The sequence below is a fragment of the Leptinotarsa decemlineata genome, unplaced genomic scaffold (assembly GCF_025532065.1).
Source record: "Leptinotarsa decemlineata unplaced genomic scaffold, Ldec_3_MD MMD2_tig00001973_RagTag_RagTag, whole genome shotgun sequence".
NCBI classification, from domain to species: domain Eukaryota; kingdom Metazoa; phylum Arthropoda; class Insecta; order Coleoptera; family Chrysomelidae; genus Leptinotarsa; species Leptinotarsa decemlineata.
This window is the reverse complement of record NW_027412572.1, coordinates 3815928-3960106: the sequence shown is the minus strand read 5'-3', so window position 1 is coordinate 3960106 and position 144179 is coordinate 3815928. Positions and strand designations below refer to the sequence as shown.

The 144179-nt window shown below is 35.9% G+C and overlaps 6 protein-coding genes and 1 long non-coding RNA gene across 7 annotated transcripts; 4 read left to right on the top strand and 3 right to left on the bottom strand.

Moving 5' to 3' along the window:
• Positions 1–1751: 1751 nt before the first annotated feature.
• Positions 1752–3092, top strand: LOC141482771 (uncharacterized). The gene has a single exon (XM_074176563.1). It carries the CDS (start codon positions 1752–1754, stop codon positions 3090–3092), a length of 1341 nt encoding a protein of 446 aa, XP_074032664.1.
• A 66653-nt stretch (positions 3093–69745) lies between these two features.
• Positions 69746–88962, bottom strand: LOC111509794 (insulin-like growth factor 1 receptor). Its single transcript, XM_074176586.1, has 5 exons — positions 88658–88962; positions 88022–88161; positions 87757–87969; positions 87437–87699; positions 69746–73816 (listed from the first exon to the last, which is right to left on the bottom strand). The coding sequence occupies exons 1-5, from the start codon at positions 88788–88790 to the stop codon at positions 72832–72834; spliced, it is 1734 nt and encodes a 577-aa protein (XP_074032687.1). The 5' UTR covers positions 88791–88962; the 3' UTR covers positions 69746–72831.
• Positions 88963–94568: 5606 nt separating this feature from the next.
• On the bottom strand, positions 94569–96122 carry LOC141482785 (uncharacterized). Its single transcript, XM_074176589.1, has 3 exons — positions 95569–96122; positions 95288–95509; positions 94569–95230 (listed from the first exon to the last, which is right to left on the bottom strand). The coding sequence occupies exons 1-3, from the start codon at positions 95737–95739 to the stop codon at positions 94985–94987; spliced, it is 639 nt and encodes a 212-aa protein (XP_074032690.1). The 5' UTR covers positions 95740–96122; the 3' UTR covers positions 94569–94984.
• Positions 96123–96217: 95 nt separating this feature from the next.
• Positions 96218–97837, top strand: LOC141482784 (uncharacterized). Its single transcript, XM_074176588.1, has 2 exons — positions 96218–96774; positions 97074–97837. Exons 1-2 carry the CDS (start codon positions 96358–96360, stop codon positions 97332–97334), a joined length of 678 nt encoding a protein of 225 aa, XP_074032689.1. The 5' UTR covers positions 96218–96357; the 3' UTR covers positions 97335–97837.
• A 19835-nt stretch (positions 97838–117672) lies between these two features.
• On the top strand, positions 117673–120139 carry LOC141482770 (uncharacterized). Its single transcript, XM_074176562.1, has 2 exons — positions 117673–118078; positions 119333–120139. Exons 1-2 carry the CDS (start codon positions 117686–117688, stop codon positions 119651–119653), a joined length of 714 nt encoding a protein of 237 aa, XP_074032663.1. The 5' UTR covers positions 117673–117685; the 3' UTR covers positions 119654–120139.
• Positions 120140–122179: 2040 nt separating this feature from the next.
• LOC141482786 (uncharacterized) lies at positions 122180–124371 on the bottom strand. Its single transcript, XR_012465720.1, has 3 exons — positions 123733–124371; positions 123550–123630; positions 122180–123436 (listed from the first exon to the last, which is right to left on the bottom strand). It is a non-coding gene; the product is annotated as an uncharacterized lncRNA (long non-coding RNA).
• A 254-nt stretch (positions 124372–124625) lies between these two features.
• Positions 124626–142359, top strand: LOC111515266 (protein sex-lethal). The gene is made up of 2 exons (XM_074176587.1): positions 124626–124807; positions 141137–142359. Exons 1-2 carry the CDS (start codon positions 124742–124744, stop codon positions 141980–141982), a joined length of 912 nt encoding a protein of 303 aa, XP_074032688.1. The 5' UTR covers positions 124626–124741; the 3' UTR covers positions 141983–142359.
• Positions 142360–144179: the final 1820 nt, after the last annotated feature.

Genomic DNA, 144179 nt, shown 5'->3' with positions numbered 1-144179 from the left:
TGATATCCCGCTAGACCAACTGTGGCAGGATAAACTAAAAGCAGCCCACACAATTGATGGGCTGGAGCAGTCGGCAGACGACCCTGCGTCGAGAAGTTGGCTGCAGAATAATCCCCAAGGCTGGTCGGGGAGGGATTTCGTACGGGCTGTACAGCTTCGGATGAATAATCTCCCCACTAAGGGGATGCCCCACATCCCCGTAGGTGAAAGAAAATGCAGGGCCGCCTGCGAGAAAGCCGAAACTCTCTCGCATGTTTTACAGCTCAAAGTCCAGCTGTGTCCACTCTGTGCTGAAGTGGGGCTCGACAATCCACGCCGAATTTGGCAAGGTGTGGCGCGACAGACGCCGTTAGTGACAAGTGCGCGAGTGCGTGTGCGGTGGTGGTGGTTTCCCGGCACTCGATGTATCATCGACCATATATTTTATTTTATCTTTCAACGTGTATGTTTTATATCTATATGTGTCCCGCCGCCTTATACACGGCGGTTTTTAAATTTGTTATTGTCACTATTTATTATTTTACTCTGACCCTATTGTCGGCTACTCTTTTGAGTAGTATTCACACTGTATATGATAAGATTGTGTTCTATTATTACGACCACCTGTATATTATAGTTTGCTTGTGATATAGTGACGCACATGTGTGCTCACTTTGTGATTTTGTATACTGTTTATAACCCCCAACAACGGGTACATGTATTTATATATAAATAAATATTTTGAATAGCCAAATGCCTCGTCATCTAATTAGTGACACGCATGAATGGATTAACGAGACCAGCAGGTATCTGCTGGGCAAATACTTCCCCAAGGATGATCCTCTGAGAGACACCCCGACTAGGCGCTGGTGGAGGGAGAGAGAGGAGGAAGAATGGGGAGAAAATTAGCCTGGGTTTACTATCGGGGAGCTGACAGCTGTGGCTGAGCAGCTGCTCGATGGCAAGTCAACAGGAGTGGATGGGGTCCCGAACGAAGTTATTCGTAAGGTGATGGAATGGAAGGGAGAGTGCATGGTGGAACTATTCAGCGCCTGTTTGGGGAGAGGGCACTTTCCGATACCGAAGAAGGACGGAAATCCCAGGCCAATCAGCCTGCTGACTGGCATGGGACGGATGTTGGACAGGCTTCTTAACGGTAGGATGCAAGTATGGTGTGAAAGACAGTTGAAATTCTCCCCGAATCAATTTGGGTTCAGGGGGGAATGGATACAGTAATGGCAGTAGAGAGAATGGTGAGTAGAATAAAAGAAAACAAGAGAGGAAGGAGACATAGTCTGGTTGTGGCGTTGGACCTGTCAAACGCCTTTAATACCGCATGGGCACCGGCGATTGAAGTGTGTATGAGACGAATGGGAATGCCGGAAAATGTGGGCAGGACATGCATGAGCTTCATAGGGGAGAGAACAGTCACTTGTGGGGCGGTCTCTGAATTTGTGAACAGAGGCTGCCCACAGCGGTCAAGTCTGGGACCAACCCTATGGCTGCTAGTGATGGAGGCATGGTTTGAGAGAATCAACAGGATGAAAATTAGGGAAGGCATAGGAGCAATAGGAGTACAAGTGTAGGCCTATGCGGATGACCAGCTTGTCATCATCGAGGGTAACTCTGTCGACAGCATAGAGAATGGATGGAAGTTGGTATGGGACGAATGCAAAGGATGGGAGGAGGAGATGTGGCTGAAATATAATGAGACGAAAACGGAATGCATGTTCATACCAACTAGTAGGGATGTAAGAACCCCGGTTCTTAGAATGCAGGGAAGAGTGATTGAACAAAAAATGAGTGTGAGATACCTAGGAATTGTGGTGGACACAGGACTTCTGTTAATAGACCACCACAAGGAGGTAAGGAAAAAACTGAGTGAGCTGACAGGTAAACTGAGGAGATGGACCGGGAAGAATGTAGGACTAAAGAGAGAATGTGTAAGGATGATCTATGAAAGGGTGGCCAAACCTGCGGCACTGTATGGTGTACAAGTCTGGGGAGAAAGGGTTAAGAGACAGCTGAGTGCGGCACAGAGGCCGTTTCTGTTGGCATCATGTGGAGCTTACAGAACGACGCCAACAGCAGCACTCAGTGTTATAACCGGAATGGCGCCACTTCAAATAGAAGGATGGGCCAGATACCATGAATGGAGAGCGAATGGAAGAAGGAAGATAGAGGAAAGAGTGAAAGGTGAAGATAAAATTTTCCCCTGGCTGCAAGGGGAGTTGCTGGAGGAGATGGAGGGAGAAGAGGTGATTGAAGTATATGTGGACGCAGGGGTGAGGATGGAGGAAGAAAGGATGGGAATCGGATGGGCGTATAAAAGGAGAGGGAAAGAATGGATTACAGGGAATGAAAGGATAACCTGGCAAAGTAGTGTGAATGAAGCAGAAGCAATGGCAATAGAGCGGGTGATCGGTATGTGGAGTATGGAAGAGAATATCAGAGTAGTGAGTGACTCGGTAATGGCGGTAGATAGAGTGAATGCAGGAAGAGTGAGGAATAAAAGGATAGCAAGGATACAAAGGATGATTGAGGGAAGGAGAGAGAGGGGAGTACGTACCCAAATCATACGGAGGAGGGGACACGACATCGGCAACATGGGAAACCTAAAGGCACATGAAGAGGTCCACATGGGCATGAATAAGGAGCAGGTAACGCTTCAGGCCAGGCAAGCTTATAGTAAACTGGAGGAGAGAAAGCGTGTGAAAGAGACTATAAAGAGGGAATGGCAAAGGGAATGGGAGAGGGGCACGACTAGGCGATTGTTCCACAGATTCTGTAGAACAGTCGGGTATGAATCATTGGATCTGTCGCGAAAGGCGATCCAGTTGCTCACAGGGCATGGGAATTTTCCGGGGTACCTGGCGCGATTTAGACTGGGACCGGAGGTTCCCTGTCCGTGTGGGTATGGGGAGCCGGAAGCGGCAGAGCATGTGATCGATAGATGTTTGATAAGGGACAGGATTGGATGGAGAGAATGGAAGGAGAGAATTGAGAGGGTGAATGGAGAAATGAGTCTAAGGGATGAAAACGGAAATAAGAGGGAATGGATACGATTTGCGAATGAATGGGCAGACAGTGTGGTGAGGGACGAAAGGGAATGATTTGGGCAAGTTACCAACTCATTGCAGGAAAAGGAAAGGTCACCTCTGGGTGGTGTGAACATCATCTTGGTTATGGTTGAACACAAGTCTGGGAATTGTATAAGGATCCGACATATGACACAAGAATATGATGTGAGGGATAAAAAAAAAAGAAAATGGGTGGGGAGATAAATTATAGTAATATGGACTTGGGTCACATTGGTTGGAAGAATTGTTTAGTTTCATTATTTTGATTTAGTTAAGTTTAGTTAAGGTAGCGATAGGTAAATAGTAATTGGAATTGGGTCACATTGGTTGGAAGAATTGTTTAGTTTCATCATTTTGATTTGGTAGTTAGTTAAGTTAGTGATAGGAAATAGAAATTTCAAATGTTTTTTATTATAAAATTATGTATTGAAAATTATTGTTGAAATAAAGAGATGGGTCTTCTACCCCGCTGATTCGTCCCGGCGCATTGGCGTCGCTCTGCGACGCTGGGGGGAGAGTTCGGAGGAGTAGGGGTTCCCTTGATAGTGGTGGCATTAGATAGAGGGAAGTTGCCAGTTGAAAGGCTTTCGGGCTAGGCCAACGAAGGCATAGGCATTGTTCATGTCCCTACCCACTTCACGTTCAGCTGTCATCGAGAGTGGACGTGTTTGTTGGAGCGAATGAAAGTAAAACCTGTTAGTGTAAGTAGTTATCAAAGAGAAGATACAAAGTGTAAAAAAGACACCTTAAAAGGTATTTGGCATTGGTTATTATTAAAACAAAGTGATAGAGAACCAAAAAGTGAATAACAGTATTTTATCAATTCCATGCAGTTTAAAAATTCGAAAAACGGAATTCTGCAGTGGATTGAGATACGTAAAAACATCGAACAAATAGTTCAAAAACGAAGGAAACTTATCGGATTTGTATTTTGACGGACCTTTGAACAAGAATTACGGGTCGTTTCCGGAAGAAAACCTTAAATTTCTGAACATTTAACATACGTTGCGGGCCGATTTCGGATTTAGAGAAAAATCGCAAACAAGGAGAGAAAGAACTGGACGACCGTCTCGATGAGATATTTAAACCCAGAAATTCATTGCCTAGGACACCTCCAGGCCAGAAACAACGAATGATTGACGAGGCATGGATGGAGGCAAAGCAAACAATGGTGGAGACCGTGAGGGACATCATGAATAAATCGGCGGAGAAGCTAGAACACTTGAGGGATGATCTGAACATAACCATTCTAGAGGGGTCCTGTGGAGAAGAGGGAGAGGAGTCAGCGGCTAGAGCTGGCTATAAAGCTGGGGATGCACGGTCCATGGTCGCCGGAATTGGGGACATGGTCGACACGATCCAAAAGGCTACCACCAAGTATTCCGGAGGAAAAGTCCAGTTTAACCGGGATGAACAGCTGGCGGTAAGTAACAGCCTGCAGCGATTCATGAGTATAACAGGTAGAATGGGAAGTCATCCGTAAGGTGACCGACTGGAAGGGAGACTGCCTGGTTAAAATAACTCCGAGCGGAATTAAATAGGACTCTGAGGGAAAGTGATGAGGAAACTGAAAATCAAGAATGATTTGAACGGGGTGGTAATGCACCAGATTCTCTGGGGGTAAAATCCAGTTTAACCGAGAGGAGCAGAACGCTGTAAGCGGTAGCTTGCATCAGGGCTTGCATCAGGGTGAGTGGTGAGCTTGGTAACAAGCTCAAATTGCTAGAGACGAAGAGAAATTCAGGCAAACGCGGGTAAACGGCGGAAGTGAATATGACTCTCTTAACGGGAGTAACTATGACTCTCTTAAGGGTTATGGCTACTCGTAAAGGTCTGAAATTGGTGGCGCAGAATAGCGGCCGGGTGTCCCGTGAGAGGGGACTTTATGCCATTTGATGGCGCATTCTGGCGGTTCAGGTGCTTGCTCATCCGGGTGCCTAGGCCGCCTTTTGCGTTAAAACCCTTTTCAGACAAGTCGACTGACACCTCCTCGTGGTAACCGCCGGAAAACGCTCGTCATGCTTATGGGGAGACCAGTAGGCTAACGTCAGCGGCGAAATGAAACAGCCTGTCACTTAGCCCCCTTGGCAGGATGCTATTTTGGGCAGGTCCGCGAAAGTTCATAGCAATCGCGACATACTGGTAGCTGATGGGCCCTATGAGGTGGTTTAGAACCTCTACCCCCTTGTCGACGGATCCCGGTTGACAACTGCATGAGCAGTACTGCTCGGGTAAGTCTCCGAGATGTTTTCCTAGGAGGGGTCTCCAGGACGACACTGGGGATCAGAGCGGATAGGGAGAAGTTCTGACGGGGCCTAGCAAGCCCCCAGGAAAAATAAACAAGCTCCAAATATTGAAGCAGCCTCGAATGCATGTGCTGGCTTTGCTTTCCTTCCAGCACATGACCCGCAGGGGGGGCAAGTTGACGAACAGGCTATCGAATTAGGACCTCCGTTGGTTGAAGGAATTGATCTTGAAATAAAGTGCAATGAAGTGTTTGAGGGCACAACCATCCTGAAGCCAGAAATGAAGCAAGGGCTGCTGGTGCCTCAAATGATCGGCCTCCTTGGCGAAGGCATAACCAGGTCTTCACCGAGGATGAAATTCGAACGAAGCTGGAGTGCGAAGTGAGGTAATATGGCGACAAGATGATAGCTTTTACAATGGCGTCCCACATTCCAAAAAAAACGAATACTCGGCTCCGACACAAAAGAGCTGATCAAAAATACAAAAAGAGGAGGGATCAGTATCTGATTGCTCATAATCTACCTCCTCTAGCCGTGGGGCCCCATGAAGCACCAAATATGCCCGAAAGCCAAGCCCGTGGGCGGGCGGATCCAGATCTAGATGGTGCACTAGAAGAGGCTGTGGCCCTGGAGGCCATCCAGCGCGACACCCGAGAGTACATAGGGTGGCGCAGTGAGATCGTTGAGTCAGTCCTTGCTCGACAGACACCCCAGAACGCCCAACGATTTCAAACAGTAACGACGGCCCTCAAATCGTTAGGTACTGGTTTAACGCGGACAGCGTATTGGGAATACGACGTAGCCGACGGGTTCATCGATACGATGTACTCCTGTGTTCTTACTGTCTTCCAAGACGGTGCCCGGCCGAGAAAACCTGGGCCGAAGAGGGGAGCGCGTGGAGGCCAAGGTAGTCGCAGGCGCTACCTTTATGCCAAAACGCAAGATTTGTACGTCTTACGTCTTACAGACGTAAGAAAGCCTGCCGTTTATGGAGTCCTCCATCGGTTTTTCAATTTGATAATGGTATGTGCACGGATACCTACCGATTGGAGGAAGAATCACACTACACTGATACCCAAAGAGGGTAAAGACGGTAGTAAGGCGGAGAACTACCGTCCTATAACAATAGCTTCGATCCTAAGTATGCATATGAAGGTGTACAGACAACTATAGAGTTGAATGACGCACAAGTCGAAGTGCGTCTACAGCGCGGGGTCAAGCAAGGTTCTAAGTCCTTTTCTATTCAACGCAGCCATATAACCCCTGCTGCAGCCGCTGGAAAGTCAGCCGGGACATCAGATCAACGAATCTGTTAGAGCATACCGGGCCTTCGCGGATGATCTCACCCTTTTGGCCCAAGACGAAGGCCGGGCCCAAAAGCAACTAAGTGACACTAAAGCATACCTATTGGGGTTAGGTATGAAGCTATCACAGCTAAAATGTCAAACCTTCCGTGTAAAAACCACTAAAGACTCCTGGCCCTTAGTTGATCCCGGTTTGACATTCGATAGTGTTGAAGGGTTGCCGGTGACGGGGGCCGGTGACCACCTTGTCTTCCTTGGTATGAAATTCTCTCCTTGGGCTGGAATAACAGCGGAGGGTATTGGAGCTGACCTTGCTTCAGCATTAAGTAGTGTGCAAAAGTTAAAGCTGAAACGACACCAAAAGGTAGATTTAATCACCACTTACCTAGTCACACACTACCAGCACAAAATCAATAGTGCTATTCCATCTCTAAATGCGATCCGGGAGATGGACCAGGAGCTACGAGTAATGATAAGAGAATTCTCCAATGCCGAACTGCACAACCAATGGGTTGCTGTATGTCGGCAAGAAAGACAGCGGACTAGGTATACCGACGTTAAAGTGGCTCCTAACCTCAACAACCCTTAAAGCTGGCCTAAAGTTTGCAAACAACCCCGACCCAGCAATGCGAGCTCTCGCCGCAGGAACCAGATTGGAGAGCCGTCTGAAAAATCTGGCGAAGGCAGCAAGAATAAATTGGCCAATTGAGGACCCTAAAGTCCTTTAGGTGTATTTTTGCGGACCTTTATCGTCGCATATATCTTTTGGTAATAGTACGGAATAATCTGTTCGACCGCAGTGTTGAATAGAAATCATCAATAATCAAAACAATATTATATAATACTAAAATACTAATGAAAAATTAAACGGAGCATACCAGTGAAAGACGGTACCAAATGGCACCAAATAACTTAACATACTCCGAAGAGTATGCCGGGCAGTCAGATTTATAAAACTTATAAGTTATACTCAACCATCAATAGGGATGGATAGGTAAAGCAATGCATGGTGTGTGTAAGAAAAAAAATAAAGAAAAAATAATGATAAAATTATACATAAGTGTTTAAAAGGGGACATAACTGTTCGACCGCAGTGTCGAATAAAAGTCATCAACAATGAAAACAATATTATAAAATACTAAAATACTACTAAAATACTAATAAAAAATCAAATGGATCAAATGGAGTGGCACAACTTTAAAAGACGGTGTCAAATGGCACCAAATAGCCCAACATACTTCGAAGAGTATGTTGGGCAGTCAAGTTTATAAAACTTATAAGTTATACCCAACCATCAATAGGGATGGATAGGTAAAGCAATGCATGGTGTGTGTAAGAAAAAAAAAAGAAAAAATAATGATAAAATTATACATAAGTGTATAAAAGGGGACATAATCTGTTCGACCGCAGTGTCGAATAAAAATCATCAACAATGATAACAATATTATAAAATACTAAAATACTATTAAAAAATTAAATGGAGTGGCACAGCGTTAAAAGACGATGCCAAATGACCCCAAATAATTCAACATACTCCGAAGAGTATACCGGGCAGTCAGATTTATAAAACTTATAATTTATACCCAATCATTAATAGGGACGGATGGGTAAATAATGCATGGTGTGTGAAAGAAAAATATAAATAGAGATAAAAAATAATGATAAAAGTATACATAAGTGTAAAAAAAAAGCCACACCAATATTGGTGAGGCCCTTGGATGGACACATGACAGCTTGGCCAAGAGATTGCTATGTGAAGGAGCTCATGACAGATTTCGATGGAATAAAGAGATTGTCTTCCATAACCCGAGCATACTGAGGCACCTGGCTGTCTCCCTGTGTAATGCTCCTTTTGTTCCTACCACAGTTGGTAAGACTTCGTATCGGTTCGCAAGAAACAGTCGCCGGAATCAAGGTAGCAGTTGGCTTTATTTTTCTATCTTACTGGTTCGTTCCGAATCGTTCCGAACTGTTACATCGACTACGAAAAGCCTTCCCTGGCGCTATATCACCAGGCCAGGTTGGAGAATTTCGCCACGGGGGTCGACTATAGTCGGCTCTACCGTTACCGCCACCTCTGGACCTTGCCTTGATACTCCTCACACGATGAGGTCGCGATACTCATTGTGTCCCCTAATCCGTGACGGCTTCGTGTATCTACACTGGCCCAGAATATGACCGAGCGTTTCCAACTGGGAACTATACTGGCGGCAGTTAATATCAGGCACTGGTACAACTCTACTCATGGCCATCCCGTTGGCATATGAGTTAGTACTCATTCAGAGAGCAGTAATCAGCATGGCTTCAAAAGTGTCGTCACTCAACCATGCACTGCTGATTTTGAAGCTGATTAAGGCTGCGACCTACGTTCCTTGCGACTTTAGCCTGGACCATTTAGCAATCACTTTTTTCTGCCCTTTACGAGCATAGTTTTTCTGCCTGCTGTTCCGCGCCGCCTTTGCCAGAATCTTTAGTCACTCAACTCTCTCAACTCTCGAGGTTGTTGAGGTTAGAAGCCACCGTAACCTCGGAATTCCTAACTTTCCGTCTTCCTTGTAAACATACAGCAGCCAATTCGCTGTACAATTCGATAAGTGGAGAATGTTCTTAATCACTACCTTGATCCATCAATCTAATTTTATTACTTAGTGATGGAATCATGACATTGATTTTATACAAGTAGTGCAGGACTAGGTAAGTGGTGATTGAGTTTACCTTCTGTTGCGGTTTCAGCTTTAGCTTCTGAACCCTGGTTAAAGCTGAGGCAAGGTCAGCTGTGATGCTCTCCGCTATCATACCAACCCAAGGAGGGAATCTCGCACCGAGACAGGTAAGGTAGTCGCCGGCCCTCGTCACCGGCACTCCTTCAACACTATCGAATGTCAGTCAAGGGTCAACTAAGGGGTCATCTTTCGTGGTTTTCACGGAGAAGGTCTGACATTTTTGTTGTGATGATTTCATACATAATCCTCTAAGGAATGCTTCCTGATCACTCACTTGCTTCTGTGCTCAACCTTCGTCTTGTGCCAACAAGACTAGGCAGGCGAAGGCCAGGCACAGGTTATTTTGACAGATTCATCAGTCTGATATCCTGGTTGACTTTCCAGCGCAAGCAGCAGGAGTTCAAGGCTGTATGGAATTGTAAGGGGCCAAGATGGTAACCTTTCTTGAACCCACGCTACAGACGCACATCGACTTGTGAGGTACTACTTGTATTGTACGACCCTTTTTCAGTAACACTGGACGAAGCACGTCATGAGGTACCATGTGGAATGCCTTACGTCATTTTTTTTGTGGTTTCTAGAATGCCGCATCACTTCATTGAGCAGATGTACATTTTTGAAGCACCCCGCTCTGTTCACGAACTCCTTTTGATGGGGCAAGAAATCAACCACTCTTCTGAGCTTCTTGTCTGTGATACCGAACTATCTTCGACTTGGGACCGAATCTATCGTTATGGAACGATAGTTTTCCGTCTTACTACCGCCCTAACCCTCTTTGGGTATTAAGTGGTCCGATTTATCCTTCATTTAGATGGTATTTTGCCACATACCCTTACCAAGTTATAGAACCGATTTAGAACTTTATATACAGCTAGTCTTTTCAAGTCTAAAAGCCGCAGACCATCTGGGCCAGCCATCATAGAACTGCTTATCTGAGAGAATCTCTCTTTGATTTCCATCGAAGTTATCTATGACAGTACTTGGTAAAGCTCCTTGGGCGAGTCATTGTCTCTCAGATCTGGGATCTGTACATCAGGCTTGTGACCCCAAAAGTTATTGTACAGATCCTGTACGTCCGTGATTAGGCACCTGATCCCAGCGGTGTCCAACCACTACACGTTTGTGCGGACGTATCGTGACACAAGAGATGGATTTCTTCTTGTACAAATCTCGCGTTTTGGTCAAGAAGTAGCGCCTGCGACTACTTCGGCTTCCACGCGCTCCCCTCTTAGGCTTTGAGTTTCGAAGGCGTCCATCGGATTGGACGACACTAAATACCTAGGAGTACATTGTATCGATCAATTTTTGTCATACGACGTAATCCCAATATGACGTCCGCCTCAAACCAGTACCCAGGGATGTATAAGCCGTTTGCTCAGTAAGAGATAGTTGGGCGTTCGGGTGTATCTGATGAGCAAGAACCGACTCACTGATCTCATTGAACCACTCCTTGTACTCCAATGTTGCGTCCTGGAGAATTTTCAGCTCGCTAACCAGGACCGCAGCCACATCTTCGATGGTTGGAATTGGAGTCACCCGCCCGTCGGCTGGGAATTTGTCCATTTTAGGGCCCGCGGCTACAGAAGGGAGTTGTGGGTACGCAAGTACTCGTGCTTCCTCATTTTATATAATTTCGATCAGCTTTTTTTATGTCGAAGCTGGAAATTGGTCTTCCTGGAAATGAGGGGTGCCATATTGAAGGCAACCATTTTACCTCATTTTGCACTCTAGCTAAGTGCGAATTTTGTCCTTGTTACACCTTAACGGTTTCGGTCAGGTGCATTTTGAGATATAACATTTGATACAGATATATTCGATTGGCTGGTTGGGATGCCAGTCCTGAACATGTCGTGCTATGTCCGCCGGTGACGCGAATAAGCAATTCCTTCCCGTGAAGAGACATAGAGAGAAGGATTTTGCGGTGTATTCGTGGGCGGCCAATACTGGAAAACTCCTCTTGAATATTTCATTACATTTTGATTCATTTTCCAGCTCATGACCATTAACGATGCCTTGGTCGTCGGCAAGTTGCTTTCCCTAAGTTCATGTGCTGGGAAGGAAGCGGAGCCAGCACATGCATCCGAGACTCCTGTTGAATCATCAGGAGCACTCAAAAGGAGCACTGCTTTGATCTCCAGTGCCGTTCCTAAGATTCCCCTGAGAAGAAGCCAGAGCCTTCCCCGAGCGGCACCGCTCATGCCGCTGCCGATCGGGACCAGCAGGTAAGGGGGTAGAGGTGTGTAGACACCTCCTAAAGCCCATTGGCTATCAGTACGCTCCAATTATCATGACCACTTTTGGGCCTGTGGAGGATATCCTGCCCCGTCACGGGTAGTCTGAGAGGCATCTGATTCATTCGCCGCTGACGTTAGCCTACTCGTGTCCCCTTATCGAATAACGAGCGTTTTTCTTCTTTGTGCGTAGTATAACTTCCCACAAGAGTTCAAACCAAATTTTGAATAGAATACATGAAAGTGGATGTTGAAAACATTAAACGATTTCAATAATAATGAAATATAAACATCTTTATGATTCACTCAAAAAATATATTTCATCGATTTTGAATGACAAATTTGGTTCAATACTGAGTTGAACTGCATGTATTCTGAATATTTCTCAGTACAATAAATAGTTATTTGGCGAGAATAACTATGACTCTCCTAATAGTCATCGCTCGTACGTACGACCTGTAATGAATATCATGAGACAATAATGGTCCGACATGCCAGCCGAGCAGTGGTGCGTCACTTGCAACTTGGTTTTAGAGACTGGGATAGGCTTCTCACAGCATACACAGCATAGGCATCCTGTCGTCACAAACGAAGCGAGAGCCGCTAGTAGCTTCACCGTTGTGGGTAGGTTCCTGCGTACTCTAAACCTCCGCCACTTTGAGGTACAAGGAGTGGCGCAGTGAGATCGTTGAGTCGGTTCTCGCTCATGAGATACCTCCGAACGCCCAACCATATCAAACTGGGTAAACAACTATACATCCCTGGGTAGTGGTTCAGGGTAGATGTATTGAGATAACGACGTACCACAGGGATTCGTCGATGAGATGTACTCCTGGCTACTTAGTGTCGTCCAAGTCGATCGACACCCAACAAACTCAAAGCCCAAGAGGGAAATGCGTGGAGGCCAAGGTAGTAGCAGGCGCTACCTCTTTGCCAAATTCATCACTTGTGACACAGTACGTCCGCATCAAGGTGGACTGATTGGATACCTCTGGGATCAAGTCCCCAAACAATTACCTTTGAGGTTACAAGCCTGACGTATAGATCCCAGATCTGGAAGATAATGATTCGCCCAAGGAGCTATCCCGAAATGAAAGGGGGATTCTTTCAGATAAACTGTTCTACGACGGCTGGCCCCGATGTTCTGCAGCTCTTACACATAAAAAGGCCAGCCGAATATGGAATCATATGTCGGCTTTATAACTTGGTAATGGTATGTGGCAAAATACCTTCCGAATGGAGGAAGAATTGGACCAATTCAATACTCAATGGTAGTAAGGCGGATCTACCATTTCATGAAGATAGGTTCCGTTCGAAGTCTAGAATACTTCGGTACCATCAACAAGCCCTGTCGAAAACGGGTTCGTGAACAAAGCGGGGTGCTTCGAAAATATACATCTACTCGATGAAGTGCTGCGGTATCCTAAAACCCTCAAGATCGTGGTCGTAACGATCCTAGATGACGTGTCAAAAGCATTCGACACGTTACCTCATGAGGTGCTTAGTCCAGTGTTACAAAAAAATAATTCCAACACAAGTAGTAAGGAATGTGGAAGACCCCTACGCAGATGTACAAATCTCACTAGAACTTCTAAACGCACACGTCGATGTGCGTCTTCAGTGCGGGGTCAAGAAAAATGACCACCTTATTCCCTTACTATTCAATGAAACCTTAGAACCACTGCCGCTCACGCTGGAAAGTCAACCAGGGTACCAGATTGATTAATCTATCAAAATTACGTGTTTGTTCTTCACCGGTGACTCAGTCTTGTTGGGGCAGACGAAGGAAGGTCAAACACAGAAGAAACTCAGTGACACGGAAGTGTACCTGAGGGGGTTAAGTATGAAATCATCACAGCTAAAATGTCAAACCTTCCGTGTAAAAACCACAGAAGACGCCTGGCACTTGTTGACCTTGGACTGACAGTCGATAGAGATTAAGGAGTGCTAGTGACAGTTGTCGGGGACTACCTTTCCTACCTCAGTGCGAATTTCTATCCCTGGGTTGGTTTAACCCCAGAGGGCATCAGGGCTGACCTTGCCTCAACTTTAGCGAGGGCTCAAAAGCTGAAGCTGAAACCGCGCCAGAAGGTAGACTTAATCCCTACTTAACTAGTCTCGCACTACTTGTATTAAATCAATGTCAGGATGAAATTAAAATGATGGACCAGTAAGTACTAGTAGTGATTAAGAACATTCTCCACTTGCCGAACTGCACAGCGTATGTACTGTTATATGTCGACAACCTCGACCCAGCAATGCGGACTCTCGCCGCCGGGACCAGGCTAGAGTTCTGTCTACAGAGTCTGGCAAAGGCATCGTAGATCAACTGGCAACCGGCTTTCACCGGCTCCAAATACAACAACGCATTGCTGAGGACTAATTCATGTTCTAATAGGGTGGTTATGAGTAGAGTAGAGATGCCTGATCTCAACTGCCGCCAGTGTGGGTCTCAGTTGTAGACGTTGAGTCACATTCTTGGCCACGGCAGGTGTGCTGCCGTCACAGATCAGGTGGCACGATGAGATATATGATCTCACCGTGTCTAAAATAATCAAGCAGGGCCTAGAGGTGGCGTTAACGGTGGATCCGATTATAATCGAGCACTGTGGCTTAAGTCTCTTACCTATACTGATGATACAGCGACAGAGAAAGGAATTCGTGGTCGAGGCAACAGTTTGAAACAAAGATATTGATGGACTTGTTACGAGACGTGACAGTAGAATAGAAAAATATAGCCGATTGCTCCCTCATTTCCGGCATAGGTTTCATGCGGCCCAAGTCGAAGTCCTACCACTCGTGACAGGAACAAGGGGAGCATCGTCCAGGGAAACAACCTGACGCCTTAGTTTGCTCGGGTTGAAAAGGCAGGGCTTATGGAGAACGATATCTGTAGTTGCTCTTAGAAGTTCCATTGAAATCTAGTACGATTTAATGACTTGTAATGCTCCCCTTTGCCAAGGAACTTGGCAACCGCCATGAGTTTCGCCTAATGGCTATCTGTTGGCCATAGCTGTCATGAGTCCCCCCAAAAGTCCCACCCCTATTAGTGTGGCCTTTTTCCAGATCACAGGTATAACTTACCTAATTACCTGAATATAATGAAAGCCTTCGAAAATAGACACCAGGTGGATTCTGTTTACACAGATTTTTCAAAGGCATTTGACCAAGTAAACCACAATTTGTTGTTGCATAAACTAAACGCTTTGGGTATTCAAGAAAACATTCTGAAATTGATTGAAAATTATCTAGCCTGCAGAGTACAATTTGTAAAATATGGTAACTCAGTATCTTCCTCAATCACAGTTTCATCGGTTATACCACAGGGTTCTTATTTAGAGCCATTGCTTTTCAAACTATTTCTCAATGACTTGTAAGATGTTATTCTTTATAGTGAATTTCTTTTGTTTGCTGATGACCTGAGGATGTTTAAAGTTATTCATGACTCAACTGATACAAAATTATTACAGTACGATTTATCTAACTTTGTTCGCTGGTCTGATATAAATCTACTGCAATTAAATATAGACAAATGTCAAAAATTTACTTTTTTCCGAAACAAAAATCCCATTAACTGGCCATACAAAATCAATCAATCAGAACTGAAAACAACAAACACAATCAGGTGTTTAGGAATCACTCTTCACAATTTCATTTAAACCCCATATTGCAAATATGTATTACTTCTTAAGCGTTAAAAATGTTAGGTTTCATTCTTAGATCTGCAAATGAATTATCTCTGACTTCAATAAAAATCATAAATTGTTCAATTGTTAGATCAATAATCGAATACAATTCCACAATTTGGTGCCCTTCATATCAGGTGGATATTGATATGCTTGAAAGTGTTCAAAATAAGTTTTTAAGGTACTCTGCATATAAACTGGGATATCATATTGGTGAATATGACTATAAAATTATGTTGAACATTCTTAACTTGAATACTCTGGCTCATAGAAGATTAGAAGCAGACCTTCCACTAATCCATAAAATAATCAAAGGTAGCATCAATTCCACGGAACTTGTCGAACTTATAACTTTAAACGTGAATCCAAGGAGAACAATAATTTCGGATATCTTCAAAGTACCCTTTTCTCGCACCAACTATGGCCGGAATGAGTCTGTAGGTAGAATTTTGAGAATTGCAAATACATACAATGTAGATTCAGAATTTTTTAATTCTTCTTTGAAAACATTTAAAAAGACTGTGAAAAGATTATAATTCATTATTCTCACGATTTTTTTTATTTTATACCTATATTTTTTCCTTAAACCTAGCTCATATTACTGTTAAATACTGTAACGGAACGGTAATAGGAACAGTAGGGACTGTATACCGTTATGATATTTAACAAAATGTTAAAGTAAATCCCTCAAAGACGACTTACCTTGAGTGGATTGCGGCTGTCTCATCAGAGTCCTGAGATTGGTACCAGTTCTTGGAATCGAAGCTAATCCGTGTATCAAGAAGCACGATATTATTATGCGGTGTGATAAACATAAATGTTATTAACTAAAGACGAATAATTCACAGTTGAACTGGGCAGTCGAGAATGGCAGACAATTAACCACACAAAACAATGCAACAGCACTGTTCGTCCCTTTTCATCGCTCCAACACACCACAGACGGCGCAATCATATTGAAGTCGTTTTGAGGGTACAGGGTGAGGCAAAATTAAGAAAATAAAAATGAGTATGTTAGCCGTTCCGCAACAAATACATATGTGTGAATTAGTTAATTATCTTGTGAAACATAGGCATTACCGTAAATAAATAAATAAAATCCGGTATACTGCTCGGAGTATGTTGGGCTATTTGATGACATTTAGCACCATCTTTTAATCCTCAACTGCACTTCTGGAAGTGCATCGGGCTTTTAAAGTCACTGAGTGTAGGTATGATCTCAGCTATTTGTTTTCATGTTAAGGGTTCATAACATGGAGTGGTCCGAAGCCCCCGTGAGGCCTTCCATGAAAACTGGAGGCCCTAAGGGGCCCCAGGCTAATTGCCGTTCCTCTCAAGGATTCGCTTCCCTGATTTTTCCGGGCACGACCATCATTCCGGCAGTAATGGTTTCCTCAAAACAACCCTGCCAAAAGTGCTAGAGAGACGGGTGAGTCTTACGCAAACTAATTGTGAAGTTAATGAATTGAGGAATGATATTCGAAATATTGAAAAGTAAAACTGCATTTCATACAGTTTGCCTAGATTTTCTGGAGATTCCAAGGATCTGTCACATTTCATTCCACAATTTTGTAAAACCACTTAATTTCTGAATTTGAGAAAACAGAGTTATACAGGGTGTCCCTGGACTTCCTCTTTTCCTCTCGGGAATGTATAGATGGGGTCAAAATATCACCAGTACTTCATATAACTTTTTTTCCTAAAATCCTTCGTTACCAAGTAACGGGCCCTCGAAGTTACAAAATGAAAAATGTTTTTCTTTGATAACTTTTCAAGTGAATATTCAAAATCATCCAAATTTTGGTAATTGACTAAACAAATGAATTCCTTCGATGAGCTTTCATGCAGGAGTCAGTTGTTTTGCTACAAAGTCAGGAACGGACTACCCCCGATGGTCCACACCCCAAAACTTTGAAATGACAGATATTTTTCAATATCTTTCAACAAATTAAGGTTACTTGGACAATTTTATGAATAAAAGTACTCGTGTGGAAAGTCGATCGGAGCAACGAGTCTTGATAAAAATGTAGTTTCACTCGACGACATCAAACCCGCTCGTCCACCATTATTTGAAATGAATAATTATCAAAGCAGAAATAATAATGATAACGTTAATTCAACAACATTTATCCTGAGATGTCTACCAGTATTCGAAAATATTAGTTTTTAAGGAAAATGGAAATGATAGGTAAAATGTTCATAACGAATTTTTATAATGCAAACACGTTTAACTAACGAAACTCAAGAGCCTCAAGAGCAAACAGAAATGAAAAATCCGCTACAGAAACTGCTCGATATGACCACCTTCTCTCTCTATACATTTTCTTAGTCTGCGAAGACACCCTCTCTGTACTTGAAATAGCATTCCAGGGTCGTTTCGTATGGCTTCACAATGTAATGTTATTCTATTCAACAATGCATCTCTTGTGTGAATAGGTGTAGCGTAAACAAGGCTTTTTAGATGCCCCCACAGAAAAAAATCCAATGGATTTAAATCCGGAGACCGCGATGGCCATGAATATGGCCCACCTCTACCAATCCATCTATTGTGGAAAATATGGTTCAGATGGTCACGCACAATCAAACTAAAATGAGGAGGAGCGCCATCATGCATAAACCACATATCTCTTCGGGTTTGCAATGGAACATGTTCCAAAAGTCCATTCAAATCGTTCTGAATGAACTCCAAATAACGTTCTCCATTCAATCGGTCCTGTAGAACGAATGGTCCTATAAGATGGTTTCCTATGATACCAGCCCAAACATTCACGTTGAATTTCCGTTGGTGTTTGGTTTGCAATATCCCATGGGGATTTTCTTTGGCCCATATATGGAGATTATGAGAGTTGATAACTCCATCTCTACTGAAACCTGCTTCATCAGTGAATAAAACTCGATTAATAAAAGTCATATCCTCTCTTTGCCTATCCATGAACCAATTGGCATATTCCAGTCGTGCTGGAAAATCTTGAGGTGTCATGGCATGTACCTTCTGGATGTGAAATGGGTGGAGCAGTTGTTCCCTAATTATTCTATGAATAGTGGACTTGGATGTATGGAACTGTTCTGATAGATTTCTGATGCTCATTGAAGGATCATCAGCGACGGCAGTAGTGTAACAAAGAGACTTCTGGCGCAATGGGAGTGGGGGTAACCTATCAGCGTCATCGAAATCGACGCAGGATGGAACGAGTATAGTAGCGATTTTAGCGTGGAACTCCGCCCCTCGGCCCCCTTGGTACTCCACCTAACCTATCGGCCCCCTTGGTACTCCACCTAACCTATCAGCTCCCTCGGCCCCTTCAGTCACGTGATTTTAAATAAAAAAAGTTTATAGTTATGGGATTCGAACCTGGGTCGTCCGCGCCGTAGACATTGTCCTTAGCCTCTACACCATCGTAAGATATTGAAGTTAACTGCGAATGTTGGGTATTTATAGCGTTAGTTTTGTCGGGACCGAAATTGACTCATTCATTATACTTGACAGCATTTTTATTTTTGATTTCCGTAGAATGTAATCGTCATTATCATATTGAAGATAGGAAAATATACTTAGATTTGGGAAATAATTAATATTTCATGTAAAGATGTGTATGTGTGTGTAAGAGCGAGAGGCGCGTGTGACGTAATCGATGCAAAGAGAGATGGAGATTGAGGTTTTACCGGTTGCTAGTGCAAGCAGGTGTTGCCAGTTGTACAATAAATCAATGTTTAAGGAGTAATGTAGCGTTGCCGGTTTGAAAATTAAGTTATAGAACACACAGAGTCATCTATGAGTCACTAGCTGAACTATCTATTGGTTGAAGAAGGACACTGTAGACACTAGACTCATAAGACTGCATCTGTCAAATGTCAATACATGCCAGCATGGCAGGTTCGGCGTTGCCAGTTGTACAATAAATCAATGTTTATGGAGTAATGTAGCGTTGCCGGTTTGAAAATTAAGTTATAGAACACACAGAGTCATCTATGAGTCACTAGCTGAACTATCTATTGGTTGAAGAAGGACACCGTAGACACTAGACTCATAAGACTGCATCTGTCAAATGTCAATACATGCCAGCATGGCAGGTTCGGCGTTGCCAGTTGTACAATAAATCAATGTTTATGGAGTAATGTAGCGTTGCCGGTTTGAAAATTAAGTTATAGAACACACAGAGTCATCTATGAGTCACTAGCTGAACTATCTATTGGTTGAAGAAGGACACTGTAGACACTAGACTCATAAGACTACATCTGTCAAATGTCAATACATGCCAGCATGGCAGGTTCGGCGTTGCCAGTTGTACAATAAATCAATGTTTATGGAGTAATGTAGCGTTGCCGGTTTGAAAATTAAGTTATAGAACACACAGATTCATCTATGAGTCACTAGCTGAACTATCTATTGGTTGAAGAAGGACACTGTAAACACTAGACTCATAAGACTGCATCTGTCAAATGTCAATACATGCCAGCATGGCAGGTTCGGCGTTGCCAGTTGTACAATAAATCATTGTTTATGGGGCAATGTAGCGTTGCCGGTTTTGGAATTAATCGTGAACTACTCGACGAAAATTGGAAGCGCGAAAATGATATATTTTATAATAATGAATCAGATTTAAGAAAAAATATGACAATCTGCGATCCGTCATTGTATACGGGGTGTCTCAAAATACATCATTGAAAACAAACATAACGTCGAAGTGTACAGGGTACGTCAAAATATATTTAAGAAAAAACATGTCGGTTCAACAGAAGTCTAGCATTCCAACATGTCGGAAGTCACGTATCTTTGTTAACCAAGTTAGCATCATCAGGAGAAAGAGGAGATCCAAAAGTGTCGAGAGGTTAAGCTTTGTGGACTCAACGTGAGGGCAATGGGGAAGCGAAGTATTCGACAATGACATTTCAAAATACGTGGTTTTCCGTGCGTTTTCGATCGTTTTTCGTGCGTTCACGATCGTTTTTCGTCCGTTTACGATCGTTTTTCGTGCGTTTTCGATCGTTTTTCCTGCGTTTTCGACCGTTTTCCGTGCGTTCATTCGTTACCGTTTCATCGTTATTGTCGTAACGGTTTTTCGTGTTTCAATATGACAGTCATTTATCATTAAACGCGTTTCGCTAACCAAGTTAGCATCATTAGGAAATGATTATTTTGCGAATTTTCAGACTCTTGAACGGAACCTTGTGGAACACCCAACCTAACTTCTGTTACAGAGTAGTGTCGGTCAGCCAATCAGAATGGAGAAATCAAATATCGCTCGATTGATTGTGCTAGATGAAATTGAACTGGAGAATGAGGGTCGAATAATAATAATAATAGTGATAAAACATTAAAAGCTTGAAAGTGACGTAGTCAGCGTGATAGGTGGTGGCGTGTGTGATAATGAATGGGTTATTACAAAGAATAATAGCGCAACTGTCAGAAGGGCACTGAGTTGTATATTTACTAATAATGATCAGATCGAAGCATACGGCATGTCAAATGAAAGGATAAGAAATGGAGAATTCGTCGACAGAGAAAAAACAAATATGGCGTAATGAATATAATATCCAAGGCCGAATGTGAAATAACATAGGAAGAATTGCAAATTCAACAAACTTGTAATTAAAAAATGTTGGGTTATGAACAACTATAAGTTTATTCCAATTGCAGAAGCTTGATTCAAAACGCAGAATTTATTGACAAAGAAAATGAAAAAAATTATTGGATACTGAAACATATGATATATTTGGATTCCTTAGGGTGAGAAGGATTCGAATCCATCAAAAAACGACCACTTCCGGTTTTCACTTCCGGTCCTCCGATTTCGATGATTTCAACATCAATGGATTCGTTTAGATGTCATGAAACATAATTGATCATTTGTCGAAGCCAAAAGGACCTTATAACCTATTTTCATTATACTAGCAGCAACAGACCGATGTGGGTACTCATTTCAAATGATGTCATTTGTAGATTATGAAAAGTATAATATCGAGCATCTAATGTGAAATAGCATAGAAAGAATGGCACATTTGAAGAAAATCATTGAACATATTTGAAATTAAAAGTTGTTGAGTTATGAACAACTACGAGTGTAATGTAATTGCAAAAGTTTGATTCAAAACACATAATTTGTTGACAAAAAAAATGAAATAATCATCGTATACTGAAACATATGGTATTTTTGGATTCCTTAGGGTGAGAAGGTTTCGAATCCGTCAAAAACAGGTCACTTCCGGTTTTTACTTCCGGTCGTCCGATTCCGATAATTTTGACATCAATGGATTCGTTTAGATGTCAAAAAACATAGTTAATCATTTTACGAAGCCAAAAGGACCTCATAACCTATTTCTGCTATACTAGTCGCAACAGGTCGGTGTGGCTACTCATTTTAAATGATTTAATGTGTAGACTATGAAAAATATAATATCGAGCGCCTAACGTGAAACAGCATAGGAAGAATTGCAAAGAGAATCATTGAAAAAACTTCGGATCGTTACGTACATCATGTCAAATGAAAGAAGAAAAATTGCAGAATTCATCGACAACGAAAAAACAAATATGGTGCAACATGTCAGAAGGGCACTAACTCACATCTTTATTAATGATAACTGAATCTCAACGTGCAGCACATCAAATGAAAGGGAAACGAATGCAGAATTCATCGTCAGAGATAAAGCAAATCTGACGCAACATGTCAGAAGGGCACAAAGCCACATTTTCGTTAATAATTGTCGAATCGTCACGTACAGCACGTCAAATGAAAGGAAAAGAAATGCAAAATTCATCGACAGAGAAAAAACAAAGATGGCGCAGTATGTCAGAGTGACACTAAGCAACATCTTTGTTGATGATAGTTGGATCTCAACGTGCAGCACATCAAATGAAAGGGAAACGAATGCAGAATTCATCAACAGAAAAAAAAAACGGAGACGATGCCAAGAGGGCCCAAAGTTGTATCTTCACTAATAATAGTCGCATCATCACATGTAGCATTTCAAATAAAATGGGGGAAAAAAAAACAGAATTCATGTGTTTGTTGCGCTATTCAAATCCAAGGTGACATGGATCAATGTCAACGCTGAATATGCATCTAACAAAGACTCTTTGATTTTCTTTTGTTTCATTTCAGAATATGTCATCACTAATTTTTATATTTAAACCCAAAGCGACATTGATCACTGTCAATGTCGAATCTACATCCGGAGATACGCAGTTCTCAAAGCGACGAAACAAAGGCTCTTTGTTTCATTTTGAAATATGTCATCACTTATTTTACTATAAATACGTCATGCATGGCGAAATGAGTTAGTTGCATCCGTTGAAAGTGATACCAGTGACAAGTGCACCGATTCTATTTGAAAGTAAGTGTTTTAGGTTTGACTTTTTCCTCAGATGAATTTATTCAAATGTAATTTATTTGAATATTGGTGAGAATTGTTGAATCATTTGATTTCCAAAATTTTTCTCGATATATATATGTTGGATGATTTCAGTCAAATGTTTTACATGTCGTGGTTTGTTTGAGATAGTATTCGCATATATTGTCAATCAAAACATGAAGCTTTCATTTTTTATTTTTCACAGATGGATTTACAAAAGTTGAATGCAAGTTCGATCGTGAAGAGAAAGCCAAGTATCAAAGTAGTAGATTTGCCTGTGGAGATGCCGCAGAGGATATTCACTGCCAAAATCGTGAAAGGAAAATTTGGTGAGGCGGTCTTGTTAGATTTGGGAGATAAAGTATCATTTCTGCCCCACCGAGTGACGGAGGCGTATCGTCCTCACTTAGAAGAATTTTCATCAGGAAAATACGCTATTGTGTTCAAAGGGTTGATGGACATTGGGAAACCGAATCTTGTCGTTTCATTTGAGATTGTACAAAATTAAGGTTAGTACTGTTTCCAATTTTTTCTTTGTTTTATAGGCAAAGAGTTTTTGGGTGTATACAATATTTCTCATTCGAGTCAAAAATTCTCACTCACAGATATGATCCGCATAAAGTAGTGTTTCCATACAATATATTTCCTTCACTTAGTACGTGCAGAATATGTGTTTTAAATTCATTATTTTGAATGACACTTGATTTTTTTATTTTCATTATATGTGTAGCAATTACTTCATGGAAGACATTACCCTCTCTGTTGTCAAAAAATTTTGTTTAGTGTATGTTTTTATTAAAAAATCGAATTTATTTCAGTGTATGTTTTTATTGAAAAATCGAATTTATTTCAGAATAATACATCAACGTGTGCAGTATCAGTCAGAGTCATCTCAACAACAACATTCAAAACCGTCATAGCAACCTTTCCAGAACGAGTTTCAAATCTAAGCAGTTTCCATTTTTTTCAATCTATAGAGGCTTGAATTTGTCGATATTCAGTGATTTGTTGGACAAACTGCGTCTATTCAATATATACACAACCGTAATGAATTTGGAAGACTTTGAAGATTCATCGTGGTGTGTTCCAAAATTCAAGAAAAACACGCCGTTCTGTATGGGTCATTTCAAAGGAAATTTGTTCAGCTGCAGTCTCAATAACGTTGATATTTTATATAAATGGCTTTATAATATACTACCAAAATAAATACAATACATATCACACACATCTTTTTTTGAAAATGAAAACTTATCTTATACAGGGAAAGTTGTCAAAGATGTGCAATAACAAAAAATTATATATCAGATTTTATAGAGATGAAGAAACATCATATTGAAAGATACTAAGTTGACAAAAACAGGACATTTTAGAAATAAAGGAAATAAGTTTGTCTGTCATTTTAAATTCTGATTCGTTGGGTCGATATAACAAAAAGTGGCATTTTATATCTTGAATTTTATTCAGGACACTATTATAGATTATTGACATTTGTCATTAAATTTCAAGTGTGATATTTGGAAATTCATTTCGTATTGTAGTTTTTTCGAAATTCCCTTTCAAAATAGCATCCTTTGATATAGATACCGGACGAGTTCATTATGTGTAGATAACCTGAGTTTCATTTTTATGACAATGTCGTTTGGTGTGATCACGAGTCCATTATAACAGGGAGTGAAATGAATTCTCAGACATATGAATATAACAAAGTAACGATACAGACAAATATGAAAAATCGTTATGAAATAATTCAAAGCCATGAATCGAAATACATGAATTGCTTCGATATTCTGAAACAAAAACACTCAGTATTCACAATTCCATTCATTATTCCAACTATCTTCAAAATGCACATCAAGCATTTTGTCGTAGTACGGTGACCGGAGCAAAGTTACAACTTCAGCATATGAATGTTTATAAATAGTGAGGTAGGTCAAGATCTTCAACAGGTATTACGAAATTCATTCGGTGTTCATTGATCACGAAACGGTTCGTAAGCTTTCGGAATACAATGCAAATAATTTTCTTTATGACTATTCGTTAGATATTAAATATTATTACCTCAAAATATATCGAAATCATAACACGTTTGCGATTCATTTTACGATCAAGTTACACTTGAAAAGTGAGTTTCAGTTTGCAGAAATAATAGCCCACACATGTTGGAAATTTTGCCATAGTGTGGTGAAAATCGTATTGAAAATTCTACGAAATATAAGCGCATACATACAGAGTGAATCAATATTTGAAATACGTCGTTTGGAACCCCCATAACCCTTCTCTATCGAATTTTGGCAGAAATAATGCTGAGTCGTATTGTAGAGTTAACGTTCGAAATTGGGGAAAGTGAAGTATTCAACAGTTTTGCGTGCGACGGTTATGCGTGCGTTTTCGAACAGTTTACGTGCCTTTATTCGTTATCGTTTCGTCGTTATTGTCGTTTTTTTTTCCTATTTCAATATGACAGTCATTTAACACTTAATGCGTTTCGCTTACCAAGTAAGCATCATCAGGAGATGACTAAAGTCCACGCTTTGTCGTATGGAGGTTCGTTTTGCGAATTTTCAGACTCCTGAACCGAACCTTGAGGAACAATCAGCCTAACTTCTGGTACAGAGTGGTGTCGTAAGCCAATCAGACTGGAGAAATCAAATATCAGTAGAATGATGGTTTTAGATGAAATTGAACTGAGGAATGTGGGTCGAATAATAATAATAATAGTGATAAAACAGTAAAACTCAACTTGTGTTACAGAGTGGTGTCGGTCAGCCAATCAGAATGGAGGAATCAATCAATGGCGTGGTAGAAAATGTGTGAGGATTTGTGGAAATGAATGAGTTATTAGAAAAAAAAAATGGAGCAACTGTCAGAAGGGCACTAAGTTGTATATTCGCTGATAATAATCGAATCTTCGCTTACAGCACGTCAAATGAAAGGACAAAAAATCCAGAATCCATTGACGAGAGAATACAAAGATGGCGCAACATGTCAGAAAGACATTAAGTCACAATTTCACTCATGATATTTGGATCTTAACGTGCAGCACATCAAATGAAAGAGAAACGAATGCAAAATGTTATCGACAAAGAAAAAAAAACAAAGACAACGTAACATGTCAGAAGGGCAATGAGCCGTATTTTCGTTAATAATGATTTGTTCTCAACGTACAGCACATCAAATGAAATGGAAACGAATGCAGAATTCATCGACAGAGAAAAAACAAAGATGGCGCAACATGTCAGAAGTGCACTAACCTGCTTCTTCGTTAATAAAAGTCGCCTCGTCACGTGCAGCATATCAAAGAGAAAACAAAAGAGGCAACCAAAAGGGCACTGAACCATATTTTCGTCAATCATAGTCGGATCGTCGCATTCGACATGATTCATTCACTCAAAACTGAAATATTTAGAAGATACCAAAGGAGATCTCACGGTGACTATAAGTTCTGGTATGCTTTGTTAGGTATCGAATGATGCGTGCAATTTCGTTAATTCCAGCGACATGATTATTCCAAGACATATTGGTGTCCATTTGAACCTCAAAAAACTTATCGAAGCAGAAGGTGGAACCCCAAAAAATAGGAGATATAGTACACCAAGTCAGTGAAGAGCGGCATTTTCCTGCCGAAAAATTTTTGAATTTCTTCAAATTTTCCAAATATCTGTAACAGAAAGACAAAACTCAGCTGCGGAACGCTTCTATCTACTAAAGTTAAGTATGTGTCGGTAGTGTGTAACAAAGGTTTCCATTAAATTCACTGGTTGCGCCCTCTGGAGGATGTTTGTTGCGATACACCATAGGTGACAATATTTATTGTTTATCATTTCGAATCCGTTGAATACAAGGGGTTTGGAAATAGAAAAAAACAACGTTTTAACGCTTTGTAGACGTGTTTGATGCTCTATGAGCAACACCCGTTATCCATATTTTCATTATTATCTCGATTGTATGACCACCAAACATTCGATATTATCGGGATTGAAGGGAGCTGATAGGTTAGGTGGAGTACCAAGGTGGCCGATAGGTTAGGTGGAGTACCAAGGGGGCCGAGGGGCGGAGTTCCACGCTTAAATCGCTACGATACTCGTTCCATCCAGCGTGCCCCCTTGGTACTCCACCTAACCTATCGGCCACCTTGGTACTCCACCTAACCTATCAGCTCCCTTCAATCCCGATAATATCGAATGTTTGGTGGTCATACAATCGAGATAATAATGAAAATATGGATAACGGGTGTTGCTCATAGAGCATCAAACACGTCTACAAAGCGTTAAAACGTTGTTTTTTTCTATTTCCAAACCCCTTGTATTCAACGGATTCGAAATGATAAACAATAAATATTGTCACCTATGGTGTATCGCAACAAACATCCTCCAGAGGGCGCAACCAGTGAATTTAATGGAAACCTTTGTTACACACTACCGACACATACTTAACTTTAGTAGATAGAAGCGTTCCGCAGCTGAGTTTTGTCTTTCTGTTACAGATATTTGGAAAATTTGAAGAAATTCAAAAATTTTTCGGCAGGAAAATGCCGCTCTTCACTGACTTGGTGTACTATATCTCCTATTTTTTGGGGTTCCACCTTCTGCTTCGATAAGTTTTTTGAGGTTCAAATGGACACCAATATGTCTTGGAATAATCATGTCGCTGGAATTAACGAAATTGCACGCATCATTCGATACCTAACAAAGCATACCAGAACTTATAGTCACCGTGAGATCTCCTTTGGTATCTTCTAAATATTTCAGTTTTGAGTGAATGAATCATGTCGAATGCGACGATCCGACTATGATTGACGAAAATATGGTTCAGTGCCCTTTTGGTTGCCTATTTTGTTTTCTCTTTGATATGCTGCACGTGACGAGGCGACTTTTATTAACGAAGAAGCAGGTTAGTGCACTTCTGACATGTTGCGCCATCTTTGTTTTTTCTCTGTCGATGAATTCTGCATTCGTTTCCATTTCATTTGATGTGCTGTACGTTGAGAACAAATCATTATTAACGAAAATACGGCTCATTGCCCTTCTGACATGTTACGTTGTCTTTGTTTTTTTTTCTTTGTCGATAACATTTTGCATTCGTTTCTCTTTCATTTGATGTGCTGCACGTTAAGATCCAAATATCATGAGTGAAATTGTGACTTAGTGTCTTTCTGACATGTTGCGCCATCTTTGTATTCTCTCGTCAATGGATTCTGGATTTTTTGTCCTTTCATTTGACGTGCTGTAAGCGAAGATTCGATTATTATCAGCGAATATACAACTTAGTGCCCTTCTGACAGTTGCTCCATTTTTTTTTTCTAATAACTCATTCATTTCCACAAATCCTCACACATTTTCTACCACGCCATTGATTGATTCCTCCATTCTGATTGGCTGACCGACACCACTCTGTAACACAAGTTGAGTTTTACTGTTTTATCACTATTATTATTATTATTCGACCCACATTCCTCAGTTCAATTTCATCTAAAACCATCATTCTACTGATATTTGATTTCTCCAGTCTGATTGGCTTACGACACCACTCTGTACCAGAAGTTAGGCTGATTGTTCCTCAAGGTTCGGTTCAGGAGTCTGAAAATTCGCAAAACGAACCTCCATACGACAAAGCGTGGACTTTAGTCATCTCCTGATGATGCTTACTTGGTAAGCGAAACGCATTAAGTGTTAAATGACTGTCATATTGAAATAGGAAAAAAAAACGACAATAACGACGAAACGATAACGAATAAAGGCACGTAAACTGTTCGAAAACGCACGCATAACCGTCGCACGCAAAACTGTTGAATACTTCACTTTCCCCAATTTCGAACGTTAACTCTACAATACGACTCAGCATTATTTCTGCCAAAATTCGATAGAGAAGGGTTATGGGGGGTTCCAAACGACGTATTTCAAATATTGATTCACTCTGTATGTATGCGCTTATATTTCGTAGAATTTTCAATACGATTTTCACCACACTATGGCAAAATTTCCAACATGTGTGGGCTATTATTTCTGCAAACTGAAACTCACTTTTCAAGTGTAACTTGATCGTAAAATGAATCGCAAACGTGTTATGATTTCGATATATTTTGAGGTAATAATATTTAATATCTAACGAATAGTCATAAAGAAAATTATTTGCATTGTATTCCGAAAGCTTACGAACCGTTTCGTGATCAATGAACACCGAATGAATTTCGTAATACCTGTTGAAGATCTTGACCTACCTCACTATTTATAAACATTCATATGCTGAAGTTGTAACTTTGCTCCGGTCACCGTACTACGACAAAATGCTTGATGTGCATTTTGAAGATAGTTGGAATAATGAATGGAATTGTGAATACTGAGTGTTTTTGTTTCAGAATATCGAAGCAATTCATGTATTTCGATTCATGGCTTTGAATTATTTCATAACGATTTTTCATATTTGTCTGTATCGTTACTTTGTTATATTCATATGTCTGAGAATTCATTTCACTCCCTGTTATAATGGACTCGTGATCACACCAAACGACATTGTCATAAAAATGAAACTCAGGTTATCTACACATAATGAACTCGTCCGGTATCTATATCAAAGGATGCTATTTTGAAAGGGAATTTCGAAAAAACTACAATACGAAATGAATTTCCAAATATCACACTTGAAATTTAATGACAAATGTCAATAATCTATAATAGTGTCCTGAATAAAATTCAAGATATAAAATGCCACTTTTTGTTATATCGACCCAACGAATCAGAATTTAAAATGACAGACAAACTTATTTCCTTTATTTCTAAAATGTCCTGTTTTTGTCAACTTAGTATCTTTCAATATGATGTTTCTTCATCTCTATAAAATCTGATATATAATTTTTTGTTATTGCACATCTTTGACAACTTTCCCTGTATAAGATAAGTTTTCATTTTCAAAAAAAGATGTGTGTGATATGTATTGTATTTATTTTGGTAGTATATTATAAAGCCATTTATATAAAATATCAACGTTATTGAGACTGCAGCTGAACAAATTTCCTTTGAAATGACCCATACAGAACGGCGTGTTTTTCTTGAATTTTGGAACACACCACGATGAATCTTCAAAGTCTTCCAAATTCATTACGGTTGTGTATATATTGAATAGACGCAGTTTGTCCAACAAATCACTGAATATCGACAAATTCAAGCCTCTATAGATTGAAAAAAATGGAAACTGCTTAGATTTGAAACTCGTTCTGGAAAGGTTGCTATGACGGTTTTGAATGTTGTTGTTGAGATGACTCTGACTGATACTGCACACGTTGATGTATTATTCTGAAATAAATTCGATTTTTCAATAAAAACATACACTGAAATAAATTCGATTTTTTAATAAAAACATACACTAAACAAAATTTTTTGACAACAGAGAGGGTAATGTCTTCCATGAAGTAATTGCTACACATATAATGAAAATAAAAAAATCAAGTGTCATTCAAAATAATGAATTTAAAACACATATTCTGCACGTACTAAGTGAAGGAAATATATTGTATGGAAACACTACTTTATGCGGATCATATCTGTGAGTGAGAATTTTTGACTCGAATGAGAAATATTGTATACACCCAAAAACTCTTTGCCTATAAAACAAAGAAAAAATTGGAAACAGTACTAACCTTAATTTTGTACAATCTCAAATGAAACGACAAGATTCGGTTTCCCAATGTCCATCAACCCTTTGAACACAATAGCGTATTTTCCTGATGAAAATTCTTCTAAGTGAGGACGATACGCCTCCGTCACTCGGTGGGGCAGAAATGATACTTTATCTCCCAAATCTAACAAGACCGCCTCACCAAATTTTCCTTTCACGATTTTGGCAGTGAATATCCTCTGCGGCATCTCCACAGGCAAATCTACTACTTTGATACTTGGCTTTCTCTTCACGATCGAACTTGCATTCAACTTTTGTAAATCCATCTGTGAAAAATAAAAAATGAAAGCTTCATGTTTTGATTGACAATATATGCGAATACTATCTCAAACAAACCACGACATGTAAAACATTTGACTGAAATCATCCAACATATATATATCGAGAAAAATTTTGGAAATCAAATGATTCAACAATTCTCACCAATATTCAAATAAATTACATTTGAATAAATTCATCTGAGGAAAAAGTCAAACCTAAAACACTTACTTTCAAATAGAATCGGTGCACTTGTCACTGGTATCACTTTCAACGGATGCAACTAACTCATTTCGCCATGCATGACGTATTTATAGTAAAATAAGTGATGACATATTTCAAAATGAAACAAAGAGCCTTTGTTTCGTCGCTTTGAGAACTGCGTATCTCCGGATGTAGATTCGACATTGACAGTGATCAATGTCGCTTTGGGTTTAAATATAAAAATTAGTGATGACATATTCTGAAATGAAACAAAAGAAAATCAAAGAGTCTTTGTTAGATGCATATTCAGCGTTGACATTGATCCATGTCACCTTGGATTTGAATAGCGCAACAAACACATGAATTCTGTTTTTTTTTCCCCCATTTTATTTGAAATGCTACATGTGATGATGCGACTATTATTAGTGAAGATACAACTTTGGGCCCTCTTGGCATCGTCTCCGTTTTTTTTTCTGTTGATGAATTCTGCATTCGTTTCCCTTTCATTTGATGTGCTGCACGTTGAGATCCAACTATCATCAACAAAGATGTTGCTTAGTGTCACTCTGACATACTGCGCCATCTTTGTTTTTTCTCTGTCGATGAATTTTGCATTTCTTTTCCTTTCATTTGACGTGCTGTACGTGACGATTCGACAATTATTAACGAAAATGTGGCTTTGTGCCCTTCTGACATGTTGCGTCAGATTTGCTTTATCTCTGACGATGAATTCTGCATTCGTTTCCCTTTCATTTGATGTGCTGCACGTTGAGATTCAGTTATCATTAATAAAGATGTGAGTTAGTGCCCTTCTGACATGTTGCACCATATTTGTTTTTTCGTTGTCGATGAATTCTGCAATTTTTCTTCTTTCATTTGACATGATGTACGTAACGATCCGAAGTTTTTTCAATGATTCTCTTTGCAATTCTTCCTATGCTGTTTCACGTTAGGCGCTCGATATTATATTTTTCATAGTCTACACATTAAATCATTTAAAATGAGTAGCCACACCGACCTGTTGCGACTAGTATAGCAGAAATAGGTTATGAGGTCCTTTTGGCTTCGTAAAATGATTAACTATGTTTTTTGACATCTAAACGAATCCATTGATGTCAAAATTATCGGAATCGGACGACCGGAAGTAAAAACCGGAAGTGACCTGTTTTTGACGGATTCGAAACCTTCTCACCCTAAGGAATCCAAAAATACCATATGTTTCAGTATACGATGATTATTTCATTTTTTTTGTCAACAAATTATGTGTTTTGAATCAAACTTTTGCAATTACATTACACTCGTAGTTGTTCATAACTCAACAACTTTTAATTTCAAATATGTTCAATGATTTTCTTCAAATGTGCCATTCTTTCTATGCTATTTCACATTAGATGCTCGATATTATACTTTTCATAATCTACAAATGACATCATTTGAAATGAGTACCCACATCGGTCTGTTGCTGCTAGTATAATGAAAATAGGTTATAAGGTCCTTTTGGCTTCGACAAATGATCAATTATGTTTCATGACATCTAAACGAATCCATTGATGTTGAAATCATCGAAATCGGAGGACCGGAAGTGAAAACCGGAAGTGGTCGTTTTTTGATGGATTCGAATCCTTCTCACCCTAAGGAATCCAAATATATCATATGTTTCAGTATCCAATAATTTTTTTCATTTTCTTTGTCAATAAATTCTGCGTTTTGAATCAAGCTTCTGCAATTGGAATAAACTTATAGTTGTTCATAACCCAACATTTTTTAATTACAAGTTTGTTGAATTTGCAATTCTTCCTATGTTATTTCACATTCGGCCTTGGATATTATATTCATTACGCCATATTTGTTTTTTCTCTGTCGACGAATTCTCCATTTCTTATCCTTTCATTTGACATGCCGTATGCTTCGATCTGATCATTATTAGTAAATATACAACTCAGTGCCCTTCTGACAGTTGCGCTATTATTCTTTGTAATAACCCATTCATTATCACACACGCCACCACCTATCACGCTGACTACGTCACTTTCAAGCTTTTAATGTTTTATCACTATTATTATTATTATTCGACCCTCATTCTCCAGTTCAATTTCATCTAGCACAATCAATCGAGCGATATTTGATTTCTCCATTCTGATTGGCTGACCGACACTACTCTGTAACAGAAGTTAGGTTGGGTGTTCCACAAGGTTCCGTTCAAGAGTCTGAAAATTCGCAAAATAATCATTTCCTAATGATGCTAACTTGGTTAGCGAAACGCGTTTAATGATAAATGACTGTCATATTGAAACACGAAAAACCGTTACGACAATAACGATGAAACGGTAACGAATGAACGCACGGAAAACGGTCGAAAACGCAGGAAAAACGATCGAAAACGCACGAAAAACGATCGTAAACGGACGAAAAACGATCGTGAACGCACGAAAAACGATCGAAAACGCACGGAAAACCACGTATTTTGAAATGTCATTGTCGAATACTTCGCTTCCCCATTGCCCTCACGTTGAGTCCACAAAGCTTAACCTCTCGACACTTTTGGATCTCCTCTTTCTCCTGATGATGCTAACTTGGTTAACAAAGATACGTGACTTCCGACATGTTGGAATGCTAGACTTCTGTTGAACCGACATGTTTTTTCTTAAATATATTTTGACGTACCCTGTACACTTCGACGTTATGTTTGTTTTCAATGATGTATTTTGAGACACCCCGTATACAATGACGGATCGCAGATTGTCATATTTTTTCTTAAATCTGATTCATTATTATAAAATATATCATTTTCGCGCTTCCAATTTTCGTCGAGTAGTTCACGATTAATTCCAAAACCGGCAACGCTACATTGCCCCATAAACAATGATTTATTGTACAACTGGCAACGCCGAACCTGCCATGCTGGCATGTATTGACATTTGACAGATGCAGTCTTATGAGTCTAGTGTTTACAGTGTCCTTCTTCAACCAATAGATAGTTCAGCTAGTGACTCATAGATGAATCTGTGTGTTCTATAACTTAATTTTCAAACCGGCAACGCTACATTACTCCATAAACATTGATTTATTGTACAACTGGCAACGCCGAACCTGCCATGCTGGCATGTATTGACATTTGACAGATGTAGTCTTATGAGTCTAGTGTCTACAGTGTCCTTCTTCAACCAATAGATAGTTCAGCTAGTGACTCATAGATGACTCTGTGTGTTCTATAACTTAATTTTCAAACCGGCAACGCTACATTACTCCATAAACATTGATTTATTGTACAACTGGCAACGCCGAACCTGCCATGCTGGCATGTATTGACATTTGACAGATGCAGTCTTATGAGTCTAGTGTCTACGGTGTCCTTCTTCAACCAATAGATAGTTCAGCTAGTGACTCATAGATGACTCTGTGTGTTCTATAACTTAATTTTCAAACCGGCAACGCTACATTACTCCATAAACATTGATTTATTGTACAACTGGCAACGCCGAACCTGCCATGCTGGCATGTATTGACATTTGACAGATGCAGTCTTATGAGTCTAGTGTCTACAGTGTCCTTCTTCAACCAATAGATAGTTCAGCTAGTGACTCATAGATGACTCTGTGTGTTCTATAACTTAATTTTCAAACCGGCAACGCTACATTACTCCTTAAACATTGATTTATTGTACAACTGGCAACACCTGCTTGCACTAGCAACCGGTAAAACCTCAATCTCCATCTCTCTTTGCATCGATTACGTCACACGCGCCTCTCGCTCTTACACACACATACACATCTTTACATGAAATATTAATTATTTCCCAAATCTAAGTATATTTTCCTATCTTCAATATGATAATGACGATTACATTCTACGGAAATCAAAAATAAAAATGCTGTCAAGTATAATGAATGAGTCAATTTCGGTCCCGACAAAACTAACGCTATAAATACCCAACATTCGCAGTTAACTTCAATATCTTACGATGGTGTAGAGGCTAAGGACAATGTCTACGGCGCGGACGACCCAGGTTCGAATCCCATAACTATAAACTTTTTTTATTTAAAATCACGTGACTGAAGGGGCCGAGGGAGCTGATAGGTTAGGTGGAGTACCAAGGGGGCCGATAGGTTAGGTGGAGTACCAAGGGGGCCGAGGGGCGGAGTTCCACGCTAAAATCGCTACTATACTCGTTCCATCCTGCGTCGATTTCGATGACGCTGATAGGTTACCCCCACTCCCATTGCGCCAGAAGTCTCTTTGTTACACTACTGACGGCTTCCAAAATATTTTCCTCCAATACAACGGTACGTACAGTCCTAGGAGCGCCCTCACCACCTCGTTTTGGCAAAACTGTACCTACAATAATATCGAAATAAAACAACGTGCTCAAATTAATTATCAATTATTACATACCTGTCTCCCTCAAGCTGCGATCGACACGCTCGAATGTTTCTCTTGACGGTACCGTTCGATTGGGAAAATGCTCGGAATACAGACGACGAGCTTCTGCAGCATTACAAAATGCTCGTCCATAAAATACATGCATATCTGCATATTCATTGAATGTAAACTGTTCGGCCATATCAAAAAAATTCAAAATATCCTATAGAATATTGACAATACAATGATAGTCATATGACAACGCACCACTCAACAAAACAAAATCGCATTCCAGTTTCTCATTTTTTATCAAAACTTTCTAAAAGGTTTTTTTGTCAACATCTGTGAAAGAAATGGAACATAATTATTCCCTGGATATTTTTCACCTGATCATGTACAGCCGTTTTGTAGTTCATTCGTTTGCTTTTTATTAGTATAGTAAATATTTTTTCCGATGTGCGTTTTTTCAGCTAAATTTAGATTCGTGTTGAAGAATTTCTCCCATAAAATTATAATTATCAGTGAAACTCCTCAACAGTTTAGCTGTGAAGAAAAATTTGAAACATTCGAATGTTGAGTTTCATGAGATTCAGATAACTGATCAACACGAAACGTGATTATTCCATACGCATTATGTACATACAAAATATGGAATGAATTCGATATTTCATAGTAGAGTAGCTTGTTAGTTTAAAAACACCACGAATCTACAGAACTTGATATTTCTTTTGAAAAAATATCTGCTATCACAATTGTGACTTAAACTTCCATATAGGTACTGTACTTTTTGTTTACGACTTCATTTTAGCATACTTTGTATTATTCCTGTTATAAATGTTGTTGAATTAACGTTATCATTATTATTTCTGCTTTGATAATTATTTATTTCAAATAATGGTGGACGAGCGGGTTTGATGTCGTCGAGTAGAACTACATTTTTATCAAGACTCGTTGCTCCGATCGACTTTCCACACGAGTACTTTTATTCATAAAATTGTCCAAGTAACCTTATTTTGTTGAAAAATATTGAAAAATATCTGTCATTTCAAAGTTTTGGGGTGTGGACCATCGGGGGTAGTCCGTTTCTGACTTTGTAGCAAAACAACTGACTCCTGCATGAAAGCTCATCGACGGAATTCATTTGTTTAGTCAATTACCAAAATTTGGATGATTTTGAATATTCACTTGAGAAGTTATCAAAGAAAAACATTTTTCATTTTGTAACTTCGAGGGCCCGTAACTTGGTTACGAAGACTTTTAGGAAAAAAAGTTATATGAAGTACTGGTGATATTTTGACCCCATCTATACATTCCCGAGAGGAAAAGAGGAAGTCCAGGGACACCCTGTATAATATGTTGAAATATATTATGAATTTGCCATATTATTTTATTATCCGTAACTTCAACATCTCAGAGGACAAATGCAATACTGAGAATCTAACAAAGTATGTTGTGACGATTGTCTACCGACAAATACAATAAATTCAAGTAGGTCAGGTTAGGTTAGGTCCAAAGTGAGTGGGTTTATTCGACTCTCCACCGCAACCCGCAAGGGTTTAATGTGGCTTACACCTATTCACACTCGACCAAATAAACCCAGCTTCTTAACGAAGCCGATTGATGATTCAAATGACGGGACCTGTTAGAAGGCCTGTTAGACATCGTAGTTCATCCCTACTGCAGGTGTTTAATCTTTGTTTGGCAAAGTCAAAAGCGATGCCAATGACATGTTCTGGTCCGATGAAGCTGTTGCAGCCCCTCCTTTGCAAAAGAGTCGGCAGCCTCTTCCTGTCTGTCTTCCTGTCTTTCAGGTCAGTATGGTCAGGAATCCAGACCAGAGACAATATGTTGAGTTTTCCTATTGAGAAGAGTCGTTTTTGGCAATTTGCTACCAATTTAGACGGTGCTCGATAGAAGCCAAAAGCTTCTAACGCCACTTAACTGTTCGAGAATATCTTTATTGACTTGTGTATGAGGTTAAATTCTTCCAATCTGTCCGCACATAATTCAATAGCGTAAATTTCCGCTTGAAATACATTCACATATCGAGTGGTCCAACGAAAAGTATGCACCTTGCTTTTCTCCTTTTTCTGTAATTCAACGCAAAAATGCTCGGACAGGTCAATTTTGCTTTTGAGGGGGACCTCAAACCTACCTGTGCCTTCAACCCCCTAGCGAGGGTGAGTAACAACCCTGAAATTTTAAATGGGAAGTGGGGTCGAGTGATATATCATTTGAAAGGGCACAAAATTCTCTTTCCAATGATACCTAATTTGTTGTATTTGCTTGAATAGTTATAAAAAAAGCAAGAACATTTACTCGATATTTTTGGTGTTAATGCAAATGCGGAAAAACGGCATTTTTATCACTACTACATTCCTCAATTTCTCTCGTGCGTTTTTTGGTTCAAATAACAACAGCAGATAAGTGTACAAAAAGAATTTAGGCAAACGTTCATTGATTCAGTTCGGTTGCTTTTGAAATTATTTCAACTTTACTGTAAAAATGGTTTATTCCATTCCTGAACGAGTTGAAATTGTTAAACTTTATTATCAACATAATAGTTGTGCTAGACTTACTGCTCGCCTCTTTAATAACAGTCATCCCGGGAAAAATGTGAATGATTCGTACGTTGTCAAGTTAGTCCAAAAGTTTGTCGATACCGGATCTGTCTGTAATGTGAAACACCAGCCACGGAAACCGATCAAAAATGAAGCAGTGGAAGTCGCTGTTTTGGGACATGTTGAATTGGATCATACTCAAAAGAACCCGTCAGCTTGCTGCAGCCTCAGGTGTCTCCCGTTCGTTCATAATACGGGTATTAAAAGCCTATAAATTTCATCCGTACAAAATTAAATTAGTACAGGAACTCAATGAAGATGATCCTGATAGAAGGCTGCAATTTTGTGAACAACTGAGCCAGCTACTAATTGATGATCCGCACCTGTCATTTAATACGTGCTTTTTCGACGGGAGTACATTTTTTTTTAATGGAGCTGTGAATAGACATAATTGCCGTTACTGGGATGATACACACTTATTCCGAGAGGTCCATACCCAGTACCCTCAAAAAATCAATGTCTGGTGTGGCATATTAGGTAGTCATATCGTAGGGCCACTTTTTATTCCTGGGAATTTAACTGGTGAGGTCTACCTGAACATGCTTGAAGATACAATTGATCCTCTCATAACAGAAATAATTGAAAATGACCGAAATTATAATGATGATGGAGCACCTCCTCACTATGTTGCTCCGGTAAGAGAGTTTATAGATGACCGGTTTCCTGGACGGTAGATTGGAAGAAGAGGCCCCATCGAATGGCCTGCCAGGTCACCTGTTTTATCGCCTTTAGACTTTTTCCTTTGGGGACACTTGAAAAATAAATGTTTTGCTACGCAGCCCGAGTCCATAGAAGATCTTCGCCATCGAATTACAGCAGAGTGCAGAAGTATAACATCTGATATGCTACAGAATGTTAGGAATAGATTTGAACAAAATCTGTATTATTGTATGGAAGCAAATGGATCACATTTTCAGCATTTGCTGAAGTAGGATTCTACTAAGTCAATTACACATTTCAAAGTACTGGGTTGTAGTTGTTTTTCTTCAAAAATGTTTGAGTGAAATACAACAAATTAGGTATCATTGGAAAGATAATTTTGTGCCCTTTCAAATGATACATCACTCGACCCCACTTTCCATTTGAAATTTTAGGGTTGTTACTCACCCTCGCTAGGGGGTTGAAGGCACAGGTAGAAAAATACATCTTAAATGTGTCCCCCTCAAAAGCAAAATTGACCCGTCCGAGAATTTTTGCGTTAAGTTACAGAAAAAGGAGAAAAGCAAGGTGCATACTTTTCGTTGGACCACTCTGTATGTTCCTAGGCAGGTTGATATCTCTGTCCTGGGTCTACCACCGAAAACACTTGCACCAGAACCGAAAGATGTCTTTGATCCATCTGTGAACCAACAACTATCTGCTCTTAATATTTCCTTCTCCCAGAGGTTCCAGTCCCTTTTACTCGAGAACAGTACTTTATGAGGCAGTTCGTAGTTGACAGTTGGAGGCATAAAGTCAGAGGTCATTTCGAGAATGCTGTGTCTTCCAGTGTCAACTGGTGTCTGTTGCACTCTGCATTAAATTGATTTGTGCAATTGTCAATGTGCACAAGTCTATATGCAGTCCATCTAGCCTCTCTCTCCAGAAAAATGTGGATAGGAGGTAGATCTAGAAGGATCTCCATGGCCGCTGACGGTGTGGTACTGATGGCATCACTGATGGCCAGACAAGCCTATCTCTGTAAACCAGAAATCTTCGCCTGGGCTTTTTTCTGTAAAGCCTTCGGCCACCAGGCAATTGCACCATAAGTGAACATTGGTCTAACAATCATCACATAAATCCAATGGATTTGTTTGGGACCTAAACCCCAAGTTTTACCACAAATCCTTCGACATGGCCATAGGAACAGTCTGGCTTTGTGTAAAAGTGTTTCCAAGTCAGCATTCCAGGTGACCTCACTATTACGGAAAAGTGACGTTAGATCGTCCAATTTTCTCCTTCTGGTGAAGGAGATGATCACAGTTTTGCTGGTATTGACAAGACATCTGCTAGGCACCAACTGAACAACGTTCATCGTGCTTTGGAGGATTTTACAAGCTACCCTTCCCGGCGTGAACTTTGCCAAGATGACAAGGTCATCTGCATAAGCTTGCAGATCTACTTTTCTTCTGTCGAGGGCATCAAGCAGACTATCCATCAGGAGCGTTCTGTTTAATAGCATGACATAGATCCAGCCAGTTATGGTCGATTCTATACCTTTCCTAGCCAGAGATGACCCTAGATTTAGGTAGTGCATTGTTAAATGCTCCTTCAATATCGAGAAATACAGCAACCGCAATCTCCTTGTTGTCAAGGGATTGGGAGATTTTCTCTACAAAGTTGTTTAATGCTGAATCTGTCGATTTGCCGGTTTGATAAGCAAACTAGTGGTTATTTAGGGGGGTTGCATATAATGCCACCCTCCTGATGTGTCCGCCCAGTATCCTCTCAAGTCCTTTCAACAGGAAGGATGTGAGGCTGATTGGTCGTAGCGATTTAGGATGTGGGTCTTTCCGACCCACTTTAGGTATATATACCACCCTTGCTGCCAACCAACTGGGTGGTATACAGGGTGTTCCTTAAACACATGCTAATATTTAAGGAGGTAGTTCTTAGACCCATTTTGAGAAAAAAACTTCCAATGGACGTATGTCCTAAACGACTTAACTTTTGAGATACAGGGTGGCAAAGTTTTCAAAAATAATCAGTTTTTTAATAATAACTGAGATTATTTTGTAGACATCTTTGGCATATTTGGTACATATGTTCCATGCCTCAAGGTGAATTTTCTGATGTACACAAATTTGTATTTTTTCAAACAGTGGCATCCCTACGGGTTTCGCATTGAATATTTTTGGGGAAAAGTACTACGCCAATGCTTTCTTTTCAAAATAAAATCACTTTTAAAGTCCTCATTTATTTTTGAGAAAATTTGATCTCCTGGTATTTGTTTGTCCGACGCATGCTTTTCACTCAAAAAAATAAAAATCGACAGAAAGCAAATTAAGATATTAGACCAATTCTAAAATGAATGAGAATCTGAAAATTACTTCATAACGCATTACCAATTCCCTAATAATATTTGAAAACATAATCTGCAAAAAAATAAATTTTTGACAAAAACGAGTTTTATTTTATTTTGTGACAAGTACCTAAGTCTAAACGAATAGCACAAATTTGTTAATTAGTAATAATACCAAAACTGATTATAAAAATTGTTGGAAGTGGCCACCTGCACTTAGTATGCATGCTTCCGCCCTTCTACGCATGGAATTACGCACCCGTTCAAATATTCCCGGCGTATTTCGTATAGTTTCACACGAGGCAACTATTCACTCTCTTAAATCTTCTAAAGTATTAACGGGAGTTTTATACACAAGAGTTTTAAGGTGACCCCATAAAAAAAAATCTAAACTGTTGAGATCGGGGGATCTTGCTGGTCATTGCTGAGGTCCTCCGCGACCTATCCAACGATTAGGATAAACTGTATTTAAATGGTTTCGGACAATTACACTGAAATGAGCAGGGGCGCCATCATGCATGTACCATATTCGATTCCTTAACGCAAGTGGCACATCTTCCAATAACCCAGGTAAGTCTTCTTCGAGAAAGTGTAAATAAGAACGACCATCAAGGCGTCCTTGTAGAAAAAATGGGCCTATTAGATGATCACCTATAATTCCGGCCCATACATTAACTGAAAATTGGTGTTGGAAATGGGTTTCGCTTATTGCATGGGGATTTTCTTCAGCCCACACATGATTGTTATGGAAATTTTGAATGGCATTCCGAGAAAAATTTGGTTCGTGAAAAAAATTTGTGTCTCAAACTGCGGATTTAGTGCAATACTTTGTAGATACCACTGACTGAAGTTCACACGCTGTGGAAAATCTCTGGGGAGTAATGCCTGCACTCTTGAAATATGGTATGGGTATAACAAAAAATCAACCAAAATACGCCAAACAATTTGATGACAAATATCCAGAGTTCTAGCGATCTTCCTCGTACTCGTCTCAGGATGTTCCTCAATTTCTTGCAGCACCGCTTCCTCAATTTCAGGAGTTCTTACTACACGAGGTCTACCTTCCGGAGTCCCTTTTTTGAAACTACCAGTTTACCCAAGTCGACGATGAATATTTGAAAAGGTTCGGCTATCTGGTAAGGCACGATTAGGATATCTTTCCTGATAAATGCGCCTGGCTTCTGTTGCATTACCATCGGCAAGGCCATATACGTAATGCATTTGCGCCATTTCCGCATTCGTATAATTTACCATATTTACTGATATTCAGAAAAACAGCGGACTACCAAAATAACTTCAATAACACTTCAAAATCAATCAAAACGCGCTGTGACAGTTTTTAACACCAACACCTTACTTTAAACCAACATCAATATTAGCTACTGACGTTTGTACATACAGAGAATTCGTTTTTTATTGCTATGGTGGGTACGCTGTTTTTTCTGCTTTTAATCTTTAAAAGAAATCACATATCGACAAACTCCATATTTCCAAGAGGTGCAGTAAATAAATTCTGCTACACGTCATTTATTCCAGGATAACTAAATTTATGTTTTCAAAAATTATTAAGCGGTGCTGCGTTATGACGTGATTCTAATTGAGAATAGTGCATCTGACAACAAACAAATACCTTTTAGATCCTCAATTATTTTGCAACAAATCTGATCTCTTAGTTTGCTTTCAGTCGATGCACGATACCGCAACAGATTTTCAAGGAATTCATCCTTAAGTAAAGCGATTTTTAATTTTTTGAGCGAAAACCATGCGTCGGACAAAGAAAACCCAACAAATCAAATGTGCTCAAAAATGTATGGAGATTTTAAAAATAATTTGTATTTCAAGATAAAGCAGTGGCGTAGTATTTTTTTCGCCAAAAATATACATTTCAAAACTCGTACGTACGCCACTGGCAGAGAAAATTAAGAAAATTGTACATCAGAAAATGCGCCTTGAGGCATGGAACGTATGTACCAAATATGCCAAAGATGTCTACAAAATTATCTCAGTTATTATTAAAAAACTGATTATTTTTGAAAACTTTGCCACCCTATATCTCAAAAGTTAAGGCGTTTAGGACATACGTCAATAGGACGTTTTTTCCTTAAAATGGATCTAGGAATTACCTCCTTGAATATTAGCATGTGTTTAAGGAACACCCTGTATAGTTCCACGTCAGACTAGCTCTATACAATTTTATGAGAATAGGTCAAATTATTTCCAGTCCGTTCTGAAGAAGAGCTGGAAATATACCATCCTCTCCAGGAGATTTGAAGGGCTGAAACGACTTGATAGCCCATTCAACTGCAGGTGCTGTGATAACCTACTTGACGACCTCACAACCGTTCTTTTTTGGGCGCTTCTAGAGCCCTCGAAGATGGGAGATCTGTTGTTATTATCTGTTGTTGTTATCGAGACTCAGATTTCCAGAAAAGTGGTTTTCTATCAAAAGCTATAACATTTAATAAATTGATGGATGTAGCCGTTACTACGTGGTAGTAGACCTGTTTCAATATTGAAAAGAATATATATATATGCTCTGTACAAGAAGATTCAGTAGATACTGACCACTGGTGTATCTTGTTGCCCAGAGAATGTGAGCCGATGATTGAGTCTAATACCTCTTTCCTTTTACTAGTGACAAAAGTTGGTTCCGAGCCCTCATTAATTACAGACAGCCTTTTCCCTAATATATAATCAAAGAGTAACTCACCTCTATGGTTTAAATTCGTGCTGCCCCAAGCGGTATAGTGTGAATTGGCGTCACATCCCATTACAACTTTAAGTTTCTTCCTTGTGCTGTAGTCGATAAGTCGTCGCACATCTAGAGTAGGTACGGTATCCGAATCTCCAGGAAAGTAGGCGGATCAGGCGCACGTCTTTAAAGCAGAAGCCTGTAAGCAAAAAATAGTTAATACCCTTCCTGATGATCAGACATGATCTGAGTTTCACCCCAGGGGACCCTATATTGCCCAGTCCGGTGACTCGGCCTGTATTTCCTGTCCATGGTTCCTGCAGGAAAGCAAGGTCGATTAATTCGTGAAGTTTGCCTGCAAACACTTAAATTTAACGAAGTGTTGCCGCAAACTTAGAATTCCTCTACCCTAGGAGGGAGGAGATGGAGGATCTTTAAGGACACCTCCACCCTCCTCTCCCAGGATCGAGGGATGAGTAGGCTCAGATGATGAGGTGAGGACACCTGCCGTCTCTGAGTTGCCTGCTGGTTTTTTGGATCCTTTTGCCATGACGATTTTCGTCTTCGCTTTCGAAGAACCAAGTCCAGCCTTTTCCCCTGATTTTCTCGACGAGACGTTAGACGTCTTCGTCTGAGAACAAACTGTTTTCCCAGCCTTGGGATGGGTGTGAGCCGCTGGTTCACCCCTATGATTGGGTGGAGGATTGATTGAACTGCTCCCCCCCTAGGTGGATTTCCACTCGGTCCGCTTTATTAACTCTAACGGGTACACTAGAGAGACTCAGTTGAGTAGTTTCCTGTTGCAAGGGTACGGCGGAATAAGACCTGTTCAAAACCAAAATGTGGTCCGAAACCTATCCTCGCCAGCACGGCCATGGATCCATCGTCAACACCGAAGGTCCATGTTTGACTAGGGCCTGACTTTTCCTTGTGGAGAATAGTCCACTCAAGTAACTAATACTTCATTCTGGTATTTTCCCTTTACTGTTTACAAAACCGCAACACGTGTTTCGCTATACAACTGCTTCCTCAGGAGTGTTCATACTGACTGAATTTTACCTGATTAGTGCTTTATATAATATCATGTTGAATCATATTACTAAACAGGGAAATGATACTGATGGTGTATGATGCCTTGGCTAACTCCATAATACGTTACTGTATAATAGTATGGGGTGGTGCCTTCAAGACATCGCTAATTAACTTAAAAGTGATTCAAAATTCATTATTAAGAATCATGATGAAAAAAAAAGGAGGTATTGTACACCCAGTCGTTGTAAAATGATACTGGGATATTCGGCGTTAGGAAAACTCACATTTTTCAGAGTTCATTATGGACTGCTAATTCTTCAACCAAATTTGTACAGCATGCTTTCAATACTAGTAACAGTTCAGTTAAGACCATGAATGTTCCACGATGCAGACTCACGCATAATCAAAAATTTATAACCTATCTGGAACCCAAACTTCACTACACTCTACCTGAATCATTGAAAGGTATGAGAAACAAACTCAAATTCAAAATAGAGTTGAAAAAATTTGTTCACAATAATTATGATATGCTTTTTCTGATACTTGAATAAGAAATATCTATTATTAGAGGTGTCTTTCAGAATGCATCACAGACAGATCTTTCTCTCTCTCTCTTTCTCGTCCTCTATTTTCTTCTCACTATCTCTTCCTTTCTATACTCTGTTCACTATGTTTGGTTATACAGGAAAAGATATACTACTTAGCTTACTGTCTACAACACAAGCTTGCTTAGGTAGCCATAACTTTCATTAGAATTGTATAATATCTACATTTCATGTATCTTTATTCATTTATTTTATTTTTATTTTATTTTTATTTCAATTTTATTTTAGTTTATTTTATTTTTTTATCCTTTTGTCATAGACGACTATGTATTTTGTATTTGGGAAAATTATAAGAGAGTGAGAAATGACTATGTGAATATGTTAAAAGTAAAGAAAGAGTGTTATTATGAACAGAAAATTGATGAAAATAAACATAATGCGAAAGAAATGTGGAAATATTTAAAATCACTTATAAATCCAATTGAAAGTTATAATTTTGAAAAGATAGTATTCAATGTTGGTGATCAAATAAAAGTTTGTAGCACAGAAATTGATATTACAAATGCATTCAATGAATATTTTGTAAATATAGTAAAACCAATAATGATTGAGAGTAAAGCGCGCTATCACATCTAAATTTTACGTTACCAGTTTATAGCAGAATCAAAATATAGTAAGCAGTAGAGTTGTAGGTTGTGGCAAATTATAGATAATACACAATACTATTACGATTAAAAGGTATTATTTATGACAAAAATCAGTAATGAGCTTGTAATGAGTAATACTTATACATTTCCTGATTACTGATCAGTTAAAATTCATTATTTTCTGTATAGTGTTAGATATTTATTACAACTAGTGGCAACGCTGTACGCAACGATATTTCTGTCTTTGTCACTTTACCGTAACTTCCATCTCATCGTTGCAGTCCTCATTAATGTACTTGCAGCCATGAGCGTATCATTGGTTTGTGAATTATACAGCGTGAATTGTACGTTTTACAGTTAAGTTAGTCAGCAATCGACGTGTTGTGATAACAACTGGTGAAAATAATAGTGCTAATAAGTGTTTAAGCGTTACATAATTATATTTCTACACCGTTCTCAAACTACTCAAAAAATGGGAGACATGGTCGGGCCTTCCACGTCGAAAAAGGTAAAACGGTCGGAGTCTCGGTCAGTAAGAGAAAAACAAATTGTACTGCGAGTATTTCACTGTCTTGAAAGAGATCAGATCTAAGAGAAGCAGAAATTCATGGGGACGTACAAACGCCAAAAACTAGTAGCGGACGAAAAAAAATCACAGTTGATGAAGAAGCCAAAACCAGTATACGCAGAACTATTCACAGTTTCTTTTTCAGAAATGAGCTGCCCACACTACAAACAGTTCTGGAGGCACTTAGCGATCATTTATTGGTCCCAAAAATGGGTAAAGAAACTTTTAGGAAACTTGTACACGAAATGAAATTCACGTACGGAAAAGTTGACAGGAAAAGCAATCTCATTGAACGTCAAGAAATAATGGCATGGAGAAGAAACTATCTAAGAAAAATTGACGAATTTCAGAAGCTCAAAAAAAAATTGTACTTCATGAACGAGAGATGGGTTAACCAAGGACATACGGTCAAAAAAGTATGGCAGGATGGTAATATAACAAGTGCACGACAAGCCTTTATTGAAGGTTTGTCAGTTGGGTTAAAACAACCATCTGAAAAAAGGTAGTCGTCTGATGGTTACGCATATAGGAAGCGACAGTGGATTTTTACCAAATGGTGAATTAATATTTAAATCTGAGAAAACAGGCGACTATCATGAAGAGATGAATGCGGAGGTGTTTGAAAAATGGTTTGAAGGCATCATTCAACTTGTGGAACCTGGGTCTGTCATCGTCATGGACAATGCCCCATACCATAGTCGACATTTAGAACCATTACCGAAACAATCATGGAAAAAAACAGCAATTCAAGAATGGTTAATTAATAAGAACATCCAATATAACAAAGATAGTTTAGAGGCAGAACTACTTCAGCTAACAAAATTACAGACAGACAAATATAAAAAATTCGCAGTGGATGAAATGGCGTTAAGTCGTGGAATTACAGTTTTAAGGTTACCACCATACCACTGCAAATTAAACCCAATAGAATTAATCTGGGCGTAAGTAAAAGGATATGTGGCACGAGAAAACAGAACATTTAAATTAGTGGACGTGCAACATCACCTACAAGAAGCTATTCGAACTGTTTCTGCAGAAGACTGGAAGAAATGCATGCAGCATGTTTCAAAAGAAGAGCAAAAAATGTGGGACGTAGACAACCGTATTGAACACAATATTGAACCAATAATAATTCACTTTGATGATAGCGGTAGCAACAGTGACGAATCTGAGGTTGAAGATTAGACGAAAATTTGTACATTTACATTTATATTATATTCTATTATCAAAAATTTGTAATTTGTATTTTCTAGTACTCCTGACGATGATTTTAAGTTACTCGAAAGCTTGAGAATAGTTATAAAGAGTTCACTTATCAATTGCTGCAACCCAATAGTCAAAAAAAGTTATATATATATATATATATATATATATATATATATATATATACACATCGGAAAAGTCTAGGGATATTTTTATAACATACTAAATATCATAAAAATAAATGCATGAGGTCGTTTAATTTCGATTAAATTGGTACACTCCACCACCCTGTAGATTTCTATGGGTTGAACAAAGCCTGCAAAAACGGTAACTAATCTTTTATCCAGTTTTTCACAAACTGTAGGTTTTCGGCTAAAATGAATAATCTGAAAGTGTCGAGTTTGTACACTCTGTGCAGTTCTTTCTCAGCAATTAAACTGGAAATATTGTGCTTTAACATGGAACGTCATCACTTACCATTGGCTGAGATGAATAGAGCTGTAGGGCTTCTTCAAGGTGGTATGCGACAAAATGATGTAGCTCTTCGTTTGGGGGTCTCCCAAAGTGTTATCAGTCGATTGTGGCGGCGTTTCCGTGAAACTGGCAGTCCAGCCGAAAAACATCCAGGGCGAGGACGCGCTATAACTGCAGTTCAAGACTGATTTTTGGTCTTAACCGCAAGAAGACAACCAACAATCACAGCACCTGAGTTGGTTAACGTGTTGCAGCAGACGCACCAGGTAACCATTGGTCGTGATACTGTCAGAAATCGACTGCATGAAGCAGATCTCCACAACAGAAGGCCACTTAGATGTCCACCTTTGTCGAGAGGCAATCGCAGTAGAAGATTAGAGTGTTGTCAAGAACATCAAAACTGGGATGCAAATGATTGGGCCACAGTTTTGTTTACAGACGAATCCAGATTTGGATTTCATCCAGATTCTCGTCGAGTAAGACTGTGGAGACGACCTGGAAATAATGAACGTTTGAGACACGTCCAGGAAGTCCACACATACAGAGGTGGTACAGTAATGCTATGGGGCGGAATCATGATCGGCGGCAGAACCGATCTCGTTTTTTCAAATCGCTCCCTCACAGCTCGACAGTACCTCGACACCATTCTTCTACCTATCGTCCGTGCGTTTGCTGGTGTGTTGGTGAAAACTTGCACCTAATGCACGATAATGCTCGTCCACATGTCGCGCGTCTAGTGACTGACTGGCTTACCAACGAACGAGTTGATGTATTGCCATGGCAAACACAATCACCGGACCTGAATCCCATCGAGCATGTGTGGGACATGCTTCAACGAAGAATTACTCCTCATATGGGGAACATTCACACAACGTTTCAATTGAGAGAGCTTTTAATCGCTGAATGGGCAAATTTACCTCAACAAGACATTGACAATCTCATTTTGTCGATGCACGATAGATGTAGGGCCGTAATAAACCAGCGTGGAGGCCATACTTTGTACTGATTCCAATTTTTTCTGAATTATGATTTTTTTTCGGGGTGCCAAAGAAGAGCCATATTTTTTTTAGTTTTGCTTATATGCGCACTCAGTATTTTTGACCATTTAATAAATTTTGTTGTAAGTTACATTCGTTTAATAATCACCCGTCAACTTTTTTTTCCGTAAAGCGATCTAAAAAAAATTATTGCCATTTTTAAAAATATCCCTAGACTTTTCCGATGTGTGTATTTTATTATACAGGGGTGCGCAAAAGTCCGGAATAAAATTAATATCTTTTTAGCCCGTATTTTAGGAAAAAAACGCTGAAACACGTCAGTTGATTTCACGTTGTACCCATTTTTTGGCAATAAAATGAAATTTTTTTTTCAACCCCTTAGCTGCTACCCTCCCCAACTTTTTTATTTGAAATGCAAATCTATGTCGTATATGGGCTAATTGAAAAGCTCGTAAAAAATGGATTCTGACCATACCCTTTATTTTTTTTTGTGGTTACAACGAAATGAGAAAACACTCTTTTGAAAAGTTACAAATACCTAACTTGGTGCTATCTACGGGTGAATCAACGTAACAGATGCTGAAATTGGCCTTCATCCTCTACTTGGCAGGCTCTTAGACGATGGTAAAACCCGTCTACGGAATACCGAATGGCCTCAGCCGGTATGTTATGTGACTCCACTCTAATTATGCTTTTTAGATCTTCAATATTAGTTGGCCTATTTTGATAAACCTTGTCTTTCATATATCCCCAATAAAAATAATTCAATGGCGTTAAGTCTGGGGATCTTGGCGGCCATTTAATTGTACCACGTCGTCCAATCCAGCGTCCTGCAAATATGTCATACAGATATTCTCTGACATCAATACCAAAATGTGGGGGAGCGCCGTCCTGTTGGAACCAAAGTGTTTCAGTGGGGATATCTGGATCTGCTTCATTGGGAAACATAACAGCTAAAGCAGGGACTAATTCAAAGCGTAAAAAGTCTAAGTAGCGTGCAGCTGTACGGTTTCCCTCAAAAAAGTATGGCCCTAATATTCTGTTGTTGATGATGCCTGCCCATACATTTACTTTCTGAGGACGCTGCGTACGAGCTTCGCATATCCAGTGTGGGTTTTCCTGACTCCTTTTTTCCTCACAAAATTGCAAACGCCTGTCATAGTCATCTTCCAAGAGCTCTTGGACAAGACATACCTTATATGGGTGGTATTTTCCTTCTTTCAAAAACCTCCCAATCGTACGTCTAGACGCAGGATTGTTTTGGGCTAATGAAACCGTTGACAAATGTGGATCTTCCTGCAGAGATACGGCAATGTCCAATTTTTGATCTTCGTCTAAAACATGTGGCCGGCCACTTCTGGGCAAGTCCTTCACTGTGCCATTTTCTTCAAATTTGTGTAAGATCTTACTCACAGTAGCCTAAGAAATGTGATTTTCCGGATATTTTGCATTAAATAAAGTACACACCTCACTTTGACTCCGCATTCTATCCCCACATCCCAACAATATCAAGACTTCGATACGTTGCCTCTCTGACAATACCATTTTTGTTTAGAAAATTGAAAAAGAACACTTTGAAGGTACCCAATTTATAAACTGAACATACATATTTTCAATTTTACCCCGAAATGCCACAATTTCAAAACTGAGTCAAGACTATAGTTCTTATCAGGGCATTCATTTTGGTACAAAAAATGCAACAAGATTTTCTCTTTTTGAGGTACACTGGTTAACAATTGCTTGGGATGGAACTAATTTTATGTGTAAGTTTTTGGTGAAAAAATAAAATCCACAGAATGTTGATCCTACATTACGTTATTAGTTTTACACATAAATCAATAAAATTTGTTGTGGTGCCTGGCCCGGTTGGTCTGTTCTTGAAATTTGTAAACTTTTAGAAAGTAGGTACTGTTGATCCTTAGCAATTGTTGAGCAATGTACATCATCACCACTTATTTGTTTTTTTCTCATTTCGTGGTAACCGCATGAGTAAAAAAAATAAAGGGTATGGTCAGATTCCATTTTTACGAGATTTTCAATTAGCCCATACACGATATAGGTTTGCATTTGAAATAAAGTTGGGGAGGGTTACAGCTGAAGGGTTGAAAAAAAATTCATTTTATTGCCAAAAAATGCGTACAACGTGAAATCAACTGACGTGTTTCAGCGTTTTTTTTCCTAAAATACTGGTTAAAAAGATAATAATTTTATTTCGGACTTTTGCGCACCCCTGTACATTATAAAACACAACCAATATCAGTCTGTAACAGCCACGACACAAGCCTAGCTTAGGTGACTACAGATTGTCTAATACATGGTTCTATGATAGGATTATTAATGACAATTTGAATTGTAAATCGCAGGAAAATCAAATTTTGTAACTGAATGATATTAAATGAATAAATTACTTACGTTAAGGAAAACAATGAAACTCAACAACATCCAACTTTCGGAAACAGTCAAACTCCTTGGTATGTTTATATAGTCGGAGAGTTGATGACGAATTTTGGGAAGGTTTTTTAGGCAAGCTGAAATTGCGAAAAATTATAATTTTGTGAATTGGTGAATCCGGTCCTGAAAGTCGTTTAGCGAATTAGCGGTTATTTCGTTACTGCGCAGCATGTAACATTTGAAAAAAAAATTAAAAAAAATATATTTTTGGCAACTTGAATTTTTTTTATCTTTTAATTTATAATTTTCAGAACTCAAAAAAAAATCCCTGACGTTTTTGTCGGTTATTAAGTATTAACTGACGTCTCCAAAATTAATTTTTTTAAATTACCAAAAAATATTCTTTAGGCAATCAGAAATTTAAATCACGTATTTATTAAGTAATTTCAGTAATACCTGCAAATTGCCTGACGATTTTGCGGGTTATAAATAATTATTAGACGTTAATAAAGTTTGTAAATAAGCACAACAAAAAGTCTCACGCGCAGCCGTAAGTGCGACAAGGATAGCTAATTGAGGCATGCTGGCAGCTGCCGGGGCCCGAGCTCCTCGCGCTGTGATTGGCTATTGAGAAACCTCGAGTTTCCAGCTTACTTGCGGCACTGCGTTCACAACAGTTATTTTCGGAGCCTCGTGAAAAATTATCCAGTGTTTTTATATCTTTTTTAAAAATTGTATTAAAATATAATTTCTTTTTTGAAATTTAACATGTACGTACGTGCATATGTGACTGTGTAAATATTTGTGTATATAGTTTGAACTGCTTTAAATTAGTGCTGTAATTATTTAATAAACAAATTTTAATTTTAAGGTTATAAACAGATAAATCACGATGAATAAAACAAATTTGAAATATTTTATTTGTAAAAAGCGTACTGATAAGATCATTGTTTTTAATGAAGAAATATTGGAAAAATGTAGTCTGTGGAATGTGGAAAATAGCCAGAAAAATCTCGAAATTGATGCTTCAATGCAAGATTCTGAACAATCAGAAAATAAAGATGCATCTGAAATCAACACAAATGTTTGTCTTTTTTGTACAAAATCTACAAAAAAATGGAAAGGGCAAATGCAAAGATTGTGTGATCTTGATGTAGTAAGTTTAAAAGTTGCCATTGAGCCTTTTCTTAATTTTGTTTCCGACACTGAAGTTTTTAATAAACTCCAAGAAGTTCAAGAATCAACAATTTTAAAGGCTCATCGAATTTGTCGAATTCTAATTTTACACCATTCTAAATTCATTTGTATTACAATATTTTTTAAATAAAACTCATTATTTATGAAACTTAAATTATCAGACACCTGATAATTTTTTTATTTTTCTGAAAAAAAAATTCATCAAGAAAATTGTTTTTAAAAAATTGCATTTCTAATTTTTTTTAGTTTTGAAATATGAAATTCCTTATATTAATTTTCTTGTCTTAATTTATTTGTTAAAAAAATTATAAAAATTATCAGATATCATTCAATTTCAGTATTATTATTATTACTCAATTCTGAAAAATAAATAAAAAATTTGTTTATAATACCTGTTGAAGATGTAGACGGTTGAGATGATCTACTAACATTTTTTTCAACGTGGTGCTTCATCGAAGCTGAAAAAAGCCGATAACATTGCGAATGATAACCGTCTGTTTGGGTCACATTTTCCGGCAATTCCACATCACAATACCGATAATTTTTTTCTTGGCGAATTTTTAAAAAGACTTTACATTTTTCCAATATTTCTTCATTAAAAACAATGATCTTATCAGTACGCTTTTTACAAATAAAATATTTCAAATTTGTTTTATTCATCGTGATTTATCTGTTTATAACCTTAAAATTAAAATTTGTTTATTAAATAATTACAGCACTAATTTAAAGCAGTTCAAACTATATACACAAATATTTACACAGTCACATATGCACGTACGTACATGTTAAATTTCAAAAAAGAAATTATATTTTAATACAATTTTTAAAAAAGATATAAAAACACTGGATAATTTTTCACGAGGCTCCGAAAATAACTGTTGTGAACGCAGTGCCGCAAGTAAGCTGGAAACTCGAGGTTTCTCAATAGCCAATCACAGCGCGAGGAGCTCGGGCCCCGGCAGCTGCCAGCATGCCTCAATTAGCTATCCTTGTCGCACTTACGGCTGCGCGTGAGACTTTTTGTTGTGCTTATTTACAAACTTTATTAACGTCTAATAATTATTTATAACCCGCAAAATCGTCAGGCAATTTGCAGGTATTACTGAAATTACTTAATAAATACGTGATTTAAATTTCTGATTGCCTAAAGAATATTTTTTGGTAATTTAAAAAAATTAATTTTGGAGACGTCAGTTAATACTTAATAACCGACAAAAACGTCAGGGATTTTTTTTTGAGTTCTGAAAATTATAAATTAAAAGATAAAAAAAATTCAAGTTGCCAAAAATATATTTTTTTTAATTTTTTTTTCAAATGTTACATGCTGCGTCTTTGATCGACAGATCAAAGACGTTCTTATAGTGTTAGGAATCACACGTTAAAAGGTAAGACCTCGTTAGTCCTTAGCTCGCACTAGTTTCTCAACTTCTGAGAGTTGTCGTTCGTATGGGGGCGGCAGCTGATTAACGGAAAACCAGATTTTAAACAGATTTAAACAGATAGTATAGGAGCTAGCAACATTTTCGAGAAACAAATTCAGAACAGTTGGTGTTTTGATATGCTGTCTTTCTTGCTCTTTCGGTTAGAGTCCGGGCTACCTGGCTGGCGGTAGTGGTTGCGTTTATTATTGCGCGGAAGATTAAAACTGATTAAAACAGTATTAATCTTCCTCTTTGAAGATGATCACTTGGTGATCGAAACACGTGTCGAGATGTTAAAAATAACGATTTGGTGTTGGGAAAAAAAACTCCAGTAATATTCATTACTACACCAAAGGTTCCAAACAGTGCATCAAGTGTATGTGTGTTTGTTTTACTTTTTATATACAGGGTGTAACTAAATAAGTGTAAAACATTCAAGGAGGTGATTCCTCATCGAAAAAGATAGGATCTTTCATATAAAGAAATTTCATTGGAGCACCCCTTGTTAAGATACAGCCCCTTAAAGGGGGTTCATAAAATTTGTATTACAATTTTTTTCATAAGCACTAAAAAGTTACAATATTGAAATTTACCTGACGTTTTGTACTACCAAAAAGACACTTAGACAGAAATTTATTTGGTTTACCCCATGGTTGTAAGGGGTGGAAAACGCAACCCCTGAAATTTATTTCCAATGTAACTTTTTGTCTTATCATTTGTTTAACATTTAAAAATTTGTTTCCTGTTTCATTCTAAACAAAACATGTCTCTTGTGTTTTTTGCCTTAAATAAACCAGTTCGCGGCAAAAACTTATTTTACTAACAACTACAGAGATACATCGTCATGAATGCGAAAATGCGAAACTAATCATCTAGTAGGTCACTATTAGGGATAGTGACAATTTGATAGGTATGACGCTGTCAGTTTGTGAATTTTCGAAATTGAATTAATACTAATTGTGTGTTGTTGTTCTGTTCTTAATTTGTTTCTTTAATAATTCACTTGTTATTAAAATGGCAAAAATGGTTCATTCGACAAAAGAACGCAGGATTGTGGTCGCCATCGAGAAGTACGAACACCACAGCTTGAGGAAGCAGTACCTAATTTAATTGAAGAACAACCTACTACCTACCAGTACTAGAAAGATTGCTTTCCAGCTAAATGTTGATAATATGACGGTATTTCGAATTTTAAAGGAACAACTCTTATACCCTTACCATCTGCAACGAGTACAGGCACTGTTACCGCGAGACTTTCCAAACCGTCTTGAATTTTGCAATTGGATGCTGGAAATGATTAGAATAAATTGTGACTTTCTGAAGACGATAGAATTCACAGACGAATGTAGTTTTTCTCGGGACAAGATTATTAATTTTCATAATTACCACATATGAACTGATGAAAACCCTCACGCTATTGTCGAAAGTAACCATCAAGAACAGTTTTCTTTTAACGTGTGGCGCGGAGTTATTGGAGATGATTTAATTAGGCCTCATTTTCTACCTCCTCGATTAAATGGTGAGGCATACGTACAATTTTTAAGAGCGGTGCATCCCGTACTGCTGAAGGACGTTCCTTTGGTCGTCAGAAGGGATATATTTTTTATGCATGATGGGGTTCCCGCCCATTTTAGTCAAGTAGCACGTCAGCATTTAACTGAAACATATACAAATCAGTAGATAGGTCGAGGAGGACCACAGAACTGGCCCGCTCGATCCCCGGATCTCAATCCCCTCGATTTCTCTATTTGGGGCTATTTACAGCATTTGGTTTATCATACTCCTGTTCGCGATGTAGAGGACTTAAGAAACGGCATCATCGATGTGTGCAGGATAATCACTGCGCCGACGTCTAGATGCATGCGTAATGTCTGAAGGTAGACATATTGAACATTTACTATGATTTCTACATGTTGTGTGTTTTGTTATTAATAAATTAGTTTTGTTTATTACCCTTCAATCGTTTAATGCAGGTACTAACTACAAAATAACAATGAATCCTGTTCGCATTATGACGATTATCTCTGTAGTCGTTCGTAAAATAATTTTTTGCTGCGAACTGGTTTATTTTGGGCAAAAAACTCAAGAGACATTTTTTGTTTAGAATGAAACAGGCTATCGGAAATACATTTTTAAATGGCAAACAAATAATAAAAGTTACATTGGAAATAAATTTAAGAGGCACTTTTTAGAAAGTGCTGCCCGAAAATTTTAGTTTTCGAGTTACGAGTAAGTTTCATCAGATTCTTTGAGCATTGCATCAGTTCGGACTTCCATTGTCTAATATGATATAAATTGATTTAAAATCCCTGAAAGAATTTGTAAGAAATTAAAAATATTAGCTGAAAGATAACAATTATATTAAGCAAAATAAACTGAAATTACAATGAAATAAAATACTAGCAACAACCAAAAAACCAAAAAATTGAAATATTAACACGAGATGAAAATTAAAAAAATTGAAAATATTATTAAAAAGAAATGAAAATTAAGAATTAAAAGATTCCAAACGAAGTTATTTCACGACGTTTCGATTTTTGCGTGTACTTACGTATTTTGATGCGTAGATTACGTATCCGAAAGAAAAAGCCGGCGCTCTCCCTTATTTACAAAGTTACGGCCCTTCAAAGTTCTGAAAAGGGTAACTTTTCAGCCTTCTTTTTCACAATATAAACTATTTTAAAACACAATCATTCATTCACTAGGTCACCTATACACCTTATTCCTCCTTCTTTGACACTTTTCACTTCAATAGTCAACATTTTTCCAATAAAAATGTTAAAAAATGTACGGAGCTGCTTTATGGTTACATATCACTGTATTTTACGTTTTTAAGGTTAATATGGTTGGTACGACTGATGCAGTCCATATTCCTAAAGTAATTCAAATGTTTTTTACCTTCATTCTTTAGATCGTAAATTGGTTTTTGGTGGTGTATTACGAATTTGAAATAGTGGGCGACGGCAAATACCAATTGCTTTTTTTGAAATGTCACTAGTAACTAACCTAAAAATAGAATAATGTCACCAGTAGAAGCATTCGTTTTTAAATTAAGTTTTTTATAAGAAAAATGTTCTTTATTAAAGTGAAAAGTGTCAAAGAAGGAGGAATAAGGTGTAAAGGTGACCTAGTGAATAGATGCTTGTGTTTTTAAATAGTTTATTTTGTGAAAAAGAAGGCTGAAAAGTTGCCCTTTTCAGAACTTTCAAGGGTCGTAACTTTGTAAATAAGGGAGAGCGCCGCTTTTTTCTTTATTCGTAATCTACGCATCAAAATACGTAGGTACACGCAAAAATTTTTTCAAAATCGCCGGGTGTCCTCAAAACGAAAATTTACCGGTACTAACAATCTAAACGTCGTGAAGTAACTTCGTTTGGAATCTGTTAATTTTTTCAATATTTAATATTTCAGTATTTTGGTTGTTGCTTGTATTTTATTTCATTGTAATTTCATTTTTTTGCTTAATATAATTGTTCTCTTTCAGCTAATCTTTTCAATTTTTTATAGATTCCTTCAGGTTTTTTAAATCAATTTATATCATATTAGACAATGGAAGTTTAAACTAATGAAATGCACCACGAAACACTGTCAACCATCTTCAAACAAACATATTCTTTGACTTACGATTATATAGGAACAAGCAGCGAATGTAAATCCCTCTCGAGGTATCAGTTTTCCACGAATTGTCACAAATACGTTTATAATGTATCTACACAAAAAACACGATAACCAGTGTAACAGAAGATTCAACAAAGAAAAATCCCAGAACTAGGATGAAACAATCACTTTCAACTCATCGTGAACCGTTCGCTACATTCATTCAATCAAGTTTCTCGTTCAAACTTCGAGAACCTTTTTTTTTAATTCGTTGGCTTTTCTGTGGAGGGCCTTGAATGTTTTGCACGTCGAAGTTCCTACAATCTTCAACTGTGGGTAGGCAACCATAAATTCAGTTTATTCAGTGAATAGTACAGGGTGTCATGCTAAAGATATCTGTAACACTAAACTAGTCGTTACGAAGTTCTAAAAAACTCGATGATTAAAAAGTCGTATCGCTGACTTGACTCGCGTCAAGTCAGCGAAACACCATGTATTTTTTGTAACTGATAAGAAAATTAAATATTTTTCTCCGCAACCAGATTGTTTCAAAAGTTTTGTCCGTTTGAATGTGTCTACTTTAAACTATACTATCTCTGCTAATACTTATTTAATTTGTTTGAAATGAGCGCCATTTGAATCATTGTATATTTGCCAACGTAACAAAAGGCGATTAATTCTGTCAGCAAAAAAATGTGTAATGCACTGTTTGGAACGTTTGGTGTAGTAATGAGTATTTCTGGAGCTTTTTCCCAACACCAAACCGTTATTTCAACACCTCGGCACGTGTTTCGAACACCAAGTGATCATCTTCAAATGGAAGATCAAACTAATCATACTCACAAAGCTATCCTTATTTATACCATATAGATACCTGTTCTAGGTACCTGAGTCTTGAGCGTCTTAAATTAATTTTACAATGTGTCTTTATGTAATAGTCAAGTAAATCCAATAATTGAAATATTATAAGCTTTATAAAATTAATTTCATATATTGCCTTATCTACTTGTCCTAAATTGATTTCCATTTTACAATGAATAAAACATTATTTCAACAAGCTATATAGTATACTATGAGGAATTGAATAATACTGGAGTTTTTTCCCAACACCAAATCGTTTCGATCACCAAGTGATCATCTTCAAAGAGGAAGATTAAGACTAGAAACTAATGCGAGCTAATCCTATTTATGCTATAAAGGTAACCCATATAGGTAAACCATCCAGGCGTACCAACCATACAGGTATACCAACATACATTAATTTTACTATTTTGCCTTATCTATTATTTTACAATATATGTTTATATAAAACAATTTTCAGCTATATAAATTTCACAATATTGCCTATCCAAATTTATTTTTGCAATGTGTCCTTATGTAGTAATCAGTAAACCCAACAACATTATTTCATTTTATTTCAACTAGCTATATAGTATACAATTAGGTATATAGTATAGTATTAGGTATGTTTCCAAAGCATTTGACACAGTTAATCACAGGATTCTCTGTGCAAAATTGGAGGCAATCGGTTTCTTTGGAAATTTAATTGAAATTGCTCACAAATTATCTATGTAACAGAGCACAAGTTGTAAAAATTAAAGGATTTATATCTCAACAAATCTCTCTTAGCTCAGGAGTTCCACAAGGAAGCCATTTAGGGCCATTCCTATTTAATATCTTTGTCAACGATATCAAAACCAAAATAAGTCATTTCGAAGTATTAATGTTTGCTGATGACTTGAAAATATTCAAAACCATTGTATCCACAGTTGACTACGACCATATTCAGAATGACATTACATCTTTTACTGAATGGTGTGTAGACAATGATATGGATGTTAATGTGTCTAAATGCAAAAGTATGTCTTTTTCTAGATCACTCACTCATTGCAACAATATGTATACTATAGCAGGCAAACTATTAGAATCGGTGAAATCCATACGAGATCTTGGTGTAGTGGTGGATGTCAAAATGGATTTTCACCTGCAGTATGAACAGATCTCTAGCAAAGCAATGAAAATGTTAGGCTTTGTATGCAGGACTACAAAAGACTTCACCAACATTAATTCTATTAAGTTATTGAATTTGGCTTTGGTTAGATCGATTACAGAATATTGTAGCTGTGTTTGGTCACCAACTTATGAAATTCATAAGTACACTATAGAAAAAGTACAAAACAAATTTATAAAATATATTGCCTTTGAGTTGTCTACACCTCTCAGAGATCACTCTTTTTCAGAAATTCGGTCTGTAACTGGTTTACCGAAACTTAGTTTACGCAGAGATCATATAGATATTATATTCCTTCATAAATGACTTAATTTTAGAATTAATTGTTCAACTCTTCTTGCCCAAGTAAATCTTCATGTTCCCTCTAGAAAAACACGAAATAATCTAACCTTTGCAATAGATTACCATAGGTGTAACTATGGAATGCATTCTCCTTTATCAAGAATAGTCACAAACGGGAATAATACAAAATACGATCTCTTTCATATTTCCGAGGATATTCTTAGAAATAAGTTAAGATATATTTATTCTTAAATTGCAAGTATCTGTCATTTACTTTTATTCTCGCTTCATTTCAGTTCTCTACTATAACTGTTTAAATTGTTATTAATTATAATTAAATTAGATAAGATCAGAGTTAACAATCTGATATTTGTATAACTTATATTGAATGGGAGTTACTCGTGAATAAATAAATAAATAAATAAAGTATTGGTCTACCATCGTTATTCATAATACTATTGTGTTTACTTATTTCTACACTCTCATAGGCATCTAGTTGCCTGTTGTTGTTAACTTGTCTAACTAATCTTAATGAACTGAAGTCCATGGAATGATTTTGTTGCAAAATATGATGGGCAACTGCTAATTTTTCAGGTCTTCCATATTTTAAGTGTGCTATATGTTTCTTATATGTTACTTTGATAGATCTTGTTGTCTGTCCATAATATTTTGCATCGCAATCCTCACATTCAATTTCGTAAATTCCAGACTTTTCCGAATTCTCGACTTTGTCTTTTAGACTTCCCAAAAGGCTCTGTAGTGTATGACTTGTTTTAAAAACCACCTTCATACCTAGTTCCTTGAAAATCTTTCCAAAGGTCCTCGTATATTGGTGGTATGGAACTGAGATGTATTTATCTTGTTTTTTTTCTTTTTCTTGGTTTTTTTCATTTTCATTTTCAAGGAACTAGGTGTGAAGGTGATTTTTAAAACAAGTCATACACTACAGAGCCTTTTGGTAAGTCCAAAAGACAAAGCCGAGAATTCGGATAAGTCTGGAATTTACGAAATTGAATGTAAGGACTGCGATGCAAAATATCATGGACAGACAAAAAGATCTATTAAAAAAGCAAGCAATAAGGAACACATAGCACACTTGAAATACGGGAGACCTGAAAAATCAGCAGTCGCCCATCATATTTTGCAACAAAACCATTCCATAGACCTCAGTTCTTTAAGATTAGTTAGACAAGTTAACAACAACAGGCAACTAGATGCCTATGAGAGTGTAGAAATAAGTAAACATAATAATATTATGAATAACGATGACTACATAAGGACACATTGCAAAAATATATTTGAATAGGCAATATTGTGAAATTAATTTTTATGTAACCGAAAATTGTTTTATATAAACATATATTGTAAAATAATAGATAAGGCAAAATTGTAAAATTAATTTAGGTTTGTATACCTGTATGGTTGGTACGCCTGTATGGTTTACCTTTATAGCATAAATAGGGTTAACTCGCATCAGTTTCTAGTTTCAATCTTCCTCTTTGAAGATGATCACTTAGTGATCGAAACACGTGTCGAGGTGTTAAACTAACGATATGGTGTTAGGAAAAAACTCCAGTAATATTCAATACCTAATAGTATACTATACAGCGTGTCGATGGTAGGTTAGACGTTTCTGGAAAACGCAAAGCATGATTTTTCTGAAAATTTTCAGCATTGCGGCGTTGCCACTTCTATCAAAAAGTCCTAGCAATTATATTTTTTTAAATGAAACACCCCGTATATTAATACACTTTTGAAATCGCTCTGGTATTTTAATACTTTTTTGTCAATAATGTCCTATATTACATCGGTACTCTCAATTCATGAAAAGTTGATATTTTGATGATAGTTTGGACAAACTCGAAATATTCAAATAACACCAAGAAATCGACTCCATTTCATACAGGGCGTGCTAAAATTACTATTATTTCCATTGTGCATAAAAGTAGTCGAAAGTTCATTTTTTCAAATGAAACCCCCTGTATATTACTCGATAAACTGAAAGATGATAAATAATGCCTCAAGATGATATACATGTCCCTATACCTAAATCGTCAAGTTTTCTTAATAAAGCCGTTTTTGTGGAAAAATAGTTATTCACGTTTTACCTACAAGTGTTGAAAGTGGCATTTTATTTTGTGAGTGGGGATTATTGCAAAACGAGCGTCAGCAAGTAGAGCAAACTCACGAGCAAAATAAAATCACTTTTAACAAATGTATCATACAATTTTTTTTTGTATAACGTTACTGCTGATAATAAAAAAAATTATAGGGTCCATGGGATTTGAACACACGATCTTTGGATTACAAGGCATATGTTACAACTACATACGCCAACTCACGTTATTTTAAGGAGGATTATTGGTTAGTCATGAAGGACTTTCTACAGTTGGACTGAATACTACTTCGTCATTGTCAGTAACTTCACAGGGATTTAATATTACCAATAGCACGAACTGCATGTGTGAACTTTTCTAAATGATTTTTTGGTAGGTGTTCTGATTGAAGTGTTTCTATCAAAGAGATTTTCAATAACAGTTGTACAAAAAATAATTTTTAAAGAATTTCATTTCAAACTTATGACAGTTTGGTGACTTTTATAAGTAAATGATAAATGGTTATTGACGGTGTTTCAAAAAATCGCCAAAAATGAATACAAATATTGATTATTCAAACGAAGTTCTTATGAAATTATTTATTATACACGGACAGTGTGATCAAATCATTGCCAGAACTTGTAGAAAATTCAACCAAATGTATCCTGAATTAACACCAATGAACGAGAGGAAGTTTGTAAGATTACAAAATAATTTCCTTAACTATGGCTCCATGTTGAAAGCGCCTTCATCATTACAAAAAGCTGTTACTTCAGATGATGACAATACTGTTGAAGTTTTGGCATATTTTTATGCATATCCAGAAGCTTCCATTCGCAGTGCAGAAAAATATTTAGGTGTATCACATGCTTCACTACAACGAATTTTAAAAAATCACGGAATGCATCCGTATAAATTTACCAAAGTTCAAGCTCTAAAAGCAGAAGACTTCGAACGTAGAATGCATTTTTGTGAATCCCTTTTCATTCATACACAGGAAGATCGGGAATTTTTGTCAAAAATAAATTGGAGCGACGAATCAAAATTTACGAGGGATGGTATTTTCAATAGAAGAAATAAACATTTTTGGGCTGATCATAATCCTCATGTTATAAAAGAAATGGGTTTTCAAGAAAAATTTGACCTGAATGTTTTCTGTATTCTGAAGAACAATAAAATTAGCTTTTTTATTTACGAAGACACACTGAATGCAGAGAGATATCTCCAAATATTAAGGACGACTGTAACCGATTTTCTTGAAAATTTGCCTTTAGAGAAATATAGGAATTCGTGGTTTCAACTGGACGGAGCGCCAGCTCAATCCACCCAGGAAGTTTCCAGGAAACTTGACAAACTCTTCGATGATCGTTGGTTTAGGCGTTTAGAGACGTGGGATTGGCCACCGAGATCACCCGATCTCACGCCACTTGACTTTTTCTATGGGGTGTTTCAAAAGAAAGGGTATACAGTACTCCAGTGCCTACCAGAAAAAAATTACGACGGCGAATAGTGCGGAGTATTGAAAATCTGGATCCCCAAGAAATTGAAAAAGCAGCCACAAGTCGCGTACAAAAAAACATTTTGAAGTGTTTAGAATGTAATGGACAACATTTTTAGCATTTATTGTGAAAATGTGATATTTTGTTTACAATTTTGTTATTTTGAATCATCCTATTCTGTTATTGTCTGTACTTTCACATGTTTTAGCCCACAAAATCTTACTTTTTACCTAAAAATGACTGATTTTTGGTAGAGTTGTTCCCTGGAAACTTTGAGCCATAGTTGAGGAAATTATTTTGTAAACTTACAAACTTCCTCTCGTTCATTGGTGTTATTTCAGGATACATTTGGTTGAATTTTTTACACGTTCTGACAATGATTTGATCACTTTGTTCATGTGTATAATAAATAATTTTCATAATAACTTCGTTTGAATAATCGATATTTGCATTCATTTTGGAAGATGATTCGAAACACCGTCGATAACTCTTTGTAAATTACTTATAAAAGTAACCGAACTGCTATAAGCTTGATAATTCCTCTGCTACCTAAATCCAAATTCTGAAAAAAATAATGTTTCTAGAAGAAGCGACTTTATTGAGAAAACTTGACGATTTAGGTATTGGGACATGATATATCATTTTGAATCATTTTTCACCATCTTCCAATTTACCGAGTAATATACAGGGGGTTTCATTTGAAATAATGAACTTTTGACTAATTTTATGCACAATGGAAATAATAGTAATTTTAGCACGCCCTGTATGATATGGAGTCGATTTCTTGGTGTTATTTGAATATTTCGAGTTTTTCCAAACTATCATCAAAATATCAACTTTTCATGAATTGAGAGTACTGATGTAATTAATTTCAATTAAGGCTATGTTTTGGACCATATTTAGCACAATTTATTTTTTATCTCGAAAACAGATAGAGATAGGTAAAGGACATTATTGACAAAAAAGTATTAAAATATTAGAGCGATTCCAAAAATGTATTAATATACGGAGTGTTCCATTTAAAAAAATATAATTGCTAGGACTTTTTGATAGAAGTGGCAACGCCGAAGTGCTGAAAATATTTTAGATCGATAGAACACGTAAGGAAATGTGAGAGGTGAAATTTTCAGAAAAATCATGCTTTGCGTTTTCCAGAAACGTCTAACCTACAATCGACCGTGAGTCACGCTGTAATCACAAACAAATATCATACAGGACTCAGGTTCAGATGTAGCTTATTAATCAGCGGATAAACTGCACACCATAGTCTAATCAACAAGTTCAAAAACATGAAAAATAGAGATAAAGGTCCTAAAAATATGAGCGGTACCTCAATCGATACGGAATCACCTCTAGAAAAATGTTTTTGAAGGATTTTGGTGTAGATAAAAAATTGCAATTGTTATTAACAAAATAAGATTCAAAAAAATAGTATTTAGTTTTTCGTTGATAACTCAAAAAATATTAATATTTAGGCAATTTTGAAAAAAACTCGGTAAAGAGGAGGAAATTTCCAATAAAAAAGTCCCGACTACCGAAACTCTTATTTCCATTATTTATAATTTTAATTTGACGTTGAAAATAGGGTTTCGTGCGGCTGTTACGGCATGCGCCCGCTGCCGCTAAAGAGCGTTTATCAAAAGAAATAATTTTTTTATAACATAAAATGTCATTTTAAAAAATTTGAAAAAATCTAGTATCTTCTTAACACTTGAATGAATCGAGTCCCGTAGAAACAAAGTTTTATCACCATTTTTCAAAAAGTTATTCAATTGCTAACCAACAAATTTTTTCCCAATCTCCGTTGGCATAAATAATATATATATATATATATATATATATATATATATATATATATATATATATATATATATATATACTTCATACGGTCCTGCGATAAAAGTTTATAAAAATTTATTAATTTGTTAATTATGATTTTTTATAACTATTGCAAAATGAAATATCTAAAAATTGTTGACATTTTTTTTAAATTGATATTTAGCTATGTCTGTTTTCACATTTGTTTATTAATTTTTTTCAAACAATTAGAGAAATTCAATATTTTTGAAAAATTTGTTTTTGCTATTTTGTTGTCTAGATATAATTATGATTAAAAAAAATGTTTTTCCTAATTTCAATTTTTAATTGTTTAAAATTGATTTTTTATATTTCGATTATTTAAATGATTAGTTAAGAAATAATTTTGCTTTTAAAAATCATATTTCACACTTTTAAATAGTTTGACAAAAAAATGTTTTATTTATTATTTAATTGTTTATTAGTTTAACAATTTGTTATAAACAAATATTGACCAACGTTATATTTTTTTCTGAAGCAGAAAAAAATTATAAAAACAGCTATGTTTAAAAAAAGTACCATAAAAAATTATATTATAATGAATAAAAAAAATGTTCATGGCACTTTTTTATATATCTATAGCTATTTTTATAAATGTTTTCTGCTTCAGAAAAAAAAATAACGTTGGTCAATATTTGTTTATAGCAAATTGTTAAACTAATAAACAGTTAAATAATAAATAAATAAATTTTTTTGACAAACTATTCAAAAGTGTGAATCATGATTATTAAAAGCAAAATTATTTCCTAACTAATTATTTGAACAATCGAAATATAAAAAAATCGATTTTAAACAATTAAAAATTAAAATTAGGAAAAAAAAAATTTTTAATCATAAATATATCTAGACAACAAAATAGCAAAAAAAAATTTTTTAAAATATTGAATTTCTCTATTTGTTTGAAAAAAATTAATAAACAAATTAGTGAAAAATTCATATCCTATGTTAATAACTGCCATTGTTTAATATGGAAAGAGACAGCTAAATATCAATTGAAAAAAAAATTATCAACAATTTTTAGATATTTCATTTTGCAATAGTTATAAAAAATCATAATTAACAAATTAATAAATTTTTATGAATTTTTATCGCAGCATCGTATGAAGTATATATATCAAAAGGGTTCCACGAAGTTTAAAATTTATAGGCCAATTATTTATATCTTTTATCCCATTATTTATGCCAACGGAGTTTGGGAAAAAATTTGTTAGTTAACAACTGAATAACTTTTCGAAAAATGGTGATGAAACTTTTTTTTCCACGGGACTCGATTCAATCAAGTGTTAAGAAGATACTAGATTTTTTTCAAATTTTTAAAATGACATTTCATGTTATAAAAAAATTATTTCTTTTGATAAACTCTCTTTAGCGGCAGCGCGCTTATGTCGTAACAGCCGCGCGGAACCCTATTTTCAACGTCAAATTAAAATTATAAATAATGGAGATAGAGTTTCGGGAGTCGGGACTTTTTTATCGGAAATTTCCTCCTCTTTAACGAGTTTGTTTCAAATTTGCTTAAATATCAATATTTTTTGAGTTATTAACGAAAAACTAAATACCATTTTTTTAATAACAATTGCAATTTATCACCTGCAAAAAAATCCTTCAAAAACATTTTTCTAGAGATGATTCTAAATCGAATGAGCTATCGCTCATATTTTTAGTACCTTTATCTCTATTTTTCATTTTTTTTAAACTTGTTGATTAGACTACAAGGTATATCGTTACAACTCATCAAAGTGCATCAAAATTTTGCCAAGGATTCAACTGTGACTGAGACTGGCCCTTTCGAAACAAATTAGTCCAATACTAAGACCCTAGAAAACGCAAAAAATTGCAACATATCACATAATTACTAATTAGGTTGAAACTACGTCCTTTGATGAGGGTCTTCGATCATATATGAAATTAGGCAGCTTTTCAATTTTTAGAAAGTGCTGCCTGTAAATGTTTCATTAGATTCTTTGACTTACGATTGATTATGTTGGAACAAGCAGCGAATGGAAATCCCTCTCCAGGTATTAGTTTTCCACGAAATGCCACAAGTAGGTACGTTTATAACGCATCTACACTATAAAACACGAAAACCAATGTAACAGATTATTCAACAAAGAAAAATCCAGAACTTAGACGAAACAATCACATTCGATTCTTCGTGAACCGTTCGCTACCTTCATTCGATTAAATTTCTTGTTCAAACTTCGAGAACCTTTTTTTTAACCTCCCGGCTTTTTTGTGAAGTGCCTCGAATGTTTTGCATGTTGAAGTTCCTAGAATATTTAACTGTGGGTAGACAATCATGAATTCAGTTTGTTCATTGAATAGTACAGGGTGTCATGCTAAACTGGCTGTAACGCTAGAGTAGCCCGTTAAATATCTTTTTGTACAACTGTCATTTAAAACAAACATTTTTAATAGCTGTCAAAAGTATTGAAAGGTGATGTTTACAAAGTAGCCTGTTAATAGTTATTTATGTATCAAGGGAATTAGGAGGGCCTTAATTACCGATGGCAAAGTTTGCGTCCCGAGGGCCTCTGGCCCGAGGGACAGCAATTGCCTGAGGTTATTAAGGCTCATTAATTCCCGTGGTACATAGATAATTTTATTTCTGACCGATTTCAATAAAATATTTTATTTATTCACGTCATTACAAATAATAAATGTACAATTTTGAAATGTTCCCTGAAAATTACTTCCGCCACTGTAACTTCCACTTACATCTTTAGGAGATAAAACAGCAGACTTTTTCGGCTTATAACTCTTACTCTTCCGTTTCAAAAAAGCCTGTAGTTCATTGAACTTGGTGATATCTCGTTTCTCATGTATAGTCACCATCGATTTTAGCATTGACCATTTAGTCCATAAAGAATTCGGACTATACGTTTCTGACTGAAACGAATAAACACAATTACTACCAAATTTACCGAAAAACATAGAAAATTCCTTACCAGTTCTTGAAAATATGCCAGAAATACAGTTTCAGTGACATCTTTCGGCATAACATTTTTCCGTGTCAGCCAGTCCAGATATATCTTGTATTCTTTTTGGTATACGGCTTCACTTTTCGATGGAATTAATGATTCTCTTGCTTGTTCAGCTTTTTTCAAAATATCCTCCATTATATTTGGGGTAGAAAACAAAGTTCTGTTTATAAACAAGTAACATAGCAACAACCTAGCAACAAGAAAACTCTACTATAATCAACGGTACCTGATTCAAATATACCGGGAAGGTAATGAATTGGTACATTTTTCCGTTTCAAAAATGAACAAAATTTTATTGAAATCGGTCAGAAATAAAATTATCTATGTACCACGGGAATTAATGAGCCTTAATAACCTCAGGCAATTGCTGTCCCTCGGGCCAGAGGCCCTCGGGACGCAAACTTTGCCATCGGTAATTAAGGCCCTCCTAATTCCCTTGATACATAAATAACTATAACAGACGGCGCACGAATGTAAAATTCCTCTCGAACAACATAATAAAGTTTGAAGTCTCAATTTCTATACTAATAATGAGATGCAATAAGTCTCCAACAGAGGGCGGACAGTTGTAAAATTTGTTTCGATGTAAAGAGAAAATTTGCAGTAATAATTTCGAAAAACAATTCAGTCTTGATGTTTTCATTTGAAGTTTCATTCAAAATATTAATGGACTAAAAATATTTTTTCACTGAATAATTCTATTTTACAAATCAATCGTTTGATTTGATATGTATGTCAAGCACCTTAATTCTAATTTTTCGATTTTTTGAAATATTTCAGTAACTTCATTTTTTAGGTGTAAAATTTACGATAAAGTTTTCATTGTCGAAATCCATATTCTGGTTTGCTTTCAAATAATCGAATTAGATTTTAAAATGTATCTTCCGTTTTGTTCAAAACTTTTTTCTGTACTGAATCACGGGTAATTATAAATATTTAACACGCTAACACTTATTATTCTTAAAATACGTTTTATATTTTGATTTTCTTTTGAACAACCTATCAAGGTTACGTATAGCGGCATCTGCCCGCGAATAGCTCAAGCAATAATTGACAGTTGCGTACAGCGCCATCTGCCCGCAAACAGATCAAGCAATAATTGGTAATTACGTACAGCGAACTCTGCCCGCGAATAGATCAAGCAATAATACCGATAATTCTGTCAATACAAATCCCGAGCTTGAGTTACAAGCAAACATGCATACAAACAATAATACATACATACATACACAGGTGAAGCTAATATAGTGTGTAAAAAAAAAGAACGAAGAAACAAGAACCTTTATTGCCAAACCTTGTTGAAAATAATTATTTCTCAAAGGGTAAAGTAGTACCATCTGGTGAAAAATAGCAAATGGTGCCTTCATATGTTACACTATGTTACAGGTCATTTGGACTTTATTGCTGAGCATTCCACTTCAGGAAAATGTTTCATGAAAATTCGTTATTCATCAAAAAATGGATAATTCAAAAATCTAGGGATGTTTTGATCGCACTTGAAATTGAATGAGGGAAGGGGTCCTTGAATGGCATTCACTCATAACTAATTTTTATTTTATATAAAATAATAAATAAATGTACATTATGTCACAGAGTACAAAATATAATTAAAATATTAATAGTAATAGGTACTTATTAGTAATGTAATTTTCAATGTGTCTACAAAGTACAGGCATATTAAAAGGAACTCTGACTCTTGCCAAAACACAATACATACACACTGGACAATAATGATTTAAAATTAAAATAAAATCAATATGTGTATTCAAGTACACAAATATTAATAAAATAACATAAATACAGTACATAAATATCACTATCTTTGGTAATTTCATCTTAAAACTACTTTACAATGAGTCATATTGTTCAAATATGTCTCTTGCTGAACAAAAAATCAGTTCTTTTATAGGAATACTTTTATATACTTATATAACCAACAAATACAAAGTGTTTGTACAAAAAAATCACTCTGATTTTCTTTATGTGCATGTTGGTCCAAAAAAAAAATATACTTGATATATTTCACAAGTCAACAGTTTCATAAATAAAAATAATATTAATAATTTACTTAAATTTTTAAAAGGAATTTAAACATAGTTTTAGTTCCGTTTCAATGATCACAGAAATTGGCACTGTTTGTCACTGGGTCAACAGTGTCATAAATAAAAATAATAATAATTTACTTGAATTTTGAAAAGGAATTTAAACGTAGTTTAAGTTCCTTTTCAGTGTTCACAGAAATTGGCACTGTTTGTACAAAAAAGTCACTCTGAGTTTCTTTACTTGCATATTAGTCGAAAATAAATATAAATTTAAAACATTTCACAAGCTTGGGTCAACAGTGTCATAAATAAAAATAATAATTTACTTGAATTTTGAAAAGGAATTTAAATAGTTTGAGAAATTGGCACTGGTTGTACAAAAAATCACTGAGTTTCTTTATTTGCATATTGTTCGAAAATAAACATAAACTTGAAATGTTTCGCAAGCTTGGTCAACAGTGTCATAAATAAAAATAATAATAATAATTTACTTGAATTTTTAAAATGAACTCAAACATAGTTCAAGTTCCTTTTCAGTGATCACATAAATTGGCACTGTTTGTACAAAAAAGTCACTCTGAGTTTTTTTACTTGCATATTAGTCGAAAATAAATATAAACTTGAAACATTTCACAAGCTTGGGTCAACAGTGTCATAAATAAAAATAATAATAATAATAATTTACTTGAATTTTTAAAATGAACTTAAACATAGTTCAAGTTCCTTTTCAGTGTTCACATAAATTGGCACTGTTTGTACAAAAAAGTCACTCTGAGTTTCTTTACTGGCATATTGGTCGAAAATAAATATAAACTTGATACATTTCACAAGTCAACAGTTTCATAAATAAATATAATATTAATAATTTACTTAAATTTTGAAAAGGAATTCAAACATAGTTGAAGTTCCGTTTCAATGATCACAGAAATTGGCACTGTTTGTACAAAAAAGTCACTCTGAGTTTCTTTACTTGCATATTAGTCGAAAATAAATATAAACTCGAAACATTTCACAAGCTTGTGTCAACTGTGTCATAAACAAAAATATTAATAATAATTTACTTGAATTTTTAAAATGAACTTAAAAATAGTTCAAATTCCTTTTCAGTGTTCAAATAAATTGGCACTGTTTGTACAAAAAAGTCACTCTGAGTTTCTTTACTTGCATATTAGTCGAAAATAAATATAAACTCGAAACATTTCACAAGCTTGTGTCAACAGTGTCATAAATAAAAATAATAATAATAATTTACTTGAATTTTTAAAATGAACTTAAACATAGTTCAAGTTCCTTTTAAGTGTTCACAGAAATTGGCACCGTTTGTACAAAAAAGTCACTCTAAGTTTCTTTACTTGCATATTAGTCGAAAATAAATATAAACTTGAAACATTTCACAAGCTTGGGTCAACAGTGTCATAAATAAAAATAATAATAATAATTTACTTGAATTTTTAAAATGAACTTAAACATAGTTCAAGTTCCTTTTCAGTGTTCACAGAAATTGGCACCGTTTGTACAAAAAAGTTACTCTGAGTTTCTTTACTGGCATATTGGTCGAAAATAAATATAAACTTGAAACATTTCACAAGCTTGGGTCAACAGTGTCATAAATAAAAATAATAATAATAATTTACTTGAATTTTTAAAAGGAACTCGAACATAGTTTAAGTTCCGTTTCAATGATCACAGAAATTGGCACCGTTTGTACAAAAAAGTCACTCTGAGTTTCTTTACTTGCATATTAGTCGAAAATAAATATAAACTTAAAACATTTCACAAGCTTGGGTCAACAGTGTCATAAATAAAAATGATATTAATAATTTACTTGAATTTTGAAAAGTAATTTAAACATAGTTTAAGAAATTGGCATTGTTTGTACACAAAAGTCACTCTGAGTTTCTTTATTTGCATATTGTTCGAAAATAAATATAAACTTGAAACATTTCACGAACTTGGGTCAACAGTGTCATAAATAAAAATAATAATAATAATTTACTTGAATTTTTAAAAGGAACTCAAACATAGTTCAAGTTCCTTTTCAGTGTTCACAGAAATTGACACTGTTTGTACACAAAAGTCACTCTGAGTTTCTTTACTTGCATATTAGTCGAAAATAAATATAAACTTAAAACATTTCACAAGCTTGGGTCAACAGTGTCATAAATAAAAATGATATTAATAATTTACTTGAATTTCGAAAAGTAATTTAAACATAGTTTAAGAAATTGGCACTGTTTGTACAAAAAAGTCACTCTGAGTTTCTTTATTTGCATATTGTTCGAAAATAAATATAAACTTGAAACATTTCACAAGCTTGGGTCAACAGTGTCATAAATAAAAATAATAATAATAATTTACTTGAATTTTTAAAAGGAACTCAAACATAGTTCAAGTTCCTTTTCAGTGTTCACAGAAATTGACACTGTTTGTACACAAAAGTCACTCTGAGTTTCTTTACTTGCATATTGGCCGAAAATAAACATAAACTTGAAATGTTTCGCAAGCTTGGTCAACAGTGTCAAAAAAATGAGTCAATTTTCTGTAAGACTATACCACATTAGTGCATTGGAGAATTATATCTGGCTAGCGTTGGGTTATTGCCGCTCCATTAGTAGGACACCCACTCTCATATCCGTTGGCAGTTGCTATTACACCAACACCGCTCTCAGATATGCTGGGGAATTGATGATGGATGTCGATATCTAACTCACCCGAATCTTGCGAATGTGAAGGAGTATACCCTTCAAGTGTCTCAGCGACTCTACATAGGGGTGTTGCTTGGCCATCCTGCCTCGCCGAAGAGGTGGATCGCCATGCTCTTGCCTCAACTCCTGCGGGACTATGGTAAAAGCTTACCTTCGAAAATTTCGAACTCGCATCATCCAACAGCAACTGGCAAAGTTTCAAAAATGATGGTCTAGAAGTCGGCTTATGTTGCCAGCAATATCTCATCAAGGTATACAATTTATCCGGACATCTTTCAGGCCTTTCCATCACTCCTCCGTCAATAACATATCGCAGCACTTGATCGTTTGACAGACCCTGGTATGGTTGTGATGCGAGAGTTGCCATTTCCCAGAGGACAACACCGTAGCTCCACACATCACTACTGTACGTGAACACGCTATCTTTGAGACTTTCAGGGGCCATCCATCTGACGGGTAACAGGCCCTTTGTCCCTTTTCGATAATAGTCAGTCTCGTAAATATCTCTGGTCATTCCAAAGTCCCCAATTTTAACAGTCAAATCTTCGGAAACCATGCAGTTTCTTGCAGCCAAATCTCGATGTACAAATTTTTTTGCCGATAAATACGCCATGCCATCAGCTATTTCAATAGCCATTTGTAAAATTTGTTTCAGAGATGGAGGATGCTTGATGAGACCGGGATTATGATTTTCCACGTCTGTTCGGTGTGATCGAAGATACGACTTCAGATCTCCATTTGCCATCAGTTCCATTATTACCAAAGTAGGCTGCCCTTGAGACACTACTCCCAGTAACCTCACGACATGTGCTGCATCGAATGCCTTCATCACAGATGCTTCATACAGAAATTCAAGTCTCTCTCTGTGAAAAAAAAAACAAACATTTAGATTCTTCGTAATAATATGTAGAACTATACTAAAACCAATAATGATTGAGAGTAGAAGTAAGCCCAGTTGACAGCAAATCGGGGGCGTGCTTATTAATTTTTGAGAGGGTTAAGAATGAAAGTAAAATTCTTAGTACAATTAGTTAAAATATTCATACACATTTTTTATTTATTTCATTGAAACTTTGCAATATCGTAATTTACCTAATCGTTGTATTCATTAGGTGGGCCTTATGAAAACGGAGTAATAATCGTGATAATTATAGTAGGTACCAAATAAATTAACAATATTAATAAAAAACACAATATATATATATATATATATATATATATATATATATATATATATATATATATATATATATATATATATATATATATATATAACTTTTTTTCACTATTGGGTTGCAGCAATTGATAAGTGTTAGCTTTCGAGTAACTTAAACTTATCGTCAGGGGTACTAGAAAATACAAATTACAAATTTTTGATAATAGAATATAATATAAATGTAAATGTACAAATTTTTGTCTTATCTTCAACCTCAGATTCGTCACTGTTGCTACCGCTATCATCAAAGTGAATTATGATTGGTTCAATATTGTGTTCAATACGGTTGTCTATGTCCCAAATTTTTTGCTCCTCTTTTAAAACATGCTGCATGCATTTCTTCCAGTCTTCTGCAGAAACAGTTCGAATAGCTTCTTGTAGGTGATGTTGCACGTCCACTAATTTAAATGTTCTGTTTTCTCGTGCCACATATCCTTTCACTTGCGCCCAGATTAATTCTATTGGGTTTAATTCGCAGTGGTATGGTGGTAACCTCAAAACTGTAATTCCACGACTTAACGCCATTTCATCCACTGCGAATTTTTTATATTTGTCTGTATGTAATTTTGTTAGCTGAAGTAGTTCTGCCTTTAAACTATCTTTGTTATATTGGATGTTCTTATTAATTAACCATTCTTGAATTGCTGCTTTTTTCCATGATTGTTTCGGTAATGGTTCTAAATGTCGACTATGGTATGGGGCATTGTCCATGACGATGACAGACCCAGGTTCCACAAGTTGAATGGTGCCTTCAAACCATTTTTCAAACACCTCCGCATTCATCTCTTCATGATAGTCGCCTGTTTTCTTAGATTTAAATATTAATTCACCATTTGGTAAAAATCCACTGTCGCTTCCTATATGCGTAACTATCAGACGACTACCTTTTTCAGATGGCTGTTTTAACCCAACTGACAAACCTTCAATAAAGGCTTGTCGTGCACTTGTTATATTACCATCCTGCCATACTTTTTTGACCATATGTCCTTGGTTAACCCATGTCTCGTCCATGAAGTACAATTTTTTTTGAGCTTCCGAAATTCGTCAATTTTTCTTAGATAGTTTCTTCTTCATGCTATTATTTCTTGACGTTCAATGAGAATGCTTTTCCTGTCAACTTTTCCGTACGTAAATTTCATTTCGTGTACAAGTTTCCTAAAAGTTTCTTTACCCATTTTTGGGACGAATTCATGATCGCTAAGTGCCTCCAGAACTGTTTGTAGTGTGGGCAGCTCATTTCTGAAAAAGCTGTGAATAGTTCTGCGCGTATACTGGTTTTGGCTTCTTCATCAACTGTGATTTTTTTTCGTCCGCTACTTAGTATTTTGTAAATCGATGGTATAACCGGTACACCGGTATAATCAGAGCACATATCAACTAATTCATCTTTTGTAATTGTGGAACTTAATGATGTAGAAATGCCCGGTTGGTTATTCGGAGGTACACACGTAGAATTGCAGCACATATGCATAAAGTCGTCTTTTGGTGGCTGATGATCTCTTTCAAGACAGTGAAATACTCGCAGTACAATTTGTTTTTCTCTTACTGACCGAGACTCCGACCGTTTTACCTTTTTCGACGTGGAAGGCCCGACCATGTCTCCCATTTTTTGAGTAGTTTGAGAACGGTGTAGAAATATAATTATGTAACGCTTAAACACTTATTAGCACTATTATTTTCACCAATTGTTATCACAACACGTCGATTGCTGACTAACTTAACTGTAAAACGTACAATTCACGCTGTATAATTCACAAACCAATGATACGCTCATGGCTGCAAGTACATTAGTGAGGACTGCAACGATGAGATGGAAGTTACGGTAAAGTGACAAAGACAGAAATATCGTTGCGTACAGCGCTGCCACTAGTTGAAATAAATATCTAACACTATACAGAAAATAATGAATTTTAACTGATCAGTAATCAGGAAATGTATAAGTATTCCTCATTACAAGCTCATTACTGATTTTTGTCATAAATAATACCTTTTAATCGTACTAGTATTGTGTATTATCTATAATATGCCACAACCTACAACTGTACTGCTTACTATATTTTGATTCTGCTATAAACTGGTAACGTAAAATTTAGATATGACAACGCGCTTTACTCTCAATCATTATTGGTTTTACTATAGTAGTATTATTTATACAAGTAATATGTTTCCATTGTGCCAAAACACAATATATGCATTAGATAGATAGATAGATATCCTTTATAAGTTCTTTGTAATCAAAAACCTTTTCAGGTGCGAAACATGTCAATTATAGTAAACATTATAGAAGTAGTAGAAAATCAGTTTTTTATCGACCTTTTTTTTGGGTAATGGTTACCTTCCACAATCTGAAAAAATATAAAAATTATAATGGAGAACTTTATACAAGTGTAGAAGGGCAAACTTTTTAGTTTACCCCGATAAGTTACTGCGTAAAAATCAAAGTATTTTTCACAAAGAAAAATCTTCTATTTATCAGTAACTTGTCGTATTTCACAATTTTGCCTATCAAAAAAATATTAAAAAATTATACTTATCTTTTACGTTTCGGAGGCCAAAATCTGCCTCCGTCTTCAGAAATTGATAAAAATTCGAATAAATATGCAGTTATTCCTTTTTTGAGAGCTTATTTCTTTACTTCTTCGACAGATGTCAAAGAAGTTTTGAAATATGAAATTATGTCAATGTTGTTGATTGATAACTGACAACTGGATAGTGGCGAAATGGCAACAAACTGATATCGGAGAGTACCTTGTATTACATCGAATATTTCAGTTGTCAATCAACAACATTGACATAATTTCATATTTCAAAACTTCTTTGACATCTGTCGAAGAAGTAAAGAAATAAGCTCTCAAAAAAGGAATAACTGCATATTTATTCGAATTTTTATCAATTTCTGAAGACGGAGGCAGATTTTGGCCTCCGAAACGTAAAAGATAAGTATAATTTTTTAATATTTTTTTGATAGGCAAAATTGTGAAATACGACAAGTTACTGATATATAGAAGATTTTTCTTTGTGAAAAATACTTTGATTTTTACGCAGTAACTTATCGGGGTAAACTAAAAAGTTTGCCCTTCTACACTTGTATAAAGTTCTCCATTATAATTTTTATATTCTTTCAGATTGTGGAAGGTAACCATTACCCAAAAAAAAGGTCGATAAAAAACTGATTTTTTCCTCCACAAAAAATGACTTTCGTTGAATATAGTAGAAAATCATGAGACAGTATCATTAATATTGGTTAAGAATATAATAGAATATTTTATTGGTGTTAAAATAAACAAACAAGTTTTTACACAGGTCAATACAGCACAGTTGAAGAAATATAACTCATAAATTATATAAAATATACAGCGTGACTCACGGTTGATGGTAGGTTAGACGTTTCTGGAAAACGCAAAGCATGATTTTTCTGAAAATTTCACCTCTCACATTTCCTTACCTGTTCTATCGATCTAAAATATTTTCAGCATTGCGGCGTTGCCATTTCCATCAAAAAGTCCTAGCAACTTCTTTTTTTTTATTGAAACACCCCGTATATTAATACATTTTTGGAATCGCTCTGGTGTTTCAATACTTTTTTGTCAATAATGTCCTCTATCTGTTTTCGAGATGAAAAATAAATTGTGCTAAATATGGTCCAAAACAGAGCCTTAATTGAAATTAAGTACATCAGTACTCTCAATTCATGAAAAGTTGATATTTTGATGATAGTTTGGACAAACTCGAAATATTCAAATAACACCAAGAAATCGACTCCATATCATACAGGGCGTGCTAAAATCACTATTATTTCCATTGTGCATAAAAGTAGTCGAAAGTCCATTTTTTCAAATGAAACCCCCTGTATATTACTCGGTAAATTGAAAGATGGTGAAAAATGCTTCAAGATGATATATCATGTCCCTATACCTAAATCGTCAAGTTTTTTCAATAAAGTTGCTTCTTCTAGAAACATTTTTTTTTATTTGGATTTAGGTAGCAGTGGAATTATCAAGCTTATAGCAGTTCGTTTACTTTTTATAAGTAATTGATAAATGGTTATTGACGGTGTTTTAAAAAATCACCAAAAATGAATGCAAATATTGATTATTCAAACAAAGTTCTTATGAAATTATTTATTATACACGGACAGTGTGATCAAATCATTGCCAGAACTTGTAGAAAATTCAACCAAATGTATCCTGAATTAACACCAATGAACGAAGGGAAGTTTGTAAGATTACAAAATAATTTCCTTAACTATGGCTCCATGTTAAAAGCGTCTTCAACATTACCAAAACCTGTTACTTTTCAAATGAGGACAATACTGTTAACGTTTTGGCATATTTTTATGCATATCCAGAAGCTTCCATTCGCAGTGCAGAAAAAGATTTAGGTGTATCACATGCTTCAGTACAACGAATTTTGAAAAATCACGGAATGCATCCGTATAAATTTACCAAAGTTCAAGCTCTAAAAGCAGAAGACTTCGAACGTAGAATGCATTTTTGTGAATTCCTTTTGATTCATACACAGGAAGATCGGGAATTTTTGTCAAAAATAATTTGGAGTGACGAATCAAAATTTACGGGGGATGGTATTTTCAATAGAAGGAATAAACATTTTTGGGCTGATCATAATCCTCATGTTACGAAAGAAATGGGTTTTCAAGAAAAATTTTACGTGAATGTTTTCTGTATTCTGAAGAACAATAAAATTAGCTTTTTTATTTATGAAGACACACTGAATGCAGAGAGATATTTCCAAATATTAGGGACGACTGTAACCGATTTTCTGGAAAATTTACCTTTAGAGGAGTATAGGAATTCGTGGTTTCAACTGGACGGAGCGCCAGCTCATTCCACCCAGAAAGTTTCCAGGAAACTTGACGAACTCTTCGACGATCTTTGGTTTAGGCGTTTAGGGCCGTGGGATTGGCCACCGAGATCACCCGATCTCACGCCACTCAACTTTTTTATGGGGTATTTTAAAAGAAAGGGTATACAGTACTCCAGTGCCTACCAAAGAAGAATTGCGACGGCGAATAGTGCGGAGTATTGAAGATCTGGATCCCCAGGAAATTGAAAAAGCAACCACAAGTCGCGTACAAAAAAACATTTTGAAGTGTTTAGAATGTAATGGACAACATTTTCAGCATTTATTGTGAAAGTGTGATATTTTGTTAACAATTTTGTTATATATATATTGATATACCCAATGATTTAAACAAATATTATATCAATAGCATTAAGGACATAATTGAAAATATTGACAAAAGTATACCAAAATATCCTGTCACAACTCGGAATTAAGCAGAATAATACATAGAAATACATAGAATACACAGAAATACATAGAAAATAATGAACAACCTTCTAAATAAACTGATTATAATCTTGAAAAGTGAAACTTGTGCCAAAGTATATGAATTGAATAAAATTATTCAGAAATGATTTGTATATCGTGATTTATTGAAATTTATTATATCATGGAAAATTTTTCGTGAAGTCCCTATTTTCCATTCTTTAATTTTATTTTTATATGAAAAAAAAAGATTTGGATTTTTTTATATAATGATGCAGCTTATCTAATATATAATGAATTATATACATGTAATTATTTGAGATATCATTTTCTTCAGTCTATTTTTTAAAGAATATGTTAATTCATTTCTTGTATCATACTCATGATACTCATATTTTTATACATGTAAATCAAAAGATTATGAAAATATAATTGACATATACCCATTTTTTCACTAATTTTGAAAAGATGTTCATTTAAAAAATCATATTTTTTATTGCAGATTATATTTTTAGAACAAATGTTTGTCAATCATTATGTGCAAGTACTTGATACAGTCAGTCTCAAAGATTTCAATACTCTCACTAATATTGATTGGATCTAATTTTGGTGAAAAACTTTGGCAAGAACTGTCAGTCAAATTTTTTGTTTTTCAAAATTTATCGTTAATAAATTACTAATACTTGATAATTTTGAAATCTACTTCCACACTTACTTTTAAATTATACCACCTATTAGGGGTATGTGAAATTACCGTATCATCTGCAAAATATTGAATAATAATAATAATAATATTTTATTGCTTCTTCTAGATCATAACTCAATGATATAGAACAAGTCAGTGTAATATGATATAAATAAACTTAAAAAAAAATATGTATACATAGGATATGAACAGTTATGTAAAATTATATATTAAAACTTATAACTAGGTAAAATTATAATATATTAACATCCCTAGATGACAATCTCAATTCTTCAGTTATATTGATAAGTCATTTATAAACTCTTTAATGGAGTAGTAGGCTTTATCAATCAGAAAGTTTTTTGGGAACGGTTTAAATTTTCTTAGTGACATTTTTCTAACATGATTCGGCAATTTGTTAAATAGCCTGATACCCACGAAAATTGGACTTGATTCTGATCTAGCCAGTCTATGATTTGGTATTTCTAACAATGTTGAATTTCCTATGCCGTAATTATTTTTGTTTAAGAAGGTAAAAGGTCGCTGATCCGATTTTACAAAAATCAACAGCTGGTACATATAAATAAATGCATGTGAGAGTTAATATTCTCAAAACTTTGAATAGACATCTGCAGCTAGTACGTCTATTTACACTCTGAATGTTTCGACAGCTTTCTTCTGTAAAATAAATACCGTTTGTGCCTCACGTGATAGGCCCCAAGCTACTATACTATATGAGATTGTTGAGTGTAATTGGGCATGATAGTACATGAGTACCACCGACTTATCTATAATTTTACTGAGTTGATAGATACAGTAACACATAGGCGATATTTTTTACATATTTCATTAATATGTTGATTCCATTTACAATCTTTAGTGAGAGTAAGTCCTAGAAATTTTATTGAATTCACCTGTTTCATTAAACCGTGCTGTGATTTCAACAGTAAACTGTGATCATGACCATTTGGGGCATAACTAAATCTTAGGAAGGATGATTTTTTTATCATTGCAGATTAATTTATTGCTAGAAAACCAATCCTGGGCTTTTAAAATTTCCCTGTGAGCCAGGTCTACTGTGGATGTAACATTCTTACCACTAACCAGTAGTGTAGTGTCATCCGCTTACATTACAAAATTTCCTTCAAAGTCATTGACATAAATTATTTAAAGTAGAGGTCCCAAAATAGAGCCTTGTGGTACTCCAATAGTATACTTTAAACGTTTAGATTGATACTGATCTATATCGACGTATTGTGTTCGATTTTGGAGATAACTTTCAAACCATCTACGTGAGTTTCCCCTAAAACCATACTTTTCCAATTTGTCTAGTAGAATTCTGTGGTCTACAAGATCAAATGCCTTACTTAGATCTAAGAAAATACCCAGAGTTCGATTACCCATATCTAGACTATTATATAGCTCTTTTAGTAGTTTTATTATAGCTTGTGTTGTTGAACGTCCCTTTCTAAAACCAAATTGATTTTCATTGAATAGCTTATGAAGATCAAAGATCGGAACGACTGAATTTGACACCCATTTTTCATAAACCTTTGCAAAAGCACTGGGGACAGTAATGGGCCTGTAATTTTTAACTTGGGGTTTATTTCCATTTTTATGTATAGGTTTTATTTTTCCAATTTTTAAGCTATCTGGGTAAATACCTTCTTCCAACGAGCAGTTGATGGCAAAAGTTAGTGGGCCTGCAATAAATGACGAACACTTTTTTAAAAGATTGGGACCTATTTCATCATTACCAGTAGATTGAGAGGCTTTTAGGTTTTTGATTATATCATTTATTTCTGGTTCTGTTGTTGGTTTAAATGAAAAAGTAGAAGGATTGAAGTATCTAAGTGTAGGTTCTTCTGATGATTCTTCAACATTGCTAGCCAGTAGTGTGGGTATGGTATTAAAATATTCAACAAAGTGATTTGCTACATTCTGGGGTGCCTGTACAATATTGTTATCAATAGTTAAGTGAATTTTCCCTTCAGTTTGCATATAAAATGAGTCATTGATGTAAATATTGAACTGAACAGGACTTCTTAATGCAAAACAAATTTTAATCTTTGTTTGAAGGTGATTGACAATGTTTCGTGATGAATTTCACTAGTTCGGACTTCCATTGTCTATTATATAAAATGATTTGAAATCCCTGAAACAAGTAAAAAAGAATAATTAAAAAAGAATAGTTGAAAATAACAATTATATTAAGCAACAATAAACCTGAAATGAAATGATAGTAAAATAACCTACAAGTAAAAATATAATAATTGAATAAATAAAAATTAAAGGAATGCAAAAAGAAAATAATAAAAATAAAAAGTGTAGAGATTCCAAGTCACGTTAGTTCACGACGTTTCGATTGTTGGTATCTACAATCGTCTTCGGGTGATGACTGGACTGATTCCTCCGAGAGATGACTATTTTATAGGTCGTTGAAATACTTTCACTTTCTCTACTTTCCATTTTCCGCTTCACTGATTCCGTGAGAGATGACCGATTTGGCGGGAGTTGGTCATTTCTCGTTTGATGATGGGTTTCCATATGTTTCGTATATCTACGCTGGCCTGGCTGAATACGTTGTTGGACAACATGTATGCGGCTTCCTTAAATTTTCTCCTGAACCAATGTTCCTCTCTGTGCAAGATCTCAGCTTGGGACCACTCGATGTTGTGTTGATGGGTCCAAACATGGTCTGCTATTCCTGATTTGCTGGTTTCTCCTCGCTGTGTGTGCTTCTTGTGCTCGGCAATGCGAATATTCAATGGCCTCTTAGTTTCACCAATATAGGATTTTCCGCACTCACAGGGTATTCGGTAAATGCAATTCTTGGAATCGCAGTCTGCGTTTGGGGGCCTGGTTTTTGTGAGGCTGCTACGGATAGTGTTACCGGATCTAAAACAGGTTCTAATGTTGTACTTGGAACCAATTCTTCTTATCCTCTCCGATAATCCTCTGATGTAGGGAAGTGCAAGCACTGGTTGTGACGGCTTCTCTTCCTTGCGAGGCTCCTGCTGTCTTTTGGCCAAAGTCTTTTCTACCATCGCTTTGGAGTATCCATTCCGCTGAAGATCACTTTTGATGATGTCTAGTTCCTTCTCGAGACCTTCCTTTGTATTACAAAGCCCAAAAGCACGGTCTAATAGAGTCTTGATGATTCCTCTTTTTGTCGATTGATGGTGGTTGGATTCGTGGTTCAGATACTGTCCCGTATGAGTGGGTTTTCGGTATACAGATGTTTCCCACTTAGTGTCGGTCCTCTTCACCAAAACGTCTAAGAATGGCAATTCATTGTGGATTTCCTTCTCCATTGTGAAAGTGATGGAAGGTCTCACGCTGTTGATGTGTTTCAGAAAGGCGTCTAGTTCAGTATTCCCATGGTTCCATATTATGAAGGTGTCGTCAACATATCTCAACCAGACTCGAGGTTTCTTGTGGGCTTCTTCAATGGCCAGAGTTTCAAACCACTCCATATATATGTTGGCTATGACTGGTGAAAGTGGCGATCCCATTGGCAGTCCCTCATCTTGTGTAAAGAATTCGTCCTTCAGTTGGAAATAACAGTTTCGTACACAGCATCCTAGTAATTCCATAATTACTTCTATAGGTAGATTCGTTCTCTCTTTCAGGTTCCCGTCTTCGGATAGCTTTCTCTGTATGATTTGGAGTGCTTCTTCGACCGGAACGTTGGTGTAAAGGCTTTCCACGTCGAAACTAATTAGTTGATCTTCCTGTGTGACTTCAATTGACCCTAGTAGTTCGACAAAATGTCTTGAATTCTTCACAAAAGACGATGTTTTCCCTTGTAATGGTTGTATTAAGGGAAGTAAAAATCTAGACAAGTTTTGAGTAGCCGAATCTCTGGAGCTGATGATCGGTCTAAGCGGAACGTCCTTCTTGTGGATTTTGGGTAGACCATACAAGTGAGGGGGCTTACTGTGGTGCGGTGTTAGGCATGATCTTTCCTTGTCCGAAAAATAGACTTGGTGTTTTTTCAAAATCTGGTACAACTGGAACAACAAGGAAAGATCATGCCTAACACCGCACCACAGTAAGCCCCCTCACTTGTATGGTCTACCCAAAATCCACAAGAAGGACGTTCCGCTTAGACCGATCATCAGCTCCAGAGATTCGGCTACTCAAAACTTGTCTAGATTTTTACTTCCTTAATACAACCATTACAAGGGAAAACATCGTCTTTTGTGAAGAATTCAAGACATTTTGTCGAACTACTAGGGTCAATTGAAGTCACACAGGAAGATCAACTAATTAGTTTCGACGTGGAAAGCCTTTACACCAACGTTCCGGTCGAAGAAGCACTCCAAATCATACAGAGAAAGCTATCCGAAGACGGGAACCTGAAAGAGAGAACGAATCTACCTATAGAAGTAATTATGGAATTACTAGGATGCTGTGTACGAAACTGTTATTTCCAACTGAAGGACGAATTCTTTACACAAGATGAGGGACTGCCAATGGGATCGCCACTTTCACCAGTCATAGCCAACATATATATGGAGTGGTTTGAAACTCTGGCCATTGAAGAAGCCCACAAGAAACCTCGAGTCTGGTTGAGATATGTTGACGACACCTTCATAATATGGAACCATGGGAATACTGAACTAGACGCCTTTCTGAAACACATCAACAGCGTGAGACCTTCCATCACTTTCACAATGGAGAAGGAAATCCACAATGAATTGCCATTCTTAGACGTTTTGGTGAAGAGGACCGACACTAAGTGGGAAACATCTGTATACCGAAAACCCACTCATACGGGACAGTATCTGAACCACGAATCCAACCACCATCAATCGACAAAAACAGGAATCATCAAGACTCTATTAGACCGTGCTTTTGGGCTTTGTAATACAAAGGAAGGTCTCGAGAAGGAACTAGACATCATCAAAAGTGATCTTCAGCGGAATGGATACTCCAAAGCGATGGTAGAAAAGACTTTGGCCAAAAGACAGCAGGAGCCTCGCAAGGAAGAGAAGCCGTCACAACCAGTGCTTGCACTTCCCTACATCAGAGGATTATCGGAGAGGATAAGAAGAATTGGTTCCAAGTACAACATTAGAACCTGTTTTAGATCCGGTAACACTATCCGTAGCAGCCTCACAAAAACCAGGCCCCCAAACGCAGACTGCGATTCCAAGAATTGCATTTACCGAATACCCTGTGAGTGCGGAAAATCGTATATTGGTGAAACTAAGAGGCCATTGAATATTCGCATTGCCGAGCACAAGAAGCACACACAGCGAGGAGAAACCAGCAAATCAGGAATAGCAGACCATGTTTGGACCCATCAACACAACATCGAGTGGTCCCAAGCTGAGATCTTGCACAGAGAGGAACATTGGTTCAGGAGAAAATTTAAGGAAGCCGCATACATGTTGTCCAACAACGTATTCAGCCAGGCCAGCGTAGATATACGAAACATATGGAAACCCATCATCAAACGAGAAATGACCAACTCCCGCCAAATCGGTCATCTCTCACGGAATCAGTGAAGCGGAAAATGGAAAGTAGAGAAAGTGAAAGTATTTCAACGACCTATAAAATAGTCATCTCTCGGAGGAATCAGTCCAGTCATCACCCGAAGACGATTGTAGATACCAACAATCGAAACGTCGTGAACTAACGTGACTTGGAATCTCTACACTTTTTATTTTTATTATTTTCTTTTTGCATTCCTTTAATTTTTATTTATTCAATTATTATATTTTTACTTGTAGGTTATTTTACTATCATTTCATTTCAGGTTTATTGTTGCTTAATATAATTGTTATTTTCAACTATTCTTTTTTAATTATTCTTTTTTACTTGTTTCAGGGATTTCAAATCATTTTATATAATAGACAATGGAAGTCCGAACTAGTGAAATTCAAATTTTAATCTGCTTTGTGTTTTGTACCTTGATGTATTTTATTTTATTTTTTAAACTTTGGTGTAGGTGTACTGACAATTTGGAAACCTGTGTGGGTCAAATGAAAATAAACATTATTATTACATTTTTGCACCAACTGTGCTAACAAAAATCATAATGATCAATTTTTTTTAAAACATTTTTTTCTTTCTGACGTTTCGAATGAATTAAATTCTTCTTCAGGGCTCTGTAACAATGAATTTTCATAAACATACCTTCCACAAAACTTATAAGACTATTATTGTTTCAATTTCACAAGAAATAATGAGTTTTTAATTGAATTACTCACCGAAAAGTAGTTTTTTCGTGTTGATAATATTACTATTTTAAAAACCATTTGACATATTAGATACATATTTAAAAAAATTGAAAACCATTGCAACAAACAAATTTCCAAGCAACACCAACACAAAACGACATGAATCAAACGAATGGCTTTATCTGTGATTCTGATAAGGTGGTGTCTGTTTTTCCATCCCATGGCAGACAGAAAAAGAATGAAAAAAGGGTAATTATTCTGGTAGTTTACTTATCAAAATGAAATATGCAGTATTAAGGCCATCAACATCTCTTCTGGTGTTAACACTGTTGCATTTTTTGCTCAAAAGTCTTTTGGATACAGGATACACCAATCTATAATGGAATCCAGCAATATAATAAACTTCCTGTTTGCTTCCAAGACTGAATTCAAAAAAGCTTTGAAAAAATCCTATTTGAACATACAGATAACTGTTTAGAAAATAGACTGATTTGAGTATAATTTCACCATGTTGTAGCTTTTAAACAATAGTTACACCAACATGTAGGTGTGGAACTTCATTTTATTCAATTTTATTCTTATTTCATTTTATACTAATATTTTTTGTTTTCAATTTTAAAGTTCATCTTTATATTTTAAAATTTTTGTCTTTATATACATACTTTTTGTTTTTTATTGTTATTTTGGTATTGTTAAAAGTAACTACAAGATTATATTCACCAAAGAATACTTTGTAGGCCATAACACCAGATCTATTCTGATTACTGGCCAATTATATGTTTATAAATAAATAAATAAATGAATAAATAAATATGGTTGAACATCTGAAATAGATGATTAAAATAAAAAAAGTGTCCATATTCTTTTTCATGTTCAACGAGAGCTGTAGGGTTTTTTATATTCAGTTTCTTAGAGTCTCTCGTGTGTTCTAAAACTCGTGTTTTAAGATACCGTCTGGTTTGACCAACATAGTAATTGTGACAGCTTCCACAGTTCAATTTGTACACTATATGGGATTGTATTTCTTGAGTTGGAAAGTAACTGATACTCCGATTATGAAAATGTTAAATATGAATGAAAATATAATGCAAACAGGACATACCTATCAGTAGCATGTTCATTAACCGTCTTAACAGCACATCTCAGTTCAGATTTTCCTCTTATATCATGCGCCAATCCCTCCCAGACCATTCCAAAGCTGCCTTGACCTACTTCCTTGATCAAATCAATTTTTTTTCTTGAAACCTCCCATTCATCTGGTACGTAAACGCTGGAAACGTATGCTGGATTTACAGTTTGAAAAAGTTTTAGACTCTCTCTCTTTTTCTGATGTTTCCTATAAAGCCATCCCAATAAGAGTAAAACCTAGAACAAAGTAATTTGAATTTAGTGCTGTAAGTTATTGAAGCAATTTTTACTTACAGCCAAAAATACAAATAATGTGACACAAACAATGAGAACACTATTTGATGATGGTTCTTCGATATAGAAGTAAATGACTTGCGAATATCCCACACCTGCAGATGAAGACACTTTCACAACTAAGCTATAGTTGCCAGCAAAAAGTGTTGAAATTGTATATACCACTGTTTTATTCTTGCCCTTCGCATTGACACATTCAGAATATGGCCTCGACTGGAAAAATTAAATTGAAATACTGGACTTTGAAGTTACATCGATAACTTACATTTTCGATATCGATATTTTGGTATTCTACAGAATACATGGATATTTGACCATTTGGATCCTCAGGCTGCTCCCATGATATGGTTATACTATTCATACTTTGATTGGTTATCTGGACTTTTCCAATTTTTTCTGCATCAGCTGAAATGACACAAATTATACTACAAAGATATATCAATACTTAATGAAACTTTGACTCATTGATATATTTATATAGTACATAAAATACATGAAACTGAAATGTGATATACATAAGTACAAAGTAATGTACAAACTGATTACGAATCATGATGGCAAACTTTCACTTTTAGTTTTATTCTCAAAAAGTTAAGGGCAATGTAAATGAATTGAATTCATACACCCTTTGAAATAAAAGTATGAATGCTTTCATGTATGTACATGCTGAAAACTCTCTTTAAGTAAAAATAAAAGTATGGTGTATGAAACTGGTGGAACAGATATATAAAAAAATTAATATGAATGTTATAAAATGTGTGTCAATTTATCAGGGTAGAAATTGAATATTTGTTGCATATTGAACTAAAAAGTTGCAAGCAAAAGTTTTTCTAATCATTTTATTATTCTCTTTCTATATGATTCTTAACTAACGTTAGATCACAGTCATATAAATACCCACCTAATTGTTGTTCATGTTCATATTGTCTCAGATTGACCAGACACCATAATGTGAACAGTTTACTCAAAAAAAACATGCCAGAAAGCGATTGACACTTTCTCTGAAAATATTCACAACTCAATGAGTTACTCATTTATTATTCGATTATAACACCACAATTTTTGCAGTTTTGAATATTGATAATATACGAAGCACCAACACAACTTTCCACAATTATATAAAGTAAATTCTGGAAAATTCATACTACACAACTATTCATTTCACTACACAACTATTCAAAAACACGGCTAACGACTACCCACTACCTATTTCAATCCGTAGAATCACAAACAGAGTAGCCACCCGTTATTTCATTTTCGTACTTTGATTCAGACATTTTCGTAATAGATTCAATAAATTTGTAATTATTTAGGTGCGCATTTTATGAGGGAAAATCAAAACATCCCCTTCTGTGCAAAAACAATTCTACTTTAATAGGTACAAAGGCAGCCTTAAATATTGAAGATCAATTCCTACTAGACTACTTTCCTTATTGTTTCCCTTTCCATTCTATTAAATGCAACTAATAAAAACTTGAAAAAAAATGCAGTTACGAAGAGTATGGAAAAGTTTATCTTCACCTGACTTAGTTTAAATCAAAATGAATCCATTTTTTTATTAGAATGAGAGAAGTTTAGTACGACAGTAATTTTATAATTCGGTGACTCGAATTATGAAATTACTTATCTGTCAATAACTAACTATCACTGACAACAGAAAATTATGGACCTTATATTTGATACATTTCAGACAAAATGAACACCCTCCATGCTCAAGGGCATAGCACTTCTTCGACACACAAAGTTCGGATTTATAGCAAAAGGTGGAATACAGTTAAAGTTTATTCAGTAATGTTTGATGCGGATATTCACATTTATAGTCAACAAATCGTGATCCAATATGTTTCAAATGTAACAATAAGTAAATTCACGGCCGAATGCGCTTTAGACATTGCATCTTTATTTTTTGTTTTGTGACATCAGAGCCAGACCCAGACCTCTTTAGCCGCTTAACGCATGGTCAGCAACTTTAGACAAAATGTTCGGTTATACATCAATCATTTGAAGCGCACAGGGGAGAAAATCCGTTAGTGGAAAAATGTTTCAAGAAAAACGTGTTTGAATGTTTTCCATTTCGTGGAGGCTCGAAAATGAACAAAAACAATAACGTCAAATTGACTCATTAACTTTTTTCAACTGAAATATGTAAGATAATCAGGAAATAGCTATTCTATGATATGAGTGTTGAAAGTAAGGTTTTATTTTGTGAGTGAAAAAGTTTGTGAAACGAGCGTAGCGAGTTGAGTAATTTCGCGAACAGAATAACACTTCCTTTCAACACAAATATCATAAAAAGTTTTTTGTACAACTGTCCAATATCATTTACAGCTCATACGTTTTATTTAAAGTCACATTTATAGTTCTTGCTGGTGTCTTGCTTAATGAAAAACAATAGTGAGGAATTATGTGTGCTAAAAGTGCTTCAACTGAATTGTTACCAAAAAAATCGGCTCAGCAGTAGGTAGGTAGTTTTCTTAGCTGGTGTAGACTAAAAAACTTTGAAGGAAATTTCAGCGAAACCGTCTTCTTAGCCTATTTACAAGAGAAATCAAAAATATGGAACTCGTCAACTTTGTGGAGCAAGTTTTCAATGATAAATTCGACTGCGCTCATTAAAATGATGTTAATACAAGCAAATATTTCAAAGTAATAGCATTATTAAAGCGGAAAAATTAAAGTTATAGGCCCAAAAAAACAAAAACTCTTACATTTGAACAAGTCCAGAGGTTTATAAATGAGGCGCCAGATGAACAATATTTGATGATAAAAGTTGCTACTATTTTCGGAATATATGGAGCCTGCCGGCGTGAAGAGCTGTGCCATTCATTAATAGAAGACAATAAATTAATGGATAATTCATTGATTGTTTAAATTTCAAATACAAAAACGAAAATAGGTCGTTCTTTTTGCATTGTTGGAAGAAACATTGACTATTTTAATAAATACGTTGCATTACGCCCTTCTTTTTATCAATCTTCAAGATTTTTTTCTGAAATACCTACTCAAATTATAAATGCAGTGCTAACCCAGGTGGTATGAACACCTTTGGGAAAATGCCCTTTACCATTGCTGAGTTTCTGAACCTCCCGGAACCAAAGGAATATACAGGTCACTGTTTCAGAAGGTTTTCTGCTTCTTTGCTAGCCAGAACCAGGAGCAAATATCACGAATATTAAAGAGCACGAAGGAGGAGCAGCTGAGGGTTACATCGATCAATCTATTTCTTATTAAAAGGCTATTGATGAAAGAATAATCCCAACAGCTAGCTCCAGCGTTACAGCATCGCCCTCTTCACTTCAAAAATTAAAGTTAATGCCCATGAAATTGGCATGAAATTGGCAGAATTTAATTGTATCTATATCTATTGTTCATAATAAAACTTCCTTTAAAATTGAATAATTATGTTTTGTTTATTGCTATTTGGTCGAAAAAAATCGTGTTGAAAATACTTTTAACACTCTACTTTGTAAACATCATCTGTTAATACTCTTGAAAACTATTAAAAATATCACTTTTAATGACAGTTGTACAAAAAATATTTGCGGTGAGTGGATACCATTAGCAGATTATATTAACCTTGATAAAAAAATAATATTTTATTTTTTCTGTCTTCAAATATTATTATCTGATTTTTATGTCAATGTGGATACGCCACTCCACTTTACAAACTTTGCAGTGGCTTAACAGGAGTGCATGAGTATTTCTTCTTGGAGTTTTTATTCTGACATTTTTGTTTTTGAAGGGCTGAAGATATATGACACCTAACAGTGATTACATTTTGTTTATGAATAGTTTTACGGTTTCAGCGAAACCGAAAAACTATTCACAAACTATTCAACTATACGAAAACACAGTTCGTTTTCACAACAAATACATTGTGGGCACTCCATATTTCACAGTGAGCCAATTCAATATTTATCTCATTATCAATTTTAACCTCAAATCGGGAATGGTTCTGTCTAATGTTAACACTCTCAGTGAATTTCAAAAATGAAAGCGATTGTTTTTTACGTCAGGTTGTTCGGAGTATTAGCCACATCGTTTAGTTTTCATTAGTTTGTGGTTTGTGTACTATTATCTGACGACTCATGTGCGTTTCTGCATCTTCCCAATTGTAAAAAAGGCTGCAGCATGTATGAAAAATGGCCTCAAAAACGGTTTGCATGTATCTAACACGTTACTACTGAACATGCCTGCAGATATTGTATAGTGAAATATGTTTTGCGATTTTGTAAACTGTATGGCGAAAAACTCACATGGTGCATTGCATTTGATTTTATTTTATTCCATTACAGTTTATTTATATATAATTTAGATATTATCACATCACTTTGTTTTGTTTTATTCTCCAATAATTTTTTCTGTACATTGTATACATCATTTCAGATTGAGCTTTTGATATATACAATTGGGTGTAAATCTGAGAATCAACAATTCAATTATGGTTCCGCTGAGACTTTTCATTAATCATTGATGAAACTACATGTATTCATTGTGCATTGCAGTTTATTTTATTTTATTCCACCACAGTTTATATATATATATTTTAGATATTATCACATCGCTTTGTTTTGTTTTATTCTCCAATAATTTTTTTTCTGTACATTGTATACATTTTAGATTAAGCTTTTGATATATGTGTATATATGTATGTGTGTACATGTATATGTATATGTGTGTATATAGATTTTATTTGACTACTTTATGTAAAAAAACATTTGTATATAGCAAGTCATGTCATTCATTATACAATGTAAAACTAGGAAGACTGTGTCAGTTTATAGTATAAATTCCTTCGTAATATGAATTATATTAATGAATCATACATATAGGTATGCCCACGCACTCGCACACACATACAGACTCCAACAATCTCAGTTGGAGATTGTTGGAATTGTACCACGTTTCGGCTTTGCTTTCTGCCTCTTCCATAGCAGTATTTAGGCTCAAAGTATCCTTGTCAAAGTTAACCAAAGAAGCGTCGTCTGCAAACATAATTATAGTTTTTGGAAATTTTAGATGGACAGGTCGTTTATGTATATAATGAACAGTAATGGGCCTAAAATTGAACCCTGTGGTACTTCATGCTTCACTGTTCTAAATTCTGATAGCTCATCATCCACATTAACGCACTGTGCTCTGCCAACTAAATACGCTCTCAGCAGCTGAAGTGGTGGACCTCTAATGCCATAGTATTTGAAATTTTTCACTAGACTATTGTGTGAGACACAGTCGAAGGCCTTGCTAAGATCGCACATTGTGATTCCCGCATGTTTACCAAGCTCAAGGCCTTCTACAATGTTCTGTACAATCCTACAGATAGCATCAATTGTTGAATAACTCCTCCTGAATCCGAACTGATTTTCGTGTAGGAGAGAATATTTCTCGAAATATTTAATTAATCTTTGTTTCAAAATTATCTCTATGATTTTGGAAAACACTGGAACTAACGAAATAGGTCTGTGTTTATCAGGTAATTTTTCGTTGCCTTTTTGTAGTATAGGAATAATTTTTGAGATTTTCAGTGCATCAGGAAACACTCCTTCACTGAAACATGCATTTATTAAAATTGTCATAGGAGGGATTAAAAATTCTATTGACTCTTTAATTATTATACTGTTTAGGTCATACTTGTAGAACTGATTGCATTTCTTCATTCGAGGTCACTGGTTCTGAATAAAAGCCTGTTATGACATGTGCAACATGTATAAGGAAGTCAGTAGCTTCCATAATAGAGGGCTGTAGAGAGTTTATCACATTGTCAGCTAGGCAGTGGTAAAAAATCTATAAATGTGTCTGGTTTTACACAAGTGGTCTTGAAGTTATTTTAACCTGAATTCCTCTCATAATTAATGAGTTAGTTTCCAGCTATCATTAGGTTTAGTGGTTGAGTTTTGTATGAAATTGCTAAATGCATTTTTTTTAATCATAGATTGCGAGTACTTTTGCTTATAGTAGTTGTATGCGGCCTTATCAATAGGGTGTTTTGTACAATCGTATATATTTTTTATCGTAGCTAAAGTGTTGCACATATTACGTAGTTCTTGATTGAACCACTTCAGAGTTACCTCGGTTCTTCTCTTTGGAAAGTGCTTTTCAACGAGAGATTGATAGGTACAGATTAAGTTCGTTAGTCAATTTACATGAAAATAGTTGGAATTTAGAAAATGATCATAATTTATCTGCCCAAGGTCGTTCCGGAATTTTTTCAGACTATGTTTGTTTATGAACCTCTTCCAAATGAAGTTTTTCTCAACGTTGGGTATACAAATAGCAAATGTTATGTACCTACTGTCCGTAATAATCTGATACTTAAGCATGGATCAACAATACCCGTATCCTATTCCTTATTTACTACACCACCCACAAGTAACATATGTTACTTCCGTGGATTGCAATGTATTTCTCTTCTACTTGTCTTGTATGTGAGCAAATAATAAACATATTATTATTTGTAAAAAAATATTATTTTACGTTACCTAAATGGAGTTGACAGTCTTGACGCTGGGTTATACTGACTTAGCTTTAGAATATGTCTTAATAATTTTTAACCTCGAAAAGCTACTTTCTACAGACGCAATTGTCACAAATCGTGACAATTGCGTGAAATAGTACTTTCACACACCGTTCACGAATCGTAAAATGTAATTTCACGCCCTTGTGCGTGAAATTATTTTTATTTCTGACCGGGATATTATAAGCTTATATCGTCATAGTTACGCTATCAATAAAGAGGGTCATAACTCCCTTGGGACATTATAGATTTTATAATTCCCTCTACCTTTCACAAGTAAAAATAAATAGAAATGAAAACTGAACCATATTTTATTTATTCACGTCATTACAAATAATAAATGTACAATTTTGAAATGTTCCCTGAAAATGACTTCCGCCACTGGAAACAATTTCTTCTTTTGTATGGCTGGAGCTTCTGTTCACTACAGTCGAGGTACCTGCCTCTTCTGATGACAAAGTAGACAACATACGCGCCGTTTTATTTCACAATTCGATGCTATCCTCCAAATACCCCTCCGCCACCGTGGAACTTTTCCAACCTCCGTGTCTTTTTAAGTTAGTCATAGTTGCTCCTGCATTGGCTAGAGCAGTAGCAGAAGTGCGACGAAGGCAATGTCCCGTATAGGAAGATGAGTTTGGCAATCCTAAATACATTGCGATTTTGCTGGGGATTTTCCCAAACATGTTTTTTCCAATTGGCTGAGATGTACATTTATTTTGTCGGAAGCTCAAAAAAAAATCGTTCAATACCTTTAGGACGCAAAGACATATAAAGTCTTAATAAAGGCAAAGCGGAGAATTCTTTTTCATCCACAACTGTAAATGTCTTCGATACACCAGTTTTACTTTCCGGTACGTTCACTACCATAACGGAATCCCGGTCCTCTATATCCGATATCTTCATATTCAAAAGTTCCTGACTTCTGCATCCTCCAAAATAACCCATAATCAAAACAACCTATAACCAAAAAAAGGAAATAAATACACACAAAAAGGAAAATAAGAAAAAAATTACCTTATGCAATAAATGAATGTCATTAGGAGCCTCCTTTAGGAATCTGATAACATCTTTAGGAGATAAAACAGCAGACTTTTTCGGCTTATAACTCTTACTCTTCCGTTTCAAAAAAGCCTGTAGTTCATTGAACTTGGTGATATCTCGTTTCTCATGTATAGTCACCATCGATTTTAGCATTGACCATTTAGTCCATAAAGAAATCGGACTATACGTTTCTGACTGAAACGAATAAACACAATTACTACCAAATCTACCGAAAAACATAGAAAATTCCTTACCAGTTCTTGAAAATATGCCAGAAATACAGTTTTAGTGACATCTTTTGGCATAACATTTTTCCGTGTCAGCCAGTCCAGATATATCTTGTATTCTTTTTGGTATACGGCTTCACTTTTCGATGGAATTAATGATTCTCTTGCTTGTTCAGCTTTTTTCAAAATATCCTCCATTATATTTGGGGTAGAAAACACGTTTTCACCGCAAACACAGCTTGATAACAAAGTTCTGTTTATAAACAAGTAACATAGCAACAACCTAGCAACAAGAAAACTCTACTATAATCAACGGTACCTGATTCAAATATACCGGGAAGGTAATGAATTGGTACATTTTTCCGTTTCAAAAATGAACAAAATTTTATTGAAATCGGTCAGAAATAAAATTATCTATGTACCACGGGAATTAATGAGCCTTAATAAACTCAGGCAATTGCTGTCCCTCGGGCCAGAGGCCCTCGGGACGCAAACTTTGCCATCGGTAATTAAGGCCCTCCTAATTCCCTTGATACATAAATAACTTTTACGCCCTAGGGCGTGAAATAAACCCATAAGAATAACATGGTACATTCAAGTGTTTTTATTACCAGTGCGTGAAATATACTCATAAGAAATACATTGTAGTCTGTCCATGAGACCTAACACCTGAATATTTCGCTGATAGGCGGCCTTAGTGCATCTTTTGTTTAAGAGCAGCAATAAATCATAAATAAACTGTCAAAATAGCTTGATCATTATTGTTGTGAGCTCATTGTTGAGAGTTAATTATTAATATTTTAACATTATATTATAATGGATTCTGATCATTCAGATATACGAAGTACCCCGCCGGATGTTATGGATGCAGCCAATGAGGCTAGTAAGACTTTATTACCCCAAAAATCATTGAGCGTGTATGAAAATACGTATGAGAAATTCATGGCATGGAGGAAAACAAAGAATATCAATTCATTTTCTGAAAACGTAATATTGGCATATTTGTCAAAATTATCCAAGAACTTTAAGGCAGCAACACTTTGGAGTAATTTCTCAATGCTAAAAAGTACCATCAGCATTAAAAAAAACATAAATATTGACTATCCTAAGGTACGTGCTTTTTTAAAAAGGAAGAGTGAGGGATATGTTCCCAAAAAATCCAGAGTTTTGGAGAAAGAACAAATACTGAAGTTTATACAAGAAGCTCCTGACGAAAAATTTTTATTGACCAAGGTAAGTTTAATGTCTCACGGTAGTATTAAATAAATAGAAAATAATATCTATAAATTAAGTAGATCCTAATAAGTATATAATAAGTATAGTTGGCCAAAACTATGTTAATGTGATATCTAACTATGATCTTCTAAATTATTTTAAATTGGGCGTTGAGAATCGCGTTTTCACACATATATTTGTAAATACGAATGGTTCTGCGGTAGTGCGTCGGCCTCGCGCGCCCAAGGACCTGGGTTCGATTTCTGACAGCCATAATCTTTTTTTAGTTTCTATATTGTAATTTCTTTTTCTTTTAGGTTATACTAATATTTGGACTTGCTGGAGCTCTTAGAAGAGATGAACTGTATAAACTGAAATTAGATGATATTGAAGATTTAGGTACAATACTCATAGTGAACGTTCATGATACAAAAACCAAAATCTCAAGAAAATTTACCATCACGGAACATCTTGAATTATACCGAAAATATACGGCACTCCGTCCGCAAAAATACGCAGAAAAAAATTATTTATTAATTATCAAGGTGGAAAATGTACCTGCCAGATCGTTGGTATAAATAAAATTGGTAAAGTTCCTTCGGTAATCGCAAAATACCTAAATTTACCTCATGCTGAACAATATACAGGCCACTGTTTTAGGCGGTCATCCGCCACGTTATTAGTAGAAGCTGGAGGCGATTGGCTTACCTTAAAAAAACATGGAGGTTGGAAATCCTCTGCAGTGGCAGAGCATTATATAGAAAACTCAATTACTCAGAAAATTGATGTGGCAAATAAAATTTTATCGCCTCAAAATAAAATTTCCTCAGCCCCTATCGCCACTACTTCTATCATCTCAACTTCCAAGTCAAGAAACACACTAATAGAAAAATCAAATGCTGCAGGTGTAAGTTTTGGAATGGTCACAGGTTCCAATATTACTATTAATAATCATTATTATTCCACATCAGAATGAAAACCAAAAATAATAATCTCAGTATAAGAATTAATTGTTAATTTTATAATATAGGTACTTACTAATTATTCTGAAATTCAATAAAGCTCTTAAAACTAATGGTGCTTAATTTTCTCTGTATGGTCGTAGAAAAAGTATAGTGTGCAACATGTGCGTGAAGACTTTTTTACACTCGCGTTGTTTGCGACACTCGCCTGAGGGCTCTTGTCGCAAATTCCGCGCTTGTGTAGGTAAAGAAGTCTATTTCACGCACTTGTTACACAATATACAATATTGTGAAATATTCACTAAACAGTTTTACAAAAACGCAACAAGTGATTCGCCATATGATGGCCTTTACAGTCAAGACACGCCCGAAGAAGCCATTGTATGACATCCCCCTACACATTCCAGCCAGTTATATGACGACACTAGTTTGTTAGGCCACATCTTTTGTTCATGCCGGAACGTGTAGCCGCCGCTCGTCGGAAAAATGGTAGACGTTCTAATCGAGCAACGTGTCAACGTGAAATCTTCAGTGAAACTCGGTTTTAAGGCGGGTACGCATATGAGCGGCAGTCCGAGGCCGAACCATTTACCTCGGATTCGGTTCGGCCTCGGGAAGACATAATTTTTTGGGGACCTGAATAGTGGACGCACGAGGCGTGGTACGGAATCGATCCATAAATGTGGTGAGCATTTTCATGTGTGCCTGTAGTAGTGCATAAATATGGCCGATTCAGATTCTGATGACGCTGAACGTGCTGCGTATTTTATAATTTCAAGTAGTTTATTGAAAAAGAAACAGAAGAAAAAACCAAAACGATGGTCATCGCAATTATATCTGAACAGAAAAAGACAGCTAATAACTGAAAATAGCACCGGTTTATCAAAAGAGCTTTTGGCCGATAATAAAACGAGTGGGCTCTTTCAAAATTTTACCAGGATGTCAGAAGATTTCTTTTTGTTGTTAAATTGTATAAAGCCAAGAATAGAGCGACAAGACACGTCGTACAGAAAGGCTGTTCCAGCATAAGAAGGGCTAGCACTGACTCTTGGGTTTCTTGCTACAGGAGATTCGTTTACAAGTTTGCAATATCTTTTCAAGGTATCCAAACAGTTAATTTCCGAAATAGTACCAGAAGTATGTCAAGCTATTATCGAGTGTTTGAGTGACTATGTTCAGGTAAGTCATAATAATAGAGACACTTAGTTAAAATAAACGTTTATTCTAAATGAATAGTATTTTGTCGACAATAATGTTAAAAAAAACATTTTGGGAAAGTGCCTAATCTAGTATGATTGTCGATAAAATATTGAAAACATAAGTAAAAATACAGGGTGTCCCTGGACTTCCTCTTTTCCTCTCGGGAATGTATAGATGGGGTCAAAATATCACCAGTACCTCATATAACTTTTTTTCCTAAAATCCTTCGTTACCAAGTAACGGGCCCTCGAAGTTACAAAATGAAAAATGTTTTTCTTTGATAACTTTTCAAGTGAATATTCAAAATCATCCAAATTTTGGTAATTGACTAAACAAATGAATTCCTTCGATGAGCTTTCATGCAGGAGTCAGTTGTTTTGCTACAAAGTCAGGAACGGACTACCCCCGATGGTCCACACCCCAAAACTTTGAAATGACAGATATTTTTCAACATTTTTCAACAAATTAAGGTTACTTGGACAATTTTATGAATAAAAGTACTCGTGTGGAAAGTCGATCGGAGCAACGAGTCTTGATAAAAATGTAGTTTCACTCGACGACATCAAACCCGCTCGTCCACCATTATTTGAAATGAATAATTATCAAAGCAGAAATAATAATGATAACGTTAATTCAACAACATTTATCCTGAGATGTCTACCATTATTCGAAAATATTAGTTTTTAAGGAAAATGGAAATGATAGGTAAAATGTTCATAACGAATTTTTATAATGCAAACACGTTTAACTAACGAAACTCAAGAGCCTCAAGAGCAAACAGAAATGAAAAATCCGCTACAGAAACTGCTCGATATGACCACCTTCTCCTTCTATACATTTTCTTAGTCTGCGAAGACACCCTCTCTGTACTTGAAATAACATTCCAGGGTCGTTTCGTATGGCTTCACAATGTAATGTTATTCTATTCAACAATGCATCTCTTGTGTGAATAGGTGTAGCGTAAACAAGGCTTTTTAGATGCCCCCACAGAAAGAAATCCAATGGATTTAAATCCGGAGACCGCGATGGCCATGAATATGGCCCACCTCTACCAATCCATCTATTGTGGAAAATATGGTTCAAATGGTCACGCACAATCAAACTAAAATGAGGAGGAGCGCCATCATGCATAAACCACATATCTCTTCGAGTTTGCAATGGAACATGTTCCAAAAGTCCATTCGAAGCGTTCTGAATGAACTCCAAATAACGTTCTCTATTCAATCGGTCCTGTAGAACGAATGGTCCTATAAGATGGTTTCCTATGATACCAGCCCAAACATTCACGTTGAATTTCCGTTGGTGTTTGGTTTGCAATATCCCATGGGGATTTTCTTCGGCCCATATATGGAGATTATGAGAGTTGATAACTCCATCTCTACTGAAACCTGCTTCATCAGTGAATAAAACTCGATTAATAAAAGTCATATCCTCTCTTTGCCTATCCATGAACCAATTGGCATATTCCAGTCGTGCTGGAAAATCTTGAGGTGTCATGGCATGTACCTTCTGGATGTGAAATGGGTGGAGCAGTTGTTCCCTAATTATTCTATGAATAGTGGACTTGGATGTATGGAACTGCTCTGATAGATTTCTGATGCTCATTGAAGGATCATCAGCGACGGCTTCCAAAATATTTTCCTCCAATACAACGGTACGTACAGTCCTAGGAGCGCCCTCACCACCTCGTTTTGGCAAAACTGTACCTACAATAATATCGAAATAAAACAACGTGCTCAAATTAATTATCAATTATTACATACCTGTCTCCCTCAAGCTGCGATCGACACGCTCGAATGTTTCTCTTGGCGGTACCGTTCGATTGGGAAAATGCTCGGAATACAGACGACGAGCTTCTGCAGCATTACAAAATGCTCGTCCATAAAATACATGCATATCTGCATATTCATTGAATGTAAACTGTTCGGCCATATCAAAAAAATTCAAAATATCCTATAGAATATTGACAATACAATGATAGTCATATGACAACGCACCACTCAACAAAACAAAATCGCATTCCAGTTTCTCATTTTTTATCAAAACTTTCTAAAAGGTTTTTTTGTCAACATCTGTGAAAGAAATGGAACATAATTATTTCCTGGATATTTTTCACCTGATCATGTGCAGCCGTTTTTGTAGTTCATTCGTTTGCTTTTTATTAGTATAGTAAATATTTTTTCCGATGTGCGTTTTTTCAGCTAAATTTAGATTCGTGTTAAAAAATTTCTCCCATAAAATTATAATTATCAGTGAAACTCCTCAACAGTTTAGCAGTGAAGAAGAATTTGAAACATTCGAATGTTGAGTTTCATGAGATTCAGATAACTGATCAACACGAAACGTGATTATTCCACACGTATTATGTACATACAAAATATGGAATGAATTCGATATTTCATAGTAGAGTAGCTTGTTAGTTTAAAAACACCACGAATCTATAGAACTTGATATTTCTTTTGAAAAAATATCTGCTATCACAATTGTGACTTAAACTTCCATATAGGTACTGTACTTTTTGTTTACGACTTCATTTTAGCATACTTTGTATTATTTCTGTTATAAATGTTGTTGAATTAACGTTATCATTATTATTTCTGCTTTGATAATTATTCATTTCAAATAATGGTGGACGAGCGGGTTTGATGTCGTCGAGTAGAACTACATTTTTATCAAGACTCGTTGCTCCGATCGACTTTCCACACGAGTACTTTTATTCATAAAATTGTCCAAGTAACCTTATTTTGTTGAAAAATATTGAAAAATATCTGTCATTTCAAAGTTTTGGGGTGTGGACCATCGGGGGTAGTCCGTTCCTGACTTTGTAGCAAAACAACTGACTCCTGCATGAAAGCTCATCGACGGAATTCATTTGTTTAGTTAATTACCAAAATTTGGATGATTTTGAATATTCACTTGAAAAGTTATCAAAGAAAACATTTTTCATTTTGTTACTTCGAGGGCCCGTAACTTGGTTACGAAGACTTTTAGGAAAAAAAGTTATATGAAGTACTGGTGATATTTTGACCCCATCTATACATTCCCGAGAGGAAAAGAGGAAGTCCAGGGACACCCTGTATAATACGCACGTATTTAAAAACAAAATGTGAGATTCTGCAAATCTAATAATAAATGATTACAAAATCAGCAAGGAACCGTCATCTCCTGGAAATGTTTTAAAATAACCAGTTAGACTATTATTATTCTCATAAGGTGATAGTCCTGTGGTACTACTGCTTGCTGTACTTAGCGGTGTAGTACTCTTTGGCATTGTTGGACCACAATGCGGCAACTGTTGAGGACAATATTCTTTGCAACCTCGAGGGAAATTGTACTTTTCCATTTTTAGTTCGAACAAACCATTGCTTATCCCATGCTGAGCGGTTGCGCGATATCTGTCATCAAATTTTCTTAGTTTATTAGCAACGTAATCTGCAAAAAGCTGGCAGTCATCTTTAGGTCGATCAGATACTTCAGATTTCTTTTGAAGATAGTTGAATGCCACAGTGAGTCTTGGATTTTCCTTTACTTTTGTTTTTGACCAAGAGCGTTTCTGTGGCGATTTAAATAGTTTTTTTGGTTTCACAGTATCTTCTGCTTGCTCGCTTGACAACAGTGAACTTTTTACATTCACATTTGAATTATGTGTCGCATCAGGGTCACCTGCAATCTGCTCTTGTTCCGCGTGTTCCATTCAATAAAATAAGTCAGAGAAATATAATGATTTAATATTATGTAGTAGTATAACTTGTTACTTACCTAACGAATATTTATTGTACAAAATCATAGATATAGAATTAATTAGTAAATTGTAAACTTTATACGTGTCGTTTGTCAAATTCTTGTCAGCTGCTCAGTAGGTATTGGATGTCACTGATTGTAGATGATTCAAGTTCCGGGCGGCAATATTTGAATTTAGTTATTTAAACGTATCACAAGTGACGTTACGCAACCGTTAACGGTCGCAACTGTTGTTATTGAATTTTCCACGAATTTTAGAACATATAGAACAGGGGAATAGATGTAGGGTAACTCCAGTGTATTGTGAGAAGCATAAAAATGGGACAGGAAGGAAAAAAAAAGAGAGGAGGGGCAGTCAGTAATGGTTGTGCATGGGAGCAACACGTCTTCTCTGTATTTTATGGTGGAATTTGTGGTTTTAACCAATTATGAAAAGCATTTCGAGTTTCAAACAGAGCAGACAATTCAAGGCGCAAGATTTAGTGTTTTCTGGCGACATCATCGACAGATTGTCGGATCCAAGGTTGCAGGCCAACTTCATTCCGAAGTCACCCCTGCTTTCTACACTGCATGACATAAAGCAGTTTAGCAGCCCTCCATATTGCAGGAATAAGTTATAACAAGATAAGTGCTAGGTAATGCCTGAGGTGAGTTATCATATTTTCCAATTCCTACATGCTGCAACCTTCTTTGTTGCTTACGCGACAGCTGAATAACAACCAGTAATAGTCATCATCGAAGAATTTCCAGTTAGCTTGATCACACCGAACGCTTAATGCATGCTATGCATAGACTATAGTGCACATAATAGTGACATCCGCTTTGTAGACAGCCATCTCACCGAATTAGTAATTGTCGGTTTCATATTGTTCATATGTTTCATATTTATAACAATATTTCATATACAACTGGGGTAGCTGCCATTGTAGATGAAGTGTGATCACACAAGCTCTTATTTGTTCTTAATTAGATTCAGAAGGCCTTTCCATACTTATTGTTGTGTATTGATTTATAAATTAATGAATCAGGTTAATTTCAGAACAGCACCCTAGTGGTGGATTCATTTACCTTACCCACCCCCTACAAAACCGCTAGGCTAGCCGAGTGGTCATTCTTAACCAATCACCACAGTAACATATATTTTTTTGTTAGAAGTGACCATATAAATAAATTTGTTACTCATCGAAGATAAAGGTGGAATATCATCGTTTATACCAAGATTATACTTATAAGAATTTATAACGTAACACCACTTATCTTCAAACATCCCATTCAACAACCCAGCAACGGTATCAGCACTACGTGCAGGGGCTCCATCCATCTGATATCATAACTTGAAACTGTATTGTTCAGAATCATGCCTTATGGATTCACCAACCACATTCCTAATTGCCACCCCGCCAGTCGATCGTAGCGGACCTGCCAGTGCGTTTGTGTCAGTGGTCGCCATTTTTTGTTTTCTGCAAGACTCGATGTATATTTTCGGTAAGTTTTGTAAGAATATCACTACTTCTAATCATTATGATTTAAATGAACCTTTTCGAGAAACATCATTATGTTAATAATAATTGCTCATATACTTAATTATTGTAGATAGTTGTAAAAAAATCTAAAAAATTTTCAACCTGAAAGTGCCACAATTTTTAATATGGACCTATCGCGATGTTATGAATATGGACTAGTGGTCCATATTATGGTCAAGTAGTCCATATTGTAAATTTATCGTTGTTTTAGGATATGGCGTCAAAACCAAAAAGGCAGCAATGGGACAAAGATTCAATTGCACAGGCTATATTAGCTATTCAGGAGAAAAAAATGGGATTCCTGAAAGCATCGAAAACCTTTGGAGTGCCGAAAACTACACTTATACGGTTATCACAAAAGAGTAACATGCCTTTAAAAGAAGTTATAAATATAAAACTCAGAAGAAAAGCGACACTTCCTCCTGAACTAGAGACTGACTTGGCTGATTATGTGCTTCACAAAAAAAGGGGAAGAAAGGGAATCAAATCTACAATTTTGACATCGTCGCCATAAAAACTTTGTTTAGAGACGTCAATAAAGACAAAAAGTGAAGCAGAATCAAAGTAAAAAAGAAATGTTACGAAGAAACTAGAGAAGCTAAATGAAAAGAAGGCAGAAGCAAGAGTAAAGAAGGGGAGTGTTGTAGGTCAGAAGCAGAAGAAGTCTGCACCAAAGAAAAGGCCAAAAAGCAATAGAAAGCAATTAAAGAAGACTAAGCAAATGAAAATACCAAACAAGGATAATAGAGCATCATCTACGTCCGAAGACAGTAACTATTCAGTCAACGATCTTACAGATGAAAGCCCCGATCGAAGTTAACAACATAATGCAAAATTTTTATATTGTGACAGTCTCTTCTCCGATGATACTCAAGGAGAACAGTGGGTACAATGTTCTTCTTGTGAGCAATGGGCACATGAAGAATGTGCTGGTGTCGATAGTGTCCACTTCTTATGTGAATTTTGCAGAGATTAGCTTTGTTATAATTTTTATTTACCGTAACTTTATAATTTTATTCAAGTACCATAACATTAGTATGGATATTTTGCTATTTGAGTCTAATAATATAATGTTGTTTAGTATGTAAGTACTATTCTATTTTTTGTTGATCGAGACTTACTTACGACGGTAATCTATTCATATAAAAGAATGATGATAATAATAATATAAGATATTATTACCTGTGATTATTTACTGCTTAAGTCCATATTATGCACCCATGGTTCATATTAAAAACCTAGTCGTCCGTATTAAACTACCTTTTTAAGAAGTTTATTTTTTATAATTTTCTGTAATTAAGGTAAATTTGCCAGAATTTATGTTCTTTTCATGACAATTGAAGTCTATTGTGATACTAGATTAGTTTCTTGTGTGATTAAAATAAAAGAGAGAAGTATATCTACCATTTCTTGAGTTTTATTTGATGAAATCCATATGGTAGTCCATATTTAGAGAACCTACTCTATTCAAACTCCCTTCATGAAGGTATAAACATAAAATTCGGTCTTCCTTTATAGCGCAAAAAACATTAAAACTCCATGAATCCTGCAAGTTGCGCTGGCGAACGGGATTTGGATTTTCTGCTGCCCAAAAATGACTATTATGGCGGTTCTTGGCAAATTCAGCTTCATCTGTATATATCATGTTCTTTATGAACTCAGGGTCCTCCTGTATCTTGATAAGAAACCATTCGCAGAATTCCACAGTGTTCCAATTCATGCAGGTAAGTCGTGAGGTTTCAGAGTTTGAACCTGGTGATATTTAGAGGCGCCACTTATGTTTGATTAAAATCCTGTTTATTGACGAACATGAAATTCCAAGTGACTTTTCTGCGTTTTTCAACGAATTTTCTGCATAGGCTGTGAAGTAGGCCAAAACTACAATTTCGATGTCCTCATTGTTTGTTTTTTTTTGTTGATAACAGACGAAAAAGATTCGAAATCACGGCAGTTTCTCAGAACTTTTCTCAGAATATTTTTATTGGGTCTGTGTAGATTTGGAAATCTTTGTGCAAAAACACGACAAGTTCTGTCCATTATCTTATTGCATCCACCTTAAATGATTATTTAATTCAGGAAATCTTCAGTAGAATACCCCAAACGAGACATTTTGCACACAAATAGAAAAAAATTACAAAATACACGTCAATTATATCGCATCAAATTTTGACATTTGTTGTAACTTTATTTGTTTTCAAAGCTTTCTTGGTTTGGTATTGCTTCGAATGATTTGCATTTTAAATATTTCCCAAAATCGGATATATCTTTCCAGGGGTGTATTTTAGGTATAGGACATTCTTCGTGAATTTGATATCTCTTTTTTCGTAGTATCCAAAAATAATAGAATAGTGTATGGTTTCCATTTGAAAAAATCGTGTTTCATCAGTTTTCTCGATGTTGTTTTAGGTGGAAATTTCGATCCCCCTATAAATTATTTTCGAAAATTCGATGAACCTGTTCATGACTTGATGATTAAGGTGTGATTCTGTGAAATTTCACATTTTCAACTGTTACCGTCAATGAGTTATGATTTTTTCGGAGTGGTAGGTACTGTAACTGTCAAATTTTTCAGAAAAAAAATTAATATCTCTCAGGGTGTTCCATTTGAAATAAGGAAGTTGCCCTCAACTTCCGGTATGGCGGAAAGAGACCGAATATTGAAAATATTCTAGTTGAAGAGACCATTTTGTAAAACCCACTACCACAAAATTTCAAGTTTTTATTCTGAATCGTTCTCCACATATTCCTAACGAATGCTCGTCGTGAAAGATTCTGTATAGACAAATTATATGCCTATAGCATTTGTTGCAAGTGGTTTTTTACATTCTTTGTTGTTATTTCAGTTGAATCGAGGTCTGTTCAAGTACAAACTTCTAGTCACTCTAGACACTCCTACATATTGACGAGGAACTGTCTGGACTGTGTGGAAAATTATTTTAGTCAACTCAGAAATACTTGTGGAAATGCCAGAAACCCAACTCCTATTCAAATTACCAGAGCAGTATTTAAATCGGACTTTTCCGGATCACTGGATTGGGAGGCGAAGCACTATCGAATGGCCACCACGATCACCAGACCGTTCGCCGTTAGATCTATTTCTGTGGGGTCATTTGAAAAGCAGAATTTACTGTACTCCTCCAATTGAAGATTTACAGCAACGAATCACAAATGAATGTCGCCAAATCACTCCAGAAATGTTCCACAATGTTCGAGAACGTTTCCAGCAGAATCTCTATTATTGCATGGAAGCTGGAGGTGCCCATTTTGAGCATATGCTAACATGAGAATAAAGTAAGTAACTTCAACTCCTAATTTAATATGATTCGTCCAAATTTAAAAAAATGTACACCATTCTTTGGAGTATTCCAAGATTTTTTATCGACTTTTTTTTGGGTATTTGTTACCTTCCACAACACAACACAACAAACAAATACCAACACAAATACCAACACAACAAATACCAAAAAAAAGGTCAATAAAAAACTGTTTTTTTCCTCCACAAAAAATGACTTTCGTTGAATATTCCTAGATCTCTCAAATGATGTGCGACTCCTCCCCAGTTCCCTATTAAAATTCCAGGGGTTGTTCACCCCTCTGCCCCGGGATTGAAGTGACGACGCTGTAAATGGGGAAAAAAATCTGTCCCCCTCCCCAAAAAAATCGACCTGTCTGAGCGTTTTTCAGGATTTGCAAGATAAGTACCCAAAATCTCCATGTCAAGTTTTCGATGGCCACCATGTAGTTATTTTGAGGCATATCATATAGAAATAATCTGTTTAAAAAAATCTGTTTAAAATCTGTTTTTCCGTTAACCAGCTGTCGCACCCCTACGAACGACAACCCTCAGAAGTCGAAACTTTTGCGAGCAAAGGATTAACGAGGTCTTACCTTTTAACATGTGATTCCTAACACCTTCAAACATTTGTTTGAAGGTGCTTGACAATGTTTCGAGATGAATTTCACTAGTTCGGACTTCCATTGTCTACTATATAAAATGATTTGAAATCCCTGAAACAAGTAAAAAAGAATAATTAAAAAAGAATAGTTGAAAATAACAATTATATTAAGCAACAATAAACCTGAAATGAAAAGATAGTGAAATAACCTACTAGTAAAAATATAATAATTGAATAAATGAAAATTAGGGAATGAAAAAATAAAATAATAAAAAAAGTGTAGAGATTCCAAGTCACGTTAGTTCACGACGTTTCGATTGTTGTTATCTACAATCGTCTTCGGGTGATGACTGGACTGATTCCTCCGAGAGATGACTATTTTATAGGTCGTTGAAATACTTTCACTTCCTCTGCTTTCTATTTTCCGCTTCACTGATTCCGTGAGAGATGACCGTTTTGGCGGGAGTTGGCCATTTTTCGTTTGTTGATGGATTTCCATATGTTTCGTATTTCTACGCTGGCCTGGCTGAATACGTTGTTGGACAACATGTATGCGGCTTCCTTAAATTTTCTCCTAAACCACTGTTCCTCTCTGTGCAAGATCTCAGCTTTAGACCACTCGATGTTGTGTTGATGGGTCCAAACATGGTCTGCTATTCCTGATTTGCTGGTTTCTCCTCGCTGTGTGTGCTTCTTGTGCTCGGCAATGCGAACATTCAATGGCCTCTTAGTTTCACCAATATAGGATTTTCCGCACTCACAGGGTATCGGGTAAATGCAATTCTTGGAATCGCAGTCCGCGTTTGGGGGCCTGTTTTTCGTGAGGCTGCTACGGATAGTGTTACCGGATCTGAAACAGGTTCTGATGTTGTACTTGGAACCAATTCTTCTTATCCTCTCCGACAATTCTCTGATGTAGGGAAGTGCAAGCACTGGTTGTGACGGCTTCTCTTCCTTGCGAGGCTCCTGCTGTTTTTTAGCCAAAGTCTTTTCTACCATCGCTTTGGAGTATCCATTCTGCTGAAGATCATTTTTGATGATGTCTAGTTCCTTCTCGAGACCTTCCTTTGTATTACAGAGCCCAAAGGCAGGGTCTAATAGAGTCTTGATGATCCCTGTTTTTGTCGATTGATGGTGGTTGGATTCGTGGTTCAGATACTGTCCCGTATGAGTGGGTTTTCAGTATATAGATGCTTCCCACTTAGTGTCGGTCCTCTTCACCAAAACGTCTAAGAATGGAAATTCTTTGTGGATTTCCTTATCCATTGTGAAAGTGATGGAAGGTCTCACGCTGTTGATGTGTTTCAGGAAGGTGTCTAGTTCAGTCTTCCCATGGTTCCATATTATGAAGGTGTCGTCAACATATCTCAACCAGACTCGAGGTTTCTTGTGGGCTTCTTCAATGGCCAGAGTCTCAAACCACTCCATATATATGTTGGCTATGACTGGTGAAAGTGGCGATCCCATTGGCAGTCCCTCATTTTGTGTAAAGAATTCGTCCTTCAGTTGGAAATAACAGTTTCGTACACACTCTTTTCACTATCTTTTCATTTCAGGTTTATTGTTGCTTAATATAATTGTTATTTTCAGCTATTCTTTTTTAATTATTCTTTTTTACTTGTTTCAGGGATTTCAAATCATTTTATATAGTAGACAATGGAAGTCCGGACTAGTGAAATTCAGAAGCCAAACAGTTTGAAGTTTATACATGCCTCCAGATTCATTTTTACAAAGTATCATTCATCTAGTAACAGAATTTCTTAATCAATTTATGTGTCACTGATTGCATAGGCAACCAGTTCAAAACAATATTTTCAAAAATCAACATTTCTCACCCTTGATATAATTTTCCTTAGGATTATTTATTTTCTATTTTCACAAGGGTGAGAATTTATTATACTTTGAAATTTTCCAATAGAAATTTGAAAACAAATGTTGAAAAAAAATTAAAAACTCATCATTCTAAAAAACCTTTAGGATATATTAGCATAAGTTTTTGACCTAAATTATACAGGATGTAACTGAATAAGTATAAAACATTTAAGGAGGTGATTCCTCATCGAAAAAAAGATAGAATCTTTCATATAGAGAACTTCATTGGAGCATTCCTTGTTAAGATACAGCCCCTTGAAGGGGGTACATAAAATTTGTATAACAATTTTTTCCACAAGCACTGAAGAAGTTACAATATTGAAATTAACCTGACGTTTTATACTACCAAAAAGACACTTAGCCAGTGATTTATTTGGTTTACCCCATGGTTGTAAGGGATGGAAAATGCAACCCCTAAAATTATTTTCCAATGTGACTTTTTGTCTTATTATTTGTTTACCATTTGAAAATGTATTTCTGATAGCATGTTTCATTCTAAACAAAAAAGGTCTCTTGGGTTGTTTGCCCAAAATAAAACAGTTCGCAGCAAAAAATTACTTTACAAACTACAGTGATACATCGTCATATATGCGAACTGGATTTATTGTTATTTTGTAGTTAGTACCTGCATTAAACGATTAAAGGGTAATGAACAAAACTAATTTATTAATAACAAAACACACATGTAGAAATCATAGTAAATGTTCAATATGTCTACCTTCAGACATTACGCATGCGTCTAGACGTCGGCGCATTGAGCCACGTATTCGCTCAAATATTCCTGGAGTCTCTCTAATTATTACCCTGCACGCATCGATGATGCGGTTTCTTAAGTTCTATACATCGCGAACAGGAGTATGATAAACCAAATGCTGTAAATGACCCCAAATAGAAAAATCGATAGGATTGAGATCCGGAGATCGAGCGGGCCAGTTCTGTGGTCCTCCTCGACCTATCCACTGATTTGCATATGTTTCAGTCAAATGCTGACGTGCTACTTGACTAAAATGGGTGGGAGCCACATCATACATAAAAACATATTCCTTCTGACGCCTAAAGGAACTTCCTCCGGCAGTACAGGATGCACTTCACTTGAAAATTGAACGTATGTCTCACCATTCAACCGAGAAGGTAAAACATGAGCCCCAATTAAATCATCCCTAATAACTCCGAGCCACACGTTAAGAGAAGACTGTTCTTGATGGTTAGTTTCGACAATAGGTTGAGAGTTTTCATCATCCCATATGTGGTAATTATGTAAATTAATAATCTTGTCCCGAGAAAAACTACATTCGTCTGTGAATTCTATCGTCTTCAGAAAGTCACAATTTCCTTTAATCATTTCCATCATCCAATTGCAAAATTCAAGACGGTTCGTAAAGTCTCGCGGAAACAGTGCCTGTACTCGTTGCAGATGGTAAGGGTATAGGAGTTGTTCCTTTAAAATTCGAAATACCGTCATATGATCAACATTTAGCTGGAAGGCAATCTTTCTGGTACTGGTAGTAGGTTGTTCTACAATCAAAGTACTGTTTCCTGAAGCTGTGGTGTTCGTACTTCTCGATGGCAACTGTAAAGGTTTTAAATCATACGACCTTTGCTAGAGAACTGTTTATTGAGGACTGGTCTGCGAATATATAAAAGTATAAAAAACATACATGTTGTTTATTTCTTTGGGAAACATTAGTACAGTAAAATAGGTTGAAAATATTATATTTTATGATAACTATTACATCCCCTCCTTTAAATTTCTATTTTTATATTTTTTGTTTTTACCCTACTTAAACTATCCTATACAATATCTTCATACTACCCCAAACAACCAACCATTAGTCTCTGCGGAGGCTTGATAAGCCTACCGTACTTAGTAACATAATCATTATTTGTTGAAATTGGAGTGGAACAATTCAATGTATTCTCATTTTCAGAGGTTCGATTTTCTACAGAATCACTGTCATCATCTGAATATAAATCTACCTTTGGAGTATAATTGTTATTGAAAGAATTATTTACATGCTTATTTTTGTAAGTTCCACGAGTTATGAGATATTTCCTATTTCTAACAATTTGTCTGTTATTATCGGCCAATTTTATGTCATACGATCTATGTCTGAAATTTTTACCTATTACTTCTCCAGGAATATTTTTAGAATTTGTTTTTACATAAACTATTTCATTTTTTTTTTAGTTTTGGCAAATTTTTTGTTCTCTTATCATAATAATATTTTTGACTTTTTTGTCTTTTTTCAAGAAAATTTTAAAATAGTTCCTTTTGATATTAACTGGTTTTAAATGATGATCTGCAACAGGTAAAATACTTCTCAAAGATCTATTATTTAATAATTGTGTAGGTGAATATATTTTATTATACAGAGGAGTATTTCTTAGCTCCAATAATGCTAAAAAAGGATCATTTTTTGCCACTTCACATTTTTTGAAAATATTTTTCACAGTCTGTATAGTTCTCTCTACTAACCCGTTTGATCTCGGATGTTTTGGGCTTGATGTAAGATGAATAAAGTCCCATTCATTTGCAAAACATCTGAATTCATTTGAGGTTAGTTGTGGTCCATTATCTGAAACTAGAACCTCTGGGATGCCCTGACGAGCAAAAATATTTTTAAGCTGAGTAATCACTGCTATTGAAGTCAATGAATCTAATCTAACAATCTCTGGATATTTAGAATAATAATCTACTATACAAATATAATGTTTTCCTTCAATTTCGAAAAAATCTAAAGCAACTTTTTGCCAAGGTCTTTTCGGAATTTCATGTTGTTTTAGAGGTTCTGAAGGATTTCCTTTACTATACATAGCACATGCTGTACAGTTAGCAACAACATTTTCTATTTCCCGGGTCATGCCTGGCCAATATAATATCTCTCTTGCTCTATTTTTTGTTTTTTCTTTACCCAAATGACTAGTATGTAACTTTTCTAAAATTTTCTTCCTTAATTTTCTAGGAATTATTAATTTTGAATTTTTAAACAATAAATCATTGTGATATGAAATTTCATCTTGCATTGAAAAATAAATTCTCACACATTCATGTACTTTTTGTTTTTCACTTGGCCAGCCATTTTTTGATAATTTAATTAATTCTTTCATTTCTTGATCTTTCTTTATTTCATTTTTAATTTCTTCTAATTTACTTTCAGAAACCTGTAAATTATTTGTTACAAGAAAAACTTGAGCATTTAAATTTTCCTCGAATATTTTTTCAAAATTTATTTCATCTGCTTCAGATTTATAATTATTATCATGACCTCTTGACAATGCATCTGCTATGTACATTTGTGATCCAGGTTTATAAATTATTTTTACATCATATTTCTGAATTTGAATGAACATTCTTTGAAGACGTGGTGGACACATATTTAAAGGTTTTTTTACAATGGTTTCAAGTGGTTTGTGATCACTTTCGACTATTACATTTTTTCTTCCATATACAAAATGATGGAAACGTTCCAAACCGAAACAAACCGCGAGTGCCTCTTTTTCTATAGGGGCCCAACTTCTTTGCGATTGAGTTAATGATTTTGATGCGTAATAAACCGGTAAATTATTTTGTAAAAGAACAGCTCCTATTGCAGTTTGAGATGAATCAACTGAAACCGTGACAGGTTTGTTCACATCATAGAACTGTAAAATAGGTTTTGATGACAAACTTTTTTTTAATTCCTCGAAACAGTTTTGGTGGTATTCTTCCCAATGCCAAAGTACATCATTTTTTAAAAGATTTTTTAAAATTTCTGTTTTCATTGATAAGTTTGGTATGAATTTTGAAACGTACGTAATCATTCCTAAAAATCGCTCTAAGTCTTTTTTACAAGAAGGGATTTTGAAATTTTTTATTGCCAATACTTTATCAAAGTCAGGTTCGATACCTTTATCTGATATTTTATGACCAAGAAAAATTAAATTATTTATGCCAAATTTACATTTACTTAAATTGATTTTTAAATTAACTTCTCTACATCGCATCAATAATTTATTTAGTCTTTCATCGTGTTGTTCTTTAGTTGTTCCCCAAACCAAAAAATCATCGATATAAGACTCTACGCCAGGTATATTTTCAAACAGAAATTTAATCTTTTTTTCGAAAACTTCTGAAGCAAGTGTTATCCCATACGGAAGTCGTAAAAATCTATAGCGTCCATAAGGTGTATTAAATGTGCAAAGCATCGAACTTTTTCTGTTTAATTTTATTTGATAAAAGGCATCAGAAGCATCTAGAACTGAGAAAAATTTAGCACCTTTTAATTTTGATATTATGTTATCTATTGATGGTAATGGATAATGCTCTCTTTTGATGGCCCTATTGAGGTCTTTAGGATCCATGCAAATTCGTATGTCTCCATTTGGTTTATTTACTATTACTAAAGAATTTACCCAATCTGTGGGATGATCAACTCTAACAATTATTTTATTTTTTTCTAAATTTAATAATTTATTTTTTAATTTTTCTTGGACAGCAATTGGAACTTTTCTGGGAACATGAATTTTTGGACAAGCATTTGGTTCTAATTCTATATTAAATGTGCCTTCTAAACAACCCAAACCTGTAAATACATCATTGAATTCTTTTATTATTTTTTCATAATGAGCATCTTTTGAGTGTTCTGCTTTCAGAGAATGGACCAACTGAATTAATTTTAATTTTTGACAGTCTTCTTTACCTAATATTGGTACAACATTTTGTTCATCTACTATATAAAATGTTAAGTATTCTGATAATTCTTTGATTTTACAATTTAAATTACATTTTCCTAAAATTCTTATTTTTTCTCCTGTATAGGTTTTCAAAGTAGCTTTATCATAGATTAAATTATTTGGATAAATTTCTAATTTTTCTAAAAAATTTGCAGGAATTATATGGACCTGAGCACCTGTATCAAGTTTAAATCGAATTTTTGTACCATTATGAACATCTAATATAACTTTCCATTCATTTTCATCATTATCATTAACACAATCTATAAACAAATCATCATATGCCTGTAGCTGAACTTCACTAACTGATTTACACATTTTAGCAAAATGATTCGATTTTCTACATTTTGCACACATTTTTCCGAAGGCTGGGCAGCGATTCTTCTCGTGTTGAGTTCCGCAGCGGTAGCAGTTAAACTTTCCCGATTTCACATATTCACTATTATTTTTCACACGTACACTTTCATTTGTCACCCTCTGACATCTTGATGTGCCTTGACTGGTCGATGGCCTGGGTACAAAACGAGTTTCTTTTGAAGTGAATTTTGTAACAGCTGCTCCAGTTTCTCCATGATGTCCTCTCTTCTTTATTTTGTCCACTGTTAAGTTGTTACTTTTTACACTACTAATTTTTTCCAGTTGCTCCTTAGTTCTTTCTGCTACTCTACAGATATCAACAGCTTTTGAAAGGGAGATATTTTTTGTTCTTATTAATTTATTTTGCAATTCTACGTCCGACTTAAGTCCCAAAATTAATTTACTGGTGATTAAACTGTCGGTAAGGGTTTCAAATTCACATGATGCACTCAGATCTCTAAGATCCGTTATGTAATCATCGATGCTTTCATCTGGCTTTTTATCCCTTGAAAGAAACATGTGCCGTTCATAGGTTACATTTTTTTCTGGGTTGAAATATTCTTCAAATTTTTTATCCAGTACTTCAAAATTCATTTTGTCTTCTCCTGCCTCGTAAGTGAAATTGTTGTATATCTTCAGAACTTTGTCTCCTATACAAGTTAACAGTAGCGATGATTTATATTCGGAAGGCTCATTCGTAGTTCGTGTTGCTTGAAGAAAAAGTGCAAATTTTTGTTTAAAAAACTTCCAGTTATCGGAGAGACATCCTTCCATACTCATTGGCTCTGGCTGTTTTATATTAGTATTAAAGTGCTGATGCACAACCGATTCTTCTTTCAATGAATTAGGCATTTTCACTTTTCAAACTTATTTATATCAATTACTTTGACTGCGCCATGTAAAGGTTTTAAATCATACGACCTTTGCTAGAGAACTGTTTATTGAGGACTGGTCTGCGAATATATAAAAGTATAAAAAACATACATGTTGTTTGTTTCTTTGGGAAACATTAGTACAGTAAAATAGGTTGAAAATATTATATTTTATGATAACTATTACAGCAACCACAATCCTGCCTTTTTTTGTCGAATGAACCATATTCTCGTAATCGTTGATGAAGTCGAGCAAATATTCTATGTGAAGGATGCTACCGTTGAGGATACATTTCAGCATGTCTTCTAGAAGCTTCTAACCCATTCCCCTGCGATAGACCGTAAACGTAATGCATATCAGCCATTTCCTCATTTGTGTATTCCATTTCAATAACAAGTGAATTATTGTTCGAAGGTGATTGACAATGTTTCATGATGAATTTCACTAGTTCGGACTTCCATTGTCTACTATAAAAATGATCTGAAATCCCTGAAACAACTAAAAAAGAAGAATTGGAAATGAATAGTTGAAAATAACAATTATATTAACCAAAATAAACCTGAAATGAAATGATAGTGAAATAAAATACAAGTAAAAATGGAACAATTGAATAAATAGAAATAAAGAAATGAAAAAAGAAAATGAAAATAAAAAGTGGAGAGATTCCAAGTCACGTCAGTTCCCGACGTTTCGATTGTTAGTATCTACAATCGTCTTCGGGTGATGACTGGGATACCCAGAACAGAAAGTCGGGGAAGATAGTGAGGAAACAAAATACAGATTGAAAACAGGACAACTATGAAGCCGCCAACGTCATCAACATGAGTTCCCGCCCGCTCACGGAAATAGAGGAATCCTTGTTGAGAAAAGGCCTAAATTTCGGTATCACGCCAACATCTGTGCCCACTTTGGAAATAATTACTGCAGTGGAATCCACCAGTTCCCTTATTGACCAGACCGAGGCAGAAGAGTTCAGATGGAAAATTAGAGAACAGCTGGATCGAGAACTAGTTCCAACATCTAACATTAGCAATGAAGAACGTAGAGCGCTGAACGGCCTATGTAGAGACAACAACATCAAGATCCTATACCTGCAGATAAAGGAAACGCTACTGTGGTAATGGATACCGTTCTCTACGAACAGAAGATCGAAGAGGTTCTTCAGAAGGGACGAAACACAAAGATCGTACGGGACCCTACTGCATCAATCGAAAGGAAGTTGTCCCAGATTTTGAAAAAACACCAAGTCTATTTTTCGGACAAGGAGGGATCATCGCTAACACCGCACCACAGTAAGCCCCCTCCCAGTCATCACCCGAAGACGATTGTAGATACTAACAATCGAAACGTCGTGAACTAACGTGACTTGGAATATCTCCACTTTTTATTTTTATTTTCTTTTTTCATTTCTCATCCCTCATTTTCATGAATTATTGAAGTAACAAATTGAGAACAGAACAACAACACACAATTAGTATTGATTCAATTTCGAAAATTCACAAACAGACAGCGTCATATCAATTTAATTGTCACTATCGCTAATAGCGACCTACTAGATAGATTAAGGCACCCATTCATTTACAGGCCGCTTTCAGGCCGTTGCCTCAAGGCGCGCCGCCTTAGGGCCAATTTTCACCACAGACACACCGTCCTATGACAGGTTCAGACCTGCAGGCGATCGAAACTCATTGAATTCGCATCGTGTGTGTTCATTTATCGTCAGTCCATGACTGAAGATCTGAACTTCAATTCAGTTTGAAATTTGTGCCACATTCGCATTATTTCAATCAAAATGATTGAAAAGGGATGCAACAAACCTGAATTTATTACAGGTTTCATCGATATTTATAGGAGTCATCCATGTTTATGGAAAATAAAATCAAAATTTTATTCAAACAGACAATTGCGCGATAAAGCATATGCGTCGTTGTTACAATATTATAAAAGTGTTGATAAAAATGCAACAATAGACACGGTGAAAAACAAAATCAATAATCTCAGAAGTTCTTTTAGAAAGGAATTGAAAAAAGTTAATAAAAGTAAAAAATTCGGAAGTGGTACTGACGAAATATATGTACCTACACTTTGGTACTATAAACTACTGTTATTCACATCCGATCAAGAAGAACCCATACAACCAATTTCAAATGACGAAGACGCCGAAACAGAAAACTCGGAGAATGGGGTGAGTTTATATATATCTAGTAAATAATACTTAATAGGAATGCTATTCCGATAGTTATTAAAACACGAATATATACGTTTAATGATATTTATTTATGGAACAATTTTGCAGTTGTTGTATACAAAATTGTACTATTTTATATGAACCTATCTTGCCAAGATACCTTTCCGTTGTTCATGAAATAGCTTTTGTAAGTGTCGCGAGTTTCCTTTGCTGCATTTGATGGATTGCGTCCATATCCATGTTGTAAGTTTCCTAATGTGTGATCACTTCTCCAGTCTCCCATTATTATGTCCCCTGTATCAAGTACTTCAGTATCGATGCTATTTTTGGGCAAGTAAGAGTTTGATGAATATCGTCGTAAAAAGTTATGCAAAGCACAAGATGCAAGAAGTATATAATTGATTTTTTCAGGTTTCATGTTGATTGACGTATGAAAAACTCTGAATTGGTTAGATAGAATTCCGAATGCATTTTCAACAGTACGCCGGGCTCGGCTCAATCTATAATTGAAAATCCGCTCGTCTGGTGTTAAGTTTTTTTGAGGAAAGGGTTTAACTATGTGTTCATGTAATGCGAAAGCATCATCTGCTACAAATACAAAAGTCATGTTTTCTTTCGTCGATTCCTTACTTGGCAGACCCAGTGTTCCCTGCATCAGTTTATCATAGAAAGTTGTCGTCTCCAAAACACCTCCATCAGATACTCTTCCGTTACACCCAACACTGACATAAATGAATTCATAATCGGCATTAACAATTGCCATTAGGACGATGCTATTGTAGCCTTTGTAGTTATAAAAATACGATCCACTTTTAGCAGGTTGGACAATTCTGATATGCTTGCCATCAATAGATCCTCCGCAATTGGGAAAATTCCATCTACTCTCAAAGTTTCTCGCAATGACTTGCCAGTCTTCGGATGTACTTGGAAACTGAAATAATAATGATAATAAAATGAGTACTGTTAGCATAAAACGTGTTTATTAAGTACGTGTACAAACTCAAAGTACCCTTTTTTAAACATTTCAGACAGACAATGAGAATATCAACAGTCCGGCATCAATGGTTCACGAAGAGCTTGAAGACTCGAATATCACGCCAGTTAATTCTTCAGAAACTCCATTCGAGACCGGGTGTAGTAGGACCCCTTCTCGAACATATACAACTTCCTCTAGAAAAGTGCCTGCTTCAAAAAGAATGCTAACAGAGCAACGGGAAATTATTGACAAGATTTGCGGTACATTGAGAGAAGGACAAGCCTGATGAATTTGATACAATAGGAGAAAACGTCGCCCACAAGTTTCGTCGACTAAATGAAGAACAGAGACTGTACGCGGAACATTTGATTAATAAAACCCTTTTTTACGCCATTCAAAATAGACTAACTAGTGAGTCTGATATTGTACTGAGCCAATCTGTTAACGAGACTGTTTATAATGTATCCTACTCATCGTATCTAAACAACCATCAGATACCAGTCCCAAATCAGCCATGCGTTTTCGAACGACAATATCAGCCACCCGTCCAAGATGTCCCGTCAGAGTTAACGAAGTTGATCAGTTTCAAGAAATGAAAAGAAATATGTGTACACTCCTATTCACATCAAACGTCTTTTATTTTTATGTTACAATTTGAGAAATAAATTTATTTTTCCCTACCTTCAAATATTCTCTTTTCAATACTTTGTAAATTATTTTGCAGGTTTCTGGAATAATGACTCCTAGTGCCTGTGGAGAAAGGAGCGTTGAAAACTTTAAATCCTCAAAGCTGCGTCCCGTGGCAAGAAACCGTAGTGTTGCAATTAATCTTTTCTCTGCACTAATTGCTCTCCTCATTCTCGTGTTTCTCTTCGATATAAAAGGTTTCACTAGTTTTAATAACCTTTGAAAAGTGACATCACCCATACGAAGATAATTCTTTAAATCATCTGTACTAGACATACGGAGTTTTTCAATTAGTTGCATGTGTGACAAATGTTCTCTTTCAAGAAGCCAATCCTTCACCCAAAATCGCTTTCTTTGTCGAGGTGGTCTCTCTAATAGTAATAACACTATTAATAAACACGATATTTTTCTTCTTTTTTCGAAGTTAATCATATTTGATACTTTTTGGTATATTTTGTGTCGCCGTCTTCGCCTGCTTCGGATCAACTGGACTGACGTGTGTAGTGAAATATGAGGCCGCCTGCAGTCTGCGACCTGTCCGGCCGAAACCTGAAGGCTTCATCTCTCAGGCGGCCTGAGTAATGTGTGGCCTCAATAAGGTCGCCGACGGCCGACTTGATCGACAGTCCACGGCCTGAAGGCGGCCTGTAAATGAATGGGTGCCTTTAGTTTCATATTTTCGCATTTATGACGATGTATCTCTGTAGTTGTTCGTAAAATAATTTTTTGCTGCGAACTGGTTTATTTTGGGCGAAAAACCCAAGAGACATTTTTTGTTTAGAATGAAACAGGCTATCGGAAATAAATTTTTGAATGGTAAACAAATAATAAGACAAAAAGTTACATCGGAAATAAATTTTAGGGGTTGTGTTTTCTAATCATGGGGTAAACCAAGTCTTTTGTCTAAGTCCAAGTCTAAGTGTCTTTTTGGTAGTACAAAACGTCAGGTTAATTTCAATGTTGTAACTTTTTTAGTGCTTGTGGAAAAAAAAATTGTTATACAAATATTATGTACCCCCTTTGAGGGGATGTATCTTAACAAGGGATGCTCCAATGAAATTTGTTTATATGAAAGATCCTATTTTTTTTTCGATGAGGAATCACCTCCTTAAATGTTTTACACTTATTTAGTTACACCCTGTATAATCTTACTATACAAAATATACGTTTATTCAAAGTTTACCGAATACTATAAGTTGGTTCACTCCAAGGAATTCGTTTGTCGGTACGGCTCAGGATTTGCGATTTCCATAAATCATATCGCCGACAAACGATGTCCGGAAGCCGCCGGCCGCATGACAGTTATACGAGGGCAGTTCCTATTCGCGATATCTACAGGGGACGTTCCGAAGTTGAAACTTCGCTTGCTCGGTTGTATCAGACAATAAACAAAGATACGAAAGTAGTTGTTTGTCGATCAACTTCTAGAAACATGATAGATAAACTCATGAATAAATGATCTAAGAAACAGATCAGAGTGATTTACTGATGAAATGATAAACACGTTCAGGAAAACATGTTTTATTAACAAAAATAATACAATTATATAATGTTATATGTTTATAAATGATTTAAAATATTCAATTTTACATTGCATGATTTATGTTTCCTAACAATCTTCATGTCCTGGTTCATGAATTTTAAAGTAAAGTATATCCGAACTCTTGTATATAAAGATATATAATAATCGAAGGGGAATTTTTGACATGGATGTGAGAAAAGAATTTTCGAATATTTTGTTTTCAAATACTGTCCAATTCCCTTCTCACTGCCGATTTTATCAAAATTTTCAATGAATATGTTTTCCATCTCTATTACATGGTCAACAATATCTCTTGATGGTACGGTTAATCCACCAAACGATGATTTGTCGGTACTGTAAGCCTTTAGCTTACAGAAAATTACATCTTGATCAAGAAGGTTTTCTGAGGATTTGCTAAAATGTATGCAAATGTCACACGAATGTTGCATGAGACATTTTTTCATGAGGTATCCTGTGACATAGACAAGAGCGTTTCCTTCGGGACTTTTAAGGTTCTTATAATCTCGAGTGAAAACTTTCAGAGGAGCATAGTTTGGAATGTCGGGTCTAGCAAGGATGTATCGACATTGTTCAGTTAATTCTGGCGTCAAACTTAACAAAACGTCATTAACATCATCCATACAATTAGCACCTTCACTAGAATCAAAATATTTCAAAGCAAATATTTTTTTGAAAGCTCTACAAAACTGTATGGGTGTTGGATTCTTTGCGTTGCCGGAACAATTTCTGATCTGTCCAAAAAAATTCTCCAAACAATCTTGATTCAAATTACGCGTGAACAAATATTTATAATCGCGTTCTTTCAACATCTCCCACAAGGCAAAAACTGCTTTCAAAGTCAACTTCCACCCAAAAATGAATTTCAATTGTTTCGTGACATTTTTGTCATCGTGTTTTTTTACTTGGAGATTTTGAAACATGACATAGGCTTCTTGAAGACATTTCATCTGCATTTCCGTTCCCATAAAAGCCTGACATTTCTCAAAATTGCTCAAATTCAATAAATCAAAAAGATCATTCATTTTTTTAATGAAATCAGCAGTAACTAATGCTTCCTTGGACAAAATATTGAAGTCAATGTATGTGTGCATAGCCACGGCTACAGAGTGACTCAAAACTTGGGAAGCCAACTTGACTTTCATTTTTTGAAAATTATTTGGATAAATGTGGTCATTATTAAGTTTAAGAGCCAATTTATATTGTTTAGTTCTATCATAATTATACATTGTTTCTATGTAATGTTTTCTTGTTTCTCCACCCTGAAGTAAAAACTGATAGGAAAACAAATTGTTTCGTGTCGACTTCAGTAAGTGCGGGATATCAAACAAATATACAAGTTTATGATCGTCTATCAGAAATATGGGATTTTCGTCTGTAACATTCAAAGTTTTCACCAACTTCTGAAAATTTGAACCCTGATCGGAAACCACCCCCATGACATTTAGGCCTATATTTTTGCATCTTCGTACCGTTTTGAACAAAATATCTTTCAAATCATCAGAAGTTGCTGATGTCTTATAGAAAAAGTATGCAAGTGGTATTTTCCAATTGCTTGCCAAACCTCTGACCATTACTGTTAGAGCACTACTTGCTATGTCAGTAGAGGTCCCATTCAAACTAGTTTGGAAACCTACTATTTTGTCTCTGGAAATATCATAATAAAGATGAGATTTCAAAGATATTTCGTCTAGGCATAAAATACAATATCTTTCTTTCTCCTTCATGAGCCCAATCCTGAATTCAATAACACGAAAAATAAAATCGTTGAAGCCTGGTTCAACAATCCAATTTTTCGTGAAACGATGAAGTGTACTTTTTGACGGTAATCTACAAATTGTTGAAAATTTTTTGTATGCTTTCGGACCAAGAAAATAAACAGTCAATGCAAACTGTTTGAATTCGTCACTATACCTGGACCCTTTTGGTGCTTTATTTATCAAAGAAAGCTGTGCTTTCAAGAGCTTACAATATTGCTCAGGATATTTTCGATCCAGAAACTTGAAAACATCATCCAGAGTAATTCCGGTTTCGTCCAGTGCTCTTTTTGATGTTGAAGCTACTGTTTTCTCTAGTGATACAATTTTTTTTCGTAATGCCACTTTTCTTGGAGTTCCCGAAGAGAGTTTAGCAGATGTTTGGCTGCATTCATCTAAAAGAAAGATGTACGTACTTTCAATAATTGTTTTCTTGTCATCGTTTTTTTTTCCGAAGCATATAAAAATAGATCAGGTAAGTATATATTATAACGAAAAGATATTTCACCTCGTGATCCTAATTGATCCGTTTGAACCTGAGCATCAATGTAAATAAAATCCTTGCTAGTACCGGCAATGGCATCATCATCTGGAAGGTTTAAACAACAAAATTGATATTGTAAATTTCATATGTTAAAAAGTGGAATAAGATTTTTTCATCATTTGAATCTATAAACTTCACTGAACCAACCTTTCTGAGAACCATCTTGAGGCAGACGCAATGAAGGAACATCATAGCTATGAATACGAGAATTCACAATATCATCGGCTCTAAAATGTAAGCTGCAAATTTTAATTCTATTGTGACTCTGCTCTGGGGTAAGAGTAGCATATCTATGATTCCCAATGAAGCCTAATACATTTTTCCAACGTTGACACCTAAAAAAAAATTCAAGTATATCAATCGATAAACTGAACATTTTGAAAAAAGATTGAAATGAGTTTGGATTGGCAAATGCCGGCGGTATATTTCGTTATGAATAATTTTATACAACAAAACCATAAAAGGTATAGATAGGTAAAATAAAAATTAATGGTGAATATATTGAATGCATACCTTTCACTGTACTTTGGGCAGCGGAAAAACGAAATACCTGGGCTTCCCACCGTACTCAGACAACCATCCACTGAGCAATACGTCGACATTTTCACAAAATAAATATTTCGAACTCCGAACGAACACAACACTATCACAATACCAAAGTTTACCGATTCTGTAGTCTTTGACAATACCAAACAATACGGACAACCTTTATATCTCGTGGCCGACGAGAACTGGTAACTTCAAGCGACACACTGTACTACCTCGGCTGGTAATTACCCGCTGTCGCTAGCGGTCGGCGAGATTTCTCAGATGTCGAAAAATGAGCGAGTGACACGTCTTATAGTATTCTGTAGTCTTTGGTTTATTTCACCACCTTGTCTTATTTTTTATCAATTCCTAAGCAGTTCACAATCGTGTGAGACATTTATAGCTCCACGAAGCAATGATGAAATCACATCATTGTCATATACTTTTTGATAGAACCTCGTGCAGAGTTGCCCGATAGATCTTAGCCGACACCCTCATGCCCCACCACACGCCAGCAAAAAATGAATTCTCGACCCGCAACATCAAAGACGCCGGGGAATGAATTTATGTTCTGGTGATCTTACATCTTACCGTCAGTCGTCACATATAGTTGGTAGTGAGTTGTTATATGCAAGAAGTGTTACGTGTCGCCTTTATACACTTAATAAGTTATTTGCTGGAACTATTGATAAAAGTAAGTTTTTAAGCTTCTGATGCTTTTTGAATGTTTTGAGCGATGCTAATTTGACATGTGAAAGCTTTCGCTTATTTAGTTTTTCCGTAAATGAGTGAATGAGGAACCGACAAATTTTGTCGGCATTCCGGGTCTTTTATAATGCAAAGGGAAAATTCCGTTTCCAGAAACTGAATGCGTTCCTCCTAAGATTTTTCAATGAAATTTATTAGAGCTAGTTCAAGAATGACGGGTATTGTTAGATGCGTGGAAGTTTTTTCTAACCTTTCAATTAAGTTTGAGTAAATAAAGATCTGGTTGAGGCAAAATAATGTTTGTAGACTATCTGAATAATATTTGACAAGTAAAAATAGACATACGGTTCAGGTAATGAGACCTAAACAAGTTTACGTTTTGGTGTGAATCCCCGTCAAAGCCAAAACACGGCATTTTGGCTGCTACCCATGCAGCAGGGACATCTGCGAGATCATTATCAAAGCAAAGTAACTCTTTTCGGAGATGGTCAGTGGCTCCCCATTTGAATTCATTGCGGGATTTTGCACGATGATTCAAAATTCAATTTGTTTTCATATTGATTTGCAAACAGGTGTGAACTTGGCAGCTAAAAGGTAGCAGCCAAAATCTCGAAAACACCCGAGCCCACATAGACATACGTCGAAAAATTACGGATAAATGAACATTAAAAAGGTGAAAAATGATTAGAAGCTCTATTATTATCGCTGAACGAACACCTCGGGCAACTCTTTCGAATGTGCCTACTAAAAAAGCAGAATAAAAAAATTATGAATAGGGAATGAGTACATTTGTAAGAAATATCTATCACTGAAAACATGTTTTGTTATCAGACGTAGTAGATGAGACCAGCAGTTAGAAGGGCTCAAATAGTGAAATAATTGAAGGGGGTCACATGGAGACATACTTTAAAAAAGTAATCGAAACTCCTAGAAGAAAAAAGCCTGTCAAATGGGGATAAAATTCAAAACTGAATCGAAAGTTATAAAAGGAAAAATCGTCTCACCATAATTTTATGTTAGAAAAATCGATTTTGAAAATGATATTATACTGTGGGAAGCAAAAGATAGAACCGCCCAAGGATACAAATACAAAAATAATTTGAAACTCATAGAAGGAAAAATTCTGTCACAAATTGTCATTATGATCCAATTTGCTTTTTCCAGCATGGAATTGTTGTGACAGGATTTTCCCTTCTATGAGTTTCGATTTATTTTTCATTCGTAACCCCATTTGACCCCCTTCGACGGTCGGTCTCATGTTATGATTCTCACAGATTGTCATTATGATCCAATTCGATTTTTCCAGCATGAAATTGTTGTGACAGGATTTTCCCTTCTATGAGTTTCGATTTATTTTTCATTCGTAACCCCATTTGACCCCCTTCGACGGTCGGTCTCATGTTATGATTCTCACAGATTGTCATTATGATCCAATTCGATTTTTCCAGCATGAAATTGTTGTGACAGGATTTTTCCCTCTATGAGTTTCGATTTATTTTTCATTCGTAACCCCATTTGACCCCCTTCGACGGTCGGTCTCATGTTATGATTCTCACAGATTGTCATTATGATCCAATTCGATTTTTCCAGCATGAAATTGTTGTGACAGGATTTTCCCTTCTATGAGTTTCGATTTATTTTTCATTCGTAACCCCATTTGACCCCCTTCGACGGTCGGTCTCATGTTATGATTCTCACAGATTGTCATTATGATCCAATTCGATTTTTCCAGCATGAAATTGTTGTGACAGGATTTTTCCCTCTATGAGTTTCGATTTATTTTTCATTCGTAACCCCATTTGACCCCCTTCGACGGTCGGTCTCATGTTATGATTCTCACAGATTGTCATTATGATCCAATTCGATTTTTCCAGCATGAAATTGTTGTGACAGGATTTTCCCTTCTATGAGTTTCGATTTATTTTTCATTCGTAACCCCATTTGACCCCCTTCGACGGTCGGTCTCATGTTATGATTCTCACAGATTGTCATTATGATCCAATTCGATTTTTCCAGCATGAAATTGTTGTGACAGGATTTTTCCCTCTATGAGTTTCGATTTATTTTTCATTCGTAACCCCATTTGACCCCCTTCGACGGTCGGTCTCATGTTATGATTCTCACAGATTGTCATTATGATCCAATTCGATTTTTCCAGCATGAAATTGTTGTGACAGGATTTTTCCCTCTATGAGTTTCGATTTATTTTTCATTCGTAACCCCATTTGTCCCCCTTCGACGGTCGGTCTCATGTTATGATTCTCACAGATTGTCATTATGTTCCAATTCGATTTTTCCAGCATGAAATTGTTGTGACAGGATTTTCCCTTCTATGAGTTTCGATTTATTTTTCATTCATAACCCCATTTGACCCCCTTCGACGGTCGGTCTCATGTTATGATTCTCACAGATTGTCATTATGATCCGATTCGATTTTTCCAGCATGAAATTGTTGTGACAGGATTTTTCCCTCTATGAGTTTCGATTTATTTTTCATTCATAACCCCATTTGACCCCCTTCGACGGTCGGTCTCATGTTATGATTCTCACAGATTGTCATTATGATCCAATTCGATTTTTCCAGCATGAAATTGTTGTGACAGGATTTTTCCCTCTATGAGTTTCGATTTATTTTTCATTCATAACCCCATTTGACCCCCTTCGACGGTCGGTCTCATGTTATGATTCTCACAGATTGTCATTATGATCCAATTCGATTTTTCCAGCATGAAATTGTTGTGACAGGATTTTCCCTTCTATGAGTTTCGATTTATTTTTCATTCGTAACCCCATTTGACCCCCTTCGACGGTCGGTCTCATGTTATGATTCTCACAGATTGTCATTATGATCCAATTCGATTTTGCCAGCATGAAATTGTTGTGACAGGATTTTCCCTTCTATGAGTTTCGATTTATTTTTCATTCGTAACCCCATTTGACCCCCTTCGACGGTCGGTCTCATGTTATGATTCTCACAGATTGGCATTATGATCCAATTCGATTTTTCCAGCATGAAATTGTTGTGACAGGATTTTTCCCTCTATGAGTTTCGATTTATTTTTCATTCGTAACCCCATTTGTCCCCCTTCGACGGTCGGTCTCATGTTATGATTCTCACAGATTGTCATTATGATCCAATTCGATTTTTCCAGCATGAAATTGTTGTGACAGGATTTTCCCTTCTATGAGTTTCGATTTATTTTTCATTCATAACCCCATTTGACCCCCTTCGACGGTCGGTCTCATGTTATGATTCTCACAGATTGTCATTATGATCCAATTCGATTTTTCCAGCATGAAATTGTTGTGACAGGATTTTCCCTTCTATGAGTTTCGATTTATTTTTCATTCATAACCCCATTTGACCCCCTTCGACGGTCGGTCTCATGTTATGATTCTCACAGATTGTCATTATGATCCAATTCGATTTTTCCAGCATGAAATTGTTGTGACAGGATTTTCCCTTCTATGAGTTTCGATTTATTTTTCATTCATAACCCCATTTGACCCCCTTCGACGGTCGGTCTCATGTTATGATTCTCACAGATTGTCATTATGATCCAATTCGATTTTTCCAGCATGAAATTGTTGTGACAGGATTTTCCCTTCTATGAGTTTCGATTTATTTTTCATTCATAACCCCATTTGACCCCCTTCGACGGTCGGTCTCATGTTATGATTCTCACAGATTGTCATTATGATCCAATTCGATTTTTCCAGCATGAAATTGTTGTGACAGGATTTTCCCTTCTATGAGTTTCGATTTATTTTTCATTCATAACCCCATTTGACCCCCTTCGACGGTCGGTCTCATGTTATGATTCTCACAGATTGTCATTATGATCCAATTCGATTTTTCCAGCATGAAATTGTTGTGACAGGATTTTTCCCTCTATGAGTTTCGATTTATTTTTCATTCATAACCCCATTTGACCCCCTTCGACGGTCGGTCTCATGTTATGATTCTCACAGATTGTCATTATGATCCAATTCGATTTTTCCAGCATGAAATTGTTGTGACAGGATTTTCCCTTCTATGAGTTTCGATTTATTTTTCATTCATAACCCCATTTGACCCCCTTCGACGGTCGGTCTCATGTTATGATTCTCACAGATTGTCATTATGATCCAATTCGATTTTTCCAGCATGAAATTGTTGTGACAGGATTTTCCCTTCTATGAGTTTCGATTTATTTTTCATTCGTAACCCCATTTGACCCCCTTCGACGGTCGGTCTCATGTTATGATTCTCACAGATTGTCATTATGATCCAATTCGATTTTTCCAGCATGAAATTGTTGTGACAGGATTTTTCCCTCTATGAGTTTCGATTTATTTTTCATTCGTAACCCCATTTGTCCCCCTTCGACGGTCGGTCTCATGTTATGATTCTCACAGATTGTCATTATGTTCCAATTCGATTTTTCCAGCATGAAATTGTTGTGACAGGATTTTCCCTTCTATGAGTTTCGATTTATTTTTCATTCATAACCCCATTTGACCCCCTTCGACGGTCGGTCTCATGTTATGATTCTCACAGATTGTCATTATGATCCAATTCGATTTTTCCAGCATGAAATTGTTGTGACAGGATTTTTCCCTCTATGAGTTTCGATTTATTTTTCATTCATAACCCCATTTGACCCCCTTCGACGGTCGGTCTCATGTTATGATTCTCACAGATTGTCATTATGATCCAATTCGATTTTTCCAGCATGAAATTGTTGTGACAGGATTTTCCCTTCTATGAGTTTCGATTTATTTTTCATTCATAACCCCATTTGACCCCCTTCGACGGTCGGTCTCATGTTATGATTCTCACAGATTGTCATTATGATCCAATTCGATTTTTCCAGCATGAAATTGTTGTGACAGGATTTTCCCTTCTATGAGTTTCGATTTATTTTTCATTCGTAACCCCATTTGACCCCCTTCGACGGTCGGTCTCATGTTATGATTCTCACAGATTGTCATTATGATCCAATTCGATTTTTCCAGCATGAAATTGTTGTGACAGGATTTTTCCCTCTATGAGTTTCGATTTATTTTTCATTCGTAACCCCATTTGTCCCCCTTCGACGGTCGGTCTCATGTTATGATTCTCACAGATTGTCATTATGTTCCAATTCGATTTTTCCAGCATGAAATTGTTGTGACAGGATTTTCCCTTCTATGAGTTTCGATTTATTTTTCATTCATAACCCCATTTGACCCCCTTCGATGGTCGGTCTCATGTTATGATTCTCACAGATTGTCATTATGATCCAATTCGATTTTTCCAGCATGAAATTGTTGTGACAGGATTTTTCCCTCTATGAGTTTCGATTTATTTTTCATTCATAACCCCATTTGACCCCCTTCGACGGTCGGTCTCATGTTATGATTCTCACAGATTGTCATTATGATCCAATTCGATTTTTCCAGCATGAAATTGTTGTGACAGGATTTTTCCCTCTATGAGTTTCGATTTATTTTTCATTCATAACCCCATTTGACCCCCTTCGACGGTCGGTCTCATGTTATGATTCTCACAGATTGTCATTATGATCCAATTCGATTTTTCCAGCATGAAATTGTTGTGACAGGATTTTCCCTTCTATGAGTTTCGATTTATTTTTCATTCATAACCCCATTTGACCCCCTTCGACGGTCGGTCTCATGTTATGATTCTCACAGATTGTCATTATGATCCAATTCGATTTTTCCAGCATGAAATTGTTGTGACAGGATTTTCCCTTCTATGAGTTTCGATTTATTTTTCATTCATAACCCCATTTGACCCCCTTCGACGGTCGGTCTCATGTTATGATTCTCACAGATTGTCATTATGATCCAATTCGATTTTTCCAGCATGAAATTGTTGTGACAGGATTTTTCCCTCTATGAGTTTCGATTTATTTTTCATTCATAACCCCATTTGACCCCCTTCGACGGTCGGTCTCATATTATGATTCTCACAGATTGTCATTATGATCCAATTCGATTTTTCCAGCATGAAATTGTTGTGACAGGATTTTCCCTTCTATGAGTTTCGATTTATTTTTCATTCATAACCCCATTTGACCCCCTTCGACGGTCGGTCTCATGTTATGATTCTCACAGATTGTCATTATGATCCAATTCGATTTTTCCAGCATGAAATTGTTGTGACAGGATTTTCCCTTCTATGAGTTTCGATTTATTTTTCATTCGTAACCCCATTTGACCCCCTTCGACGGTCGGTCTCATGTTATGATTCTCACAGATTGTCATTATGATCCAATTCGATTTTTCCAGCATGAAATTGTTGTGACAGGATTTTTCCCTCTATGAGATTCGATTTATTTTTCATTCGTAACCCCATTTGTCCCCCTTCGACGGTCGGTCTCATGTTATGATTCTCACAGATTGTCATTATGTTCCAATTCGATTTTTCCAGCATGAAATTGTTGTGACAGGATTTTCCCTTCTATGAGTTTCGATTTATTTTTCATTCATAACCCCATTTGACCCCCTTCGACGGTCGGTCTCATGTTATGATTCTCACAGATTGTCATTATGATCCAATTCGATTTTTCCAGCATGAAATTGTTGTGACAGGATTTTTCCCTCTATGAGTTTCGATTTATTTTTCATTCATAACCCCATTTGACCCCCTTCGACGGTCGGTCTCATGTTATGATTCTCACAGATTGTCATTATGATCCAATTCGATTTTTCCAGCATGAAATTGTTGTGACAGGATTTTCCCTTCTATGAGTTTCGATTTATTTTTCATTCATAACCCCATTTGACCCCCTTCGACGGTCGGTTTCATGTTATGATTCTCACAGATTGTCATTATGATCCAATTCGATTTTTCCAGCATGAAATTGTTGTGACAGGATTTTCCCTTCTATGAGTTTCGATTTATTTTTCATTCATAACCCCATTTGACCCCCTTCGACGGTCGGTCTCATGTTATGATTCTCACAGATTGTCATTATGATCCAATTCGATTTTTCCAGCATGAAATTGTTGTGACAGGATTTTTCCCTCTATGAGTTTCGATTTATTTTTGTATTCATAAAATGTTTTCAGTGATAGATATTTCTTACAAATGTACTCATTCCCTATTTATAATTTTTTTTATTCTGCTTTTTTAATAGGCACATTCGAAAGAGTGGCCCGAGGTTCGTTTTCAAGAAACCACCATCAACTTTATTTTTTTATATGACCCGAAACAAAAGTACACCCTGTATCTGATTCCATTTTTTATTACGAATTCAACGATGTATCACATGCCATTGTTTTCTTTTTAGTTTAAAGGAAAATTACATTTTTTCTATTTAAAAAAAAAACTTTAAGTAGGCGTTGCAAACAAATGCTTTGACGTAAATACCTGTCACCGAGCCTGTCAAATATTATTTAATTACACGGTAAAATAGTAATTGTCGTTGTTGTTAGCCTATTTGTCGAGTTGTTGTTTTTAGAGTTATTGTTACTGTTGTCGTTATTATTGTTTATTGTTGAATAGATAATATTGTGTTATTATCGTCGAATATGCCGGGTGAGCATTATAGCCATGAAGAAAAGTTTGACATGCTAACGTGCTACATTTTGTGCCACAAAAATACTGTAAATACAGCAGCAATGTATCTTAATACATATCCAGAAAGAAAGCAGCCATGTAAGTCCATTTTCTTAGAGCTGGCTCGAAATTTAAAAGAATATGGTTCATTTAAAAAGCCTGTTTTATCTCGAAAAAAGGAATCTTCAGAAGAAGCCCAAAATAATGTTTTACAAGCAGTTGTTGAGAACCCTGAAATATCAACTAGGCAAATTGAAAATAATGTAGGAGTAGCCAAATCCACAGCTCAATTTATTTTGCGTAAAAATAGATATCACCCCTATAAATTTAGGATTTGCCAAGGACTTAAACCAGGGGATTTCGAACGGCGCCGAAATTTTTGCGAATGGTATACACGCGCGTGTGAAGAAGATTATAATTTCCCTTCAAAAATAATATGATCCGACGAAATTATGGTCACTAATAATGGTATCTTCAACCGCCGCAATACGCATTACTGGGCTCAGCAAAATCCGCGTGTTAAGAAAATATCAAGACATCAAGAACGTTTTGGGTTTAATATGTGGTGTGCAATTTTAGGAACTAAAATACTAGGCCCGTTTTTTTACTATAATTCTTTGACCGCCGAACGATACCATCATTTATTGCAAAACTATGTAGAAGACTGTTTAGATAATTTACCTCTGGCACAGGTCAATAACTGTTGGTTTCAAGACGGTGCTCCTGCACATAATTCTAGACAAGTTCGAGAGTATCTTTCGCAGCGATTTCCTGGAAGGTGGATTGGAACCTTTAGTGAAGTGTCTTGCCAGCGCGATCCCCTGACTTAACTCCTCTAGACTTCTTCATATGGGGTTTTGTTAAAAACCGGGTGTACCAACATTCTTTTGAAACTGAACAGCAGTTACGAGAATGTGTAACTGTCGCATTTAACAGTATTACACCAGAGATGTTACGTGATGTTTCAAGTTCTACAGTTAGAAGATCATACTTATGTTTGGAAAATAACGGAAACCTGTTTGAACACCCCCTTTGAATTAAATAAAAAATTCGTTAATTTCTTTGTTGTTTTCATTACTTTAAAAAATCATTATTAACCTACTTAAAAATATATTTTAAAAATAGAAAAAATGCAATTTTCCCTTAAACTAAAAAGAAAACAATGGCATGTGTTACATCGTTGAATTCGTAATAAAAAATGGAATCACATACAGGGTGTACTTTTTTTTCGGGCTATTTAAAAAAATAAAGTTGATGATGTTTTTTTGAAAACGAAACGTCGGATATAAGAACTGATATGTTTTCAAATAAAGTCAAAAAAAATAAAATTGATATTGTCAAATTCTCGTTTTTCCCAAATATCTCAGCAGGCCATGAAAATTTTTCAAGTTTCTAAACGGCATGTAAGTAAGCTTTAAAGAACACAACTTTTTCCTAATTTAACCTAAGCTGTATCTCCAACAGGTAGTGAGATTCCCATGCTTAGGATCCTTATCTTGGACACACTGTATAATATAAACAAGATTGGTCCCAGTACAGAACCTTGGGGCATACCATGTTTGACAGATTTCATATTCGATTTAATCCCATGTAATGATACACACTGTGATCTATTGTGCAAATAGGATTCAAATAATTTAAGGGACAGTCCGCGGATACCATAATAGGAAAGTTTCTTAAGCAGAATATCGTGCGAAACACAATCAAATGCCTTCGATAGATCGCACAACATTATGAATGAATGTTTGCCCTCCTCAAAACCTATCACTATACTGGATATGATATTCAAAAGAGCATCGATTGTGGACTTACCCTTTCTATACGCAAATTGTCCAGGGCAGAAAAGAGAATTAACTTCTAAGTATTAATCTGCTTTTGACAATTACCTCGATAACTTTTCCAAGTATAGGTATTATTGAAATAGGTCTAAAGTTGTCGATAATATGAGGGTCTCCTTTTTTAGAAAGAGGTAGGACTACAGATTTTTTAATATTGCAGGAAAAACCCCATGAGAAAAACACTCATTTATTAATAGGGATAATGGGTACGCAATCATATTGGCAATACTTTTGATGATTCTACTATTAAGCTCAAAATAGTCCGAACAATTGGAGTTCTTGAGAGACTGGATACTTTCCATTACTTCCCTCGGGGTCGTGGGGAACAATACGAAGGAGTTAACTGGTGTTTTAAGATTTTTCAAGAAATCTGTCGCTTCATAATTTACTTCATAATTGATGATCCTCCAAGTATCTCTACTGATATTTGGAGAACATGCCAGAAAACTTTCACACGATTCTCGTTTTGCCAGTTGTAAAGACTTTTTGTAATCTTTGCGTAATGTTTTGAATTAAGGTAAAAGACCATGTGAAGAAAAAAAACAAATGTGAATGAACGTTATCATTATTATTATTATTATTAACAATGTTGAAGTTTTTTAAAAAAATATTAAAATTATGATAAACAGTGAACAATCATTATAGGGTTAAAAATATACATATACGAATACACATAAATAAAACAATATATAAACCATTACAGATAATAAATAAATAAATCATTACAGATGTGTAAGCATCTGAAATACTTTGAGTTGAAATACATCATCGTAATATTCCTTTAAGTCATAGTAGGCTAGGCGGGCATAGGCATAGAAGGTGGTTATACAGGGTCCTGCAACAGTGGCGCGGTGTTCCATATCTCTATATAGGAAGCAGATAGGAATCTAATTTTCTATAATATTACCTTATTGCTCGAGCTCGACAAAATGAAAATATTGGCGGTCACACAGGGTGTTCGATTTTTTCTGGGCGGATCCCAACTGTGTCTTTTTAAATGGCAACCTATATTTTTTATCGCTTTTTCGGTTTCTTCATAGAAAATAAAATAAACTTTATGTATATCTGCACTTCGAAAATATTGACGGTTTTCGAGATATCTAGCATGACAGGTTTTTTTTTCCAATATTCGTCACTCAGAATATTTGAAATTATAAAGTGGTGCCAAGTCCAGTTGAAATTTTTTTTTGGTCGAATATTCTACATTGGTAACTCTCTCAAACGATATATCTGAAATCGATCTGTGATATACAGGGTATGAAAAACCGCTTGCCAAATATTGTAAATGAAAATTTGCAAAATCTTCCTTATATTAAATGGAACACCCTGTATATTATTGATCCATAAGAAGCGCCAACGAAACCTCTACAAATTTCATTAAGTATTCCCTATGGCTAAGTTCAATAGTTTTTCTTAAATGAGCATTTCTTTCGAAAAATGGTCATTTTTTCAAAGCGAAATCCATTTGACGACTGATAAGAATATACAAAAAATACCCTTTCCTTAAAATATCGCCCATTCCTAAAATTACCTGTTGCTAGATAAACAAGTTGCGAATTACACCACAAAATGGACGTTCTTGAATAGTTACAATGAATGAAATATTTATTGGAAATCAAGTAGTCTGGCAAATGACAGAACAAAATATTTGGCTGCAAATGAATATTGAAATTTTTAGTCAATCGTGAAGTTGAACTGTCGGTATAATTTCATCAGAATGTTGTTATCAAAAAGTGATTTGATTGATATGATTTTCATATTAGGTGAATCAGACAGGAATTGTTTATTGGCAAGTAGAATTTATTCTCAACGGTATCCAGATAGAAGGCATCCAGATGAAAGATCTTTCCGAAAGGTCTTGGGACGATTCGTTGAAACTGGATCTATTAATTATTCCAAACATGAGCGCATCAAGCCAGCTACTAATGAAGATAATGAATTGCAAGTTCTTCTTGCTGTTGAAGAAGATCCTAGTAGGAGTCAACGACAAATTGGGGAAATAGTGGATATAAGTGAGAGATCAGTGGAACGAGTATTGAAGAAACATCGCTTGCATCCATACCACGTTCAGTTACATCAAGAACTACTGTATGCTGATTTCGAGAAAAGAGTGAGATTTTGCAATTGGGCCATGAACAAAATTCGTCGAAACGAATATTTTTTCAATAATATTTTATGATCGGATGAATCGACATTCCATAAAAATGGATTTGTAGATCGACATAATTACCATTATTATGCGACAGAAAATCCTCACTTATTGAGACAGGTGGATTATCAACATAGGTGGTCGATAAATGTCTGGGGAGGCATCATTGGAGAATATGTAATTGGTCCATACTTTTTTGAGGGACATATGAATGGTGCAATGTATCTCAATTTCTTACGAAATGATTTACCAGGTTTGTTAGATGATATTCCTCTTGACCTCCGCAATAGAATGTGGTTACAACATGATGGTGCACCTGCTCACTATTCGGCAGAAGTGAGAGATCATCTAAATGAAGTATTTCCCAATAAATGGATAGGACGGAATGGGCCTGTACGGTGGCCCGCTAGATCACCAGATTTGACGAAACTAGATTTTTTCTTATGGGGATACATAAAAAATATGGTTTACGTTGAGCCACCAACTTCTCCCGAAAATATGCGACTTAGAATAACGAATGCTTTTCGCAGCATTACACCAGCTGTCTTGCGCAGGGTAGAACAGTCTTTCAAACATAGACTTCAGCTCTGCATTCAAGAAAATGGAAGACATGTTAAACATATTTTATAAAAGTTTCATTATCAACCTTAATTAAACTCTCCCTTTTGTAGTTTTGTAATTTGCCAGTTGACAAATTTGAATATCTAGAACTCAAGCTCTGAATGAATATAATAACATGAAAAAAATAGTTATTTATAATGTTTCTTTCTTTTAACTTGTTTGGTTTGATATTGCACGATTTATGAGTGAAATTCTGCATCCAATGAAAAAATAATTTTCCATTTAGCAAAAAGTGATAGGTACATACATTTATTTCGTTAAAAAATATTTGTTTGGACACCTTCTATTGTACAAAATTGAAACAAGATATCTTTCGTATATTTTTATCAGTCGTCAAATGGATTTCGATTTGAAAAAATGACCATTTTTCGAAAGAAATGCTCATTTAAGAAAAACTATTGAACTTAGCCATAGGGAATACTTAATGAAATTTGTAGAGGTTTCGTTGGCGCTTCTTATGGATCAATAATATACAGGGTGTTCCATTTAATATAAGGAAGATTTTGCAAATTTTCATTTACAATATTTGGCAAGCGGTTTTTCATACCCTGTATATCACAGGTCGATTTCAGATATATCGTTTGAGAGAGTTACCAATGTAGAATATTCGACCAAAAAAAATTTCAACTGGACTTGGCACCACTTTATAATTTCAAATATTCTGAGTGACGAATATTGGAAAAAAAAACCTGTCATGCTAGATATCTCGAAAACCGTCAATATTTTCGAAGTGCAGATATACATAAAGTTTATTTTATTTTCTATGAAGAAACCGAAAAAGCGATAAAAAATATAGGTTGCCATTTAAAAAGACACAGTTGGGATCCGCCCAGAAAAAATCGAACACCCTGTGTGACCGCCAATATTTTTATTCTGTCGAGCTCGAGCAATAAGGTAATATTATAGAAAATTAGATTCCTATCTGCTTCCTATATAGAGATATGGAACACCGCGCCACTGTTGCAGGACCCTGTATATTTTCTTGCTCTCATATATCAAAGAAAATTTTGTAATTACTGATTTTGGGATTGGCAAGGGTAAATTCCGACTTCCTCTCGTGTGGTCATTATTTGATGCTGAGTTGGAGTATTTTTGTGAATTAGACAAACGGTTTCCAAAAGAAATAAACAAGGTACAGTAAAAATTTTCTAACTGATGAAAAGTGGTTTGCAGTGGTCTTGTGACTTTGCCCTACATATTTATTTTTGAATTTAGTAGTTGCTGACTGCAAAAGCCCCAAAAGGTAATTCCATTCACACATAGTCAGTGGGCATACTTGAAGACTGGCTATAAATCGAATCATCTAAAAGAACAATTCGTTCAGGCCAGCCTCAACACCCTACACAGTAGGTTAATGGACTGACACCTCTCAGAAAACAACTACTCCCCTGGCTAATACCACGAAGGGCGTTGGATTATATCCGACATGTGTCAGTGCAGGATTCTTCACAGTAGTTATTCCTGCATATGCTGTTGGCGATACAACTGCAGTTGTATACATACAAATGCAAATAACTTCTGCATATGCTGTTGAATCCTGACATCTGTCGGATATAATCCAACGCCCTTCGTGGTATTAGCCAGGGGAGTAGTTGTTTTCTGATAGGCGTCAGTCCATTAATCTACTGTGTAGGGAGTTGAGACTGGCCTGAACGAATTGTTCTTTGATAATAGGTAATTCCATATCTCAAGTGCGACTCTATCAAGGAAAAATACACAGTTCTGGCTGAGCATTGATTGAGTTCGTTAGAAACAACTCCAACTGCATAGCAGCCAGATGATTTTTTTTTGCATAAGTTTGTTATATGCTCATCAAATTTTAATTTATCATCTATAAATACCCCTGAAAATTTTGTGTGAGTTTTGTTAACTATTAGCGTGATTTTCTATAAGTGAGTCGTCAAAATTGAGTTTGAAGCAAACTATGTTTGTTTTACTTGTGTTGAAATACAGTGAGTGCTTTTCAGATAAAAGTATCCACCTTTAATAACTTTTGTAATACTGGTATTTAGGAAAAATCCAAAAACACGTCAATTTATGTTGGAAGGGGCAAGCATTATGGCTTATTTAAACTTACTGGAAAAGCCACCCTCTCACCCCTAGCATCATCCCCTTTTTTTTATTACTTCTCATATTTTTTATGTAAAATTTGGATACTCCTCTTTGAGCTGATTTCAAAAATGTATAATACTTGTAGGTTAAAGTGGTTAGTTTATGAGATAAACAATTTTTCTTTTAATAGCACAAATTATACTTATTTTTTACTTTCACCTTATTTGCCTGTAATAAAATGGGTTGTACAACAGTTCAAACTCTTTAATCTTTTTAACTGTGCTATTTATTATGAAGTTACAATAAGTGTTCAAAATGAGTACCATTCACTTCCATACAACGGTATAATCTATTTTGAAATGCCTCTCTGACATTGCTTAATACGGCTGGATTTAATTGTCGACATTCATTTTCTATCCTCTCTCGTAAATCATCCAGAGATTCTGGTTGGGTAGCATAAAGTTTTGTTTTTAAATACCCCCATAAAAAGAAGTCTAGGGGTGTTAAATCCGGTGACCTAGGTGGCCACTCCATCATCTGCCCTCTTCTACCTATCCAACGAGCGGGGAATGTTTCGTTTAAAAATTGTCGGACAGGCATAGCATAGTGTGGGGGAGCTCCGTCTTGTTGAAATACCAGTAAATCTTCGGAAAGGTTATCATCATTTTCTATTGTTGTTGTAATACGTGGGTCAACCCCTTCCCTGAGTAACTCAAGATATGATTCACCATTTAAATTTCCGTTGATGAAGAAAGGTTCGACAATGTGGTCACCTAGGATACCACACCAAACGTTTAACTTTTGGGGATGTTGTGTATGGAATTCACGCATAATATGTGGATCACTTTCAGCCCAATATCTACAATTATGCCTATTTACTAAGCCATTTAATGAAAATGAGCATTCATCAGAAAAGCAAATATTGTTTAACAATTGTGGATTGTTATTGATAAATTGCGTCATTGATTCGCAAAACTCTAGACGACGATCAAAATCATCTTCATTCAACTCGTGCACCAACTTAACTTTGTATAGGTGGTACTTGAATTTATGTAGAACTCGGAAAACTGTAGAAGATGAAACACCGATCGCTCTACTTATTGTTGACAACGATTGGGGTTGTTGAGCCTCTAAGCTGACTTGCCCTAAAATTGCCACTTGGATTGCTTCGTTATTTACGAGTCCCTCTCGCTTATGCACTTTATTGCAAACAGACCCTGTTGTGGTAAATTTTCTCCATCAGTTGAATTACATACTTATGAGTTGCATGTCTTCCGTCATGTAATTCGTTAAATATTCTAGCAGCAGCTCTTGCACAATTATTATTTTGGTAGTATAAACCTACAATTTCAGTTCTTTCTTGCAAAAAGTAAACCATTTCAGCGAAACAAAATAAATAATGTATCAAAGTACACTATCAATAGTGACTACAAATTCTAGTTGACAATGTCAAACTTTAATAAAAAGTAGAGTTTTTTGTTGTTTTGATTTTTGAAGTAGAATAAATAGCACAGTTAAACAGATTAAAGAGTTTGAACTGTTGTACAACCCATTTTAGTACAGGCAAATAAGATGAAAGTAAAAAATAAGTAAAATTTGTGCTATTAAAAGAAAAATTGTTTATCTCATAAACTAACCACTTTAACCTACAAGTATTATACATTTTTGAAATCAGCGAGGAGTATCCAAATTTTACATAAAAAATATGAGAAGTAATTAAAAAAAAAAGGGATGATGCTAGGGGTGAGGGGGTGGCTTTTCCAGTAAGTTCAAATAAGCCATAATGCTTGCCCCTTCCAACATAAATTGACGTGTTTTTGGATTTTTCCTAAATACCAGTATTACAAAAGATATTAAAGGTGGATACTTTTATCTGAAAAGCACTGTATAAGAAGTTTAATTCGCTCCACTGTTCAACCCTATAGAGATCTAGAGTTATGATGTCTCTGACATTATTTTCATTTGTCCCACGCCAAAGGATCGTGGTGTCATCCGTAAAAACAAATGAACGGGAACAAACTTTATTACTTTTTAGTTCTTCTAACAGTTTTTGTACCTTCCAGACATAACTCAATTTTTGTTATATCTTATTTTAATTAATTTCAGAAAGATATCAAGATGTTTGGCTCAAAACTAGGAAACTCCCCATTTTCAGTGAAACCTTCCCTCCGTGAGGATAGTAGCATGAACAACTCATCTGAAGTACGTGCTATTACAAAAAATGGAGCTGGAGATAATAACCAGGACCACGACAAAACTAAATTGATCGTTAATTACATACCACAATTTGCAACGGAAAATGATCTTGTTCAAATATTTGGTCCACTCGGACAACTGGAATACATCAGGATAATGAAAGACTTCAAAACTGGATACAGCTTTGGTTATGGGTTTGTCAAATATTCCAGGCCTTCAGCAGCTGCCAAAGCAATTGCGGTGTTGAATGGATTCCACTTCGGGAATAAACGTTTGAGAGTTTCATATTCGAGACCCGACATGAAAGATTCAAATTTATACATAACATATTTACCAGCAGATATGACCGAACGAGATTTGGACTTTCTATTTGGAGAATATGGAGAAATTGTACAGAGAAGAATCTTGAAAGATAAAATTACCGGTATGCCCAGAGGTGTGGCATTTGTAAGATATTCGAAGGGAAAAGAAGCTCAGGCAGCAATAGCCAATCTTGATGGAAAAGTTTTGGAGAATGCTATGTCACCATTGAGAGTAAGACTATCAGAAGACCACGGAAGACTAAAAGACAAATACTTGGAAGCGTGCAATCCCACGACCTATAACAGGGGAATACCCCAATTCAGAAGAGGTTTGCCTCACAGAGACATTGATGTACCGAGAAGTTTTCAAAATCGTTATGGCAGATTTCCTATGAATGAGATGAGAAATAGGGGTGCTGGAGATGCTTTTCTTCCAAGATCTTTATTCTATTGAGGAATTTGAGAATTTTTATAAAAATAATTTTTGTTTTAATTTATGAATGCATTTTGTCGACGATCAGCTTTTTTTTCTACATGTATCCTGTTACTTTTGTTCTGGAATATTGTTGTTGTTTGAAAGTTGTTCTATGTTTTGTTTTGGCTGATTATCGGCGAATTGTACGATTTTCCTCGTTTTAACTGATGCCCTAGAAGACTGTTTTTATTAATTTTATGTGTATTTATAACTATGACTAATACTTTTCGCGTAAATTGTCATATCGTATATGCTTGATTTCTGTTTGTTTTCATTAAGAATCGCTTAACCGCATTAATCAATCTTGTAGTCTCCAGGACATCATCTATTTTTTATAATTATTACAAAAAATTATAAAAATGGCTTCGCATCTTCATTTCAATCAGTTTTCCTACCACATCGTAAAATATTCATAGTGCAGGATGCGAAACGGACGCCTTGCTCCTCACATAATATAGGACAGTAGTTTTAGGTGGGATACGAAAACTGTGGGAAAATTTTAACGGGGTCCAGAAAAAAACAATTGATAATAATTAAGTGCTATCTATGTATTACTTTGTTTTCAAATCAAAGTCTAAATTATAAAACAAAACCTAAAATTAATGTGAGAAATTACACCGACGGTCTTGAGCCAGTTTTTATAGTTTTGTTTTCGAGAGGAACAACAAATTCGAAGTGTGTCTTCTAGGTAGGCATCCGTTAATCTTGAACGATGTTTGTTTTTCAAAAAATTCATCTTTGAGAAAGATATTTCACATACGTATACCGGGACAAACATAGTGGCCAAATTTATAGCTAGTTTCTTGCAATTACCAAATTTTCCTGGGACATGTTTGGCCCAAAATTCTTTAGTGGATATCGTTTTTTACATTTGTAAAGACACATCTTGCAAATCAATTATCTCTATTAGGAGTGATAATCCAGTCATTTAAGCTTAAATTAAGTAGGAATCTCGGAATTCGAGATACCCATCTGTAAGTCTGTAAATACTTGTATATTGACACCCTAAAAGTTGTCTCAAAACCTACATATGGTAGGGTGTAAGCAACTATTAAATTTCAAGGTCAAAGGTCACAAAAATCGGTTTTTTGCGCTTTTTTTGGAAATATCTCATTTCCTATGGTTTTTTTGCTATTTGTATTTATTATCAATATTGTAGAATACAAAATTCTCTACAAATTTTCTTTAGAAAAATTTTTTATACGGTGAACCGTTTTCGAGGTAGAGGGCGGAGAGCGCGCGGTCACAGCATCACTTCAGGTCAACCTGTGCCTCCGGTCGAAAACGCGCCATATATAGTTGATGAACTATCGATAAATCAATGATTATAAATATTTGTCAATTTTTATTAACTATTATATTATATTTTATCATTTTCTTCATGCATTAAATCTATATCTATTCAATAATACTGATAACCGTTTACTAAAATTAAAAAATAATTAAGAGAAAAACTTAAATCATAATATAATTACATTCCCATTTACACTAATGACATTTTAAATAGAAAATAATTTAGTGCCTCTTTAAAATCTGTAAATTTTAAAATTCTTCCACTACGTCAAATCGAAATAACAAAGATGTATCAGATGGAGTAGTAGAAAGCCAAAAACTTTCTTTCCCAAAAAACAAAGATAAGTTCATTAATATGTTTATTGAAAAATTACAAGCTGCAAATATTACTACTGAACAAGCCAGAGATGATGCGGATGTTCTTATTGTTGAAACTGCAATTGAAGAATCAAAGTTTAAAAAAACTGCAGTTATAATAGGACTAGATATTGATTTACTAGTCATTTTAATTGGGCGTTCACTGTCTTTTTCTTTAAAAAAGTTGGGAAAGGTAATGTAAAAACGGAGATATACTCGACTAAAAGTTTTGATAATTATCCTCATTCTAAAAAACATATTTTATTTCTGCACGCATTAAGTGGCTGTGACACAACTTCTGCGCTTTTTAAAAAGGAAAAAAATAATTTTTAAAAGTTTTTGAGAAACTGACAAATTTGGATGAACTAGCTGCAGCATTTGAGGAAGAAAATTGTTCGGCCCAGAGATTATTAGAGAGTGGAACTCAAACCTTATTGGCAGTCTATAATGCTCCGAAATCTGTGAAAAGTCTCGATCATCTTCGTTATATGCATTACGTCAAGTCTACAAAACTTAATAAACCTGT

Bases quoted from the DNA above. Each gene is read 5' to 3' on its own strand.
- LOC141482771 (XM_074176563.1), top strand. From the start codon at position 1,752: ATGCAGGGAAGAGTGATTGAACAAAAAATGAGTGTGAGATACCTAGGA.
- LOC111509794 (XM_074176586.1), bottom strand. From the start codon at position 88,790: ATGAGTAACTCATTGAGTTGTGAATATTTTCAGAGAAAGTGTCAATCG. The intron at 88,162-88,657 runs GTGGGTATTTAT...GTGTCATTTCAG, and splicing joins TGAACATGAACAACAATTAG to CTGATGCAGAAAAAATTGGA. The intron at 73,817-87,436 runs GTATGTCCTGTT...TTTTTTTCACAG, and splicing joins AATGAACATGCTACTGATAG to AGAGAGACTTGAATTTCTGT.
- LOC141482785 (XM_074176589.1), bottom strand. From the start codon at position 95,739: ATGGAGGATATTTTGAAAAAAGCTGAACAAGCAAGAGAATCATTAATT. The intron at 95,510-95,568 runs GTAAGGAATTTT...TATTCGTTTCAG, and splicing joins TGGCATATTTTCAAGAACTG to TCAGAAACGTATAGTCCGAT. The intron at 95,231-95,287 runs GTAATTTTTTTC...TTTTGGTTATAG, and splicing joins ACATTCATTTATTGCATAAG to GTTGTTTTGATTATGGGTTA.
- LOC141482784 (XM_074176588.1), top strand. From the start codon at position 96,358: ATGGATTCTGATCATTCAGATATACGAAGTACCCCGCCGGATGTTATG. The intron at 96,775-97,073 runs GTAAGTTTAATG...TTTTTCTTTTAG, and splicing joins AAAAATTTTTATTGACCAAG to GTTATACTAATATTTGGACT.
- LOC141482770 (XM_074176562.1), top strand. From the start codon at position 117,686: ATGATTGAAAAGGGATGCAACAAACCTGAATTTATTACAGGTTTCATC. The intron at 118,079-119,332 runs GTGAGTTTATAT...CATTGAGAGAAG, and splicing joins CAGAAAACTCGGAGAATGGG to GACAAGCCTGATGAATTTGA.
- LOC111515266 (XM_074176587.1), top strand. From the start codon at position 124,742: ATGCAAGAAGTGTTACGTGTCGCCTTTATACACTTAATAAGTTATTTG. The intron at 124,808-141,136 runs GTAAGTTTTTAA...AATTAATTTCAG, and splicing joins TGCTGGAACTATTGATAAAA to AAAGATATCAAGATGTTTGG.